This window comes from Aethina tumida, chromosome 2 (assembly GCF_024364675.1).
Source record: "Aethina tumida isolate Nest 87 chromosome 2, icAetTumi1.1, whole genome shotgun sequence".
Taxonomy (NCBI): domain Eukaryota; kingdom Metazoa; phylum Arthropoda; class Insecta; order Coleoptera; family Nitidulidae; genus Aethina; species Aethina tumida.
In genome coordinates, this window is record NC_065436.1 from 14,354,370 (window position 1) to 14,498,548 (window position 144,179).

General features: G+C 26.9%; 8 protein-coding genes across 20 annotated transcripts in view; 5 read left to right on the top strand and 3 right to left on the bottom strand.

The window, feature by feature from the left end:
• Nucleotides 1–24,028: 24,028 nt before the first annotated feature.
• LOC109605849 (protein retinal degeneration B-like) lies at nt 24,029–52,019 on the top strand. 9 transcript variants are annotated; one of them, XM_049963736.1, is made up of 23 exons: nt 27,079–27,281; nt 34,851–34,999; nt 36,691–36,823; nt 37,098–37,301; nt 37,366–37,623; nt 37,680–37,829; nt 37,894–38,086; nt 38,215–38,366; nt 38,416–38,514; nt 38,573–38,761; nt 38,832–38,994; nt 39,044–39,207; nt 39,261–39,425; nt 39,663–39,848; nt 40,142–40,312; nt 40,420–40,548; nt 46,736–46,998; nt 47,070–47,324; nt 47,378–47,538; nt 48,210–48,390; nt 49,211–49,482; nt 50,168–50,267; nt 50,816–50,955. In XM_049963736.1, the coding sequence occupies exons 2-22, from the start codon at nt 34,922–34,924 to the stop codon at nt 50,241–50,243; spliced, it is 3,642 nt and encodes a 1,213-aa protein (XP_049819693.1). In that variant the 5' UTR covers nt 27,079–27,281; nt 34,851–34,921; the 3' UTR covers nt 50,244–50,267; nt 50,816–50,955. The 9 variants fall into 9 exon arrangements, with proteins under 9 accessions (XP_049819690.1, XP_049819695.1, XP_049819693.1 ...); XM_049963733.1 differs by lacking the exons at nt 27,079–27,281; nt 50,168–50,267 and adding an exon at nt 24,029–24,140 and having other exon boundaries at nt 50,816–52,019; XM_049963730.1 differs by lacking the exon at nt 50,168–50,267 and having other exon boundaries at nt 27,081–27,281; nt 50,816–52,019.
• On the top strand, nt 42,203–44,464 carry LOC126264710 (uncharacterized). Of its 2 annotated transcripts, none has more exons than XM_049963740.1 (2): nt 42,203–42,560; nt 42,662–44,464. In XM_049963740.1, exon 2 carries the CDS (start codon nt 42,954–42,956, stop codon nt 44,202–44,204), a length of 1,251 nt encoding a protein of 416 aa, XP_049819697.1. In that variant the 5' UTR covers nt 42,203–42,560; nt 42,662–42,953; the 3' UTR covers nt 44,205–44,464. Both variants share the same exon structure in this region, with proteins under 2 accessions (XP_049819697.1, XP_049819698.1).
• A 12,108-nt stretch (nt 52,020–64,127) lies between the features above and the next one.
• LOC109606615 (queuosine salvage protein) lies at nt 64,128–65,312 on the top strand. Its single transcript, XM_020023151.2, has 2 exons — nt 64,128–64,181; nt 64,269–65,312. The coding sequence occupies exon 2, from the start codon at nt 64,296–64,298 to the stop codon at nt 65,286–65,288; it is 993 nt and encodes a 330-aa protein (XP_019878710.2). The 5' UTR covers nt 64,128–64,181; nt 64,269–64,295; the 3' UTR covers nt 65,289–65,312.
• A 152-nt stretch (nt 65,313–65,464) lies between these two features.
• On the bottom strand, nt 65,465–69,692 carry LOC109606613 (golgin subfamily A member 3-like). The gene is made up of 6 exons (XM_049963739.1): nt 69,584–69,692; nt 67,210–69,509; nt 66,768–67,152; nt 66,369–66,647; nt 66,071–66,313; nt 65,465–66,017 (listed from the first exon to the last, which is right to left on the bottom strand). Exons 2-6 carry the CDS (start codon nt 69,483–69,485, stop codon nt 65,772–65,774), a joined length of 3,429 nt encoding a protein of 1,142 aa, XP_049819696.1. The 5' UTR covers nt 69,486–69,509; nt 69,584–69,692; the 3' UTR covers nt 65,465–65,771.
• A 1,735-nt stretch (nt 69,693–71,427) lies between these two features.
• Nucleotides 71,428–79,030, bottom strand: LOC109606616 (uncharacterized). The gene is made up of 4 exons (XM_020023152.2): nt 79,018–79,030; nt 73,277–73,383; nt 72,692–72,880; nt 71,428–71,864 (listed from the first exon to the last, which is right to left on the bottom strand). Exons 2-4 carry the CDS (start codon nt 73,346–73,348, stop codon nt 71,664–71,666), a joined length of 462 nt encoding a protein of 153 aa, XP_019878711.2. The 5' UTR covers nt 73,349–73,383; nt 79,018–79,030; the 3' UTR covers nt 71,428–71,663.
• A 12,068-nt stretch (nt 79,031–91,098) lies between these two features.
• LOC109606366 (lymphocyte expansion molecule-like) lies at nt 91,099–109,972 on the bottom strand. Of its 2 annotated transcripts, XM_049962963.1 has the most exons (7): nt 109,604–109,972; nt 109,199–109,422; nt 106,820–106,952; nt 106,565–106,768; nt 101,072–101,203; nt 92,141–92,374; nt 91,099–91,273 (listed from the first exon to the last, which is right to left on the bottom strand). In XM_049962963.1, exons 1-6 carry the CDS (start codon nt 109,780–109,782, stop codon nt 92,164–92,166), a joined length of 1,083 nt encoding a protein of 360 aa, XP_049818920.1. In that variant the 5' UTR covers nt 109,783–109,972; the 3' UTR covers nt 91,099–91,273; nt 92,141–92,163. The 2 variants fall into 2 exon arrangements, with proteins under 2 accessions (XP_049818920.1, XP_049818921.1); XM_049962964.1 differs by lacking the exon at nt 101,072–101,203.
• A 10,108-nt stretch (nt 109,973–120,080) lies between these two features.
• LOC126264616 (uncharacterized) lies at nt 120,081–126,292 on the top strand. Of its 2 annotated transcripts, none has more exons than XM_049963165.1 (2): nt 120,081–120,208; nt 124,906–126,292. In XM_049963165.1, the coding sequence occupies exon 2, from the start codon at nt 124,942–124,944 to the stop codon at nt 126,277–126,279; it is 1,338 nt and encodes a 445-aa protein (XP_049819122.1). In that variant the 5' UTR covers nt 120,081–120,208; nt 124,906–124,941; the 3' UTR covers nt 126,280–126,292. The 2 variants fall into 2 exon arrangements, with proteins under 2 accessions (XP_049819122.1, XP_049819121.1); XM_049963164.1 differs by lacking the exon at nt 124,906–126,292 and adding an exon at nt 123,250–124,705.
• Nucleotides 126,293–138,752: 12,460 nt separating this feature from the next.
• Nucleotides 138,753–144,179, top strand: part of LOC109606218 (ras-related protein Rap-2a) — a 36,140-nt gene continuing 30,713 nt past the window's right edge. For both annotated transcript variants that reach the window (XM_049963523.1, XM_049963524.1), the window contains exon 1: nt 138,753–138,839. The gene's annotated coding sequence lies outside the window, so the exon portion shown is untranslated. The remainder of the gene's footprint in view (nt 138,840–144,179) is intronic.

Consider the following 144,179-nt stretch of genomic DNA (forward strand, 5'->3'; position numbering starts at 1 on the left):
CTTTAAATTTTAAAATTTAATAATTTAAATACTAAATTATAAAAATATAATTATAAAAACTTTAAATTTTAATATTTAAAAATTTAAATAATAAATTTTAAAAATTTAATTATTAAAACTTTAAATGTTAAAATTTAAAAATTTAAATACAAATTTTAAAATTTTAATTATTAAAACTTTAAATTTTAAAATTTAAAAATTTAAATACTAAATTTTAAAAATTTAATTATTAAAACTTTAAATTTTAAAATTTAAAAATTTAAATACTAAATTTTAAAAATTTAATTATTAAAACTTTAAATTTTAAAATTTAAAAATTAAAATACAAATTTTAAAAATTTAATTATTAAAACTTTAAATTTAAAATTTAAAAATTTTAATACTAAATTTTAAAAATTTAATTATTAAAACTTTAAATTTTAAAGTTTAAAATTTTAAATACTAAATTTTAAAACTTTAATTATTAAAATTTAAATTTTTAAAATTTAAAAATTTAAATACTAAATTTTAAAACTTTAAATATTAAATCTTTAAATTTTAAAATTTATAAACTTAAATACTAAATTTTAAAAATTTAATTATTAAAGTTTTAAATTTTAAAATTTAAAAATTTAAATTTTAAAATTTAAATACTAAATTTTAAAAATTTAATTATTAAAACTTTAAATTTTAAAATTTAAAAATTTAAATACTAAATTTTAAAAATTTAATTGTTATAATTTTAAATTTTAAAATTTAAAAATTTAAATACTAAATTTAATTATTAAATTTTAAAATTTAAAAATTTAAATACTAAATTTTAAAAATTTAGTTATTTAAATTTTAAATTTTAAAATTTAAAAATTTAATTATTAAAATTTTAAATTTTAAAATTTAAAAATTTAAATTTTAAACTTTAAAAATTTAAATACTAAATTTTAAAAATTTAATTATTAAAACTTTAAATTTTAAAATTTAAAAATTTAAATACTAAATTTTAAAAATTTAATTATTAAAACTTTAAATTTTAAAATTTAAAAATTTAAATACAAATTTTAAAAATTTAATTATTAAAACTTTAAATTTTAAAATTTAAAAATTTAAATACTAAATTTTAAAAATTTAATTATTAAAACTTTAAATTTTAAAATTTAAAAATTTAAATACTAAATTTTAAAAATTTAATTATTAAAACTTTAAATTTTAAAATTTAAAAATTAAAATACAAATTTTAAAAATTTAATTATTAAAACTTTAAATTTTAAAATTTAAAAATTTAAATACTAAATTTTAAAAATTTAATTATTAAAACTTTAAATTTTAAAGTTTAAAATTTTAAATACTAAATTTTAAAACTTTAATTATTAAAATTTAAATTTTAAAATTTAAAAATTTAAATACTAAATTTTAAAACTTTAAATATTAAATATTTAAATTTTAAAATTTAAATATTTAAATACAAAATTTTTAAAATTTAATTATTAAAATTTAAAAATTTAAATACTAAATTTTAAAAATTTTATTATTAAAACTTTAAATTTAAAAATTTAAAAATTTAAATACTAAATTTTAAAAATTTAATTATTAAAATTTTAAATTTTAAAATTTAAAAATTTAAATTTTAAAATTTAAATACTAAATTTTAAAAATTTAATTATTATAACTTTAAATTTTAAAATTTAAAAATTTAAATACTAAATTTTAAAAATTTAAATTTTAGAACTTTAAATTTTAAAATTTAAAAATTTAAATATTAAATTCTAAAAATTCAATTATTAAAACTTTAAATTTTAAAATTTAATAATTTAAATACTAAATTTTAAAAATTTAATTATTAAAATTTTAAATTTTAAAATTTAAAAATTTAAATTTTAAAATTTAAATACTAAATTTTAAAAATTTAATTATTATAACTTTAAATTTTAAAATTTAAAAATTTAAATACTAAATTTTAAAAATTTAATTATTAAAATTTTAAATTTTAAAATTTAAAAATTTAAATTTTAAAATTTAAATACTAAATTTTAAAAATTTAATTATTAAAATTTAAAAACTTAAATAATAAATTTTAAAAATTTAATTATAAAAGCTTTAAATTTTAAAATTTAAAAATTTAAATTTTAAAATTTAAATACTAAATTTTAAAAATTTAATTATTAAAACTTTAAATTTTAAAATTTAAAAATTTAAATACTAAATTTTAAAAATTTAATTGTTATAACTTTAAATTTTAAAATTTAAAAATTTAAATACTAAATTTAATTATTAAATTTTAAAATTTAAAAATTTAAATACTAAATTTTAAAAATTTAATCATTAAAATTTTAAATTTTAAAATTTAAAAATTTAAATACTAAATTTTAAAAATTTAATTATTAAAATTTTAAAATTTAAAAATTTAATTATTAAAAATTTAAATTTTAAAATTTAAAAATTTAAATACTAAATTTTAAAAATTTAATTATTAAAACTTTAAATTTTAAAATTTAAATACTAAATTTTAAAAATTTAATTATTAAAACTTCAAACTTTAAAATTTAAAAATTTAAATACTAAATTTTAAAAATTTAATTATTAAAACTTTAAATTTTAAAATTTAAAAATTTAAATACTAAATTTTAAAAATATAATTATTAAAACTTTAAATTTTAAAATTTAAAAATTTAAATACTAAATTTTAAAAATTTAATTATTAAAACTTTAAATGTTAAAATTTAAAAATTTAAATACAAATTTTAAAAATTTAATTATTAAAACTTTAAATTTTAAAATTTAAAAATTTAAATACTAAATTTTAAAAATTTAATTATTGAAACTTTAAATTTTAAAATTTAAAAATTTAAATACTAAATTTTAAAAATTTATTTATTAAAACTTTAAATTTTAAAATTTAAAAATTAAAATACAAATTTTAAAAATTTAATTATTAAAACTTTAAATTTAAAATTTAAAAATTTTAATACTAAATTTTAAAAATTTAATTATTAAAACTTTAAATTTTAAATTTTTAAAATTTTAAATACTAAATTTTAAAATTTTAATTATTAAAATTTAAATTTTAAAATTTAAAAATTTAAATACTAAATTTTAAAACTTTAAATATTAAATCTTTAAATTTTAAAATTTAAAAACTTAAATACTAAATTTTAAAAATTTAATTATTAAAGTTTTAAATTTTAAAATTTAAAAATTTATATTTTAAAATTTAAATACTAAATTTTAAAAATTTAATTATTAAAACTTTAAATTTTAAAGTTTAAAATTTTAAATACTAAATTTTAAAACTTTAATTATTAAAATTTAAATTTTAAAATTTAAAAATTTAAATACTAAATTTTTAAACTTTAAATATTAAATCTTTAAATTTTAAAATTTAAATATTTAAATACTAAATTTTAAAAATTTAATTATTAAAATTTTAAATTTTAAAATTTAAAAATTTATATACTAAATTTTAAAAATTTCATTATTAAAACTTTAAATTTTAAAATTTAAAAATTTAAATACTAAATTTTAAAAATTTAATTATTAAAATTTTAAATTTTAAAATTTAAAAATTTAAATTTTAAAATTTAAATACTAAATTTTAAAAATTTAATTATTAAAATTTTAAATTTTAAAATTTAAAAATTTAAATACTAAATTTTAAAAATTTAGTTATTAAAATTTTAAATTTTAAAATTTAAAAATTTAAATACTAAATTTTAAAAATTTAATTATTAAAACTTTAAATTTTAAAATTTAAATACTAAATTTTAAAAATTTAATTATTAAAACTTCAAACTTTAAAATTTAAAAATTTAAATACTAAATTTTAAAAATTTAATTATTAAAACTTTAAATTTTAAAAATTTAAATACTATATTTTAAAAATTTAATTATTAAAACTTTAAATTTTAAAATTTAAAAATTTAAATACTAAATTTTAAAAATTTAATTATTAAAACTTTAAATTTTAAAATTTAAAAATTTAAATACTAAATTTTAAAAATTTAATTATTAAAACTTTAAATGTTAAAATTTAAAAATTTAAATACAAATTTTAAAAATTTAATTATTAAAACTTTAAATTTTAAAATTTAAAAATTTAAATACTAAATTTTAAAAATTTAATTATTAAAACTTTAACTTTTAAAATTTAAAAATTTAAATACTAAATTTTAAAAATTTAATTATTAAAACTTTAAATTTTAAAATTTAAAAATTAAAATACAAATTTTAAAAATTTAATTATTAAAACTTTAAATTTAAAATTTAAAAATTTTAATACTAAATTTTAAAAATTTAATTATTAAAACTTTAAATTTTAAAGTTTAAAATTTTAAATACTAAATTTTAAAAATTTAGTTATTAAAATTTTAAATTTTAAAATTTAAAAATTTAAATACTAAATTTTAAAAATTTAATTATTAAAACTTTAAATTTTAAAATTTAAATACTAAATTTTAAAAATTTAATTATTAAAACTTCAAACTTTAAAATTTAAAAATTTAAATACTAAATTTTAAAAATTTAATTATTAAAACTTTAAATTTTAAAAATTTAAATACTATATTTTAAAAATTTAATTATTAAAACTTTAAATTTTAAAATTTAAAAATTTAAATACTAAATTTTAAAAATTTAATTATTAAAACTTTAAATTTTAAAATTTAAAAATTTAAATACTAAATTTTAAAAATTTAATTATTAAAACTTTAAATGTTAAAATTTAAAAATTTAAATACAAATTTTAAAAATTTAATTATTAAAACTTTAAATTTTAAAATTTAAAAATTTAAATACTAAATTTTAAAAATTTAATTATTAAAACTTTAACTTTTAAAATTTAAAAATTTAAATACTAAATTTTAAAAATTTAATTATTAAAACTTTAAATTTTAAAATTTTAAAATTTAAATACTAAATTTTAAAAATTTAATTATTAGAACTTTAAACTTTAAAATTTAAAAATTTAAATACAAAATTTTAAAAATTTAATTATTAAAACTTTAAATTTTAAAATTTAAAAATTTAAATACTAAATTTTAAAAATTTAATTATTAAAATTTTAAAAATTTAATTATTAAAACTTTAAATTTTAAAATTTATAAATTTAAATACTAAATTTTAAAAATTTAATTATTAAAACTTTAAATTTTAAAATTTAAAAATTTAAATACTAAATTTTAAAAATTTAATTATTAAAACCTTAAATTTTAAAATTTAAAAATTAAAATAAAAATTTTAAAAATTTAATTATTAAAACTTTAAATTTTAAAATTTAAAAATTTAAATACTAAATTTTAAAAATTTAATTATTAAAACTTTAAATTTTAAAGTTTGAAATTTTAAATACTAAATTTTAAAACTTTAATTATTAAAATTTAAATTTTAAAATTTAAAAATTTAAATACTAAATTTTAAAACTTTAAATATTAAATCTTTAAATTTTAAAATTTAAATATTTAAATACTAAATTTTAAAAATTTAATTATTAAAATTTTAAATTTTAAAATTTAAAAATTTAAATACTAAATTTTAAAAATTTCATTATTAAAACTTTAAATTTTAAAATTTAAAAATTTAAATACTAAATTTTAAAAATTTAATTATTAAAATTTTAAATTTTAAAATTTAAAAATTTAAATTTTAAAATTTAAATACTAAATTTTTAAAATTTAATTATTATAACTTTAAATTTTAAAATTTAAAAATTTAAATACTAAATTTTAAAGATTTAATTATTAAAATTTTAAATTTTAAAATTTAAAAATTTAAATTTTAAAATTTAAATACTAAATTTTAAAAATTTAATTATTAGAACTTTAAACTTTAAAATTTATAAATTTAAATAAAAAATTTTAAAAATTTAATTATTAAAATTTTAAATTTTAAAATTTAAAAATTTAAATTTTTAAATTTAAAAATTTAAATACTAAATTTTAAAAATTTAATTATTAAAACTTTAAATTTTAAAATTTAAATACTAAATTTTAAAAATTTAATTATTAAAACTTTAAATTTTAAAATTTAAAAATTTAAATACAAAATTTTAAAAATTTAATTATTAAGACTTTAAATTTTAAAATTTAAATACTAAATTTTAAAAATTTAATTATTAAAACTTCAAACTTTAAAATTTAAAAATTTAAATACTAAATTTTAAAAATTTAATTATTAAAACTTTAAATTTTAAAATTTAAAAACTTAAATACTAAATTTTAAAAATTTTATTATTAAAACTTTAAATTTTAAAAATTTAAATACTAAATTTTAAAAATTTAATTATTAAAACTTTAAATTTTAAAATTTAAAAATTTAAATACTAGATTTTAAAGATTTAATTATTAAAACTTTAAATTTTAAAATTTAAAAATTTAAATACTAAATTTTAAAAATTTAATTATTAAAACTTTAAATGTTAAAATTTAAGAATTTAAATACAAATTTTAAAAATTTAATTATTAAAACTTTAAATTTTAAAATTTAATAATTTAAATACTAAATTTTAAAAATTTAATTATTAAAACTTTAAATTTAAAATTTAAAAATTTAAATAATAAATTTTAAAAATTTAATTATTAAAACTTTAAATTTTAAAGTTTAAAATTTTAAATAATAAATTTTAAAACTTTAATTATTAAAATTTAAATTTTAAAATTTAAATATTTAAATACTAAATTTTAAAAATTTAATTATTAGAACTTTAAACTTTAAAATTTAAAAATTTAAATACAAAATTTTAAAAATTTAATTATTAAAACTTTAAATTTTAAAGTTTAAAATTTTAAATACTAAATTTTAAAAATTTAATTATTAAAATTTTAAATTGTAAAATTTAAAAATTTAAATTTTAAAATTTAAAAATTTAAATACTAAATTTTAAAAATTTAATTATTAAAACTTTAAATTTTAAAATTTAAAAATTTAAATACTAAATTTTAAAAATTTAATTATTAAAACTTTAAATTTTAAAATTTAAAAATTTAAATACAAATTTTAAAAATTTAATTATTAAAACTTTAAATTTAAAAATTTAAATAATATATTTTAAAAATTTAATTATTAAAACTTTAAATTTTAAAATTTAAAAATTTAAATACTAAATTTTAAAAATTTAATTATTAAAACCTTAAATTTTAAAATTTAAAATTTAAAATAAAAATTTTAAAAATTTAATTATTAAAACTTTAAATTTTAAAATTTAAAAATTTAAATACTAAATTTTAGAAATTTAATTATTAAAACTTTAAATTTTAAAGTTTAAAATTTTAAATACTAAATTTTAAAACTTTAATTATTAAAATTTAAATTTTAAAATTTAAAAATTTAAATACTAAATTTTAAAACTTTAAATATTAAATCTTTAAATTTTAAAATTTAAATATTTAATTACTAAATTTTAAAAATTTAATTATTAAAATTTTAAATTTTAAAATTTAAAAATTTAAATACTAAATTAAAAAATTTCATTATTAAAACTTTAAATTTTAAAATTTAAAAATTTAAATACTAAATTTTAAAAATTTAATTATTAAAATTTTAAATTTTAAAATTTAAAAATTTAAATTTTAAAATTTAAATACTAAATTTTAAAAATTTAATTATTATAACTTTAAATTTTAAAATTTAAAAATTTAAATACTAAATTTTAAAGATTTAATTATTAAAATTTTAAATTTTAAAATTTAAAAATTTAAATTTTAAAATTTAAATACTAAATTTTAAAAATTTAATTATTAGAACTTTAAACTTTAAAATTTAAAAATTTAAATACAAAATTTTAAAAATTTAATTATTAAAACTTTAAATTTTAAAATTTAAATACTAAATTTTAAAAATTTAATTATTAAAACTTCAAACTTTAAAATTTAAAAATTTAAATACTAAATTTTAAAAATTTAATTATTAAAACTTTAAATTTTAAAATTTAAAAACTTAAATACTAAATTTTAAAAATTTAATTATTAAAACTTTAAATTTTAAAATTTAAAAATTTAAATACTAAATTTTAAAAATTTAATTATTAAAACTTTAAATGTTAAAATTTAAAAATTTAAATACAAATTTTAAAAATTTAATTATTAAAACTTTAAATTTTAAAATTTAAAAATTTAAATACTAAATTTTAAAAATTTAATTATTAAAACTTTAAATGTTAAAATTTAAAAATTTAAATACAAATTTTAAAAATTTAATTATTAAAACTTTAAATTTTAAAATTTAAAAATTTAAATACTAAATTTTAAAAATTTAATTATTAAAACTTTAAATTTTAAAGTTTAAAATTTTAAATACTAAATTTTATAACTTTAATTATTAAAATTTTAAATTTTAAAATTTAAAAATTTATATACTAAATTTTAAAAATTTCATTATTAAAACTTTAAATTTTAAAATTTAAAAATTTAAATACTAAATTTTAAAAATTTAATTATTAAAACTTTAAATTTTAAAGTTTAAAATTTTAAATACTAAATTTTATAACTTTAATTATTAAAATTTAAATTTTAAAATTTAAAAATTTAAATACTAAATTTTAAAAATTTAATTATTAAAACTTTAAATTTTAAAATTTAAAAATTTAAATACTAAATTTTAAAAATTTAATTATTAAAACTTTAAATTTTAAAATTTAAACATTTAAATACTAAATTTTAAAAATTTAATTATTAAAACTTTAAATGTTAAAATTTAAAAAATTTAAATACAAATTTTAAAAATTTAATTATTAAAACTTTAAATTTTAAAATTTAAAAATTTAAATACTAAATTTTAAAAATTTAATTATTAAAACTTTAAATTTAAAATTTAAAAATTTAAATAATAAATTTTAAAAATTTAATTATTAAAACTTTAAATTTTAAAGTTTAAAATTTTAAATACTAAATTTTAAAACTTTAATTATTAAAATTTAAATTTTAAAATTTAAATATTTAAATACTAAATTTTAAAAATTTAATTATTAAAATTTTAAATTTTAAAATTTAAAAATTTAAATTTTAAAATTTAAATACTAAATTTTAAAAATTTAATTATTAGAACTTTAAACTTTAAAATTTAAAAATTTAAATACAAAATTTTAAAAATTTAATTATTAAAACTTTAAATTTTAAAATTTAAAAATTTAAATACTAAATTTTAAAAATTTAATTATTAAAATTTTAAATTTTAAAATTTAAAAATTTAAATACTAAATTTAAAAAATTTCATTATTAAAACTTTAAATTTTAAAATTTAAAAATTTAAATACTAAATTTTAAAAATTTAATTATTAAAATTTTAAATTTTAAAATTTAAAAATTTAACTTTTAAAATTTAAATACTAAATTTTAAAAATTTAATTATTATAACTTTAAATTTTAAAATTTAAAAATTTAAATACTAAATTTTAAAGATTTAATTATTAAAATTTTAAATTTTAAAATTTAAAAATTTAAATTTTAAAATTTAAATACTAAATTTTAAAAATTTAATTATTAGAACTTTAAACTTTAAAATTTAAAAATTTAAATAAAAAATTTTAAAAATTTAATTATTAAAATTTTAAATTTTAAAATTTAAAAATTTAAATTTTAAAATTTAAAAATTTAAATACTAAATTTTAAAAATTTAATTATTAAAACTTTAAATTTTAAAATTTAAATACTAAATTTTAAAAATTTAATTATTAAAACTTTAAATTTTAAAATTTAAAAATTTAAATACAAAATTTTAAAAATTTAATTATTAAAACTTTAAATTTTAAAATTTAAATACTAAATTTTAAAAATTTAATTATTAAAACTTCAAACTTTAAAATTTAAAAATTTAAATACTAAATTTTAAAAATTTAATTATTAAAACTTTAAATTTATAATTTAAAAATTTAAATACTAAATTTTAAAAATTTAATTATTAAAACTTTAAATGTTAAAATTTAAAAATTTAAATACAAATTTTAAAAATTTAATTATTAAAACTTTAAATTTTAAAATTTAAAAATTTAAATACTAAATTTTAAAAATTTAATTATTAAAACTTTAAATTTAAAATTTAAAAATTTAAATAATAAATTTTAAAAATTTAATTATTAAAACTTTAAATTTTAAAGTTTAAAATTTTAAATACTAAATTTTAAAACTTTAATTATTAAAATTTAAATTTTAAAATTTAAATATTTAAATACTAAATTTTAAAAATTTAATTATTAAAATTTTAAAATTTAAAAATTTAAATTTTAAAATTTAAATACTAAATTTTAAAAATTTAATTATTAGAACTTTAAACTTTAAAATTTAAAAATTTAAATACAAAATTTTAAAAATTTAATTACTAAAACTTTAAATTTTAAAATTTAAAAATTTAAATACTAAATTTTAAAAATTTAAATATTAAAATTTTAAATTTTAAAATTTAAAAATTTAAATTTTAAAATTTAAAAATTTAAATACTAAATTTTAAAAATTTAATTATTAAAACCTTAAATTTTAAAATTTAAAAATTAAAATACAAATTTTAAAAATTTAATTATTAAAACTTTAAATTTTAAAATTTAAAAATTTAAATACTAAATTTTAAAAATTTAATTATTAAAATTTAAATTTTAAAATTTAAATATTTAAATACTAAATTTTAAAAATTTAATTATTAGAACTTTAAACTTTAAAAATTAAAAATTTAAATACAAAATTTTAAAAATTTAATTATTAAAACTTTAAATTTTAAAATTTAAAAATTTAAATAATAAATTTTAAAAATTTAATTATTAAAATTTTAAATTGTAAAATTTAAAAATTTAAATTTTAAAATTTAAAAATTTAAATACTAAATTTTAAAAATTTAATTATTAAAACCTTAAATTTTAAAATTTAAAATTTAAAATAAAAATTTTAAAAATTTAATTATTAAAACTTTAAATTTTAAAATTTAAAAATTTAAATACTAAATTTTAGAAATTTAATTATTAAAACTTTAAATTTTAAAGTTTAAAATTTTAATTACTAAATTTTAAAACTTTAATTATTAAAATTTAAATTTTAAAATTTAAAAATTTAAATACTAAATTTTAAAACTTTAAATATTAAATCTTTAAATTTTAAAATTTAAATATTTAATTACTAAATTTTAAAAATTTAATTATTAAAATTTTAAATTTTAAAATTTAAAAATTTAAATACTAAATTTAAAAAATTTCATTATTAAAACTTTAAATTTTAAAATTTAAAAATTTAAATACTAAATTTTAAAAATTTAATTATTAAAATTTTAAATTTTAAAATTTAAAAATTTAAATTTTAAAATTTAAATACTAAATTTTAAAAATTTAATTATTATAACTTTAAATTTTAAAATTTAAAAATTTAAATACTAAATTTTAAAGATTTAATTATTAAAATTTTAAATTTTAAAATTTAAAAATTTAAATTTTAAAATTTAAATACTAAATTTTAAAAATTTAATTATTAGAACTTTAAACTTTAAAATTTAAAAATTTAAATACAAAATTTTAAAAATTTAATTATTAAAACTTTAAATTTTAAAATTTAAATACTAAATTTTAAAAATTTAATTATTAAAACTTCAAACTTTAAAATTTAAAAATTTAAATACTAAATTTTAAAAATTTAATTATTAAAACTTTAAATTTTAAAATTTAAAAACTTAAATACTAAATTTTAAAAATTTAATTATTAAAACTTTAAATTTTAAAATTTAAAAATTTAAATACTAAATTTTAAAAATTTAATTATTAAAACTTTAAATGTTAAAATTTAAAAATTTAAATACAAATTTTAAAAATTTAATTATTAAAACTTTAAATTTTAAAATTTAAAAATTTAAATACTAAATTTTAAAAATTTAATTATTAAAACTTTAAATGTTAAAATTTAAAAATTTAAATACAAATTTTAAAAATTTAATTATTAAAACTTTAAATTTTAAAATTTAAAAATTTAAATACTAAATTTTAAAAATTTAATTATTAAAACTTTAAATTTTAAAGTTTAAAATTTTAAATACTAAATTTTATAACTTTAATTATTAAAATTTAAATTTTAAAATTTAAAAATTTAAATACTAAATTTTAAAAATTTAATTATTAAAACTTTAAATTTTAAAATTTAAAAATTTAAATACTAAATTTTAAAAATTTAATTATTAAAACTTTAAATTTTAAAATTTAAACATTTAAATACTAAATTTTAAAAATTTAATTATTAAAACTTTAAATGTTAAAATTTAAAAAATTTAAATACAAATTTTAAAAATTTAATTATTAAAACTTTAAATTTTAAAATTTAAAAATTTAAATACTAAATTTTAAAAATTTAATTATTAAAACTTTAAATTTAAAATTTAAAAATTTAAATAATAAATTTTAAAAATTTAATTATTAAAACTTTAAATTTTAAAGTTTAAAATTTTAAATACTAAATTTTAAAACTTTAATTATTAAAATTTAAATTTTAAAATTTAAATATTTAAATACTAAATTTTAAAAATTTAATTATTAAAATTTTAAATTTTAAAATTTAAAAATTTAAATTTTAAAATTTAGATACTAAATTTTAAAAATTTAATTATTAGAACTTTAAACTTTAAAATTTAAAAATTTAAATACAAAATTTTAAAAATTTAATTATTAAAACTTTAAATTTTAAAATTTAAAAATTTAAATACTAAATTTTAAAAATTTAATTATTAAAATTTTAAATTTTAAAATTTAAAAATTTAAATTTTAAAATTTAAAAATTTAAATACTAAATTTTAAAAATTTAATTATTAAAACTTTAAATTTTAAAATTTAAAAATTTAAATACTAAGTTTTAAAAATTTAATTATTAAAACTTTAAATTTTAAAATTTAAAAATTTAAATACAAATTTTAAAAGTTTAATTATTAAAACTTTAAATTTAAAAATTTAAATAATATATTTTAAAAATTTAATTATTAAAACTTTAAATTTTAAAATTTAAAAATTTAAATACTAAATTTTAAAAATTTAATTATTAAAACCTTAAATTTTAAAATTTAAAAATTAAAATAAAAATTTTAAAAATTTAATTATTAAAACTTTAAATTTTAAAATTTAAAAATTTAAATACTAAATTTTAAAAATTTAATTATTAAAACTTTAAATTTTAAAGTTTAAAATTTTAAATACTAAATTTTAAAACTTTAATTATTAAAATTTAAATTTTAAAATTTAAAAATTTAAATACTAAATTTTAAAACTTTAAATATTAAATCTTTAAATTTTAAAATTTATATATTTAATTACTAAATTTTAAAAATTTAATTATTAAAATTTTAAATTTTAAAATTTAAAAATTTAAATACTAAATTTAAAAAATTTCATTATTAAAACTTTAAATTTTAAAATTTAAAAATTTAAATACTAAATTTTAAAAATTTAATTATTAAAATTTTAAATTTTAAAATTTAAAAATTTAAATTTTAAAATTTAAATACTAAATTTTAAAAATTTAATTATTATAACTTTAAATTTTAAAATTTAAAAATTTAAATACTAAATTTTAAAGATTTAATTATTAAAATTTTAAATTTTAAAATTTAAAAATTTAAATTTTAAAATTTAAATACTAAATTTTAAAAATTTAATTATTAGAACTTTAAACTTTAAAATTTAAAAATTTAAATAAAAAATTTTAAAAATTTAATTATTAAAATTTTAAATTTTAAAATTTAAAAATTTAAATTTTAAAATTTAAAAATTTAAATACTAAATTTTAAAAATTTAATTATTAAAACTTTAAATTTTAAAATTTAAATACTAAATTTTAAAAATTTAATTATTAAAACTTTAAATTTTAAAATTTAAAAATTTAAATACAAAATTTTAAAAATTTAATTATTAAAACTTTAAATTTTAAAATTTAAATACTAAATTTTAAAAATTTAATTATTAAAACTTCAAACTTTAAAATTTAAAAATTTAAATACTAAATTTTAAAAATTTAATTATTAAAACTTTAAATTTATAATTTAAAAATTTAAATACTAAATTTTAAAAATTTAATTATTAAAACTTTAAATGTTAAAATTTAAAAATTTAAATACAAATTTTAAAAATTTAATTATTAAAACTTTAAATTTTAAAATTTAAAAATTTAAATACTAAATTTTAAAAATTTAATTATTAAAACTTTAAATTTAAAATTTAAAAATTTAAATAATAAATTTTAAAAATTTAATTATTAAAACTTTAAATTTTAAAGTTTAAAATTTTAAATACTAAATTTTAAAACTTTAATTATTAAAATTTAAATTTTAAAATTTAAATATTTAAATACTAAATTTTAAAAATTTAATTATTAAAATTTTAAATTTTAAAATTTAAAAATTTAAATTTTAAAATTTAAATACTAAATTTTAAAAATTTAATTATTAGAACTTTAAACTTTAAAATTTAAAAATTTAAATACAAAATTTTAAAAATTTAATTACTAAAACTTTAAATTTTAAAATTTAAAAATTTAAATACTAAATTTTAAAAATTTAATTATTAAAATTTTAAATTTTAAAATTTAAAAATTTAAATTTTAAAATTTAAAAATTTAAATACTAAATTTTAAAACTTTAAATATTAAATCTTTAAATTTTAAAATTTAAATATTTAAATACTAAATTTTAAAAATTTAATTATTAAAATTTTAAATTTTAAAATTTAAAAATTTAAATACTAAATTTTAAAAATTTCATTATTAAAACTTTAAATTTTAAAATTTATAAATTTAAATAATAAATTTTAAAAATTTAATTATTAAAATTTTACATTTTAAAATTTTAAAATTTAAAAATTTAAATTTTAAAATTTAAATACTAAATTTTAAAAATTTAATTATTAGAACTTTAAACTTTAAAATTTAAAAATTTAAATACAAAATTTTAAAAATTTAATTATTAAAACTTTAAATTTTAAAATTTATAAATTTAAATAATAAATTTTAAAAATTTAATTATTAAAATTTTAAATTTTAAAATTTAAAAATTTAAATTTTAAAATTTAAAAATTTAAATACTAAATTTTAAAAATTTAATTATTAAAACTTTAAATTTTAAAATTTAAATAATAAATTGTAAAAATTTAATTATTAAAATTTTAAATTTTAAAATTTAAAAATTTAAATTTTAAAATTTAAATACTAAATTTTAAAAATTTAATTATTAAAACTTTAAACTTTAAAATTTAAAAATTTAAATACTAAATTTTAAAAATTTAATTATTAAAATTTTAAATTTTAAAATTTAAAAACAAACACTAAATTTTAAAAATTTAATTAATAAAATTTTAAATTTTAAAATTTAAAAATTTAAATTTAAAAATTTAAATATTAAAACTTTAAATTTTAAAATTTAAAAATTTAAATACTAAATTCTAAAAATTTAATTATTAAAACTTTAAATTTTAAAACTTAAAAATTTAAATACTAAATTTTAAAAATTTAATTATTAAAATTTTAAATTTTAAAATTTAAAAATTTAAATACTAAATTTTAAAAATTTAATTATTAAAATTTAAATTTTAAAATTTAAAAATATAAATACTTAATTTTAAAAATTTAAAAATATAAATACTTAATTTTAAAAATTTAAATATTAAAAATTTAAATTTAAAATTTTAAATATTTTAATATTAAATTTTAAATATTTATATAAAAATTTAAGTATTAAAAATTTAAATTTTAAATTTAAAAAATTTAATTACTAAATTTAAAATTTTAAATATAAAAAAGGTAAATTTAAATTTTAAATATTTAAATATTAAATTTTAAAAATTTAAATATTAAAAATCTAAACTTAAAATTTTAAATATTTAAAATATTAAATTTTAAAAATTTAAATTTAAAATTTAAAAAATTTAATTATAAAATTTTAAAAATTTAAATGTTAAAAATTTAAATTTTTAAATTTAAATATTAAATTTTATAAATATAAATATTAACTTTTATAAATATAAATATTAAATTTTATAAATTTCAATATTAAAGTTTAAAAATTTAATGGTGTCATATCATTGCAATAAAGTATCATCCGATTAAATGCGAAGGGTACCCGTACGCGCCCGAAGTTCTCGTGTTCCTACTCAAAATTTTCACGCGTAACGTAGGACGGCTCGTTATTTAGGGTTTATTAAACATGTGGAATTTTTAATTATCAAATATAAATAGAAATTAATTTCGACGGCATATATGTAAGGGATTGTAAGCACTACTTTAAATAATCATCTGTTTGACAATAGTTGTCAATGAATAATGTAACAGTTGTATGTATTGGGTTATTAATCTGGAATAGACTTCTAAATGATAATTTATCACAGGGTTTAAATCTTAATATAACGTTAACATTTTTAAATCAGAACAGTTTGAAACTTATTTGTAGCACATTAATGTTTATTATTTGCTTGATGTAGTTATATATAACGAACATGTTAATGAAGAATGTATATAAATTAAAACATGTTTGGGTGGGATTGAAAGTAAAAAGTATTAACGTAATAATATTACTTAAAATTTGTAAGCAACAACAATTAATATGGTAACTAATTGTTAATCAATCTTATTATTAGTAATTTAATTTATTAAACTAAATAAATCATAAGAAAATAAATCTGAAACTATTAGACTAAGTTCACGTTATGTCACCTTGGTGTATAATCTGAAATATAAAGATAATTTAACATTGAATAGTTCTTATTTAAATCATTTTACCTTATATAGGGATACAATTACCAATAATAATAATCTGAAGCATTTATTGTCATCTGCACAACCATTACAGCTTTGTAAAATAAAATATCGTATTGTAAAGGCTAAAATATGAATTATAATATATTATATATTTAAATATACATATTATCTCTATTATATGGAGCTGAAATACTTATTCAAATTAGACATTTTACCAAATTTTTTTATGTAATTAATTACCTTATTGATACAGATCTTGCCTCGTAATTATACACAAATTTGGCTTTAAACTTAATCCCGTGCCAAATTTCAGCAATATGTCTAATTAATTTGAATTCTCTCCAATTAAATGTCTTTTTTCACTGTATGAAACATTTACATGAAGATTTGGGTCTAATCTCAAGAAATTGTATATGACAGATTAGTCAGTATTAATTAGTGAACTTGTTTTGATGCCAGCAAAAAGTGGCAGCAAAATTAAAGGTTTTTCATTGTACACTAACTATTCATAGATATTCTAATCTTCTGAGGATTTAAAATAAATTACATTAATAGTTTGATAGCTAATCTATTAAAATAATATATACTTTTTTAAAAAACATTAAAAACTAAAGAACTTCTGGAAATACATTTATGTCTTATTTACACAACTTTCTTTGCAGTAACATCTTTTATATCATTTGTTTGAATCTTATATTAAATATTTTCCAATAACAAGTAATATTTTAGTGTTTTTTCTTTAATATTACCATATCATACCAAACTTTTTTATAAATTTAAAGTACTTTAGTATGGATTATAAATTTTCTAATTATAAATTATTTAGTTGATGTTTTTAATATACACTAATCTACATAGTGCTTAAATTATCTAGCTATATTAAGTTAGGTTATATGTATGAAATAACTTTTTTAATATCTAACGGTTTAATTAATTTATAAACAATTCAAGCAATTTATAAACTAAATTTACGCATAGACTTTAACAAATAATTACTTGCCAAATGAACCCTAGCTATTATATATTAGGCAATAAATTTAGGTGTTTTAATATTAATTATTAATAAACAAGACTAATATTTAAAAAAAAAATCAATTATTTTCGAACATTTCTTTTTACTAGAAAGAGTATTATTATATAATTGATAAACTGTAAAACTGTTCTCTAGATTTAACTAACTACTTATAATAATCAATATCAATAAAACTCCTTTAATTAATATGTATGACGAAAAAGTAGGATACATTATTAAAATATTTATTATTTCCACTTTGAATAATTACTTCTGAACAGTAATACTAAGTTTATAAATAAATAAAAAGTAATGTATATAACTAATATTACATTAAACAATAAACTTTGTTAAGGTTTCTTCAGAGTAAAGTGTTTATTTACTTATTTGATAACAGACGAAGTCTAGTTACATATTTTATGTTTCACTATTTAAATAAATTAAGGTTTTCACATCATCATAGTAGTATAATACTTCAGATTCGTTCCTAAAATTAAATACTTTTAACATTTCTAAGTATAATTTTAACTAATATCCATATACATTTTTCACATCCTATGATGTCTTTGTCACATTTACTTTTTGTTACATTTCCCCATTTCACAATTTAATTAAGATTTTCGATGCCTGTCGTCAAAATATTACTAATATTGTTGCTAAAAATTTAATTTAATACATTTTATATATATAATTTTAAATTGTGTACATACACATCTGTGATGTCTTTGACATATTATTTAATACTAGCATAATACTACTGAGAGAATAACATGGATGTTGAGACTGTTTTATATATGTCTCTACACAAATCTAGCTGTATTATGTATTTCACATATTTTTTAGGTAAAGTTGCAGTTACTCTAAGGAATATTTTTAGCGCATGCGTCAACTTGATTTGAAATCGTCTGTTTCGGAGATTTTAGACAGCATATTTGCCAGATTTCATTTTTAACGAAATATGTAGAGAAATGATTTTTAGAAAAATATATATGTAATTTATTGTTTTTTATGTATGACTTATATTATTTATGTGGTTGAATTCGAAAAGAGATAAAATTCGGAAAATCACTTTATTAATTAGTATATTCATTTTTTATTTACTCTATATTTCTTTGGTAGTTGAACTATCTAATTAAAAGTTCTTTATTAAATAATTAGGTAAATTTACAAAGGTAAATTAGGTAAATTTACAACATTAATATAATATTAACAAAAAAGATATATTTATATACTTTATAATAAAAAACAAAATTAATTAAAACAAAAAAATTTATTCCACTGGATATTGCTCCCTAATACAATTTAAAATGCTCATAAACATATTATGATTTTTAAATTTATTTCTCCATATGAATTCGTGGAGGTACGATGGAAACAGATCTTCCGAGGAACAGTCATGGTCTATGTAACTCGAAAAAAATTGTTCAATGCAAATAATCTATAAAGTAAGATAACTTAAAATATGACTGCTAACAAATTAAAAATAATCTTACTAAAGGAATAAAAGTATAATATTTTAAAAATGAGAAAGATCTATAAAGTAAAATATATTAAATGAGCATACCAATAAATTAAGAAAGTAATTAGCAGAAGAATAGGAATAATATATTGTCTTTAATAACGCCATGAGAATATAATCTGTAAAGTATAATATTTTAATAATGAGCAATAATCATCAAGTTAGAAGAAATAATATACTTACCAAAAAAATAAAAAGTATAATACATACACAACAATAATTCAACCATAAAAAATGATTCGAATATTTTGACCGTTGCAAACCGATAACACTGCACTTCAAAATGTTCAAGTAGCGCGAAATCAGCGCCTCACGACACATGCGCTATATAATGTTCCTTAGAGTAACGGATTCTGCAACTTTACCATTTTTTTATTGTAAAAGATATTCATTTACATCCAAAAATTATAAAAGACCTTAATGTCTATGCACCAATTGAAATTTTATTACTATTAAGTTTGAATACACTGATTGCAAAGTGAACGAGTCATTATTTATAATATACGGTGCACAACCTTGAATATTAATAAATGGCGGTCGATGTTGGGTGATTTTCAAATTAAATTCCCGTAGCCCGTGTCAGCTGCACGTTCTTCCATGAGCATGCGCATGAGCGACTGCCGCGCACATTTGACATCGACTCGGATGCCCTCGGATATTTACGTTTCGAGCAGCCGTTATTTCGAGCATTCGATATTTCGAGCAATCGGTACTTAGCCCTTTTTTCTATCTAGAGGGGAAGGTCACAAGACAGAAAACCACCCTCCGGGTACCGATCCAAAAGATCTCAACCCAGATGGAAAACGCATGCGTAAGGATTGGTCTTGCTGGGTTGGACCCGTTTGCTTCCCACTACCTCTGAATTGTGGATCAGTACTGAGCCCCAGGACCACGGCAAGGTGGATCCACCCTGAGGAACTGCTCTGGACTCACTATATATATATATATATATATATATATATATATATATATATGTATATATATATATATATATATATATATATATATATGTATATATATATATATATATATATATATATATATATATGTATATATATATGTATATATATATATATATATATATATATATATATATCTCCAGTGCGAAAAATGCTCTCTGTGTCTGGATGTTGTAAGAGATGGATGCACGACAAAGAGAGTAAAATTTTGCCCGGTAGTAAGAATCCCCACTCTTAGAGACAATGCGCCGTGCTAGTGCGCGCTGGCACACAATATAAATTAATCTTTGCGAATACATTTAGTAACTCTCCATATGCGTAGATTAGGTATATCAAAAACAAAAATAAGTATTGTTAAAACGAGGGTTTGTTGAAATGATAAAATGATACAAGTCAACAAAGGGTTTATTTGTGAACAGGGTGTCAATCGAACCAAGCAACGGTCAGGGTAAAAGTGGTGTCCCTCTCAGTGTCCACGTCCCACCCCACGCTCCCTCTCGTGTGGGTGGTACCTCCGCCCTCTCTCGGATTACGCGTACGGTACTGTCCGTCCTACCCTCCGGCTCCCTCATGGATTCTGTGCGGTCTCCCTGATCAACCCCTCCGACGTCGAGATGGCGCAAATTAGTAACGGGCCGCCGATCCCTCAAGTTTTCGTAACATTCGGCCATCCTGAAATATTAATGTCCTCATTAATTCGAGCTTACCACGATCTCCTACTCTCTGTCGCCCTCCTTTACTCCAACAATTAGTCGCTCTCGCTTCTACTCCTACTGAAATCATGCAACATGTCTAATCTACTACGATTGCCACCTTGAGTAGTCGAACACAGTGCGTCCACTGGTACCGAGCTACTATACCTCCTCAAAGAGTCGGCCGCCGCCACAAATCTCCGATTTCTGTAGCCTCTGGCTCCTTGAAGGCCAGTTATCTCATAACGATCGTTTTGCAATACTTTTACTATTTTGTAAGGCCCTTGATATCTCCGTGCAAGCTTGCTGTTAACGCCTCGTGCAATGGTGTGTGTGACTCCTTCTCTCCAGAGGACTAAATTGCCTTTAACGAACCTGTCGACATCTCGATGTTTTCGATTATACCTCTCTCTCATCTTTTCTCGCTGCCTGTCTAATCGGATTTTGGCCTCCCGCCGTCTATGCATAGCTTCCGCCACTTCGTTCTTTGACACACCATTGCGATGGGACACCTGCCGCTGTCCAATGCGTACGCTCCTCCTGAGCTGCGCCGTATTAGGATCGTTCTCCGCCTGACTGGGCCCCGCCAGGTAATCCTTTGGGTCCGCCGCACTTATATAGGTGCGCCGCCTATTGTCTCCCTCCTCTTGTAAGCGCCCTTCGCCGTGCAGCATCATTCGACATTTGGTAGACTCTGGTGGTGGCGGTTCTACTGGTGGTTTGCTAACCGCTTTCTCTGTACCACATGATGTCTGGATTTCAACGTTTTGGTCATTCCGTCCGTTGTCCAGCAATCTGTAAATGTATTGAACATTCTCATCTTGTAATTGTACAGTCAGAAACCAATCCTCTTCTCTAATGATTGCACCTACTGACACTGGATTCCGGCTCAATGAATCTACGTGTCGCATGCTAATTCCTCGCCTGTATTCGACTTTGAAATCTAGATCTTGGATACTCAGCCACCATCTTGCGACTCTGGGTACCATGTCTTTTTTCTCAAAAGTAGCTCTCAGTGCGACACAATCGGTAACCAACTTGAATGGCACTCCGACTAGGTATATTCGGAACCTTTTGATCGTCTCCACGGCTGCTAATGTCTCCAGGTCGTAACTGTGATAAACCTGTTCGGCAGGAGTTGTGACTCGGCTGTAGTACATCACAGGCTTTTTAGCTCCATCGTCCTGAGTCTGCATTAATATTCCTCCTAGTCCCAATTTGGTCGCATCCGTGTGCACCTCTGTCTCTAATCCGTGTTTGTAGATAGCCAATACTGGTCTGCAGCACAACGCTTGTTTCAGTTGTTCGAAAACCTCCTGTTGTTTGGTGCCCCACTGCCATTCTACGTCTTTCTTTGTCAGTTCAGTTAGCGGTCTGGCAATTGTAGCGAAGAGTCTGACGAATTTCCTAAAATAACTAGCCAACCCAATAAATTGTCGTACCTGGTGTACTTGTGTCCGCACAGGAAATTGTTCCACTGCTCGTATTTTCCTCTCTCCTGGTTTCAGACCTTCGGCCGCTACCTCATGACCTAAGAAATTTAGGTGTGTCTTCAAAAATAAGCATTTGGTGGTGTTTAATTTAAAATTGGCACTCCTGACCTTCTCAAGGACTCGTCTAAGCATTTCAATACCTTCTCCTGCAGTCTTTGCGGGGATTAGTATGTCATCCATGTAGGCTAGGACTCCTTCCGACGTCAACTCTCGTAACATCTTGTTGACTGCCCTCTAGAAAACAGCTGGACTGTTGGCTAATCCGAAAGGCATCCTTAGATACTCATAATGTCCGTCAGGTGTCACAAATGCAGCTTTATGAATCGAACCATCATCTATCTTAATCTGATGAAATCCTGCAACTAAGTCGAGTGTCGTATAATATTTACTTCCAGCCAGTCTGTCTAGTTGGTCCTCAATAAGTGGCAATGGGTAGCGGTCCTTCACCGTAATTTTATTCAGCTCTCTGTAGTCGACACAAAGTCTGATGTCTCCGTCCTTCTTAGGTACTATTATAATGTCAGGTACCACAAAATTTAATTACATCGTGGACTCAGGTGCTGATATATTCATCAGCATGTGGTTAAAAAGGTTGGCTCAAATGTAATCATCTCAAGTAAGCAACTCCAAGAATTTGGATATGATACAATCAATTCTATTGGTATGAGCAAATTATATGTGGAACTTCAATAAATTACAGTGGAAGTCGAATTCATGATTGTACCTGATAACACGATTCCCGGAGTCGACATTATTATAGGTTGGGATGTAATTAATCGGCTTTGGATTCAGGTTGTGAAGAGAAACTATGGCTTAGTTCTTCAACTTCAAACTCCACTAAAATTTCATACGGTAAAAGCGCAAAAATTGACGTCAAGATTGGACGAGCAACAACAGATGGAATTAGAACAATTAATTAAATCTTTGCAAGAAGAAAAACCCGAGACTGTGACCACAGGAAAATATTTGGGAAAAAGATGTTGTGTGCCACAAGCAGGGCGATTGCAAGTAATGAACGCATTCCATGACGATGCAGCGCACATTGGGTGTGACAAAGCTATCGTTCGGATGAGAGAAGAGTTGTATTGGCCAAGGATGGGAAAATGTTTGAAGAAGTATGTGCAAAACTGTAGATCCTGCACTATTGGGAAGTCACATTCAGGTTGAAAGGTTGGCTTCTACCAAAATGGTGAAAAACCCAATAAAATAGTTCAAGTTTGGCATACAGATTACGCTGGACCTCTGGTGAAATCAAACATTTGTACCGAAATATTGGTAACAGTGGATGTTTCTCGAAATATGTGATGTTCCAACCAATTAAGAGCAAAACAACTGAATGTTCAATTGACGCGTTAAACAAGCTTTTCAGAAAAATAGGAAAACCAGCGCAAATAGTAGCTGATCGAGGACGAGCATTCACATCGACAAAATTTAAGAACTATTTGGATGAACAGAATATAAATTTGCATCTCATAGCAACTGGTGTTCCTAGAGGGAATGGCCAGGTCGAACGAATTATGAGAACACTGTTTAACCTAATGAGAAGTGTTTTATCAGACGAAAGTCTAACACAAAGGACCTTTTGTTATCCAGAACCTGTTGTCTAATGAAAGATATGTATTGAATCGGAAGAATGGTCATTCTGATGTAACTCGAGAATGTTGAAGCATGCGAAGCGTCCGTTACGACGTCTATTGGTGTGTGCGGAAACTGAGTGACATAGTCGTCAAGTTTCTACGTCACCCGAACCAACACGTTTGAGGCTGCTCACGAGCAACTAAGATTATGGCCTGGAAATTAAAATGGTCAGGTATGTTGTCAATGTTTCGGACATTAAATGGTCAGGACCTTAAATGGTCATGGTATTTTATGTTGATAATATTTTGGACCTTAAATGGTCAGGACCTTAAATGGTCATGGTATTTTATGTTGGCAATGTTTTGGACTTTAGATGGTCAGGACATTAAATGGTCATGGTATGTGATATTGTCATTGTTCTGGACGTCAAGATGACGATTTACGGTGCCTGCATACAGCGCATGCGTTAATAGGACTTATTAGGAATAGAAATATAATACTAAAACTAACTCTACATATATGTAATATTCAGAATATTCTTATTGCAAATACGTCAATTAATATAAACACTGTAAAAATGCAAAAAATTGAACAAATATGATAACTAAGACCGGCGGAAGATAAATAAGCTTAAAACCAAAATAATCGATAATGTTTGTTTAACCAACCGACAGTGAAAAATTGGTTCCTAGGCACCTTTAAAAAACGTTCTTCAAAGATGAGCTCTTAATTTTAATAGCAAGGTCTTCATCATCTCAGTTTTCCATATGGAAAAATCCATATCTCGACATTACTTGATCGTACAGAAAATTTCTATTTACATTTTTTGTAGGAAATTGACTGCTCTACAAAAAGCGTATCTTACAATTTAAACTATTACCCTATGAAAGATATTGAATGTCAAAGTTTGAAGGATTTAACAAAAATATCTTTTTTATTTCTAAATTTTATAACTCGTACATAAATATGTATTATAAAATGCACAACATATATCTTTGTAGGAAATTAAACATTCTACAAAAAGGTCTCTTATGATTAATCCCTATGCATACTGATTTTAATAGATTTTTAATAAAAATTTTAAATTTATCTACTTAAGTCATGAATTTTGAGATAATTGATTATATATTTCAGAAAAAATAAAGTTTTTTATTTGTAAATAAATCCGTTGAAAAATATTATATCACGATATTAATCACGAATTGTAATAAAAGCAAAATTATGAAAAGAAATGAGAAAATTGAATAAAAGGAAATATATTCCAAACCAAAAGATTCGACATAACTTAGAAACTGTTATTGAATCAAAATAAACTCAAATTTTTAAGAACATTTTCAAAATTTATGACTAAAATGGATAAATGTAAAATATTCATTAATAAACTATTAAAATGGGATTCGAATGCGAGAATCTTCTAAATGGTTAGTTATCGATTAACCAACCACAGGAGACCTGTTTTGTAGAGCGTTTAATATATGTTGGGCATTTTATAATATTTACTTATCTAGGAGTTATAAAATTTAAGACTAAAAAGGAAATTTTTGTTAAATTGTTAATCTTTGACCTCCGATATCTTCTAAACGGTAAGAGCTATGAAAAAATTGTAAGTTACCTTTTTTGTAAAGCGTAAATAGACATTTTCTCTACGATCAAATAATGATGAGATATAGGTTTTGCAAGAAAGATCTACTTATTAAAATTAAAAGCTCATCTTTGGGGTGCCTAGAAACCAATTTTCCAGTGACACAAGTTAAAAAAAATAGGATTTTTTTTATTCGGAAAGATCGAAATAAGTATGTTATTCATAGTGTAACTATAGAAAGTGGATTCCACAATCACATACAAAAAAGTTGCATGTGAATTTTATTTAACTGATTAAAATATTGTATATATTATAATATTATCTATTTAATTAAACATATAACACATTCTTAACAAATTTATAATAATATAGGCCTTTCAATTAATTATTGTATTTTAATACGTTAATGGTTTCAGCCGACACACAATATTATGTTGTCTGAAAACACAATAGATAATGTGAAGCATGACGGTGGAAACACTAAAATGTGGAGCTTTTTTCGTATTCTGGAAATATTGAAAATAGTTATGTTTACTATGTCAAGGTGAATATGCCTTTAAAGTGAAAGAATAATTATCCAAAACACAGAGTTTAAATGGTGAAGCAGTGGTTCGTAAAATATGTAATATAATAAATAATATATGTTTTTAATCAAAATATCTTTTTATTATTAATATTTGAAGTCAGTTCAATCAAATAAACTCCGTAAATATTTTGAAAAAGTCTCTAATATAAAAGGAAGTTTTTTTTGTAAATATCAAAATAATACTGAAATATTTTATGAATTATTTATCATTATCTGTTATAATATCATTATATATATAATAATTATTATCTATTATAATAAAAGTAAATTATTTCAATTTATAAAATGTTTCTTTATTAAAACAGTCAAATAATTATATTTAATTATATTGTTCGGTTAAAATTAATTTAAAGTTTTCGTTTAATATTTAATTTAAACGCAACATTTGTGTTTAATCAATATATTTTTAACATTTGAAATCAGTTCAATTTAAAAAACTTATTAATTCTGTAAATAATTTGAAAAAGTTCTACAATTGTGTTTATCTCAGAATTATTTTATTGTATAAGATTATTTTAATAATTATATAATATATTTTTACAATTAATTTAACCATAAATAAATAATTATTGTTTATTATATTATTAACATTGTTTATTTTATTGTAGTTATATTATTAATTTCATATAATTATATTGAACCAAAAATGTTCTATATTCACACCGACTCCAAAATTTTATCCTATTAATGCAAGGTCGTCAAATAATGCCGACCGCAAATCTTATTTAATACGATTTGCACGGCAATCGCGTTTCGATTCGGAAACCGATATGTGGCGAACGTTGTAAACGAAAACGAGCACTCCATAATCGTTAGACCCGAGAATGTCAGTTTATTGAATGGCCACACTCGTGCACTCTATGTTTTGAAGCGCGTACTACTAATAATAACTATTCGACAGATTCCTTATAATTATGCGATTCAGTAGAAACAGTGTATCAGCTGTAGCATTAACTTAAGGCCCTGGTGTATTTGATACGCTTAGTTTACTAGTGTCTGGAATTGTCAGTGTTGTTAACGTGCATCAAATTCATCATAAATCATATTTCGTCGCATATTCATACAGCACTACTGGACTGTATTCCTATAGTAAGATTGTAGAACATTTTAAATATATATTTAATATTTGGTTGGAGTGTTGTGTAGTCTTATATGACTTGAATATAGTGTCAAACTGTATATAATTGGCAAATTACAATGGATTGGTATGTATATTGTTATTGTTTATATAGGTTATGTTTATTGATTTATGCTTATTGTCAGTGTTATATCTAAGTACTGATATCTAGTTGCATATCCATTATTATTAATGACATTAAACACCTTTTTTCCATTGATTCGGTGGCTTTTCATGTATATTGAAAACTCAGAAAAGAAATAATGTCTAAAGATAACTTATTGTGTATTTTTTAACTGATGATTAAATAAAAACTATATAAGCTATAAAAATCTTTTCTACTAATCGTTATCATATAAAATACCAAATTTTTCTAATTAATGCTTCTAAAATCTTATTATCAATTTTCTTGTTAAATTTGGTAAGTACATAGTGTAATGTATTGAAAAGATTTTTTGTTGGATGTTTTTATTGTTTATTAAGTTATCAATTATTTTACTAACACGCCAAACTACCCAATGTCCCAGAATTATAGTTAGACATTATAATAAATAAATATTAAACTTGTAATTTGATCTTTGAAACGAATACGTGTTTTACCTTGAAATGATCCGTTTTAACTAGGAAATAATAAATTGTTGTTTCCAACTGTTGATCTTTTTATTGTTTTATATTCTAAAACACTACGTGTTTAAATTCTAGATATTCTATATACTGAGCAAGACAAATTTGGGCTCTAAAATAAAAACATTTTTTATTTGTAAATGAGTTTTAGTTTAAATGAGCATACCTATCCATTTATAAATTTTCACGGCACGGGAATTTCGAGTCCTTTACTGAGTGACAAGATTCAAAACATAATTTTAGGACACTCATTAATTAATTAGAACGTTATAAAGAACTACAATAAATATCAAATTAGAAAAGCTGTAGGGTGAATGGAACTTATTTTTTAAAACCTCTTCATCTCATTGTTACTTGTAGTTTAACCGAGTAACATCAACTTATTTTTTAAACGAAACTACCTAAATATTATTCTATTTATATTCGTTTGTTTTTAAGATAGTTTTTTACACGGTTGTAATGTTGATAAGTTAATCCATGGTATTCTCGTTACTTGATACACAATTTTATTCTTTGGCTATTGATTAATATTTAAAAATATGATGGAGAATTAATAACAATTGCTTTGTGGAGAAAATATCCAGAAAAAATAGACTCCCATCTTGAAAAATGATATCTGGGGTAGCTATTGTATTCACGAATGTAGGGAGAGGCATCGTGTCTCGCCAAACTGCGTCTCGCTTTTAAATGTCAAAGGTTACACTCTGATTCGGACGCCGATCTACACCGGCGCCATGTTCCCATCACCCCCATGGATCCCGGCAACATAAACATAAATACATAACACATAAAGTCTTCTAGAAATGCATTCAATTATATATTATACATTTTATTTCAAGAAACTAAAATCAGTTTTAATGCAACTATGTAATTGTAGTTAATTAGTCCATAATAATATGATTTAAATGTATTCTTGTATTTAAATATATACAACTTCTACAGTAAATTTGTCTTATGTTATATAACCATTTTTCATAGATCACTATGAAAACTACACTGTACATGTTAAGTTGGGCCTCGAATACTTTTGTTGTACCTCCGTGGGTATGCACATCGTAAACAGTTTACAAACAATTTAACTAAACGAAGTTTTATCATACACAGTTGTTCAACAACGTTTACTCAGTTTATGTGAAGGTGGTCGTAACAAGTAATAACTCACGTCACGTGAAATTACTCACTCAATGGGAGCTTGAATATACGTCCTGACTACATCTTCTAATCTTCGCGTTGTGAATCGGCACTAGAGGTATAATTTATTAATAAACATTTATTATGATAGCATTTTCTTTTATAATAAAATAAAAACTCAAGCTTTAGAAACCATTACATTAATTTAATCTCATATATGTATATACTTAATACAACGCAATCAGCAGAGCAGAAGATAAACATAAAAGCCATTGAAAGTGGACTATTTACATATTTACATATATATGAACGTGGATGAAGTGTGGATGAATTTAATTTTGAAATTTACTATACGTACAAATTAAATCAAATGAATTTGCTTCTAGGTAATTAAAATTGTTACGTAAACCATAAATAGACTAAATTCTTTATGGTGATGGTGTTTGAATTGGTAACTAGAGTTACAATCTGAAATATAAACAACCGCAATGTCTAGGGATAATTTAGATTTCGGTTTACAAATTTAGAGAATGTGGTCAAAAGTTAATTAATCGCTGTATATAATATCATTATTTTAAGCGGTTTACAACCGACTGTAAATTTTATACTTGTGTTTATTTCCATTAAAATGAAACCAAACATTCTTTCGTTTTGACATCTCAAAACTTGTCTCGAAATTCACACATCAATCATAAAAATCGATTTTATCCACATTTTTTGTAAATATATCGTTTCCTATGGATTTTACACTACTTGTATATTGTTTTAAATATTTTTTCATACCTCTTACCGTTGTCGAGACATCGGGCAGAGAGCTTGCTATTGCAGCATCATTTAAGGTCAACTGGTAGTCGAAAATACGTAATAAGTTTATAATTTATTGATAAATATATAATTACCATTTTTTATTAACTATTAAATTATATTCAATCATATTTTTGCTTATTTATCTATTTTTAATTTCCATTTCCTCACATATAGTGTTTGTAGCATGTATGGCATAGACCCATTTACACAAAACACTTTTGTACTTCGACCACGAGATTCGACGACGACTTTGTACAATTATCATATATGTTCATGTACCAGAATTAAATTTTTCTGTTCGTTTCATGGTGAAAAATCCATTTTTAAAGTTCTCAAAAGTTTGTTCATCCATAGTTTCTTTAGTTAGATCTTGACCACCGGCGTGAAAATACGGCAGCATTGTGCGCACTGCATCAAGATGTTCTTTAAAAAGTCCAAGTTTTTCAGCGCGAACAAAATCAAGTGCTATTGAAACCATTTCGAAATATCGCACCTATAAACATGCTTCTCGAGTAAGCGTAACCTCTGAGCAATTTGTGAACAGAATTGTTTGCATATATTTCACCTAGAACTTTCTTGAGTCCAGTTCCGTCTATGATGTACCCCATGCTTCCAAGAAAAGACTTCAGCATATGAAATCCTCCTAATTTGTACATAATGGTGAGGTAGCATTTAACATGCTTAGTATAGGGATTGATCAAAAGTAATCACACACGTTTTTTATCCATGTGCAATATCGAGAGCGCAATATAAAGTTGTGTAAATAGTGTCTACGTGTTGCCAGGATTATCAATAAAAGGTAGAAACATAACTTGAGAAGTTCTTGTTATTTTTAGTGAGCTGTTCAAGGTAACCATTCCACCCTGGCAACGATGCAATATTTCTCCACTTTCCATACAGCCACAAAAAATTTACTACGTTAATGTTTTTTTTCTGTGAATGCTTCATCATCATGTAAATTTTCAACTTGAACTTTACTGTATCCAAGTACAACAGTTTTTCATAAACATGAAAACATACATGTGATATGGCTGCCAACTCTTTCGCACTTGGTTTGGATGTGCAGTTTTGTATCCGTTCACCGCAGAGAACAATTTTTTGGAGTTACTATCTTAATCATTCCCATAACATGAAGAGTTACCATCAAGAGTGTGGACATTTATATCGGCATTTACTCCAACATATAATACAAGTGCACCAGACTCTGATGATATAATATACATTTAGCAATAATTTATACAAAGGTTATAGAGAATTTAACTCTCTGCAATATTGATATACAAGTAGCGTAAAACCCATAGGAACCGAGATATTTACAACAAAGGTGCAAAAAATCGATTTTTGTGACATTTGACCTCTGACTTTTTAAGTTGCGGCCATCCTATCATGTGTGAATTTTGAGACAAGTTGGAGGATGTCAAAAGATAAGTTTATACTAGTTTACAGCTGGGTATCTCGATTTCCAAGATATACACCTAATTTTGACTAAGATAACTGGACTATAGGTCTAATAAGGAGGTCTATTAAGTTATATAATCTAGAAATGGTTTCCAGTTTTTATATAAAAATACCGTGTATATTTAAATTATCTCTGTATATTATTCTAATCTAATTAATCCCTTTGGTTGATGTATGTTTTAGAAATTTAGTATAATTTGCGGGTAAGAACAATCTTGTAGATTAAGTTTTCAAGAAAATAAACCCATCTACAGGTGGGTTGAACCACTTAGACCTGGACAATTTCGATAACAGTGTGTCACTTGAACGCCACTGCTAAGCTCCGATCAATATACCATCGTAGGGCAAACTCATAGTGCTTCGAGCTGGTGTGCCGAGTTTACGAAACTTTCAAACTCTCAGGTATATTTGGTGTTGACAAAATATAATAGTGTATTTATTTATTTATTTATTTATTTTTATTAAATTATAAAATATTTCAAATTTGCACAATTTTTAATATTCATTGTATACGATCCAATAAATTAATGTCTAATGCCAGTGGTTATCTTATCCTAGAAATTAAATGTTTTCTATTTAGAATCTGACACAAAAAATGATATATAGTAACAATTAGAAAAATTGAAACAAAAACATTTTAGCGGTTGACAGGACTAGGTCAGCAAATGAAAATAATTTCTGCAACTGGTGATGGCAACATCGCTTCTTGTCGAGGCACAAGATTTAACCATCCGCTGGAACAACAGCGGCCAAAAATTGGGTACCCGCCTCTCTCTATGGGCGGCAAACTTTTATACATAGCAAAGCAGTATCAGTGTTTAAGTGTCGTTCGGTAATTTTCTTAATTTAATCACCTGATTGTCAGTTCTTTTCAATGTTTGTGCACAATTGTCTGTGATGGTCATCAACCCTGTTTGTTTTGTAAGTATCTGCTCTTAAACTGCCTAAATTTGGAATTAGATCCATATTTATTTTGTCGCTAAACGGAAACGACGACTGATAAAAATAAATAAAAATTTGCTTCCTGTTCTCTAGATATCTATTCTATACTACAAAATACTGTAATTTAAAATGTATCTATATATATATATATATATATATTTATTAAAATTTGTATTTACTGTTAATAGAGCCGTAAAATAAATTTTGCTTGATATTGCTGTTAACACATTTGACAATAAAATAAATAATTTAAGTAGATCTTTCCAATTCAAGTTTTCTTGAATATATTTTAGGTACATGATTCATAAACTAAAGTCTATAAATATTAAGTCTGATATTGTTATTAACATTAATTACATTAAAAATAATCCCCAAAACTATCAACATTCACAATATTTTAATTGTCTCTATTTGTGTACAATTATACAAATTATATATTAGTACTACATGTACTTTTTACCACACAAACTATTACAACTCATATCAAATTCCATTAAGATGGTTGGTTTTTCATCAAATTGATTAAATTAGTAGTCAGTAAATTTAGCATCTATTTGTAACTAATAAATAAATCTTCAATATATAATATATTAAAAGGTGATATTGAAAGTTGAATATGGCAGATATTTAAATTTATATACCCTCAATATGCAGTTCTAGGCTGAGTAAATATTTATGCAGTCTATAAATATTTTGAAATGTTTAACTTATAAAATTAGTCTGCAGAGTAGTGCTTTTTATAACAGGATGTGGGTGATATTGCAAAATTATATTTGTATTATATATAATCATTCTATTAAGATTTATTTTTAATTTTTATTTACATTTTATATACTTAATTAAATTTCCTACATGTGCGATCTCTAGATACTTTTCTAACATCTTACCTGATATTTAAATGTTTGTGACGATCATTTCTTAGGAACTTTTTTTTACTTTTACTTTTAAAAGTTTTAAATTTTAGTACTGTAAATATATCGCAGTTCTGAAATTTTTATTTTTCCTTTATACCCCTGTTAAAATACAGATAACTTATAAATTAAAACACAAAAAACCTCATTGAGCATCAAGATTTAAAGACTGTTTTCAAAGCGATGGTGCACATCTTTATTTAAAAAAAAAAATCTAAATTCTATTCTATTCTATTCTATTTACAGTTTGATTTAAGAACTTAAAACAGCTTTTCTTTATAAGACCCTCTTTTACACACTACCTAAGGTAAATGTTTTGTTGATTAAAACTCATATACAATAATAGTAATATATATATATTTTTTTTTGAGCTGAACACGTATAGAAAATAAAGTTATCAATAATAACAAAATATGAGGATAACATGTATTTTTTATATATTTTTATATTTGATATGTATTTACTATATATTTTGTCAAATTTTTGCTTATTATCATGTTGCCCCAAATTTATGTTGTCAAAGATTTCATTCAGCATCACAGCACACAGGTTTGCTTGACTACAATTCAAAAAAAGGTTTGACATAAAACCCATATTTTCATTTAACCGTCTTTGTCGTTGGGCTAATGAGAATTCATAATATATTTTCAAAATTTCTGTCATTAAAGAACATTTCTCGAAAACAGTTCAATTAATTTAAATACATTAATATGTTTAAAAAAATAAACATGCATTTAAAATGGCTAATTTGTGGCCCAAAGGACCCCTATCTCTTTAGGAACTTATTTTATTTTAATGGATTAGGTATGAATGCGAAACAACAAGCAATTGGAAGTATACCCCATAAACAATTGGTAATCTCATAGATGACATGCAGAAGAGGTGTTAAGCAGTCATCGATACCCATGGAGGACAAACGTCGTAAATATTTTTAATAAATATTTTTTTTTATTTTTTACTTATCTTTAATTATTTTTATTTCATATATACTGGGACACCCAAAATACTTTGTGATTCAAGATGGAAATATCTCCTTAATTATATTATCTATTCACCAATACCGAGTCAAAGACGTCGAGATTTTTGTTAATTAATCCCATTCGAACTGGGACGATACATCGGATTTAGGGAGTGCAATCTTTCCATCAGAGAAATTGTCTCCCAAAAATAGGTGTGATTGAACATAATTTGGAAGCTGCTTTGTTAAATCCTGACTTTCCTTATTGATGAACATTTGATTAGATTTTATTTCATATATACTGGGACACCCAAAATACTTTGTGATTTAAGATGGAAATACCTCCTTAATTATATTATCTATTCACCAATACCGAGTCAAAGACGTCAAGATTTTTGTTAATTAATCCCATTCGAACTGGGACGATACATCGGATTTAGGGAGTGCGATCTTTCCATCACAGAAATTGTCTCCCAAAAATCGGTGTGTTTGAACATAATTTGAAGCTACTTTGTTAAATCCTGACTTTCCTTATTGATGAACATTAGATTTCGTATTATATAATTCCTATAAGACAATTTATTATTAGTAAATTAATTTCATTCAGCTAATAATCTGCTCTTGGTCAGGCGCAATATTTGGACGTTACCTAACATGACAGCGTTCTTGAAACTCTATTTTTAGTGTAAATCATTTCTCTTTTTAAATTTACCTAGTAAATCTGTAGCAGTATGCTACTAGTATAAAAGTGTATTTTTTTAGTATTTCTTATTTGACTCTTAAGCTTTTTGAGGGGTGTTAGTCTCATTTTTTATTTTTTTTACAGTAATTAAAAAATGCGAAAAACCTGGAAAAAGCCTGTAATTACATAGGACAGGACAACAGTCCTCGTCAGTCATGCTCATCAAAGAATATCGTATTCCTCTACCGCTTACGGTAGAGGAATACAGGATTGCTCAGCTCTACATGATAGCGGTGAGTAGCTATTTAGTGTAAATTATCTCATTTCATTCATAAACGTGTTTCACATCTATTTAAATTCATTTCTCCTCATTATTGAATATACGAAATTTTTATTATCATTTAAAAGAAATTATTGTAAATGTTTAAACTGTTATATTGTGTCCTACAAATGTTGTACATATATGTAAAATCAGAGTAAGAAATAATTGTTTTAGGTGAGAAAATCTGCATCCCGCACATCGCCAAAACGGCACAACAATTACATGGGAATTATTACAGTAAAAATTTTGTGATCGAAAAATATTATTATTATTTTTAAAGTGCGGTGTGTAGCTTTATTGTAAAGCACCGAGTTTCAAAGGCTGAGGCTGTCAAATCAAAAGTTTTTTCATGCAGGAATTTTAGGCTCATGAATGGTCAAAAGAAAAGAAATGTAACTCAAAAAATAATGTTTTTTTTTAAAAATTTAATGTTTTCATGTACTTGCACTGCAATGTCATTGACATTAAACGGTTAATTCTGTCGATTCCGAAGTGTTCTTAGTACTGAAATTTCGGGCTTTTTATGATCTAATTTCGGCCCAAAGTAAAAATTTTGGGCTGGAAAAATAACGAAAAGATGGGGAGATGTAGCTTAATCGTAAAAGTAGACCCCACATAGAGTTTCTGGGATTGGGGATATGGAATCCTGTGTTTTTTTTTTCTCGTTAACATTAAACGATTAATTCTATTGATTACTGAAATTATACAGAATTACTTAATATTACAAAAAAACAACAACTTGGAGCTTTGTTTAGTATATAAGAAGCCTGAAGTTCGCATACTGTGAACTTTTTTTTTGCAATTTGGCCCGCAGATTTGAAGTGGTTTCTATACTTGTTCTAATTTAAACAAATTTAAATTTTTGCACACCATCCCTTTCTGTTAAATTAAAAGTGATTCGTGTTTTTGATTCGTTTATTAATGGTTAGTTATAAGTGATATAGTTTTGTTATATCAACAATAAACACCAAAGAAGTATCATCAAGTTTCTCCACCAACAAAGTTCTTATTAGCGTTTCTATTCACAAAACCCAAAACAATATTTTAAAATATTTTATACTTGAAGTTTTCCACTATCAATTAAAATTAAAATATTGAGATTAACTTGAATTTTTAAACATCTGAATGTTTGATTTGAATTCATTTACATCTAAATTTAGAAATATTAAAAGCCCTTGTGCCTTATTGATTGACATATTATGGCATCCATATAAAATTTAATGTTTTCTACTTAGAGGAACTAATCAATTCCCTATATGGCTTCCATAAATTAGAATTAATAGAAATCTGTAAATAACTAAAATAATTTTCGATATTTGTCCGTTTCTTTACTAAAATATTAATTATTATGATTATAAATTCAATAATTAATTTAATTCAATTTGTAATTTTTGTTAAATACTTTATTTGTTTATTTTGTATTGTAAACTATTCTTCTTCGGTGCATCAAAAATTTAATGCTCCATATTATTTGCATTTAAATAGTATTAACTTGATTAATTTAATTCAATTTGTAATTTTTGTTAAATACTTTATTTGTTTATTTTATATTATAAACTATTCTTCGATACATCAAAAATATAAGGCTCCATTTTATTTGCATTTAAATAGAATTAACTGGACTTACTATTTATTAATAAAGTGTATATTTGCTAATTTCAGAAAAAAAGCAGGGAAGAAAGCAGTGGAGCTGGGAGTGGTGTCGAAATTCTTATAAATGAACCGTATAAAGATGGACCTGGCGGACAAGGACAATATACCAAGAAAATTTATCACGTAGGAAGTCATTTACCAGGTAAATACATATACATATACATATACATATACATATACATATACATATACATATACATATACATATACATATACATATACATATACATATACATATACATATACATATACATATACATATACATATACATATACATATACATATACATATACATATACATATACATATACATATACATATACATATACAGCTTTAACAGTTTTATAACATAATATTTTTAAAAATAAACACTATTTACAATGACACACGTTGATAATATATTTTAAATTTAAAGGATGGATCAAAGGAATATTACCAAAGACAGTGTTAATGGTGGAAGAAGAGGCGTGGAATGCGTACCCATATACAAAAACAAGATACACATGTCCTTTTGTGGAAAAATTTTCTCTAGAAATTGAGACATATTATTTTCCTGATAATGGACACCAAGAAAATGTATTCAAGTTAACTGGAAGCGATTTTCGAAACCGGATCGTAGGTAAAATATTACCCTAATAACAGTAATATTAAATATACAAACAAATCATTCAATTTTGTATCAGATGTAATCGACGTAGTAAAGGATCAACTTTACGGAGCTGATTATGTACAGGAAGAAGATCCACAATATTATATATCTGAAAAATCTGGAAGAGGACCTCTCAATGCTGAATGGTTAGAGGAATATTGGGATGAAGTTAAAGGCAAAGAACAACCGTTACCAAGCGGGAAATCTTTGATGTGTGCTTATAAGTTATGTAGAGTCGAATTCAGATATTGGGGCATGCAAACCAAAATTGAAAAATTTATTCACGACGTTGGTAAGGGAATCAACTTATTCTTAACAAATTGGTTTGATTTCATTCTAATGTTTTAGCTTTACGAAAAACTATGTTGCGAGCACACAGACAGGCTTGGGCTTGGCAAGATGAATGGCATGGATTAACAATGGCAGATATAAGAGAAATCGAAAAACAAACACAACTTGCTCTAAAAAGAAAAATGGGCCAGATTGAAGATGAAATAGGTATTTTATTTATCAATTCATAAAAAAACGATTAAAATTTAACATAATATATTTAAAATTTCAGATGAGGATGACAACTTAAATAATAGTACATCTAAGGAAGATCCTGGCAAAACATTGGCTGCCACTCTAGGCAGTATAGAGGTATCAGAGGACAGCCCTCTGCTAAGCAAAAACAACAACATACCAACCATTCAAACAGCAACCAGTTCGGATGCAGATTTATCCCCAGAAGAAGATATGAAATTAACATTAAAGTATGAGGCCTTACACTGCTATTCTTTTATTAAACTAGTATCAAAATAGCGTATTATTTTATATTTTATAGTACTATAGACATCCTATTTTACTTTGTCTACAAAGAGTATAAATTAATTTTTAATAGGCGTGAAGATAAATGGCAACCATCAAGAGGATTGCATTCACCAAGCTCATCTTCCGTAAAAAGTTTTGATTTACAAGTTGCTAATTGGAGAATTGAAAGCTTAGGAAGAGATTCAGAGTCTGCATCTGATGAAGAATTTTTCGACTGCGAAGGTCAGTAACTTCATTATCTTTAATACGTAACTGATACTAACATTTGCAGACATAGCAGATTCATCATCATTGGCAAAGTGGAGTTCATTAGATCTTTTAGTTGAAGAAGATGACTCGACCTCTCCAACTGTTGTAATAGAGAGAAATGGTAAACCTATTTCAATCTATTATAGTTTTTAATGTTTAGTAATATAATTATTTTTCAGATGACAGTATATTTTCTCCAACATTCCTACAAAGAGTGGCTAGTGAAAGAAGTAACAGGAAGGCGCTACACAGAGGAAAAGTAAATTCACTTGATGCTTCATGTCCAGAATCTCCCAGCGCTTCTCCTGCTCATCTTCCATGTAATACTACAGTATTATTGTTAGTTCTTCATGCAGGAAGTGTTTTAGGTGAATTATATTTTCTTTGAATACAAGTGTTTAATATAATAGTGCAACATATTCAATCATATTTTTGTAGACGCAAATGTGGACATGACTGCAAAGAAGTCTGATGTGACCACATTTCGAGGAGCATTTGAATCAGTTATGCGCCAGCATTATCCTTCTTTGGTAGGTCACATTGCAATAAGATTAGTATCTTGTCCATCCATATGTACAGAGGGATTGGCAATACTTTCAAGGTAAATTGGAAGTAATAATCTTATAAAAATATATCAATACGTCTTTTAGTTTAAGTCCCTATAGTTTTGACGTATCCCCGTCCTGTCTAGACGTACCGCAAGTTACTCATGATTCCATTCCTATTGGTGCTATTCCTGTTTTGGCTACATCTACTCATGACTACCAAGATGCTGTGTCAAGGACAATCAATGCTGCAAATACAGCATATCAAGGTATTTTAAGTGAAATGCTTAATAGACTATTAAAAATCGTTTATTTATTGTAGACTTTATTAAATCCGAGGAAGGTCAAGGATTTACAGGACAAATTTGCTTTGTCGCCGACTCAATCGGTTCTATTTTGGGTTATGATGCTCTTTGCCGCACCACAAAATACGCTTCAAGACATGGAAGTGAAAACAGCATATTAGATAATGATGATTGTGGACGAGGTAATAAATTAGTTAATAGATAATAAATTTAATTTGTCACAATTAGAATTTTTATTAAATGTTAGAGGAAAGTATTCGTTAAGTATTTTAACAATACTGAATGTAAAAATTACCGTAAATTTCCCATGGATGTGTGTAACATTTTTTAAAGAAAATCTAACTATTCCACTGGATTAATAAATATTTAATCAATTTTAGCTAGTAGTATTTACTTTATTATTGGCGATGTATTTTTAGATGAAGTACAGGTAAACGAAACAGGTCATTTGATAGCACCTTCACCTCGTAGAAGGTCTTCATCCACCAGCGATCCGTCAGGACAAATTAAATTGGATTTTGATGTGTCAGATTTCTTTATGTTTGGAAGTCCTTTAGCATTAGTTCTTGCATATAGAAAAATATCTGCATCTGATGAAAAAACCAGTAAGTTTTGGACCATGTCTATTTTATAATATACATATAACGGGAGCAAAATGTTATTAGGCTGTTAATTACAGAAAATGTGTTTTGTAAAGGACAAGAATCTATAATTAGATTTTAACATCGTTTTGAATTATTATTATTATTAATAATATAATAATTTACATTAAACTCCTGTTATCATACTATTGAAAATATTTTCCATTAATATAATCATATTATATTATTATAATTAGTTTGTTATCATACTACAAGTTATTGAAAAAATATTACTTAAAATTTAATAACTGTTACAGATAATATAACCCGTCCAAGTTGTTTACAAGTTTACAATATGTTCCATCCAACTGATCCTGTAGCTGCAAGATTGGAACCTCTTTTGTCTGCTCGTTTTTCAATATTACCGCCGGTTAACGTTGCACGATACGCCAAATATCCGTTAGGAAATGGTCAGCCTTATCATCTGCGTAAGTTAATTTTCAGTTATGTTTTTTTTGAGATACGCTTTTGCTAATACAACTAATAATTTTTATTAATATGCACTCAAATCTATTTAATAACTTCCTTATTATAGTTGAAATACTTCAAACAAATCCCCAAATATTTAGTGATAACGCTCAACCACGCCGTTTATCTGAAGTATCAATTCAGAGTACCGTTTCTGGAATTATTGATAATATTCCTCTGCAAGCTATTAACACCCGTGAGTATACTGTTGTACGGTCTTCAAGTTCCATGTTGCATGTGTAGTTGTCAACCATTCATAAAATTTATTTAGTTCATTTAGCCTATTTATCTATGTTAAATTAATCTGTATCTTTACATTAATTTATCCTTTATGTAAATTTGTGAAAAAACAAAAATATTATTCAGTGATCATACTTAATTTATAAGTCTTTCATAAAATTTTAATTTGTTAAAGCCTATGCGAGCCGCAATTAAATACTTATTTAAAAGGTATGCAAAAAAGATATTAAATAAATCTTTTTACAGAAATTATATCTATTGAAAACATAAATAAAAGAACAAAATATGTGTATTGTACTTAATAACTTTAATATTAAAAATTAAACACACAATAATAATTCTTTAAAATTTATCGAAAACCATATGTTGGCCGCCACCCATGTTATATAATGTCTATGTAGCCTCTCCAAAATTAAAATACACCAAAAAAAATGAAAATCAATTAGAGCATAATATTTTTCTAATAAAATTGTTTATTCTGATCCAATAAACTAAATGAATATAGAAATTAAACAAATAAATGACAATAAAGGCACAAGGAAAAACAATACAATACGTATATACGTAATTAAGCTTTCTTTCATTTAATTGATCGTGAAAAAGTTTTTTTTTGTTGAAGTTACATCCAATATTGGTTTACAACTAACTATACGACAATATATCATAAAACTTATCAGCACTAATAAAAAGTAAATAACAATAGACGTTATTATATTTTATATTTCTTATATATAAAATTCTCGTATCACAGTTTTCGTTCCCATACTCCTCCGAAACGACTTGACCGATTCTCATGAAATTTCGTGAGCGTATTGAGTAGGTCTGAGAATCGGCCAACATCTATTTTTCATCCCCCTAAATGTTAGGGGTAGTCCACCCCTAAATTTTTTTTTTATTTTTTAGACAGTTGTCAAGATTGTCAATGATTTACGAGTTTCGAACCGAAACTGATCAATATCAATCAATAACTGTCATATTAACTATTAATCATTCCTACACGAGCTGAACGCAATGAAGTCAGAAGATTAGAACAACGACAATCACGCCGTTTCACAGTCAATAGACGCAGAACAAATGACCAACAACGACAACAGGTATCTGATTCATTCCTGCGTCTAGCATTCCAGTATGAGCCCGATATTGAATATTATGCTCATTCAAAAGTGGTAATTGGTGCTATGGACAAGGAATGTCCGCATTGTCATGCTGTGAAATTCAAAAATGAGCCAGCTGGGATGTGTTGCGCGTCAGGAAAAGTGCAACTACCTGAAATTGAAACACCACCTGAACCATTGAACGGTTTACTTATCGGCACGGATCCAGATTCTAACGTGTTCCTGAAGTCAATTCGAACATTCAATTCATGCTTTCAAATGACATCGTTCGGAGCAACAGAAATAGTTCGAAATACTAATGCAAATGGTCAACATTACAATTCTACATTCAAAATCAGAGGCCAAGTTTATCATAAAATGGGCTCACTGCTGCCAATGCCAAACGAACCACATAAATTCTTACAAATCTACTTTATGGACGGCGAGGATTCCGGAAGCGCACTTGCCAATCGCGTGAATACACGTTGTGATTATAATAACCTTGATTCATTTTATGCCAGACGCATCGTCAGCGAGCTAGATGCTCTATTGAACGAGCACAACTAATTGTTGAAAATATTCAAATCACATATGCACCAATTACAAAGCGATAATCACGCTATCGTCATTAATCCTGATAAAACACCGGCTGGAGAGCATATTCGTAGATTCAATGCACCAGTTGTTGATGATGTTGCTGGAATCATGGTTGGCGATTGTACAGCTGCACGAGAAATTGTGATTCGTAGAAGAAATAATCTTCAGTTCATTACTGACACACATCGTTCATATGACGCTCTCCAATATCCGCTAATATTCTTAAAGGGACAAGACGGATATTGCATAAACATAAAACAACGAGATCCCGTATCAGGTACTTCATTGATTATGAATTTGATCATTAATCATTTAACAAAACAATTAAATTATTGAACGTAATAAATTTAAATTAATTTTTATGAACAAATATTACAGGAGCTGAAACAAACAAGAACGTTAGCTCAAAGGATTATTATGCGTACCGATTAATGATTAGGCGTGGCCTGGACAACGTCATTCTACGATGTCGTGAGCTTTGTCAACAATTCATGGTCGACATGTACGCGAAGATTGAGAGCGAACGACTACGATACTTACGATATAATCAACTAAAGCTGCGCGCGGAAGAATACATTCATTTGCGAGACGCTATCACAACAACGCCGACGTCGCCGAAATTGGTAACCATGTCATTTTACCATCATCGTACGTAGGAAGTCCACGTCATATGCAAGAATATATACAGGATGGTTTGACATTCGTGCGCGAATATGGACGACCATGTTTATTTATCACGTTCACATGTAATCCAAAATGGCCAGAGATTGCATCTTTGCTACTGCCTGGCCAAAATGCAATACATCGCCATGACATTACAGCACGTGTGTTCAGACAAAAGTTGAAGTCTTTAATAAGTTTCATTACTAAATTACATGTATTCGGTCCCACACGTTGCTGGCTGTATTCGGTTGAGTGGCAAAAGCGAGGATTACCTCATGCACACATTTTGGTATGGTTAATTGACAAAATCCGTCCTGAAGAAATCGATAGTATCATTTCTGCGGAAATTCCAGATCCATCCACTGACCAACTGCTGTTTGATATTGTTACAACAAACATGATTCATGGTCCATGTGGTACTCTTAACAGTTCATCGCCTTGCATGGCAAATGGAAAATGTACTAAAAATTTCCCTAAAGATTTTACCAATGATACGGTCACAAATGTCGACGGATACCCAATATATCGTCGAAGAAATCCTGATAATGGCGGACAATCATTTATTAAAAATATCATCAACACAGACATTGATATTGACAATCGTTGGGTGGTGCCATATTCGCCTCTGCTGAGCAAGACATATAATGCTCATATTAATGTTGAGTTCTGCAGTTCTGTGAAGAGCATCAAATACATTTGCAAGTATGTCCATAAAGGCAGTGATATGGCTGTGTTTAGAGTGGAAAATACTAATGTGAATGCTCCTCCAGTGAATAAAAACAATGAAATAACGCTCTACCAAATTGGTCGGTACATCAGCTCCAATGAAGCTGCTTGGCGTATCTTTGGTTTTCCAATTCATGAACGGGATCCAGCAGCCGTCCATCTTGAAAACGGTCAGCGTGTATTTTTCACTAACAAGACAGCGATTGATCGTGCAATAAATCCACCTAAAACTACACTCATTGCATTTTTTGAATTGTGTAATCGTGCGGATGATTTTGTGTCTTTGCACGAACATTACTCTATTCACAAGTACCACGCTATTTCTCATGGACTCAAACAAAAACATGGATGCCCCGCAAGCAAGGCTCACCAGTTGCTGCATGTCTCAATTTATTTAAATCAAACGCCTTGGGGCGATTATTTACAGTCAATCCAAGACACATTGAGTGCACCGTGCAACGCGATTAGTCATTCAAAAATTAATGAAAAACGTGATCGAAGCCAGCATTTTAAATGGCAAGTTCAGAGGTGAAAATATACTAATACCACGGATTCGGAACAAATCTCAAGGTCAAACGATGTCTATTTGTGGCTTAGATTTGAGAACACCATGTTTTTCACACGGACAATTATACGTGGCATGCTCTCGAGTGGGTAAACCATCCAGTTTGTTTGTGTTAGCTGAAGATGGACTAACAATAAATATTGTTCACGCTACAGTATTAAGAGATTGATATTGTTTGTTAGTGTTACTGTCGTAATTGTTTAACTAATGATATATAATTTTAAGGAATAAATTATAATAACTTAAAAATAATGTTTGCCTTTTGTTATTTTTATATTCCCTCATCGTTCACAGCCCTCCATGCTTATTTCACGCGTATACCACATTCTTACATACATACAATATACACATTCTAACATACATACATATTTACAATAAGTAAGCTATTTTTTGCCTACACTAGAAATTACTTGAAAGTTATTTATATGGCAAAACAACGTTTGCCGGGTCACCTAGTTTTTTATAAAATTTGGTATATATCTATTTTAGGGGGTACTTAATCCAATGGTGTAGTTAGATTTGCTATAAAAATTGCTAGTATTATTTCTTCAATTTTTATGACTCAAAAATTGCCCAGTGGGTTTTGGTTATACCGTGACATACCATCTATAAGTACATATTTTCATGCTTTACAATCGAAAAAAATGTCTGGCAGAATCAAAAAATAAGCCACACTGCATGTTGTTTTAACGTATTTTTATATTAAAATTTGTTTGTAGCATTCTAGTTTTGTCTAAATAAAGTTCATATTCCCATATCTCATATCTTCATATATCTTTGAATTATGTTTCCAATGTACCAAAAACACAAATCTAATGTGATTTATTTTAAATAACAATGTCACTTTCAGAAAAAATACAGTTTGAGTGTTTCTTGGTATTCAAATATATTGTAATATGAACATTATTATAATTTATAAAAACTTTATGTTCAAGCAGTAATTCTGAGAAGAAAGTGTCGATTATTTATTTTTAAATACAACATTATAATATTAATCAATAAATTTTTAACTTATTCTATTATACAAACTTTGTGGTAGAAAAATTATGAAACATAATCACAAAAATAAATAAAACTGTTCCATCAAAATAAAATAAATATTAAACAGAATGTTTCATAATTTATCCGAATTATCTACCAGATAAGCACATTTAAATAAGTCGATTTCTTAAAAAAAATTTAATAAGTCTAACAGAAAACAAGATGAAAAATGTTAAAGTTTGTTAAACCTTCTTTTTGTACTTTTATGCAGTGTTTACTTTTTAATATTTTCAATTATTGTATCGTAATTGTATATATAATTTTTAACTGCGTTTTTTATTGTGTCAACCGTAAGTACAAAATATCGATAAATTGCGTGAACGGATCACAACGGTTGCCTATAATCTGCGTCTCCGGAAACAGCAGCAAGGAAGAACTAATGCGACGAAATTGGATAAGACGGACCCAAGTTTGCTTTAAAATTTTTTCTGTTGGACTTTTAGAATTTTTATAAGAAATCGACTTATTATTTAGAAATGTATATCTGGTTTAAAATTTTCGTAAGTTAGTTATGTAATGAGTCTCAAAATATTCGTTAAGGTTTATCCGGGTAGATTTTAAATTCTAAATATATTGCTTATTTGTTATACGGGGTGTTTGTATAACAAATAAGCAATATATTTAGAATTTAAAATCTACCCGGATAAACAACAATTATATATCACACCCAAATTTTGTGATTGGCGGAGAAGATTAATTCCATGTCCATAATCACTCACAATACGATTATTTCTAAGATTTCTGGTTGCCACAGCGTTATACAAGGTTATCCACGAATTATTCTTGCTTCCAAGGTCCAGAACGTCTAAACTTTTGACTAGTTCGGTTTTTTTTTGAGACTAGTGAAAATGAGTTAGGGATTGTCCACTCGTTGGGTGCACATTTCAGAATTTAGTTGTCTTCATCACGTACAGAATGACGGAGTTTACAGAAAGGTTGATTTCATCATCGATGTCCGACACTGTCGACTGCAAATGACATTTTGGGCAACGTCTAAGAGCCTTAGATAGATAGAATGTTAGAAGTATGTTGTTTCTGGTTTTTCGTTGAAGAACTTCTGTACAGTCTATACCGTAGTCTATGCTTTTTTGTACATCACTCCATTGTTACTGTTCGGCTGTAGAGAATTAGACATTCCTATTTATGGCTGAATCAGTCTAACAATATCGTGTCCGGGCATAAATGGTGAGCAGGTGTGTCAACGTCCTTGTAAGCTTTGTGTGTTTCTTCTAGTGTCTAGTTGGGAGCAATCTTTTTTCTGAAATTTTACTAAAAATAACTTATGTAATGATACTATGTCCTAATAATTTGAAATGTGAAAGATATTTCCAAAATGTAAAATAAATTATTAGCCACATTGTCGCATGTCATGGTCTCTGTTATTAGTTATTTTATTACAATATATTTTATATATAATAATATATATTATATTTTACGTTTAATTTTTATTATTTTAGTTCAGCAAAAGTGGTGGGGTGGAAAGAGAATGGACTATGCTCTGTATTGTCCAGAGGGTTTATCTAATTTTCCCACCAATGCACTGCCACACTTATTCCATGCCAGTTACTGGGAAAGTTGTGACGTGATCGCTTTTATTTTACGTCAAGTTGGGGGAATTGAAGTCACACCCTTAACTGGCACTGAAGATAGAGAACCGAGCTTTAAACCTGGTCAACCGAGAGAGAAATGGAACAAAAAGAGGACTTCCGTTAAAGTAAAAGTAAATAAAACAAATCTCTAGCTAAAGAACAATCGATAGTTGATGTATCTAACACATTTTTCATTTCTCAGAATGTTGCGGCAAATCATCGTGCTAACGACGTTATTGTTAAGGAAGGCGCTCCTCAAACTTTGGTTGCCCGTTTCATGTACGGTCCTTTGGACATGATAACATTAACTGGTGAAAAAGTGGATATCCACGTAATGAGAGACGTACCAAGTGGTGAATGGATACAAATAGCAACGGAAATAACTGACAAAACTGGACGCGTTACATATACAATACCCGATGACAAATCATTAGGATATGGATTATTTCCTATTAAAGTATACATAAATAATAATCATAAAACAATATAATTTAATTAATTGATTTACAGATGGTAGTTCGTGGTGACCATACGTCTGTCGATTTCTTTTTAGCTGTTGTTCCTCCGAAAACCGAATGTGTAGTATTCAGCATAGATGGATCCTTTACAGCTAGCATGTCTGTCACTGGAAGAGATCCAAAAGTTAGAGCAGGAGCTGTGGATGTAGTAAGGTATATTCAAATCCTTTTTAATTTACATTCTATATTATTTTGATGAGCTGAATTCAAGTATGTGTATTATTTTTGCCTAAATACTCGTAAATAAACAATAAATGAATCAAATAAAAAGTTCATCGAACTTTCGTTTATCAAAACCCTTTTGTCAAATAGAAGAGGAAATATGATGCTTATATTTTTTAACTCGATGGATTTTCCTAAAACTAACACAACTGTTTACTGACAATAAACAGTGTATACTGCCACACCTTCGACTTTATTGGGACTTGGAGAATTACTCAGATAAACACAGAAATAGGTACCTATTTGTACAAGTAAAAAACAAACAATAATTAATATAATAACCCTTAGATGATTGTACTCACTGATGGTACACTATCTAGCTCATCCACTAGTCAATCTTCCCAATTCCTAACTAACTCCATGACCAGGACGATTCATCAATTCAGCATGTAATACAAACTGAGTTACTGTCAAATATAATGTTATTATAAACAATATTAAACATTTGGATTATGCATATGCAATAATACTGTACCATGAAATCTTCTCAAATATTTAGTCAATATTAATATTCCATTTACAAATATTTCATACCTCTTAATTAAACCAATCTTTATAATTAGATGGTATTTCATGATTTGTATGTTGTATGTTTGTTGCAGACATTGGCAGGAGTTGGGTTACCTAATTATATATACCACAGGTCGTCCCGATATGCAACATAGAAGAGTTGTGTCTTGGTTGTCACAACATAATTTCCCTCATGGATTAATATCGTTTGCAGATGGATTGTCAACAGATCCTCTGGGTCACAAGGCCGCCTATCTTAAAAATTTAATAGAGGTATGTAAAGGCTAAAAAAATTTTCCGTTATTAAACCGGTTGATTTATTATTATACTATTTACTAATTCATTCATTCATTATTCATTTATTATTATAATTACATTTTACCATGATTTTTGCTGATTTTATTTAAGAATTTTTAGAATTTATTTAAGAATTTTTAGAATTACATTTATTATAATAATAATAAAAACGACAGCTATGAAAATGTATTGTTGCTCCCAGAGACCTGGTCAAACTGGTGAAATGAAACAAAATTCCAATACCTAAAAAGGAGAGGAAACCATGAGAAATTGTGACTTCGAAATTAGATAAAGTGATAACTGTTACTAATGAACAAGTTTTTACATAAAGACTTAATAAGAAATCATAGAATTCCGCTAAATGAAATCTTCCTTTATATAAGGTCTCTATTACTTTAATGGACAATTATTGGAATCTTTAACATTTAACAAAACAAAACTGCAAATTTCTCATGTTTTTACTCCTTTGCCTGATATTTATTCGGAATTGATATTGGAGGCTCAACTGGAATTGCGTATTTTGTCATAACAGAAATATTTTTGTAAATTAATTTGATGATAATCAAATATCCTTGAAAATAATTTGATAAAAATTTCATCAAATAACCGGATCTTCTAAGTCGTTGATGCGATATGTGCTAGAATGATGACGGGTGCTAAGTAATAGGTATTGTTGATTAGTTTTGGATTAGAAAATGCTTTAATATTAATAAAAATTATATAAATATGTATTAAATTGATTTAAATAAAATTATTTTATATTATATTTTAGCCTTTTTATGTGTTCTGTCTTTAGAAACATGGATTAGTGATATATTCTGCATACGGCAGTGCGAAAGATATCAGTGTATACACATCATTGGGACTAAAGCAGAAGCAAATATTCATCGTAGGCAAAGCTTCCAAGAAACAGGCTGGCCAGGCCACAATCTTAACTGAAGGATATGCAGCTCACTTAACTATGCTTATGTCGTATGGCGGCACCAGGCCTGCGCAAGGCAACGCTAGAATGGTGATTCCTAGAGGATACTTTGGACTTCCTGGTCAGGGATTTTCCAGGAGAAGAAGGTGAGATTTTATAAAATGTTATCGTTTCTTTTACATTACATCTATTTTTAATAGAAAGTAGTGTTTTAATTGGTAGACTAAAATATGTTGCTTTTCGAAAATATTATTAAAAATAGCTTCCCGATTTTTTATACCAAGATATTTAATGATTGTTTATCACAGATTTTGCATTGTGAAAAAAGGGGGATGATAATAATAGCGTCTAAATAAAATTTAGTTATGGTAATATCTGATATAATTTCAAATCGATTAATTTGCTGCTGTCATATATTTATAAACAAAGACAAAAATGTCAATAATAGATTTGCTTAAACAGTAGAGTGTAGTGTTCACATAAACACTCATCTAAATTTTTGTATATTTTATTATTTAATGTTGACATTAAACAAGTTCGATCTATTATATGTTTTTAAACAGAATATTTTGATTTTTAAGATATTTTTATATTATATTTTAAACGTGACGTATTTAAAGTTTTATATTGTTAACTCTATAGTTTGTAGTTTGCCTTACGATGGCCTGTAAAAACCGAAACTAGTAGCAAATAAAAACCATTTTAAACCAAGGGAGAATTTTTAAACGTAATATAAATTGTAATTACATTTCTATCAACAATTTTGTATTATTAATCTTGGAAAAGACTATTTTTGAAGGGCAATATATGCATGTGGTATAAATGTTTCAGCCATGACACGGGCATCTCTTCTCCTATACGCAACAGTGGTTTTCTGAAACGCAAGGTTTATATTACTCATGTCTAACAATCACGCTAGTTACTTATGATGGTAATTATACACAATCATGCACATTGTCCGTAGTATATGCACTTCATTTTATTTTTTAAATCTTAATTAAAATCAAGTTACGGCCTAAAATATTTTACTGTGTAAAAGTATTTAAAACAATAATGAAAATAATTATAATATACTTAAATTATTTCATATTTAAATATTTTGGGCTTGACATATTAATTATATAATAACCATCATACTTAAATATCAAAAATAGTAAATATAACTTAAACTAATCTAATAACAACCAACTAATATAACTATTTAAATATAAAATATAAAAAGAGTGTTTTTGTAGTAAGTTTATTAAAACATGTAGTTATATCATAAACAAAGATATATCTAAATGTTTAAAATGGCATGTCAAATAGCTTTTATACAAGAATGATTAAGTTTTAGATGAGGTGTATAAGTTGAATTCGCCATTGCACTTATGCTTTCGTGTGTTAATTAAATTATCTTAAGCTTGTATATTAGCATTTGAGTTTACTAGTTCTTAAGATTTAACACATATTATATATATATATAATTTTTTTTATTAGATCGGCAAAGAGGGCAACATCTTATCCCATCTCAACGGACATTCCGCAAACCATTGAAAGATCATTAAGTACAAGACGATATCAATTACCTAAACCAACCGTAACAATTGGAAACCACGGTTCCACATAATCCGACATTGACAGTTAAATTAGTTAGATACATATAGTACTATTAGATCTTGCCGTTTATATTTTTCTACTTATAAAGTTTTCAATATTCGTATGGTTGTATTTGAGAACATTAATTTAAAAAATTTGTTTGATATGACGTATTCAAGTGTAGGGTTTATAGTTAGTGGTATTACATAATGGTACAAATGTTGTTAGTAAATAATAGAATTATAATAGAATAACAAATATAGATTATTTATTTGGTACATACTACAAAATTGTTGATTTATAAAATCCATACACTTGAAACAAAGTCGTTAAATTATATTTATATACCAGAATATATATCTAATCTAATAAATTTAAATAAATAAAATTGTATACATTGATACAATATAAAAATATGTTTTTGGTTATTGTTGATGTCTATTATAAATATGTTTGTTACTTATATTGTGATTCCTACTTTAAAATTTTTGTTATTACATTAACCATTATTTAGAGCTTTTAATTAAAGTTAGAATTTTAGAGTAGCAGCAAAAATATAAATTTCATTCTTTAAATAAGAGAACTAAATATGGCTTAATGTTTTATGCTTAACTCTTTGTAAACCATGTATTATGTGTACATATTTGTTGTATAAACTGAATATAGATGATATATTTAATATATGATAGTATATATTTTATAATCAACATGTGTTAAAAACATAACATTTAAAGAGCAACTAATTAATTTTTTTATTACTATTATATATTATTGGAATATCCACACACATGTCACCCAATTTTAATCCTAAGCGTAAAGTTGTTCGTTGATTTATTGCACCGTGTGTGCAAATTTTCATCGTATTTCTTAATACTGAAGCTTTATAAATACATTTATTTTGTTACAAGCTGTTATTTCAACGATAATGGTATCGCATTTTGAAGAAAATTATATTGTGTTTTCAAAAAAGTATTTCTTAATGGATTGAAACATTGTAATTAACGTAGGTTGTGATAGTTTATAAAGATTTTATGTATATTTCAATATTTACATGTATATATGTATGAAGGCGTTGTTGCAATAAAGTGGCAAAATTAAAAATATATTCATACTAGTTTTATTACAAGGTTCGAAATAATCGAGAAACATATCGATTGTTCAGTTGGATTACTAGTCAATTGTTAATTTGAACCGATTGCGATTCATTCCATTGTTTCAACATCTCGGAATCGCCCATCACAACTAATTTTGTGGCTACGTACCGAATGCTCGAAATATCGAATCAAAAGCTTGAAACGGAAATATGCGAGATCATCCGAGTCGATGTCACATGTGTGCGGCAGTAGCTCATGCGCATGATCATGGAAGAATGTGCAGTTGGGACGGGTTAAGGGAATTTAATTTGAAAATCATCAAACATAATTATAAATATTCAAGGTTACGCACCGTATATTATAAATAATGACACGTTTACTTTACAGCATAAGTGTATTAAAACTTTATAATAAATGTGATATTCTTAAGGCTTTTGCATTATTAAATTAATAGTAGTCAAATTTCAATTGGCACATAAATATTAACGTGTTTTATAATTTTTGGATGTCAATGAATATCTTTTACAATAAAAAAATATTTGAAATACTTGATACAGTTATATTTATGCACAATATAGTTTGATTCCTAATCATTATACTTCTATAATATTTTGACAACAGGCATCGAAGACCTTAATTAAATTGTAAAAAGGGGAAATGCAACACAAAATAAATGTACAAAAATGTATATGGATATAAGTTAAAATTATACTTGTGAGTTGTTAAAACTATTCAATTTTTAGAAAGAATCTGAAGTATCATACTACTGTGATGATGTGAAAACCTTAATTTATAGTGAAACAAAAAATATGTAACTAGACTTCATTAGTTACCAAATAAGTAAATAAACACTTTACCCTGAAGATACCTTAAAAAAGTTTCTTGTTTAATATAATATTTTAGTTAGATAAATTACTTTCTATTTATTTATAAACTTAGTATTATTGTTTAGAAATAATTATTCAAAGTGGAAATAATATATATTTTAATAATTCATCTTACATTTTGTCATTCATATTAATTAAAGGAGTTTTATTGAGGTTGATTATTATAAGTAGTTGGTTAAATATAGAGAACAACTAAATCTTACTCCGATCTAATATTGTCCCAATATATAAGGTTTGTTCATAAATTGCTTGAATAATTAAACCGTTTGATATTAAAAACATACCTTTAACCTAACCTAACGTGGTTGAAATAATTAATATACCTTTAATTTTGCTGCCACTTTTTACTGGCAACAAAACAAGCTCACAAATTAATACTGACTAATCTGTTAAATATAATTTCTTGAGATTAGACCTAAATCTTCATGTAAATGTTTCTTCCTTAGTAATTGATAACTGTTGTTTATTGTAGTAAACCACTCAGGAAAGAATCTGATTAATACTGATACCCATCTACTGTATATATCCATGGCATATCTTTAAATGTTGATCAACAGTGGACAAAAAAAGGTATCTTGCATTATTTGTTTTCAAAATTTAAATACAAACTCATTTTCCTGTAATAAATATTATTTAATCAATTTCTCACATATATAAAACCATAGAACACTCAGAGTAGGTACAGTAATTTTCTCTTGCTAAACATGTTCCAAAATAACGGACGTCCTATCGTAGATTTCGCATTTGCCGAAGGTAACCTAACCGATCCGTTCCGACCTTTCGAGCATTCGGTATGTCCCCTAACTTTGGTCATGTTTAAAATTGTAATTACCAAAAAATCAAAATAATATTAATAAACATTAATTTAGAAGTTTTATGACAAAGTACATTTTACATATGATGGATTCAACATACAAGAAATTTTACTGACGCGTTATGTGTAACAAAAAAATGTAGAAATTAAAACTTGTGTACTAACAGCAATTTTTTATAACTTCAGTTAAAACTGGTTTTTTGAGTAATTGTTAAAAATAAAATATAGTTTTCCTTGTGGATTATGTTCATTTTAATTGTAGCAATGCATCGAGTTTAGGAATATTATAATCAATTCAAGCATTAAGGATTTGGAAATATTGCTCTTAAGTTTCTCAAAGTATTTAATTTACTACTGTAATTATTTTAATATTAGTAAATCGTGTGGTGATGGCAAATTAACTAATGATTGAAGACAATCATTATAAAGCATCATTGAATATTTCCTAGAATATTATTAAATTTACATTTTTTTGATACTTAATAACCAATAACAAATATTTATCAAGTATTTACAGGTAGTAGTAATATCCGGTTCCGGTAAAAATAAAGTTTTAGAGTTTATTTTTTTCAGTTAAAATTGTTTCTGTACGTATGGATCTTAATTGTTTCACTAAATAAATTATAAGAATAAAATAGTACTTTTAATAGAGACATATATGTCAATACATCAAATCCAAAACAATTATAAATATCATTACAATTATTATAAATTAAATGTCATTTTGTAAGACTTTTGTATAACATACAACCCAAAGCAAGATGAACCAAAAAGACTGCAGACGAAGTCCAATTAGAAGAAAGTCCTCGCCAATCAATGAGCATACACGTGATAAAAAAAATGAGTCGTCTCAGAAATTCATTCATCAAGACTCATATTTCGGGCGTAGATATAGTACATCAAATTATCAAAATGACTTAGGATCCCAATGCCCTCAATTAGACACTGCAAACTTAAGACCTGGAGGTGCACAATATACGCTAGAACAACCAATGATTCAGAATATCGCTATGCAATATGGACAGCATTTAGCATATGCCGGAACTAGAAGAGTGAAACAAGAAGTCGAGAAATTTTTCCTATTATCAAAACTTAAGTATTATTTTGCTGTTGATACGTCCTATGTTTTACATAAACTCTTATTGCTGGTATTTCCATTCCTACACGCAGATTGGTCAATAAAATTTGCGTCAAATGATAAACCTGTACAACCTAAATTTGACATCAATGCTCCTGATTTGTACATTCCTATAATGGGTTTTGGTACTTACATTTTTCTAACTACATTGGTGCTTGGATTACAAGGAAGGTTCATGCCTTGTCAAATAAATAATTTTGTCACCTCTACATTGGTGTGCTGCTTGGCAGAACTATTAATTTATGCTTGTGCCTTGATTATTATGCATATACATACTAATTTGGCTAGTTTAGATTTTCTGGCGTATAGTGGTTACAAATTTGTAGGCATAGTATTAACTATCCTGAATTATTTAGTTTTTGGGAACATCGGCTATTTTATTTCTTTAATTTATACCAATATAGCTCTTGGATTTTTTCTTGTAAGATCACTAAAAGTGCAAATATTGACAACGTGGATAAAAGAACAAAATGACGAACACCAACTGCTGTCGGGCAAGAAGAGACGTCAGTATTTTTTACTATTTGTAGCGGGCATGCAGCCACTTCTGTCTTTTTGGTTGTCGTTCCATCTTTTGTATAATAACGATGCAAATTTAATATAGAATAAATTATCGTAAAATACTGATTATTTTTTATTATGAGTGTGTTACACCAGCCCAGCGTCTTATCTAAGAAGCCGTCTGCAACACTCATACCGCAAGCGAAGCCAAACAGGCCAATTCCAAGTGACGCTATCCACTTAGGCCCAAGCCAAGCCAACCACTTAAGACAAAAATTAGGCATCGGCCTCACCGACATCGAAGTAATTTTCTTAAACCAATTCGATTTATTTCTTCTTCGACACTACTTTAATATTGCAAACTTATGGAATTTTGTTCGTCCATGATACGCCCGGGTGTGAAAATAGAATTTGGGTTTGGGATTTTGCTTCTAGAATTTGAATTTGATTATTCAAATTCTGAAATTAATATATTTATTAATTGAAACTTTGGCGCATTAAAGAATATGTTTCGATCAAGTAAAAAAATAAGATTTCTTAAAGAAAGATGAAGTAATAGAAAGCGTGTCTCCTTTTTTTTGAAAAGTTCTTCAAAAATAAAATGTTTAAAAAAAAGATAAATTTAAATTTAAAAATATTGATTTTTTGAGGTTTGTTCTTGAAATTAATACACTTTGACGCATTAAAGAATATGTTTCGATCTTGTAAAAAAGTAAGACTTCTTAGAGAAAGATGAAGTAACAGAAACCTAACCTACATTTTTTCGAAAAATTCATCAAAAATATGTTTAAAGAAAAAGATTGTCAGTAAAGTTCTTATTTTTATGAAATGAAATCTTAGAGAAAAATACATTTAAATTTAAAAAATACTGATTTTTTGAGTTTTTTTCTGGAAATTAATTTAGCGCATTAAAGAACATGTTTCGATCAAGTAAAAGAATAAGATTTCTTAGATAAAGATGAAGTAATATAAACCATACCTATTCTTTTTCGAAAAGTTAAAATATTTTCAATAATGTTTTTACTTTAAATGAAATAAAATCTAAAAAATAATTTCAAATTTAAAAAATACTGATTTTCTGAGTTTTCTTGAAATTAGCATAATTACTAATTCAAATTTCGGAGATTAGAACATAACAAAAACCAAATTTGACGTTAACAGACCCGGCTCCGGGTCTGACAACGTATCATTGTTTTTCTCAGTGGTTTTCGTATGGACACCCTCTAAGGGGTGTCAGGGTGAATTTTCGATTGGGTCTGGAAAAACGGTTGTATAACTACACATATACGAATTTAGTTCAACGACGAATAGGGCAGAGGGCGTAAAATTAGTATAAAATTTTATACGAATACGCTATTAGACCCAGACTTTGGAATCAACGTTAAGAGACCCTAAATTTGACAACTATGTATAGGTATGCCAAGCTACTAATTTTACAACATTCCCTTTAGACATCTCCTTTATTTAAAATACGGTAAAGTTGCAGAATCGGTCACTCTAAGGAATATTTGTAGCGCATGCGTCAACTGGATTTGAAATCGTCTGTTTCGGAGATTTTAGACAGCATAGTTGCCAGATTTCATTTTTAACGAAATATGTAGAGAAATGATTTTTAGAAAAATATATATGTAATTTATTATGTTTTTCATGTATGACTTATATTATTTATGTGGTTGAATTCGAAAAGAGATAAAATTCGGCAAATCACTTTATTAATTAGTATATTCATTTTTTATTTACTCTATATTTCTTTGGTAGTTTAACTATCTAATTAAAAGTTCTTTATTAAATAATTAGGTAAATTTACAACATTAATATAAAATTAACAAAAAAGATATATTTATGTATTTTATAATAAAAAACAAAATCAATTAAAACAAAAAAATCTATTCCACTGGATATTGCTTCCTGATACAATTTAAAATGCTCATAAACATATTATGATTTTTAAATTTATTTCTCCATATGAATTCGTGAAGGTACGATGGAACAGTCATGGTCTATGTAACTCGAAAAAAATTGTTCAATGCAAATATAGTATAAATTGATTAATAAATTGGAATAAATTAAAAAATAATAAACATTAAAAACATTTTTAATTAAATACAATACAATTATCTATATAGTAAAATATATTAATTAATTAACGACCCGTATCAATAAATTAAGATTGTACAAAAAAAATAATAAATGCAGCACACAAATAATCTATAAAGTAAGATAACTTAAAATATGATTGCTAACAAATTAAAAATAATCTTACTAAAGGAATAAAAGTAAAATATTTTAAAAATGAGAAAGATCTATAAAGTAAAATATATTAAATGAGCATACAAATAAATTAAGAAAGTAATTAGCAGAAGAATAGGAATAATATATTGTTTTTAAAAACGCCATGAGAATATAATCTGTAAAGTATAATATTTTAATAACGAGCAATAATCATCAAAATAGAAGAAATACTATACTTACCAAAAAAATAAAAAGTATAATACATACACAACAACACAACAATAATTCAACTATAAAAAATGATTCGAATATTTTGACCGTTGCAAACCGACAACACTGCACTTCAAAATATTCAAGAAGCGCGAAATCAGCGCCTCACGACGCATGCGCTAGATAATGTTCCTTAGAGTGACCGATTCTGCAACTTTACCTAAAATACTATATATTAATATTTTACAATATTTCTAACTTATAAATTTTTTCCGTTCTGTAGATGATGATGACATGATATTATTATTATTGTTATATATTCTTTATTATAAATTTTGAATAAAAATAATGTTTTAAATACTACGAGCTCTCTTTTAGTGAAGTTGGTCTAACCATTCAAAACATGAAATCCGATTGTTTGTCTATCTATATGTTATTAGAGTATTTTTTAAACATTTTCAGATATGTTTTGCTTTAAGTTATCTGTTTAATAGAATAATTTGATTTTGACAAATGCGTGCTGGTCTCCAAGAAATTTGGAACAATTTTCTCTAGATGATTGTCAAATGTTAGTTAGCACTATGTAGAGACATATCCAGGCAGTAATAAGTCGCAAGGCAACTTGCTATAAATTGTATCAGCACCTTTTATGTTTGCCCCATATATTTTATTTAATTTATATCAAATTAATTAATTAATAATATTAAGATTATTTTTTTGAGAAAAATTCTTTGATATTTTCAAAATAAATATTAGAAGATTTGTGGAAATTAGGTAATTTCTAATTTAATAAATATTGCATAGAACACAAATTAATGGTAGTAGTACTTGTTTTCAAGTCAAAATATAACAGTATTTTTTAAATTAAAAAACCTTAGAATAAACGAGTAAGAGCAATGGTACAAATTATAATATCTTTGAATCTCATTGAATCAGACATTTTATTTGTATTTTAAGTGCAACACAGTAAGTACAATATTTTTTCTACAAAAAAGTTTATGTTTTTAAAATAAAATTTTTTTAGGTACAGTTAGTTCAGAACATTAGGCCTAAAAATTAGATTAAAGTATAATAGGTTAGATCAAAAAGCTCGTGAAAAAAATTTATTGAAAAACATCTCTTAAAATAAGTGTGTCATATAAAAATAATAGTCACTACTGTTGTAAAAAACAAAAATTAAATATTTAATTAAAAACAAAGTATAAAAATAAATTTTTTCCTTATTCTAAAATAATTCTCTTTTCTCGATATGTATAAATAAATATTTTAACTCTAACCCAGTCAACTACTTCAAATAAACTTTTATTCTGGGAAATTCTTATTAGAAAACGCTAGAGCCTTAGTCTTTTGATCGCATGTCCACCGCATACGACCTGATGACTGGGGTACTTTGTTTGCTAAAATTACATGATAATCAAATTTCATTATCGATATGTATTCTATTTCTTTACCATTCAGTATTTCATTTTCACTCTTCTTATTGTTTTGTAATTCATGTTCTTGGGAATGTTTTTCGATTCACCTTCAGCCATTCAACGATAGATAATTTAATCAAAGAAAAATAAAGATAATAAGTTTTCTTTGTATGTCCTATAAATCTTGCTACCTACTCCATTTCATGCTGTAATTTCATGCCAATTGTAATATTGTTGCTATTTACTTTCTAAATCTGGTACTAGTCAAAAGTTCTGGATTTTTAGCTACAGATTTATGTGCCAACTTCCTAATAATTGCAGATCCGTTCATCCATTTCTAATTTCAAGTAATAGATCAATATAGGATTGCATTGGTTTTGAGAATAAAATCGGCATGGATTTACTGCCATTTCCAAAGGCAACTGTTTAATATGTATGCTTATAGTTTTTTCAAATTCTGAAAGTGTACTTAAACATTCTCTCTGATTAATAATGATATTTTGTCTTTCATAAGTTAAAATATTCAAAATTTTGGCTTTTCGTTTTTGTTTTCTTTCAAAAAATTATTTGCAATATCGTAGCACCAATGATTAGCACTTGACAAATGTCAGTTATCAATTTTTCGTGATTTAAATCTTGAAATAATATATTTTTGGTGTTTTTTATGTTTACTAGTCTGGGTCTCCTAGCGATTATTTAATATAAAAAATTAGTATAAGAGTTTTTTTCTTTCCCCTCTTTTTGCCCCATAAAAGTTATTTTTATTTTATTTATAGTTTAAGTCTTTATACACAAAAATTTCCATTAGAAATGCTGGGTCTGAGGTTGTCTGTTAGATATGTCAGGTTCAACAACGCCTGTTGGATAAATAATAAATAATAATAATATAATTCTTAAAAGGTAGTTTTGCACACTATGTTCATTTTAAAGAAAAGATTTATTTAAAAGTAGCATTATCTGGATTCTTATAGCTAATTCAATATTATTAGTATCGGCGTTAACGGTCTCCGGAATAATATAGGTAAATAGGTCTGAACATTTTCATTTTCTGCAAGCGACAGTAATATATATATATATATATATATATATATATATATATATATGTCGCAGCGCGGTCAGGATTATCGGCCATTTCGAATATTAAATAACACGCAAATAGTCCTTACAATGTAATTGAACTAACAGGCACAGGATTACAACTAATAGTCAAACAATTAGGTAGGAGTCGTATGAAACGCGGTGATCCCGACGGTTATGCCAAGCCAAGACTTCTACGCAGCTTCCCTGACGGAGCTTAACTGTCCGCCCTCGCAGGTCTCCTCTACCGTCACCCTCGGTTCGAGTACCATCCCCTGCTTAGCACTTCCGCTGATTCCACCCAAGTACTATAAGTATGCAACCCATAGTACTACTTGCGTTTCACATGAACCCTCCGACACGGCCATTCTGACAAGTCACACGTCCTCGTGTGACTTTCCTGCAAATTAAGTTCAAACAGTAATAGTTCATTCGGCTTTTCCTGACTAATATCAGGCTATCGATAGTTTTATCAACCTTTCAAATCAAATGCATAAAAGTTTGCCCCAATGCGCGTTACATCTACGATATTTTCGAATATAAGACTAGAGTTTATCTATGGACATGAAAACTTCAAGATCTGCATCACTTAACCAGCAATACAGATTCGTCATCACTTAACCAGCGATGACTCTCAACAGAAATTATCACTTAACCAGCGATAAAATCTCTTCGCCACTTAACCAGCGACGGCTCTCACTAGAAATTATCACTTAACCAGCGATAAAATCTCTTCGCCACTTTACCAGCGACGGCTCTCAACTTAATCAGTGTCCACACAGTTTTCAGTCCAATGATAAAATAATAATAAAAATATAAAAAATGAATAAAATTAAGATTTAAACTATTATTTACGTTGATTCTTCTTCTTCAGAAAAAGTGATTAAATCATCGTCATTGGGTACAAAGTTTTCTGGCATTTTCTTTATGCGGTCATACCAAATAAATATCTGTTACAAGACACTCATAAAATAATTATTACATTTTTACAATTAACTCTTTCCCAAAATAAGACAACCGATTCCATTCAACACAGGTACTGTTTAGATCTATTTCAAAATATCCAAACATGAACATTGATAATAATTCAAATGCCTTTGTTAATATTCCCAATTAAACACATGAATCATCGTCTAAACAATGATCATCTACACACAACGTCTCTACATTGCCTCTGCCCCCTGCGCCATGATCAAAACCAACTGATTTTGCACTTGCAGTTACAGATCGACACATGTAAGACAATCCACAGTCTCACTACTGGGACTCAAACTGACGTCTCTTTCAACGCCTTGAAGTTCAACTGGAATATAACTTTCTGGCATTTTCCACGATTTTTCATGCGCTTACTTATAAGTTCGATTGCTACTTAATGACTTCAAAAATATAGATTACCATTCAATACCTCTATCAGGAAGAAAACAATTCTAAACATAGGATCAAATTTTGTTTGGTGTCTGACTTTAGAGCGATCAAACATGACTTTATGATATTTATGTAAATTTTGCATACTTCATAAACTTGATATACAAGATATTGAATAGACTTTTTTTAAGAAAAGAACATTTCTCCGTATTAAAAGAAAATCTAGCTTTTGTCAGTTTCTATGTCTAAATTTTGAAAATTAATTTTGTAGGAATCGTTTAAAACGCACATGTTAACTACATTGATTTTCTTTAGGCTAAGTTCCTCAAATGTCATATGAACAGCTAATCCTTTACTCAAAATTTCTCGGTCAATCATTGTGTCATGTTGCTAACAATAATCCGGTAAAAAGTGAAACAATACTTCAAGAGAGATATTATAAATTTCAACAACAGCCTAAATTTGTTAGGTACTGTTTATACTCATCTGTCCCATGCCAGTCATAACAACAACATTAGAAAATCGTTTACCATTAAGCTTAAGTGATATAGATTTTTTAATGAGCGAACATTCCGACCCGGAATCAAAACAAAATGAAAACTTCTCACCCTTATGTTTTAAAGTGGCTGCAGGTGTGTTTACCAAACACATATTGACGCGACGCTCGGTACTTGATCCCTTCGACTACGGATTGGCGTCTAAGTGGTTGGGTACAGTACAACGTGATGCAAAGTGTCCCTGTCGTCCACACTTGAAACAGGCAATCGATGGCTTCGTTGAATTTGGTCCATTGAATGATGGGTGTCCACTCGAGGTACTGGGTCTCGACATCTGGTTCTCATCATTTCTTGACCTCCGACACTTGTCCGATTTATGACCCAATTTCCCACAATTGTAACATATTGTTGAAGCCATTGGTAATTTAGGCTTTTTATTGGGGTTGTGGTCGAAGTCGTTCGTCGTTGATTTCCTTTTCATATAAGAAAAAAACGGTCAGTTCTTTTAGCAGTTTAGCTCTTGTATCGATGTCGGAGGTAATCGCAAGTCGACGAGTCCTGGGTTCGAATGATGCGATATGTGCAAGAACTGCACTCGCTAGAATTTCTTCTCTTGTCAGATTCGAACACCTAGTCATTAGCGACGTCATTTGGCGAGCTGCATACGATGCAAGACATTCATCATCCTTTGGCTTATTGTTTAGGAAATTTAGAAAAACAGTCGCTGTTGTTTCGGGACAATGATATCTTGACGCAAAAATGTCTTTAAATTCCGACCACGTCATCTCCGGGTATGTCACTTTTGATAGCCAAGAGGATGCTTGACCCCTTAAAGCTTTACTAAGCAAAATTATCAAGGGAGCACCACTCATTGATTTGTCCGAAATGCACATTTCTGCCGTCGAGATCCAAGCTTGTGCATCAGCGTTCTCTGTATCCGGATCAAACTCTGGCAATTCTACACTGACCTGATTCGACGGTGGCCGCAGAGCTTGTAGAAGAGCCAAAAAGTTCCTATTTTGTTGTTCCAATAGCGACTCCCACTTCACTTCACTTCCACCAGATCCAGATCCTGATCCTGATTCAAATCTTGATTCAGATCCCACTTCTGATGTCGCAGCGCGGTCAGGATTATCGGCCATTTCGAATATTAAATAACACGCAAATAGTCCTTACAATGTAATTGAACTAACAGGCACAGGATTACAACTAATAGTCAAACAATTAGGTAGGAGTTGTATGAAACGCGGTGATCCCGACAGTTATGCCAAGCCAAGACTTCTACGCAGCTTCCCTGACGGAGCTTAACTGTCCGCCCTCGCAGGTCTCCTCTACCGTCACCCTCGGTTCGAGTACCATCCCCTGCTTAGCACTTCCGCTGATTCCACCCAAGTACTATAAGTATGCAACCCATAGTACTACTTGCGTTTCACATGAACCCTCCGACATATATATATATATATATATATATATATAATATATATTTCTGTTTTGCAAATAGATAGACCTCTCATTTTTTTCTATTGACCAAGACAAGTTGTTCATCACGCCTAAAATAGTTTAATAAAAATTGTTAATTTTCCTCTAAAAAATATTAATTTTAGTCGGTCAAAACATACTCCTTAATGGACCGAAGAATAAAATATTTTGAAAAAAAAATTGTCGAAGGCTCAATTTTTCGATTTTTTATGGGTAAAAATATATGGACCCGTGATTCTAAACAATTACCTTGTCTCAAATGGGTGGAGGGCATATAATTGAAAAGATGATATTAGGGATGGGATCTGCACTCATGATACAATTAACACATGACAGGAATTTTGTGGATACCGATGATGCCTCCATCTACACACAAAATATAAAGCTATAGTAAGTATAAAAGTAGAAAAGTAGCCGAAATTATGGAACAGTCACAAAATATCTCAGAAAGTAACAAAATATCAATGATGTGAGAGTTCTTGATGGTAATGCGCCTGCAGGAACTACCAACATAATTTCAGGCCGCTATAATGCAACTTCAAGTTTATAATTTTACATGTAATTTGCGATTACTCTTTGTTTACATTGCATTATCTACATCTACATGATGTAAATAAATAAATATAGGTTATGTTAATTTTTCAGTGTGTTCTTAACAATTACTGAACCAAAATGACTCTAAACCCGAAAGATTCTGGAAAAATTATTGCAGAACTCTCCACATTTGTCAAAATTAAAAAGGATGGAATTACAAAGTTGGGCGATGAGATCGTTGAAGAAATCGATTCAGGAAGATTGACGCCTGGCAATTTCAGTCAAGTGGACGTTCATCCGAATTCTAATGATCCTTGGGCTTTAGACTGGTTGTTCATAGTGGATACATTAAATTTTTGTTTCTGGCATCATGAACATGAAGAAGGCTGGAAAGTTGAAGGATATACAGGTTATTTTGCTCTGTGTGCTGCCATAAACAGGGCACTTAAAGAAAATGTAGATATTTTGAACCCGAATTTTTATTCAACAATAACAGAAGCACAATTAAGGAAAATTTTAAGAAGCGACACTAAAGTAGACGTTCCCCTTTTGTCTGAGAGAATTGCTTGTTTACATGAAGTAGGACACGTTTTATTGGAGAAATTTGATGGATCATTTAAGAATGTTGTTAAACAAGCCGATAATAGTGCAGAAAATCTACTGAATTTGATTGTTAACAATTTCAAATGTTTTAAAGATGAAGCAGATTATAAGGGCCACAAAGTTGCAATTTACAAGAGGGCTCAAATATTAGTTGGCGACATTTGGGCTTGTTTCAAAAATAAAGATATTGGGCACTTCAAAGACATTGAAGTAATATCTATGTTTGCTGATTACAGAGTGCCACAAACATTATTATGGTACAATATTCTTGAATACAGTGAAGAATTAGTCAAAAAATTGAAAGACAATGTGATTTTGAAAAATGGAGAGGAGATGGAAATAGAAATAAGGGGTTGCTCTATCCATGCTGTAGAACTTATCAATGAATATGTTTCTAATAAGCTAAAAGTTAAGAAAATAAACAGTATCCTTATTGATCATTTTCTTTGGGATTTTAGAAGAAAACATGCCAAAGAAATTTTAGAAAAAGGTTTGCCATTTCATAAAGTGTTTAGTATTTATTACTGAAGTTTTAAATAAATATGTTTTTTTGTTTGCTTCCGTCTTTTATTTTGTGACATAATTTATTATCATTTTAAATATTTATATTACATTGATATATTATTTTCCAATTTATGAAGTGATGTTTTTTTTAATTAAGTTCGTTCCATATGTATCTAGATACAAGCATTAAATAAAAAAAATATTTAAAGAAAACACTTTATTTTTAAATAAAATCACAGGTAAATTGGAATGATTAAAGCAAATAATACATATTGTAATTAGTAAAATCACTAATACAAGTTAAAGCATCCAGATATTCTTATTTTAACAGTTAAGTACACAATTTTTTAAGTAAATATAAATATTTAAGCCGGAAACAATATACTATATACTATAAAAACTTAACAAATAACATTTGTGGAAAAAACAATGTATATCTAGGTACATAATGTTTATAAAAATATACATATTAGCCCTGTTTGAAACCTAACTGTATAAATTTTATAATCATGTATTCAAAGTCATATTTGATACCTGTTGTTGTAGAGTATCTATTTCATTTTTAAGAGAGTCTAGGCAGCCCTTAATTTCACTTAGGGGTTTATCTTCCAGTGACACTTTATTCTGTTGAAGTAACTCATTAATATATTTGTCATTATACCTTTCCAATTTTGGTAAATCTGGTAGAGTCACAGGAAGACTACTGAATGCAGGTTTTTCTTTTAATAATTGGGTAACATGTGATTTAAATTGCTAAAATTTATTAAAATTATTTAATTACCTTATACTATACTAAAAATACTTACTGCATTTTTATTAATATTTGCTTGAAGGGCAATTTTTAAATCATTACATAATCTTTGAAGGAAAAATTGTTCTGTTTTGTGTGCATCAAGTTTTAAAAGCACACTTTTCAAATGGGCTTTTAAATTTTTAATCATATTTGAAGACTCCTCCTCTCTTTTTGAATAATCAGATTCATAAATTTTTTTGGACTGCTCAAGCTGCTTTAAATCTTCACATTGGCTATGAAGCTTACAGCTCAAAATCTAAAATTTTGATGCAAAATAATATGTAAAATTTATTAAGAATAAAGTAAAAAACCTTATTTTCCTTTTCTAAAAAGACGTATTTTTCCTTAATATCAAGTACAGCTAATTTTAATTGTTCATTTTCGTTTTTACTATCCATCAGTTGGTGATGGAATTCTCTTTGTTGTACCTTATAAGTTTCAACATGATTTATTTCTCTATCTAATTGTTCTAGAACATCTTCCAATCTACTAGATAACTCAATATTCTTATGAACAATATTGGCTACTGTTTTCTCATCCATACTTGTTTTAGATTCATATTCTTCTTTCAATTTTAATAATTCTTGTATCTAAAAAGTATATTTAAATATATATATATATATATATATATATATATATATATATATATATATATATATATATATTATATATATATATATATATATATATATATATAATATAAAAGTAACCTGTTGTTGTAAATTGTTGCATGTATCTTTATAGGTAGATATTTGTTCTTGTAAAGTATTTGCATTCTTTTCCATTTCACACAATCTTTTTGACACAATTTCATATTCATGACACTTTATGCAATTTTTACTTAATTCCAATCCCTCCTCCAAAACTGATACTCTCTCCTTTAATTTGTTATTAATGTTAACATAGCTTTCCATCATTATTTTGATGTCACTACATTCCATTTCCTTGGAACTAAGTTGTAACTTCAGAGTATTGCATTCATCAAAAAGAGCATTGTACATGCTTTGAATTTGTGAATTTTGTTTTTCTGCTGTGCTTCTCCCCTTCATATGTTCTTTTACCTTTTTCAATAGGACTCGATAATTTGATTCATATCTAAAATACCAGACTAATTATAATTAATGTGAAATTTTTACCTACTTCAATAGTTACTTTTTTTGTCTTTCTTTTTTCTCTAACTCTTTTAAAGTTAAAAGAGCTTTAAAATTTTTAATTTCCTCATTGCTACAAATTTTATTATCAATTTGACTATCTGCATTTATACATTTCTGACATTTTAAAGAGGGCATGTAACATTTTTCTTCCACTGGATTACATGAAATATAATTTTGAGTTTCCAAGAGATTATTTTCATCAACTATGGCAGATGGTTTCATTTCTGATATTTCCCAATTATTTATATTCTTTATCCCTTGTACATCTGTAGAATTACTAGTATTAAAAGTTTCACATATATTGTGGTCACCTCTTGTTTGAAGTAATTTAATTTCTGCCCTAAGTTTTATTATGACATTTTCAAGACTTTGTATCTCTCTTGATAAAGAATCACATTTTTCTCTAGTGGACATTAACTCCAAATCTTTTTCATGGATGTGGTTTTTAAAAATTTCTAGGTTATATTTCAGTTGTTCAATGAGCAAATTATTTTCAGTGAGCTTTTGTTGTAAATTACTTGTTTTCATATCACTTTTCTCTATAAGTGACTTATATTGCACTAACATTGTGTCATATACCTCAAGTTCTTTCAATAATTTATTTTTATCTTTTAAATTTTCATTTATTAATGATTCTTCCCTTTTTTCATGGTCCATTTTTAAAGCTTCTATTTTTGATACTTGTTCTGAAATAGTTTTTTGCATACTTTCCATATTTTTCTCATTTTTTTCAATAATATCCTGTAATTTCTTAATTAATAAAAGCTGTTCCTTTACTTTTTCTAATTCACATAAGTTCCAATTATTATTCATAAACAATTCTTGCTTTTCTTTTTGTAATTGTAACACTTCTTTGTTTTTATCATGCAGTTGTTTTTTAAGAGTTGCATAATTTATTTTCATCAATGAAAATTGCTTTCGAATTGTTTCTACAGTATGTTCAACCATTTCCTTTTCTTGATTTCTTGCTGTCACCTCAATTTTAATATTCTGCAGTTCATTAAGAACATTCTCTGCTTCTGAGGATTTAATATTTAAAGAATCAGTTAACAAAGACACTTTATGTAGGAGAATTTTTCTAAGATTATCACTATCTTCTAACTTAAGTTCTGACAACTCCAAGTTTTTTTGCAACATTAAACACTGAGACATTAATTCTGAATTTTCTTTAGAAATTTTATTATAATTATCATCTTTCTCACTTATTGATTTCTTAACCATGCTTATATCCTTAGACAAGTCTTGAATTATACCTTCATAATATTTTGCTAGAGTTTTGTTACTATCAGTTTCATTTTGAATTGGTAATTCCCAAAATTTATTATTTTCCTGTCCCACTCTTACATCTATAAATCTAGAAACAATCCCAGCATCCTTTGAACATTCTAATTCCAAATTTTCATATTTGTCCCTCCATTTTTTTAATTCAATTTTATTGTACTCACATTCTTGAGACTTTGAAGATAAATTAGTTTTGTATTTTAATATATCTTCTGCCATGATCTTTTTATCATTCTGACATAAATGTAGCTGTTGTTTATACCATTCTTCAGACTTTCGTATATGTTCCAGCTCATTTTTTAAATTTTTAACATTGCTAGATAAACTATCTGAATTCTTAAGACATGATTGGATTTCGACATGTTGATTTGTTATTTTCTGTTTTAAATCATTTATACAAGCATTTTTAATTTCAATTTGTGGCTTCAAATCTTGAATCTCAATACAATACTGTTTATTTTCTGATAATAATTTGTTATTTGTGGACTGCAGCTTATGTAACTGTTCTTTCAGGGACAACAATTCTCTATTTAATTCAAAATTGGCTTTTTCTAATTGTAAACAATTTGTACAAGTTGCTAATAATTTGTCACCATTTCCAAAGTTTTTTATAAGTCTTTCTATTTGACAATTTGAGTTTTGTAATTGTGTATGTAGTTGTTTGTTCTTTCTAATGAGAGTTTCAATTTTTTCATGAAAAGATAACTCAATTTTTGTTTCTAAATTAGTCAGCTGACTTTTGTATTTCCCATTTAATATAAGAGCATTCTGTAGTTCATTACTTAATCGAGCAATTTTTTCTTCATATTCATTTTGTTGTTTTGTTTTCATTGATACTGTATAGTTCCTTTGAGGTAATTGTGAGTATTTATCTGGATTAATTAGATTCTGTAATTCTTTAAATTCATTCAGATATCCACTGCATCCAGATATGCTTGATACAAAACTCTCAGAAACATCAGAACATGTAGATGACACATCAGAGTATTCCATATTTTATTCTGGAAACATTTTTCTCTAAAAATAAATATTACATCATTTTATCATGAGAATAACACAAATATGTTAAAATATATTAAAATAAACCACACCTTATTTTTCAGACCCTTGGCCAATTTAGTAAAATTAATAATAATGAATGTATTATAGTGTATTATAAATAACAATTTATTTACATCAACATACGGATCACTGCCCAACATCAGTTCACGTATTCTTGAACTACCTTCCTAGAACATCGCAACTACTTCCTTGGAATGCTTTTAAACTACTACCAAGTTTTAAATCAGAGGCTTTTAGATTATGCAACATAATTAAAGATATTTTATTCATATAATAATATAGACCAATAAAATATAATTTTTTTTAATAATGATAATAATATATCTACATCTAAAGAATACGTAAACAATTAATTGTTTACTCGGTAATGCTGTGTTTGCGGTTGACAATTATGGGTGGTGTCATATGGGTATATCCCCAATGTACGTCACCGACAACCGGCGTGTGCTTCATACCATTATTCATTATTTTCTCATTAGTCTTGCGCTTTTGTGTCCTGTGCCTCTTTGTTTTGTGTATTTGTATTTTTACACAGTTTTATTTGGTAATGGTATTTTTATATGGTAAGTAAAATAAACGAATGTCTATTCTATTAAAATGTACTTGCTCTTATTTGTTTATTTTCAGCATTGTTATTTCGTTCTTGAATTTTAAACAAATTTATTTTTTGAGGTAATTGGAGTCTCAAATGAAATACCAAATTTTATATAAAATTACTAACTAGTTTTTCTTTAGTCACAGTATTTTTTATATAAGTATTTGATTATTTAGGTTAATATAACTTTCTTTCAAATTGGAGGTCATATGTAATGTTTAAAACATTAACTAGTTCTTTTTATGTTTACCTTTACATTTATGTTTCATATAAAACTTTTGTTAATTGTTTAGACTCGCAGCTCATATTTTTGGCTGTAAAAATAGAAAGACATTATTCATATTTTTTTTTTCAAAAAATTTTACTCGCGCCGAAGAGTATGTTTTGAACAAGTACAAAATTAAGATTTCTTAGAGAAAATTTAATTTTAAACTGAACAATATTGACTTTTGAGATTTTTCCTTGAAATTTTTATGAACAATTTTTTATTGTCTATTTTTTTTTCAATAAGTTCAACAAAAATAGAATATTTTCAAAAAAAGAAATAAAAACTTAATATAACCTAATCTGACCTATATTTTTTTCAGAAAGTTCATCAAAAAGAGAGAAGAGTTTACTCGAGTAATAGATAGAAAAATTGAATACGGATAATAACTATTGTATCCATAACAAAAAAAAAATGGTAATATTGCAGAATCCACAACTATAAGGAATATTTTTAGCGCATGAGTCAACTTGATTTGAAATCATCTGTTTCGGAGATTTTCGGAAATCTATATGTAATTTATTATGTTTTTCATGTATAGACATTTATGGGATTGAATTTTAGAAAAGATAAAATTCGGCTAATCATCATATTATTCATTATTCGTCATTCGTTATTCGTTATTCGTTATTCGTTATTCCTTATTCGTTATTCGTTATTCGTTATTCCTTATTCATTATTCGTTATTACTTTTTTCTGGGTTAGCAGGGTAGCTGGTTCTTAAAGTTTGTAACAAGTTTTAACACCTTGTACATCAAATATTTACTTAAAATGTTATAAATTTGAAAAACATTAACATCCAAAAATGTTTGCCTTACTTTCCAATAATAAAGGTATTACAAATATTTATATAATTTTATGACTGGCTATAAATTTGTAGTAAATCTTGCTTCTTTTTCTGTTACAGATAATTTTAATTTGTTTACAGCTAGAACAAATAAACAAGTCAATTTAAAAATACTTTTGGCGAAATTTAATTCAGATTGAATAATACACATTCACTCAAAGTCAGTCTTTATTATTAACAATTTCATTCACAATTGTATTAAGCCTATAAAATATATGTTAAATTTTTAACATTTTTATTAAAAAATGCTTTATCAATTTTTATATATTTTAATGTAAATTAAATTGGTTATAAACAGATAACTAAAATTTGCCACGTAGATTCTAAAGATTACTTACAATTTGATCTTTATTTTTCTTAAGAAAACAAACAAGAAATTGACAGTTCAATGAAGAAAAATTTCTATGCTACCGAATATGTTCTGTTAAGTGAGTGATCAGTATTTTTCAGTTTTTCTTTTTCGCTATATACGTGGACATGAATTTCATGACTGCTTTTTGGTCTTTCCACAGTATTTGACTTGAAAGGAACATTTAAATTATCTTGGGAATGCTGAACAAATTTGCTTTCTTCCAGTGTTTTTTTAATTATTTCTTCATTCACCTAAAACAAAAGTTTAAACACTCACACGTAACTATTGACTTAAATTAGGCATAATTTTCGTTTGTGACTTCCACTAAGACTATTTAAAGTTATTAATTAATGATGTTCGATTCCGATTTCACTCATTATTATATTAAAAATTTACTCAAAATTGTGAGAGGAAAATAAAGTTAGTAATTTTAAGATCGTTTACTGTATGACCTAATTTTTAATGCAGATGTGTTCTTCCAATTCGTTAACTTTTACTAACATTATTTTGTAAGTTAGTAAACATTCATTCAAATAAATTATGTTTATATTAAAGTATGGCCCAAAATTACCACAATACTTGTCATGGACATGGAAAACCTTGTGGTTTTCTAATTACATGGGTAAGTTAAAAATATTGAAATGTAGAAACAAATGTATTAATATACATAAAAATAAAATCAATATTAGGTATATCACCATTGATAAATGTTAACTAATGCATTTTAAAAGTCTAAAAAATAAGCATAAATTTATATATATACTACACAGAGAATAAGATTTTTAATCTTAGGTCTGTCTACAAAAAATAATGGATTTTGCAAGATAAAATTTCCCACGTGATTTTATTTTATATTGGTTGAGTTTTTCAAAAGCCTTTTCCTTCTAACCAATATGAACGTGAAAGGCATACCCTTCAAACTAGATACGTATAGTATTGATGACCCAATTCTTATAAGGAAATATTTTATTTTCTATAATACTTTTTATTTTCTTTTCTTATGTTAGTTGCCTAATCCAAGTTATAATTTACAATCAATAATTAAAAAAATATATATTTATTTTATAGTTTAACTTACTTTTAGTAATTTTCCCTTTCTTTGTGCTGCATATAATAACCACAGTAAATAGAGAAACATGATGAGAACCGTACCTAATAATGTAGCATATTTTGTTGCACCTTGCGCAACTGCTTGGTATAAACCTATAGTTACAATGAAAATTGCAATTCCCATTGCAAGATATCTGCCAGTCCTGCGTCTTTCCTCCTAAAAATTTAATATAGTTAATTATTAAATTTCAAAATTAATATTTCGATCGAAATGCTATTGAACCAATTGTATTATGAGAGACAGTAAAAATTAACTTTTACTGTCTCTGTCACGCACGATGTCTCTTTCAAAATTCAATCGGATCAAAAGTTTTTCAATCGATATATATATATTATACGGAAGATAAATTACTAATTGGCAATATATAATGTTTATCAATATTTTATTTTATATATATATATATATATATATATATATATCATATCTGTTAAATTTAATACAAAAATTGTTAATCACAACAAAGTAAAAATAACTTTTTAATCGTCAGACATAATTAAACATAATTTTATGCACACTCATTACAATTACAAAATTAATTTTAGGTGGACTCACTCGAAGCTCTTCATCAGACTTTTCTGCTAACGACTCTATGAAATTTTCTTTCGAGCCATTGACGTGAACCATGTTCCAACCGCGATAGTAAGGCGGTGAATCTAAAACTAAATCGAATATATTTCCATGGCCAAAATTCCGAATGATTGGTGGGAGACGAAGAATTTTCCTGTTGTGTAGTCGGGCTACGAGTAAAATAAACACGGCGCATCAAATTAATAAACATTGAACGGTTCAACAGCTATATTTAAAAAATATTAAATGGTAAGACAAATTAACAACATAGAAATTAAAAAAAATGAATGGAGGCAAAAACTATTGTTACTAGTGAGAAAAATTATACAAATCAAATCCAAAACCTTTCACTTTTAACAAATGTTAAGGCAACGTTAAAAAATCAAATTCTATTCTATTCTAAAAATTTTCCTACATTTTAGAAATTTTGTTTTGATGTGATGCAAATATGCAACTGAAGTGTAGAAACTTATAAGATATGATTGCTGATTTGTCAACAACAAAATTGGGTACAAAGCAAAGACCTTTCAGAACTTTCAGGTCATTCAGGTTGATACACAGTAGTTCACACACATCCTGTCTTAATTAGCTACCCTCATTAACGATCTTTGTTTATTCAGCCCTCAACTTCCTAGAGTTTTGATGTACAGGAATTTCTTTGGGCGATTTCCACCTGCGTCCTTCCATGTTCCAAATTTTGAGGTAAGTAACCCTCGATTAGAGATTTAGTGTCGTGTTTTCGTCTCCATCGGGTTCCAATTTCATCGCAACGACATCTCGATTTTTGAATCCTAGTAGAAGGTCATATGTGATCAGGTTGTCCTGGACTAGTTCAACATTATGTCCATCAATGGCTGTTGTTTTAAAACTTACTAGGGTTGCGAAGAATCGAATGTTGTTGAAGGGTACCGTCATAATACATAGATTTGAATCTCCGATATTCACGTACGTGGTAGATGTTACTAAGTGTAAGTGGTTAGCGGACTCAATGACGGTTTAACATATTTCACTGCAATTCTTACAACTTTGTATGTCTTTTTGTACAAAGTGAACACAACGTCGAATCTTTACTACCTTTCCTCTCCGGTGCATCTTTGGATACGTGTCCGAAATTGTCATACTTAAAAGACTTCGTACCTTGCCACTTGTTAGAAGAGTTTTTTTTCAAGTGTTTTTCGCTTCCATAATGAAAACATTTGCCCTTCCTGGTTTGTTCTTTTGCTGAGTGTGATCTTAATGATCTTGGTATAATAATGCGGTTACCTCTTAGTAGAACTGAATCTAAAGTGGATAGCTCAATTCTAAATGGAAAAAATTGATTGTATTTAAAACACAATAATCTTTATCAATCATGCTCACAATTTCTTTTATTTCCGGATCCGGATTCCAAAATTTGCGAATATCTACGCTCAACTTCCGAAAGGCTTTTGTTTGCGAAAGCAAGCCACTGGGCTGGCATCAGCTACCAAACGGGTTCTAAGACTTGAGTCGGTATAAACCAAAGTTGATAGTTTAGATAGTACAACCTTCAAGTTATTAAAATATTGTTGACGTTTATCTTTCCACAAAAAATTTACATTAGTTTTTATTAATTGTCGTAGTGGGTCGATCACGATTTCCAAGTCAGGAGTAAATTTTCCTAGGATGGTTGTCAGTCCTAAAAAAACTCTTTACTTCTTATTTGGTGAACATTAATTACTGGTTCTACTTTAGCTTGTTCTGCATCAATTTCCTTACTAGATAGTTTATATCCTAGAAATTTAAGCTCTTGGACCTTGTAAATTCATTTTATTTCATTAAGATGCACATTATTTTCTTCGAATGTCTTTAGTACTTTTTTAAGACATTTGTCGTGTACACGTTCATTATCTCCATAAACTATTACGTCATTCAGTTAATTTAAGTATTTGTTACAGTTCTATAGTATATTTTCGAAGACGCATTGAAAATCTCTGGTGCTGAGTTAACGCCGAACATTAGCCTTTTATATCGAAACATACCCTTATGTGTTATAAAAGGTGTTATTGGTTTGGTATCTTCTTCCAGTTCCAGTTGGTGGAAGGCGTTTTCCAAGTCCAGTCGGGAAAAATACTTAGCACCCCTTAGCTTTGTCATAAATGAGGCAAAGGACGTATATGTATTACCAACATCAAAATATGGTAAACTGTTTACTCTAAATTATTACTGAGTTCTCACACTCCCTAAACAGTTGAGATATTTTGTTAAAATATTTTTAAAAAGACGTAACAATTTAATACAAAAAGCCTTGGCAACAAATTCTTGAAACTTGACACGACACAAAGGTTTTGTAAATACATCTGCCAGGTTTTCATCAGTAGGACAATGTTTGATATTAAACAAGCATCTAAAAAGTTCATGGCTAATAAAGTGATACTTTATATCAATATGTTATATATGTTAAATGTCATCTATTTGATGAGTCTTATGGATGACGTAATTTCCACATGAAGAGTAACTGTTACTATCTTGTCAATCAGTTCTTGAAGGATGCTTCTTAGTCTTTCAATTTATTGACCCCTTCATATACATCATAATGAATCCAGATAGACTTTTTCTCATTTTGATCTCCAGGGAAATCTGAGTCGCAGTAAACATCTAATTTTGTTAGATCTTATTTCTTCTTGACTGTATATCTGATTCCCACTTCTCTGGTCTCATTGATATAGCGTAGAGGTGTAGAAAAGCAGACTATTGAATGTTACTATTTTTAGATCTTGATAAACTGCAATGGCTAGGAGTATTTTCAGAGTTGCAAACTGTATAACAAAGCTGTATGTTTCTTCAATTTCAAAATAATTTTTATCTTGTTGGCATCCTCTCGTCACTAGTCTAGCTCTGAATCTTCTTTAACTTTAAAAATCCACCTGCTTGTTACAATTTGTTTGCCTTTTCAAGCCTTTTATCAACCAGTTCCCATGTCTTTTTCTTTCTAAACATTTCTTCTCTTCTACTATTGCTTCCTCTCATTTCTTCTTATCTGGACTCTCTAGACATTCTTGATATGACATGTTTATTTCTTCTACATCATTCCAGTCTAATACATAGTTTTGACGCAGTCTCATTGGTAGTCTTCTTTCTCTTTTTGGTCTTCGTTGATATTATTTTCTGGGTACTGTTCTCTGTAATTCACAAAATTTTCTTCATGGTCTGAGATTTCTTCTTCATTTTTAAATTCTTCATCATTTATTATTATTTTCAATTTCAGATTCTTCATTATTTTCTTCCTCCATATCTTGTATGGTTATTGACGGCTTTAGTTTTTGATCATCACATTGATTCATGCATATATTTTCTTCTCCTCTGGATTTCATATCCGATACCCATGGATGTATCCCACCAGAAAGCTTTGTTTACTCCTTTCTTCTAGTTTCTTCAGATTTCCAAGTCTTCTTGTGAAATCTTTAGTCTAAAAAATCTGGAGTCTTTTCAAATCTGGTTTTCTATTGTACCATAGCTCTGCAGGCATTTTCTTAGTTGCACCAGATGGGCTTCTGTTATTTATGAGGGTTCTATTCATCCGCTCTGCCTCTCCATTCAATTGTGGTGAATGAGGAATGGTGTAATCTAAAATATTCCTACGTTGCTTACACCAGTGCTTGAATAAACTTCTTAATTCTCCTCCGTTATCCATCTCAACATAGAGACTTCTGCATCATTTATAAATTCTTGAATACAGACTTCTGTTTCATCTTTGGATTCCATTAGATAGATAATTACAAAGTGCGTGTAGACATCAATTATTGTGTGAAAATAATTTTTCTCATCATGTGTTGGTGGAGAAATTTTCCCACAAACATCTGAGTGTAGGATCTCCAAAGGCCTTGCTGCTCTTCTTCTCTCTATATTAAACAGGTTTCTTATATGCTTTGCATGAATACAGATTACACAATTTGTATCATCAGCACACTTCTTGAGATTCTTAGGAATATCATCACATAAGTTAGGCATCTTCTTGAGATTTCTGACGCTTTTATGGCCAAGCTTTCTGTGCCATTCAGGGTTGCACACATAATTTTATAAATAGTGACTCGTTCACTTTGCAACATCAGTGTATTCAAATTTTATAATAAATGTGATATTCTTATGGTTTTTCCATTATTAAATTATTTCTAGTAAAATTTCAGTTGGTACATAAATATTAACGTGTTTTGTAATATTTAGGTATAAATTAATATCTTTTGCAATTAAAAAAATACTTGGTACATTTAGATTTGTGTTAAGAGGTTCATACATTTTAATTTTAAGAGGTAATATGCACGGATTAAACCATAGACAATATATCAAACAGTCTCAACATGCATGTTATCCTCTCTGAAGTATTATATTATAACAGTATTAGAAAAGGTGTCAAAGACATCACAGGAAGTGTATTTACACAATTTAAAATTATATTTCTAATGTATTAAACATATTTAAATTTTTAGCAACAATATTAATAGACACCCATCTATTGTATATATCCATGGCATATCTTTAAAGGTTGTTTCTTAGATCAAATGTCACTTTTACCTTCTGGATCAAATTTACCAATATTAGTAATATTTTGACAACAGGTATCGAAGACCTTACTTAAATTGTGAAATGGGGAAATCTAACACAAAGTAAATGTGACAAAGACATCATAATAAGTGTAAAAAATGTATATGGATATTAGTTAAAATTATACTTATAAATTGTAACTATTCAATTTTTAGAAAGAATCTGAAGTACTATACTATTGTGATCATGTGAAAACCTTAATTTATTTAAACAGTGAAACATAAAATATGTAACTAGACTTTATCGGTTACCAAATAATTGTTTAATAATTATTTACTTAAGTGAATAATGACATTACTCTGAAGATATATTAACAACGTTTATTGCTTAATGTAATATTTTTAGTTTCATAATTTTATTTTACTATTCGGAAGTAATTATTCAAAGAGGAAATAATAAATATTTTAAAAAATTATCTTACTTCTTTGTCATTCCAATTAATTAAAGATTGATTATTATAAGTAATTTGTTAAATCTAGAGAACTGTATTACAGTTTATCAATTATATAATAGTACTGTTACTACATCTATGGTGGGATAAAATTGTAGCTGCATAATTGATTTTTTAAATATTAGTTTGGTTTATTAACAATTAAGATTGAAACACCTATTGCACCTATTTGATAATGTCTTAATATATAATGGTTAGGATTCAATTAATAAGTAATTATTTGTTAAAGTTTTTTCATAAATTGATTGTGTGGTTGAAATAATTAAGAAATAGAAATTAGCTAAATAGGTAATATTAAAGAAAAAACACTAAACAAGTGATATTGTTGTTGGAAAATATTTACTATTAGATTCAACAAATGATAAATAAAAGGCATAAATGTATTTCCAGAAATTCTTTTGTCTTTAAAGTTTATTAATATAATTTATATTAAATCCTCTGAAGATTACAATATCTGGTTGTTGATGAATAGTTAGTATACAATAAAAAACCTAAATTTCACTAATTAATACTGATTAATCTGTCATATATAATTTCTTGAGATTAGACCTACGTCTTCATGAAAATGTTTCTTCTTTAGTAATCAATAATTGTTGTTTATTGTGCTAAACCACTCAGGAAATATTAATAATCTGATTAATAATGACACCCATCTATTGTATATATCCATGGCATATCTTTAAAGGTTGTTTCTTAGATCAAATGTCATTTTTACCTTCTGGATCAAATTTATCAATAACGCCGCAGCACAGAGTTCAAACCTTCATCTTAGTTCGAATGGATACAACCTTAGATTTGGTATTTTTAAGGCAGCATCCTCATTTTTCTTTTTCACCTTTATATAGGTGACAGCTCAGGATACTTTTTCCGAAGCGTCACAATAGCTATGAACTTGCATGGTATTCTCCTCCGAGTCAGCTTTTAAGAGTAAATCATTAACGGAATCTGAGATGCCGTGGAATAGTTATCAGCCTCGGCAACTGCCGAATTCTTCTTATCGCCAGATATGGTACAACCGCTGTTCCGTAGGTTAAGGTTGTTAACTTGTATGTATATTCCTGGTCATCCCCATGTATTCAAATTTGATGGTATAATTTTTCTATGTCCGCGATCATCGCAACCTTATAACCTCTCCAACGAAGGACTATGTCCAGGAGATCCACAAACAGTGTATCATTGAGACTTACACCACTACTCGTTTTCGACGATGCGTCAAATACAACTCTAAGTTTTGTTGTTGTTCTTGACTCTTTGATAACTGCTTGATGAGGGATTTAATACTCTTCCCGGTTATGCTCTTCAATTGGTACTCTGACTGTAACGGGTACGATGGCGATTTAATGACCACTCAAGCTACAGTACCTGAAGTCTTTGAAAGACTCGTTAGATTAAAGGGAGCGATTTTATCCAATATTTTCTGTAGTTTACTGACTACACGTTTCTATATCAGATCTAATTATAGTGTCACTAACCTTTGATACTGTTGTATTTCGACGTCTCAACTTCTGGGTTTTGGTGATTCTAAACGTAGAGCTGGAAATTCTGTAAAATGACACACTCTCAAACTCGCGTTCTCGTACCGAACTCGGATAATTTGAATATACTTACTTGCCTTACTGTTTAGGTTCTTTTAGAATATAGTAATTAAAACTCAAATTAAAAAAAATAAACTATCTATTTATAAATAATAAAAATAACAAGGAAAAAGAAAGAAGAAACGAAAGAACAAATAAAAGTATAAAATTAAGGAATAAAATTTAATTATCAAAATCTGGCAAAAAAGCTGTTTGATTCGAAATTAAATTTTAACAGATAAAATAAAATAGTAAGACATACACAAGTATGAACCACTCAGAGAAGAGCACAAAACAATCACAAGTAATTACTGTACGTAAACGAACAGAAAATACCGTAATGAAAGTTTTAAATAAAATCTGCTGAAACTACTGAAACTTAGAGGTTTTATAACCAGACCAGAATTAAATTGGGTGAGAAAAAAGTGGTACCGAAGTACTGAAATCTCCCCAAAAGAGATTCTGTTTCAACCAATAGGGTTGTTTGTTAAAAACATACTTTTCATCTCTGAACAACATTGTTGCCAAATTGATCGACATGTTTCCCTGTTATGTGATGCTATTCTAAATTTTACGTACTTGGTCTAAAAACCCTTAATGCAATTCAAAATACAATACAATACATTATTTTAATATAATTACAATTCTGATGTTGTTTCCATAAGGAAAAACCATTGTACTTACAAATGTTTTCACCTTTAAGAATCAATTTATTAACTTAAGTTTGCTAATTTAGAAAGACAACAATAAAAGAACAATTCTCAAAAATTTCATGTTGGGATAAATTATTAAATCTTCATTAATTAATTTAATTTAGTTTCTGAATATTTTGTAAACTAGTTCTACGTAAAGGCACGTAGAAAAACACGACATATGAAAGATTAATTTTAAGAAAACCCATAAAAAATCTGAAAAAATTTGTGAGAAACTAAACAAAGTGCTGATCTAACAATTCTCCCACGAAGCCATTAAATAACTGTTTTCTTGCAATTATTACATGACCATATATCCAAAGTCAATATACATACTGGGTCATAAACTTTTTGTATTCTTCTTTCACCTTGTGGTTTCTTTCCAAACATTTTTCTAGCTGAAAAAATCTTGCTGCGTTTCCGTGACTCACCTAAAGCTTCAGATGGAGTGGTTTTCAAAACCATATCATATGGTGTCATAGGTGTCATATCGGGTCCATATCATTCGCTAAACTCTCGACTTCAAACGAATAAATGCGAAGGCATCCGAAAGCCGACCGCGCCATGCCTTCGGCCGTACAGCGGCTCGAGGGATTTGGACCGGGGCTGTCGATTAAAAACTGCGTCTCCAATATAGCAAACCGTAGAATATACAAATTTATCTTGGTAACTCTGGTGGAAATGAGTAGGTATTTTGTAATATGCGAAGTAGATATAAATCTGTTTTGGAGTAGGTACAGGGTTATTAATTTAGGTAACCTAAAATTAATTTCTAAAATAGATATGATAAACAATTTTATAATTTAATTAGATTCATTAATTTATTTGAATGTATATGATTTTACATTTGTTACAGGACTTATAGTCATCTTCGAGTACATAATAAAAATTAAGTATTGTTTATGTTAACAAAGGATGAATCTTCGTTAAATTGATGACACGGTTTATGAAGTTTTTAAATAATAATAATAATTTTAATAAAGAAATATTGAACTTGAATACTTTTAAAACATTATCTACAAACTGTGAAATATCTACAAACTTATAAATAAATTTGTCTTTATAATAGCAAGTGTTTTATTTTTCAAATTTTGAAACAAATTAGTTATTAACAACACAACGTAACCAAGTAATTTTATGTCACAATTTCTTTGAATAATTTTGTTTATTATATATATATATTAAGGTATGTAATATCTCGTGAATTTTTCTCTGTTATTTTGTTTATATCTTTTTTATATCCATATATTATCAATTTTCAAATCTATCAAATTAATCAAATCTAATATTCATTTTAAAAAACTATGCAATTATTTATCTCTACATTTTAAATTTGAACATTAAAATATAATATTAAAAATTACACACAGGCTTGTAAATATATGTGATACAACAAACGTATATAAAATTAAAATATATGACTATTATTATCGTATATTCAGGATATATTAAATTAAAAAGTTAATTGATATTTGTTACCTGTTTTAAAATTATCCAAAAATGTGGTATGTTCTTTGTTTTTAACGGAAAATTGGAGCAGTTTAACCTTTTTAATTATGGATAGAAACATATTCTTTATTTTATGGATTGTACCATTAAACCTTACAAAATTATTTTGAGTATTCTTATTAGCATTGTAATAAATGTTTTACTTTATATACTGGAAAAATGTTGTCAATTAATAACTATTAATACACATGTTTCTTCATAGAATGTCACATGATTATAATAAATAAAATTTTAAATTTTAAGAGCGGCGTCTCCTTGTGTTAAATTCTCTATACAAACACCGACGACTTGGAACAAATCTCAAAAACTTTGCAATCAATCTATTTCACATTTTGGGCGTGCATTAATAAATGTTTGATCTATGACGTGACATAGTTTTGAAGTCATAATATTCTTTAATAACAACAATAATGGTCAAACTTAGGTCATTTTCTACCATGTTTGTACAACAAATTCTAACCTAACCTAACCTAACTTAACCTAACCTAACCTAACCTAACCTAACACATACATCTGTGACATCGAGATTAATTTCTATTTATATTTGAGTATGTACTAATGATTAATCAAAACTACTATTGTGTATCGTATTTATTATATTTGTTTATATGATAAAATGTGATTGGTTAACAATTAACTATACGACAAAAAATAAATAAATAAAAAGTTTAAACTGTATATATTATTGTATTTTTAATATATATTACTGTATTATATGAATTTTTGAGTGGTATTTAAACTTTTAAACAAAAAGTATATTTGAATTATTTATTACATTAATTAATTTACAATATATTTCATGTATCTTGATGAACAAAAATAAACAATATAAAATAAAAAATATAAAAAAATATTACTAAACCAATAATGAAAAATCAACATTAATTATTCCAAAATATTTTCAAAACATCTATGGCTTATGAGACTGTAGGTTTTTAATTCAAAATAGCTTATCTTAATGGGACATTTTATTTAGTAAATCCAACATCCAACCTCACTAAAATGTAAGATTCTTCCTTTTTAATACAATAGCAATTATATTTTATAATTTTGTATTTATATATCTCGTTTCATTTTAGTTGTTATTTATAGAATTATTTTGTATTATGTTACATTTAAGTTGTTATTTATATATATTTTACAATATATTTTGTTCAAATAGTCATTTAATATTAATATTTTGTTTTGTTTAATATATTTTTATTTTTGAATTTATCTGTTTATTTTAATTATACATTTAACTTTTAATACGAATACGATATGGTAAAAACTATCGTATGATAGTGTATAATTCTTAATTACCAACATATAATATGATAATTGAGTAAAATACCTTTAGAATAAATATATTAGAATTAGGACAACAATTATTATATAAATTAAACAATAAGAACTGTAACTATAAAAAAGTTTTAGACATTAATATTCGATTCAAAATACATAACGTGAACAAGCAATATTCTTAATTTGTCAAATTTAATGATGCGAATCTGTTGCAATAACACACTCGCCGCAAGCGAATATAGCCTTTGAAGGATAACTGCAGATCTGACGCCGACCGTATGTATATGAGATCTCAAATGCGGTCCTGTTCCATACAAAAAAATTTGCGCACGAACTGAATGTTTATTTGATTTTATGGCGGCAGCGCACAAAGTGCGATTCCTTTTCTAGTAACTGCCGCTCTTAAAAACATTTTAAGTTGCGCATATTATTCATTGACAACTATTGTCAAACAGTTTGTTCAAAGTAGTACTTACAATCCCTTAAATATATACCGTCGAAATTAATCTCTATTTATATTTGTTTATTAAATTTAGGTTAAGTTGCATTACGGATGATTTCAGAACTACTATTGACTAGAATCCACATGTTTAACAGTTGGCAACACTTAATTACTAGCAACCGGGCTCCCGAAATATAAACCTTAAATAACGGTGTCATATCGTTGAAAGAAAGTATCATCGGAGTAAAGGCGAAGTGTACCCGTACGCGCCCGAAGTTCTCGTGTTCCCATTCAAAATTATCGCGCGAAAGGTAGAACGGCTCGTTATTTAAGGTTTATATTTCGGGAGCACGGTTGCTAGTAATTAAGTGTTGCTAACTGTTAAACATGTGGATTCTAGTCAATAGTAGTCAATGAATAATATGCGCAACTTAAAATGTTTTTAAGAGCGGCAGTTACTAGAAAAGGAATCGCACTTTATGCGCTGCCGCCGTAAAATCAAATAAACATTCAGTTCGTGCGCAAATTTTTTTGTATGGAACAGGACCGCATTTGAGATCTCATATATATACGGTCGGCGTCAGATCTGCAGTTATCCTTCAAAGGCTATATTCGCTTGCGGCGAGTGTGTTATTGCAACAGATTCGCATCATTAAATTTGACAAATTAAGAATATTGCTTGTTCACGTTATGTATTTTGAATCGAATATTAATGTCTAAAACTTTTTTATAGTTACAGTTCTTATTGTTTAATTTATATAATAATTGTTGTCCTAATTCTAATATATTTATTCTAAAGGTATTTTACTCAATTATCATATTATATGTTGGTAATTAAGAATTATACACTATCATACGATAGTTTTTACCATATCGTATTCGTATTAAAAGTTAAATGTATAATTAAAATAAACAGATAAATTCAAAAATAAAAATATATTAAACAAAACAAAATATTAATATTAAATGTCTATTTGAACAAAATATATTGTAAAATATATATAAATAACAACTTAAATGTAACATAATACAAAATAATCCTATAAATAACAACTAAAATGAAACGAGATATATAAATACAAAATTATAAAATATAATTGCTATTGTATTAAAAAGGAAGAATCTTACATTTTAGTGAGGTTGGATGTTGGATTTACTAAATAAAATGTCCCATTAAGATAAGCTATTTTGAATTAAAAACCTACAGTCTCATAAGCCATAGATGTTTTGAAAATATTTTGGAATAATTAATGTTGATTTTTTATTATTGGTTTAGTAATATTTTTTTATATTTTTTATTTTATATTGTTTATTTTTTTCATCAAGATACATGAAATATATTGTAAATTAATTAATGTAATAAATAATTCAAATATACTATTTATTTAAAGTTTAAATACCACCCAAAAATTCATATAATACAGTAATATATATTAAAAATACAATAATATATACAGTTTAAACTTTTTATTTATTTATTTTTTGTCGTATGGTTAATTGTTAACCAATCACATTTCATCATATAAACAAATATAATAAATACGATACGCAATAGTAGTTTTGATTAATCATTAGTACATAATCAAATATAAATAGAAATTAATCTCGATGTCACAGATGTATGTTAGGTTAGGTTAGGTCAGGTTAGGTTAGGTCAGGTTAGGTTAAGCTAGGTTAGGTTAGGTTAGAATTTGTTGTACAAACATGGTAGAAAATGACCTAAGTTTGACCATTATTGTTGTTATATTAGTACATACTCAAATATAAATAGAAATTAATCTCGATGTCACAGATGTATGTGTTAGGTTAGGTTAGGTTAGGTTAGGTTAAGTTAGGTTAGGTTAGGTTAGAATTTGTTGTACAAACATGGTAGAAAATGACCTAAGTTTGACCATTATTGTTGTTATTAAAGAATATTATGACTTCAAAACTATGTCACGTCATAGATCAAACATTTATTAATGCACGCCCAAAATGTGAAATAGATTGATTGCAAAGTTTTTGAGATTTGTTCCAAGTCGTCGGTGTTTGTATAGAGAATTTAACACAAGGAGACGCCGCTCTTAAAATTTAAAATTTTATTTATTATAATCACGTGACATTCTATGAAGAAACATGTGTGTTAATAGTTATTAATTGACAAAGTTTTTTCACGTATATAAAGTAAAACATTTATTACAATGCTAATAAGAATACTCAAAATAATTTTGTAAGGTTTAATGGTCAATCCATAAAATAAAGAATATGTTTCTATCCATAATTAAAAAGGTTAAACTGCTCCTATTTTCCGTTAAAAACAAAGAACATAATCCAAAATGTTCCACATTTTTGGATAATTTTAAAACAGGTAACAAATATCAATTAACTTTTTAATTTAATATATCCTGAATATACGATAATAATAGTCATATATTTTAATTTTATATACGTTTGTTGTATCACATATATTTACAAGCCCGTGTGTAATTTTTAATATTATATTTTAATGTTCGAATTTAAAATGTAGAGATAAATAATTGCATAGTTTTTTAAAATGAATATTAATTTTGATTAATTTGATAGATTTGAAAATTGATAATATATGGATATAAATAAGATATAAACAAAATAACAGAGAAAAATTCACGAGATATTACTTACAATAATAAATAAAATTATTGAAAGTATTTGTGACTTAAAATTATTTGGTTACGCTATGTTATTATTTAACATAAATAAAAATAAAATAAAATTTATTTATAAAATTTCACACTTTGTACATAATGTTTCAAAAGTATTCAAGTTCAATATTTCTTTATTAAAATTATTAAACAAATTTTATTCTGGTTTAGTTAATATTAAAATAGCTTCATAAACGTTGTCATTAATTTATAAACGATTCTTCCTATGTTAACATAAACAATACTTAATTTTACTCCAAAAAAGATTTATATCTGCTTCGCATATTACAGAATATCTATGCATTTCCACCAGAGTTAACAAGATAAATTGGTAATAGAAAATCCCCAAAATTGTCGAGATGAGCAGGGAATATCTAGTGTCTTTAGTAAGAGAAAATAATTTAATAGATTTCAGAAAGTAGATTTAATTAGTTATAGTTTGTTTTAAGAAAATATATTTGTTATTGTATATTATTTTTCATAGCGTGTTAGAATTTTGTTTATTCAAGTTGTTCAGTCATTGAATTTAATGTAAAATTTTTCTTAATTCATTTCATTTTCTTATACAGCAGTTGTAATAATTATATTACGGTTTTAGGTTAGATGACCTCTTGAAGAGATGTGTCTTTAAGGATCCCCAATGTAAAAAATACTTTCAGGTATATATATAATAATATAATAAATTTTGTAATGGATTTTTCTCAGCAATCTCTAGTTTTTGGTTATAATAGTAAATATTGTAGTTGTTCTGAATATTCTAACAAATATCTTATTAATATTAAACATTTCAATTTTAAGAATGTCTTTTTCCTGTTCCAATTGTTCAAGAAATTTATACATTTCTTTCTACTTCTATTAGTATTAATAATGTTCAAGTAACCAAAATTCCTGGTTCTAGTTTTTGCCCTTCAGAATTTAATAATTTAAATAATCTTGATATAAAAATGTGATCCATTCCAATGTTTTGTTAAAAAGTTCATTCCAATTCTAGTACCTCTCAAATGATAAAAATACAAATATTGATATATTCAAAGATTTTATTAGTAAGCAAAATTCCACTATTTTTTCAATCATTCATATGGTAAAACTGTATCTTCCGTCTGTGATAAAACTACAATTAGTAATAATAATGCTAAGAAAAATTCTTTGTTGTATAAGATGCATCGAAATACTATTTCTAAAATTTCAAAGTTAAAAGCTTAAATTAAGATTAGAAAACATTTGTTCTGATTTAAATCTGGTTATATAGTATGTATATTTTAATGTTTTTTGCTTTTACCATTGATATAACTTTATGTGAAATATTTAATTGTTTTGTTTTTATATACCTTTGGAAAAACCTAACCTACACACATTTGAAATAAATTTTAAATGTAAGGTTTCCCGCCCTAAATAAAGTGACAGATGAACAAAAAGATATCTGTAATCTGTAAGAAAAGACTACACTGTATTTAAAATGGCAACATGGCTACACCTCGAAATCGTGCCCAGTTATGTTCCTCGTTTATAACATTGGGTTGGTACTTCTTAGGTTTTCCATGGAGGGCCAAGCGAATAGGTTATAGGAAGTTATAATATAATATATCATCATATCACTTCGACACTCATCCAAACTAAAACTGTAATATAATAAATATAACTAATGTAACTGCTGTAAAAGTAACTTTCTGTATTTTGCAATAACTAAGCAGGAAGCATGAAATGAATTAATACATTGGTATTCAGATTCATTGGAATCTGTACTTCAAATTCAATTAATGAAAATAAACGAACATATTGACTTTACGGTTTATAAAATAACAAACACAAACAATTAAATTACGTAAGTTGGTTATGTTAAAAGTTTCTTACCAGAAATATATTTTCTTAAAGCAAAAACATCATCTGACCGTCTTCTATAACCTAAAATCTATCAAGTTATAGCGTCCATGACTCACTATTCTGAAATCTAGTAAATTATTTTCTCTAACTAAAGACACTAGATATTCCCTGGTCATCCCGACAATTTTGGGGAATTTTTACTACCAATTTATAAAATCAAATATTATAAATCCCTAAGTCATCCCGAGACAAAATGGTCGTGCCTTTCCGGCGATTCCGAACGTCCATGATCGGCTGTTGCCCCTCCGTCCCTATTCGCTTGGCCCCCCCTGTAGGTTTTCTATGTGGGTGTTCTGTGGGTTTTCTATGTTCTATTCATTCTCTTTTTGTCCGTAGAGTTGAGCGTTGGTGTTTCAAACATGCCCCGTCAAATGAAAAAAGAACCAAAACAGTGTAAATCATGTGTATCCATCGAATAAATTGCCAAAATCCACTTGAACCACAGAGGTCCCAGAAAATTAAAGTCCTTTGAAAATAAAAGCATTGTCGTGCAAGCTGTGGTTAGTTCAGCTCTTGTGAGAGAAATAAATTACAGGAGTAGCACGACAATCCAAGTTTTTTAAGTTAATTGCTGGGGTGGTTAAATCCCACTTAAAATTATTTCACTTAATATTTTATGGGTAGCTCAAGTCAATGGAATGTCCAGGTACAACAAATTTACCCTCGCCACCCTAACGGAAAAGGCGAAGAGGAGATAAGGCATGTTTGGAGAAGATGTTTTAATTTGTCTTAAAAAACATGGTAACTTTGTTCGAAATCATTTTTGCAAATTCATATATTTAGCCTCAATAATCGGTGTTCCCAATATATAATATATTAAAGCTATTTGCTTTTTTGTACTTTATTTTTTTATTTTTGTTTCAACTTGTCCTAAAACACATGGGAAGCTTATTGATTTTTACTTTTATTACTTGTTGGAAATCATTGATGCAAATTCATACATATGTTGGAAATTCGGAGCCAGTTTCATATATTCAAGTTTATAAGGAACCTATATGAAAAATACGAAATACACAAATAATACGAAATAATTATAAAATTGCGTACTATAAATAATTTTAAAAAAGTCCATTGTTTATAAAAATATGCCAAAATAGTGATAGTATAAAATAATTTTAAAAATCGAGTAATTCATATAATTTAGTATTTACTAATTTATTTTTTTTCCAAATCTCTATATATTTGTATAATATTGCAACGTTTTCTGGAAGAATACTCTGATGAATAATTGGTAAACTCCCTTGATGTAACTCCTTTGGACTACTTTTTGTTTTAGTTACCTTAAATTGAAGGCAATTTATCATTAGAAAAAATGTTAAAATTAATTTATTGTTGGACATTTGATATGCCACATGAAGTGGCTACAATGGTAGACTGTCTGGAACTTTGCGAACAACACCTTGTAGGTTTTAGGTGAATGGGATGAAGACGCTCAAAAGCCCAAAATAGTTGAAATCGATGAATCTAAATTTTTCCGTCGAAAATATCATCGTGGTCGGTTGTTTGTAACTACGAGAAGTTTACGATCTCAGTTAGAAAACGTATAAAGGGTTCGAATAAGTATTAAAACTATTCGACGATTTAGAGAAGATAATCATTGCAGAGCACGGCTAAATTTTGCTAGAGCACGTCAATTGGATAGAAGCGGATTGAGAACAAAGTTCTGTTTACAGATGAATCTAGATTTTGTCTGAATACATGCGATGAACGCGTTCGAGTGTTTCGATGGCCAAATGAAAGATATGCTCAATGTAACTTCGTAAATACCACCTTATTTGGTGGTGAGTTCTCTTTAGTAGTAGAGGTGGAAATGCCGCATATTTTTAATTTTTATAAACATCAAATTTTTGTTAATTTTTAGAAAAACTATATTTTTTTAAGATTTTTTGTAACAATTCTAAATAAAAACCTATTTATTTTTTAATAAATATGCAAATAGTGTATACGTTTATTTTTCTGGTTTACAGAAAATTTTAATAATTATACAGTGTAGGTTAGTTAGTTAATAAAATTTGATGTTCAAAATGTATAGCTCTTATTAATTCACTAAGAAGTCATATTTTTCAAAACTGGACTGTTTTTTTAATTATTGGGTAAAGAGGAAGATCATTAAAGTTCACAGAAAATAAATCAAACAATCCTTTCTTTATTGAAGCATTTTGAATTTCTTATACTGTATAATTTTTCAAATTTTTTAAAATAAATGTGTTCATTAAACTTTAATATAAACTAGATTAAAGCGATTCACATAAAATACGATTCATAAAAATAAAACGTATCTTTTGTACTTGAGATTTATTAAAATGGCACCAAACTATATTATAACACAATTTTCACATTTACTATCGTATCATGTGATACTTTAGGTAAGTGTTAACCCTTGTGAACGTAAAAATAACAGTTAATACGAGCCGATCAGCCGACCAAAGAAGAATAAAACGATATATCTAGATTCAAAGCTTTTATGTGCCATTTATAGTAAATAAAACGTAATTAAATAACTTCTAATAATTTTAATAGTTTATTATTACAAAAGAAAATAAAGATTAATATGCATGATACTTTTATTTATATACGAATAAAGGATAATAAATAAAAGACGTTTAAGAAAAAAAGCACTAATCTAATGTGAAATCTTAATTAAATGTATGCACATCTTATTTTTAAAGTTTTTTAAAAGCTTTAGGTAGGAATTACCCACTATACGAAACTGTATATGGATGGATAATGTGACTTGAGTAATAACAAATTCAATTTTTTCCTGTGTAAAATTTTATTAAAATCTTTGGGATTTGTATAAGTATATAAAAAGTGTAAAAATACAAAAATTATAAATAACTGCTTGGTATTCACATGTAAAATTGTAAAATACTATATTCTATTTAGTTAGTTCCATATTCTTCAAATATTGTTGAACTTCAATTGTCCTCTGAAAAATATAGATGTTAATATATATCTTCTACGATTAACTAAATATTGAAAAGTATTCCCAAATTAAAATTCTAAGCAACCAAAGAACAGCCAATCTAAAATTCAATGATAACCATATTGTTAAGTTAAAATGTACTCAGATGAATCTTAAATTTTTTGCAACATCATTTTTCTTCTCACCTTCCTTTACTTTTTCAATTAACTTCTTCTTTTCGGCAATCGTCAAACATTTATACTTTTTAGGATTCATAACTAACACAAACTTTTATTTAATCTGTATACAATCGACGAAAGAGTAACAGTAACTGAAACTGAAGACGTGTGTGTCAAATTAATCATTAGAAAAACAAAGGCTCGTGCACTATGATACAAGTTTGAACTTGTTTCTTTCTCTCTGTGACTTTGAATTGTCGAGTGTTTGACGCGTCGTTTTATTACGTATTAATTTAGTTCGAAATATAAAGAGATTTTCTAGGGAACTGGTGATAACTTTGAATTATAGAGAAGTTCGAATAATTGAAGGTTTGAATTAACAAGAATCGACTGTACTATATTTTATCAAGATAATAGTTGATATGATGATATGATAGTATAGTAGTAGTATAGTACTAATATATTTAAAAAAAAATTTCATAATTTTATTTTACATAAAATTTTTAATTTGAATTTTAATTAAAAAGTTAAAGCTTTCAAAATTATTATTTGTTCTGTTAAACTATCGGGTTTCATCGCATTTTGTATTATTCATGTATTTTATAATTGGCTAGGCTGTGTTAACAAATTTGGGATTCACTTCTTTTATTCGATGTTAAATTTTTTTTTATCAAAAAGAAACATTAACAACTCTTAAGATATAACGATTTACCTGGTTAGTAGTCATTCACCTATCTAAAACGCATAAAAATCTTCCTCTCTTGGCAAGTCATAAATTGAATTCCTGTAACCCAAAAATGACCAACTGGGGCCTTTTTTTCCTTTGCAAGAGAAATACTTTGGTGTATATCTTCCAACTGCGGGTGATATTTTCCAATCTTGTTGTGGTCTAATGTGTACGGAGGATATATTAAAGGGAAATTTAGATTGTTTGAGCTCTCTAATGCTGTAAAAAATATGTAAATGATTAAAAGACATTATTACATTAATAAACACTATGATTTTCGTAAAAAAAGTCGCTGATAGAGAGAAGTGATGTGAATAGTCGGAAACGGTGCATCAAAGCATTTGTACGTGATACACGCAACAGTAGGGGGTGCTCCGATTTAGTCGGGAATAGACCGAACAAGAATAAGATAGTGTCTGTGGAGACTATTTCGGAGCAGCGGCAGAATGGAATTCGTTACATTATTTTGCTGCATAACTAATTAGTGTTATGAATATCGTGATGCTAATTGAAAAAATTGCTTCTCTGTAATCATTTTCAGACCAAGATTTTGTACTTTCCTCATAAACTTGTCAATAGGCGAAAATTTTCTACTAAAGGATAGGGTAAATATTATTTTGAAAAAATGAACTTAGTAAGTATTTCTGATTACCAAGGTGCCACAAGTGGCAACGAGGATTTTATTCCAACCAAGGTAGTAGTATAAATAAAAAGTCAAAAAATGTCAGAGAACCTAAAAAGAAATGGCTATAAGCCAAAAGGAAAGGCAGCGGCTGTAAGCCGGACAAAAAAGGCAGAGTACCTAAATATAAGTGGCTATAGACCAGGAATACGAGTGGAGAAAAGTCCCGAAAAATTTCAAAACAAAGACACAATCTCGAACGTGAAAAACAGAATGGCCAAATGAAAAATATGCTCAATGTAACTTCGTAAATACCGCCTTATTTGGTGGTGGGTTCTCATTAGTAGTAGAGGTGGAAATGCCGCATATTTTTAATTTTTATAAACATCAAATTTTTGTTAATTTTTAATTTTTAGAAAAACTATATTTTTTTAAGATTTTTTGTAACAATTCTAAATAAAAACCTATTTATTTTTAAATAAATATGCAAATAGTGTATACGTTTATTTTTCTGGTTTACAGAAAATTTTAATAATTATACAGTGTAGGTTAGTTAGTTAATAAAATTTGATGTTCAAAATGTGTAGCTCTTATTAATTCACTAAGAAGTCATATTTTTCAAAACTGGACTGTTTTAATAAATAATAATAAAACGGGCGGACCCAGGAATTAAGCCGAATGGGAAAAGTGGTCATTAAACGTTCACTAAAGTTATACCTAGAATCAGAAGGAATAACTTCTAAACAAAAAAGTAAATTACTACACTTGGGCAGAGCATAGCTGCAAGAACTAGCTTATAATATTCCTGAAGCAATTACTACGGATTCGACCAAGGTTAATATTTTTGAAACTCTTGTCAACAAACTAACCAATCACTCTGCGTCAAAACAAAATTCGAAAGACATATCCTTCGTAACATTAAAACGGAAGAAGTAGACAATTTCAATAAATTTCTCTTAAAGATACGTAATCAAGCTCACAAATGTTTATTTAGTAACGATGCGAAAGAACCCTTGAAACCCCTTAAAAGAAAACTGTTAGAAAAGGAACAAACATTAGACGAGATAATTGAACTTTGCCTGATTGAAGAACAAGTAAAGGATCAATCCAAAGCCATGGATACCTCATCTACTGGACCAAATACATCTGTAATGAAGGTTAATAAAATTAAATTTCAAGAAAACATCTGTATTAGATGTGGAAGAGGTGATCACGTAGGAAGTTCATGTAAGTGTAGGGCATTTTGCTGCATGTTGTAGATCTATAAAATCAAGTAAAAGAGAAAATCAACAAAACGAACACGGGACGACAAGAGTAAAACTGCTGCACGAGAATCTGACTCTGAAAAAAAATGGCAAAAACAATTTCGAATGCTTTAGAATAACGTAGAACTAAGGAAGTTCAAACATGGATAATGATAAAATTATTTGTTCAGTAGAAGGAATCCCAATAAAATTACTTATTGATTCGAGATCAAAGGCGAACATCTTAATTGACAACGATTGTTGTGTCAGAAACAAATGATATATTAGAACCATATACTTCTGGAGAGCCACTACAAATTGATTTCAGTCAAGAAATAATAACAACATTTTATGTGGTAGAACAACATAGAAAAGAAAATCCCATTCCCAAAAGTGAAAAATATTAAAGTTAAACTCACAATACATACTCATGTAAAACCAGAAGGTCAAGCAGCGAGAAGAGTCTCAATAGCAGTTGAAGCGTTATTAGAAGATAAATTAGAGGAGGCATTGTAGATGGACATTATAGAAAAAGTAACTGGTCCCAGCGAATAGATATCGCCAATAGTTATAGTATTTAAACCATCTGGGGATATCCAAATCTGTGTCGATATGTCAAGCGAATAGAGTAATTTTACGAAAAAACTTTCCAGCTAAGGAGTGCTAAGTATTTTTCCCGACTGAACTTAGGAAACACCTACCACCAATACGATCTGGAAGAAGATAGCAAACCAATAACAACTTTTATAACACTTAAGGGTATGAAAGACTGATGTTCGGTGTTAACTCAGCACCAGAGATTTTCCAACGCATCTTCGAAAATATACTGACTGCAATAAATGCTTAAACTACCTGGCTGACGTAAGAGTTTATATCTTAAAAAGGTACTAAAGACATTGGAAGAAAATAATGTACTTAATGAAACAAAATGTATTTAAGTAAGATCCAAGAGCTTAAATTTCTAGGACATAAACTGTCAATTGATGCAGACCAAGCCAAAGTAAAAATAGTAATTAATTTTCGACCCCCTAACACCAAAGAAGAAGTAAAGAGTTTTTTAGAACTGGTAACCTACCTATAAAAATTTATTCATGACTTGGGAACCTTGACCGACCCACTACGACAATTAACATAAATTAATGTAAAATTTTTGTGGAATGATGAACAACAACAACATTTTAATAACCTGAAGGTTGCATTATCCAAAACTACCAACTTTGACTTATATCGACCCAAGTCTTTGAACTCGTTTGGTAGGTGATGCCAGCCCAGTGGATCTAGGGGCAGTATTTTTGCAGTCTGATGTAGAACAGAACCCAAAAGTGATCGCTTTCGCAAGCAAAAGCCTTTCGGAAGTTGAGCGTCGATATTCGCAAACGGAAAAGGAAAGTTTCACTTTGGTCAGTTGAAAGATTTTATTACTATTTAGCGGGACTAGAATTTGAACTTGTTATCAACCATAAACCACTAGAGGCAAGTTTTAAACCGACGTCAAAACCTGCAGCCCGAAATGAAAAATGGATACTACGACTACAATCTTTTAAGTTTAATATAATTTATCAACATAAAAAACAAAATACTGCTGACTCCGTTTCCCGGTTATGTCAAATTGCTTCACAATAACATTTGACAAAGAAAATGAAAAGCACGATTTTCCTTAGTGGAAATAAATACGCCAAAAACAATACGAATTTCCCAAGTCATTTCTGAAAGTACGACAGATCCGAAAATAAAAGAAATTGTGAGCGTAATTGACAAAGATTCATTCACTCAAGCACTAAAAATCAATTTTTTCCATTTAGAATTGTGCTATCCACCTTGGGTCCAGTTTTGTTAAAGAGGTAACCGCATTGTTATACCAAGATCATTAAGATCACATGTTTTACATCTGGCATATGAAGGACATCCTGGAGAAACTCTAATGAAAAGACATTTAAGGGTGAAGGTATGGTGGCCATTAATAAATCGAGAGATCGAAAAATATGAAAAATCATGCAGGGACATAATGGCCCAGCCACTATGCTACGACACAAGTTTCCAGAGGGCCCTTGGCAATACTTGGCCTTTAATGGGTCCTATTCCCGCCAAGGAAATGGTACTAGTAATAATAGACTACTTTTCAGGATACCAAGAAATAAGATTTCTAAAATCAAGAACAACGACAGGTATTATGCAGATATTATTAGAATTATTTTCTTGACTTGATTTCCCAAAGAGTATACGATCGGATAATGGAAAACAGTTCGCAAGTAAGGAATTTAGAGAATTTTGTGAAAACAATAACATAAAGGTAATACAAACCACACCGTATTGACCGTAGATATTGTCAATATATGATTTGGTTAGCGAAGATAATGATGAAGAAGCTAAAGACAACGATATTATTAATAAATTTGGAATTTATTTTTTCCACACACAGTTTAGGACAGATTTATTGTTGAAAAACATTTGATATAAACACACAAAATGCGGCGACAATAATTGCGCGTAAAAACGAAAACGAACCGTCAACTACAGACTGCCAACGTAAAAACGTATTACTCGAATATCTAATTTTAATAATAAACACAAAGGAAAAAAAGGGAAAATCAAGAAAGGAAGGCAAAAGAAAGCGAAAGCAAAGTAGGTGATAAGGTACTACTACAGAATTTAATTATACCAAATAAATTGGTAAGCAAATTTGGAAAGGAGGAAATGAGTTAAATGGGACGGAAAGACCTACAGACGACATGTGACTCATGTTAAGAAAGTTCCAACTCCACAAGAAACCCCAACCGATTCTGAAGTTAGACGCATTCAAACATCGACCAGCGGAGCAGTCATCCAAAAGAAACCAGAATCCCGAAAAACAGACTAGGATCCTCCAAGAAGAAACTCCAAAGGTTACTCCTCTCAATCTGAAAAAGATGGAGGGAATGTGAAAATCAATCGATAATGAATGGTGGAACATGGTGAAGGAGAGTCATTGAGACGGAATCTCTTACATTGTGAAGACCGTGTTATAGTTAGTATTGTTATTTAATTATTATATTGTTGATCTTTATTATTGTTATTTGAATAAACAAGTTTTGATTACCAAAGTATCTAGAGTATTATTTAAAATATCAAAAGGCAATGTATACAACGAACTACGGTCTTTCAACTGCAAGAATACTGCACATTTTTATAAAATCAGTCAAAAATCTAAATTGAAATGTTTCAAATGTAAAAAAATAGGTCATTTGGAGAAGAACTGTCGGCGATCATGTCGTCGATCTACAAAACTACAACGATAATAATTTTTTTGTTCTAAAATAAGTGGAAGATTATTCAAGGCCTACGTTGACATTCGTTATGGTGCAGTGTTAATAAAAGAGGAAAAAGCTCAAGAATTGGAGTTAAAAATCCAGCACATCTCAGTAACGTTAACGAATTATGGAGCATCGGTGGTTATTCCTCCTTCAACAACTGTGTTAATCGCCACTACATCACGAAAAACAGTGGATATTGGGGAATGTGTCACACAAAGCGAAGACGATTTTGTATTTCAGCAGGGAGTTGAGGTGATGCCGCAACAGATGTTGGGGAACAGATCATGATACAGCGCTTGATAACCTTAAGGATTTGCTATTTATGATACAAAATTGAGAACAGAAGTTCATACAGATCTTTCAAAGTGGTGTCTCGGAGGAAAGCTACAGCCCGTTATGTACTACTCCGGACAAACGAGTAAGGAAAAACAAAGATATTATTCATATGAAAGTTAGACCACTGCTGTTGTCAATTGCAATGATGTAAGAACAAACTTGTATAAAAGATCTCAGTTCAAGAATATGGATTTGAAGGGATGCGAAGGGAAAAAATTTCTACAGTAAGTTGAATGACGGGTAAAACTGCTTATGAATTGAACCAAATAGCTTTAAATGATTCTAAGATTAGAGATCAAGTTTTAAAACGAACTATTCACACAGGTTATAACGTGAACCCGGAGAAATCTATGAAAGCTTTTAAAATATAAGTAAGTTATGATTTCATCAAAGAATTTAAAGAAGATTCAAGCACCTACTCGATATTAAGCGAAATCTACAGTAGGGAAAGAGTTGACCCGTCTGAATGTAGAGAGATGCATCATACACGATAGAGGCAGTATAACTCTGTCTGGGAGATCGACAGTCTCTTGTACATGATATCTCTCTCAAAATTCAGATGGATCAAACAGTTTTCATACTGTATACGAGACTACTATGTACTAAGTCTAAAACCTTGTTATAATGGAATTACCTATTGTCAGATCGATGTTAGGCGTGAGTTTACTACGATATTAACCAGAATCCTCGTTAATAACGAAATTAACAGGGATCAGAGTTCTCAAGGTTAAGTATGATTCTATTAATAACAAACATTAACATTAACATTATAAGTATTGGTAATTGTTTAGAATCGCTCCACCTATTTTAGGCAATACAAAATCGAAAAAACATTTTTAATATATATTTTTTTTCAATACAGTGTACTCTTCCGCGCATAAAAGAATACGTTTTGATCGAGTAAAAATAATTAAGATTTTTTAGAGAAAAATTAATTTTAAATTTGAAAAAATTCTGGATTTTTGCTTGAAACTTATATGAACAATTTTTCTTATACTATATGCCTATTTTTTTCATAAAGTTTATCAAAAATAGCACATTTCAAAAAAAAAAAATTGTCGATAGCTTAATTTTTCAATTTTTTATGAATTTAAACAATTTTTGTAATAAAAAATCAAAAAATCAATATTCTTTCTTATATTCTATTTCTAGGCGTGATGAAAAATTGTTGTAAAGACCAGCATTTTTTCAAATTTAAAATTAATTTTTGTCTAACTTACAGTATTGGCAGAAAGTAGAACAACTTTTATAAATTCAAATAATTCTTGTCCTGGTTATTATGTTAAAAAAATGTATATTGAAAATTCCTTAAATCATCCCTTAAATATATAAAATAAATTATAAATTTTACATAGTTAAACAATAAAAAAATAAAGAGTTTAATTTTACTGATGATTATTTGGTTTGGGCTGGCAAAAAGTAGAGCAACTTATGTTATTTAAAGTTTTATTACTACAAATAATTTGTAATTAGAATTTTAATTAATTTTATTGTAAAATTCCCATTATTATAAATAACTTCCGAACACCTTTTTTTAAATGGAAAGCAACAGATGGTAATAATATTTGGATACATATATTCAAATATTAAGTGTGATTCGGGACATTATATTGTTGGAAATAAAGTTTTAGTGGCATATTTTTATTTAAATATGGTACCATGTTGTTTCTGAATATTTCTTTCAAAGGAAAGGAATCATTCCAAATCTCGAAAAGTAGCCCCATACCGACTTGTCGTGTCGTAGTAAACTATAAAATCCCATCACTAACTAAATTAAACTTGATTTCATCACTCCAGATCGTTCGTTTCCAATCATTTAAAGTCCAGTGTAAAAGGGACCTGGTAAACTCAACTCTAGCACGTCTGTTCTTTTCTGATAGCAGTAGTTTTTTAGTCTGGCCTTCTCGCCCCTTGTAGTAATCTATCTCTTACGGTTCTTGAAGAAACATTAATTCCAATTTGTATTTCAAGTAGACCTTTTATTTTGCTGGAACTCAAGAAACGATCTTTTTTGGAGTAAGATAAAATTTGTTTATCCTGAAACCTATTGGTTTTTCTTGGTTGTCCACTTTTATTTTTTCCTTCCATATTACCAAATCTTGAAAATTGCTGTAAAACATGTGTTACAATCGAGCAATATTGATTTTTAGTACGATTGATTAATAGTACGGTACAATGCGTGATTTTAATTTCTTTCCACGAGGTTATATATTAACTTAGTTTCCTTTGGTGTATACAATAAAACTAAAAATTATTATGGAATTTGTAGAGATTAGTGACATTTAGTAAAAAATTGCCAACCGAATATTTAGTTTTTTGATTTGCAGCTAACAGAATTATTTTTAATACAAGAAATATTCACCGTTATGTTTGTATATAGTGTGTTCATATTTGGTATAAATTATATTAGATTTGCATACACAGGGCGGTAGCAATTTATATATTTTTAAAGTTGCTCTACTTTCTGCCAATACTGAATATATTTAATTCCTTTAGTAGTCAAAATTTAATTAATTTAAATTAAATATTTTATACAAATTTGTTACGATATTTTAAGGGTTTATGGGTTTATGGGTGTCTGAAGATCCTTCATTCACATCATTCTTTTTTTTACTCGTACACGACCAATGCAGTTAATGCTCTTTAGATCAATATAGGGTCATTTTTAAGAACAGTTGATCAGGTCAGAGAACGGGTCTTGTAAATGCAACACCCAGTCGAGGGATGGGGAAAACAGAGATCGGATGGTCGGGATCATGAACAGAAACGGGCGATCGGGAACGTATCGTGTGACCTCCCTTTATACTGATTCAAAAATGACAGACCCAGCTATTCGCGTATTGAAACGGAACTTTTAGTAAAGAACAAAGAAATATATACATGCAATTATGCGGGACAGCCGGGCTGATTGGAGGGGTACGCAGACGAATCGGTGTGTTCAGAGCAGAGGTAGATTATTTTTTTAAATAAGCTCATTTTCAATAATAAAAATATACACGCTGCATAAAAAAGCTGAAAAAGTCATAAAAATTTTAACGTGGCACCTTATTGGCAGTTCCAGTATTGTATTCATCGTTAATTTGTAGAGATGTTTAAAAACAGACCAATCTTTGCAAAGACACAATTCAACGAGTGATAATGCAAAATCAAATTGTCCCGACTGTCCATATATATATATATATATATATATATATATATATATATATATCTGCAAATTGCACAATTTAAACGAAGTATCTCAAGAACTCGAACTACATCCTAGCACATATGGAGTGTTACAAAATGCATTTGCAAATATTAACATAGATAGAGACCCCTACTTTTGTCGTGCATGATATCTCTTACAAAATCTAGATGGGAAGAGCATTTTACCTCCTGATTTTATAGAAAGCTTAAATGTAAAACTTAAATTATTTTTATGTACCTTTTATATTTTGCTGTGTCATATGTCCCTGGGCCAGGAGAATTTTCATCACGATGACAAAAACTTAAATCACCTAATAATTCTCTCGTAACAGGTCTTACCCATCTACTAGTTTTAAGAAATTCTCCACATCTGAAAAATTTTTTTTGTACAGTGTGTTTGTTTATAGTAGACTTGTAATTATTGACAAATTCTTATACATTCGTGTCTTCTTAATTCAAACCGTCGATAATTCGAATCTCACTATAATTCAAAGTTATCACGAGTTCCCCAGAAAAATCTCTTTATATTTTTATGCACTTGGCAATTCGAAAAAAAATTATAGCTACTTAACAAAACGACGCGTCAACACTATACAATTCAAAGTTGCATAGAGAGAGTTTTTCTAATCATTAGTTTGATACACACTTCTTCACGAATTGGTTTGTTTAGTTAAGTTTCAGTTACTGTTACTCTTTCGTTGGTTGTACACAGATTAAATAAAAGTTTGTGTTAGTTATGAGTCCTAAAAAGTATAAATGCTTAACGATTGCTGAAAAGGAGCAATTAGCAATTAGTGTCTATTAGCGGAAACTTAAGGAAAAAGCCAAAGAGTTTGCGTCTACTCTAAGCATCAAAAACTTTGCGGCAAGTGAATGGTGGCTTACAAATTTCAAAAAGATAAATTGAGTTGTGTTTAAAAAAGTTTATGAGAGAGGTTGACAGTTTTACTTGCACTAAATATGGACGGATCGAAGAAACTTAAATCCTTAATAATAGGAAAAGCAATGAAACCGCGATGTTTCAAATGAGTGAAATCGTTCCCTACTGAATACAAAAAGTTTAGATGACGACAGAACTTTTTAACAATTGGTTTTTAACAGTTAATAGGAACATGAAACAACAAAAGTGGAAAATTTTACTCTTTTTAGACAATTGCACTGTCCACAATAGTCCTCTTACATCTTACCAAGGCATCATCCATAATTTTAAGATGTTCTATAGTAAAAAAATTGTTAAGCTCGTTTTACAAGCTCTCGACAAGGCATGGAGACCTGTAAAGCCGGAATTCCACGGCGCGGGACTCGGCGAGTCAAGGCTTGAGAAGTAGGTTCGCCAAGTCGCGAGCCTACATAAGTGGTAGCATTCCCACGGCGCGTGGAAGAACGCGCGAATTGCTGAATTTCTATGAAGAACCGACAATTTGGAATCACCGCGCTTGCGCTATCTCGTTTATCCTTTGACTCGTGTTACATTTACCGACAGTAGAGGGGAAAGACGAGCCGAGCCGAGCCTCCCCATTCCCACGACTCGTGGATTGGCAAGTCACGAGCCAGGTTCGCCGAGTCCCGCGCCGTGGAATTCCGGCTTAACACCTCTAAAGAGTCCCTCGAGTTTCGAATTAACGAGAGTCGACTATTTTAGTTTTTTGAATATGGTTATGGTATCTACTTGTCGCGACAGTAAGTGTTGTTAATGTTTTAAACAAAAACTTCAACTAATAACACTAATAACGGTGATCACAAAAAAAAACAAAAACGTTTAGAATAATAGTGTATATCACATTGCATCGCAGTAGTGCACGGGTATTTGTTCTTAAATAATACATAATTTCATCCAATAATCATTATATCAAAATCTCTTTATGAAAATGCTTTCTCTGATAATTTCTGATAGTCTTTAATCGCTTTTGGGAAAAAATAACACAAGCAATATGTTAATCCATGTAAGGGTGTGTAAATTATCAAGTTTAATATAGAAATGTCATTCATATGTCATGTGCATAAAATTTGGTACATCTTAAGTATGTTCTACTTCATTATTCAAGTTCATAATTTTTGTCACACGATGTTGGCATAACAAAAATAATGGATATCGATTAGATTTGTTATCAACAATTATCCTCTGTAATAACTAAATACATTAAATAATAAAAGCATAAACTTTTTATAACATCAATAGCCTGACTAAAATTTTTACTATCTAAAACTAAAATGTTGCATAAACTCTTTTTATTATATTGTTTAATAATATTGAAACAGTTTTTTACTAGACCAGGAATCACACTTTCGGCCAGAAAAGGATGCAAAACAAAACATAGCCCGTAATGTGGTGCCGCCACGAAATCAAACAAACATTCGGTTCTAAAATGTTCGTCTGCAATTTTTTTTGCATGGAACAGGACCGCACTTGAGATCTCATACATGTATTGAATTTACTGGTTGTAAATAGATTATGAAATTTATAATAGTAATGAATACATAATATATTTTTATTAATAAAAATTATATACAATTAATATATAATAAAATAATGTATAATGCAAAACTAATAAGTATTGTGATATTTTCTTTTTTGTGAATTCTTACTATATTTTTATTAATAAAAATTATATAAAATTAATATATAATACAATAACATATATTAAAAATATAATAACGTATACAGTTATTAACTTTTTTTTAATGCTAATAAGTTTTGTAATATTTTGTCGTATAGTTAGTTGTAAACCATTCACATTTTATCATATAAACAAATATAATAAAAACGTTATACAAATACGGAAGCCGATTTAAAATCAATTATTAATTAAAAAAAAATGATCTCAAAGTTAATAATGACCCTTGCTCTGAATTTGTATTTACTTCAAACTCTTACTTTCGCATCCTCGAAGTGATGAGTTATACAAATCAGTGCATGTAACCAGTGTGTAATTTTTTATGTCAAAATTTAAGTGAAATGTAATAACAAAACAGATGGATTTTTTCTGTTCGGGTAGTACTTGGTGGTTGAAGAAACATCAGTTTCAAGCAGAGAAACAAATTAGTCTTATTTTAGTCAGACAAAGTGTAATTTGTTATAAACTTTTAAAGGTAGTTTTTTATTCAATTTTAGTTTTTATATTGCTGTATTATTGTTTCGTATGTGTTATGTATATTCATTCATGTCATCAATTCATCATCATTCATATTCATTCATGTCATCAATTAATTAATTAATTTTTACTTGTATCTGTCACAATTTTGATATTATTTCATATTTATGTGTCCTTGGTTTTCCATTGGAAGCGTCTGGATGGATTTGTATTCCGTGTTCATTGTTTGTTGTTAGTTTTTCTCCCCGTGAAATTATGAATAAAGATTGATTTATTTGAAGAATGTATTATGTTCATTTCAAATCGACTTTAGTGTATTTAAAATAAATAGGATAGTTCGTTTTTTTTTTATTATTTTTTTTTTTATTAAATACATATATAGTTTTTTTTTGTTCATATTATTTGTTCACCTAAAATATTAATATTCTTGAATTATTTCTATTATTTTTTCGTATTGTTACATAACTTGTCTTTGAGCTATTTTGTATTATGTAATTAAATTAACTTAGACTTTATAAAATTGGAAAATCAAGTAACACATAATTTTAATATGAAATTTAAATTCATAAGCATGTACGATTATATGTTATAGTATATTATAGTATACAATAATAAAATAAAAGTAATATTAATTTTAGAAAATGCCAAAAACACGTAGATTTGCTTCTTGGTCTAAGAAAAAAATCAAAAGTTTACATTTATTTGAACTAAGAAACAGGATACTGAAGAAAATAGGATCATATATTGTGGATAATCTTTTAGAACGAGATGAGAAGTATAACGAATCTACCCAATGTTCACAATTTATTTTAAATGAGATATTAGATCAATTCAAGATTACTAAAAAAGAACAATTTAAATAAATAAAAAAGCAATAGGCAATTTAACAACCCATATTATTATTAATAAATGCACCGGCTTACTGCTTCTAATTTTGGAGATGTTAAAATTAAAAGAATCTTGTGTCAATAGTTAAAAAAATTAATATTTTTTCTACAGAAGTTACGAATTATAGGAAAATTAATGATTCGGTAGCAATAAAAAAATTTGAAGAAGAATGCAATAAAATTGTAAAGCCTGCTGGTTTATTTGTAAATAATTACATTTTTAGATTTTCAGGAATTATTTCTGAAGACGAAATTGTGGAAGTCAAGTGTTCTTATGAGACGATTATAATATAGAACTGATAGAATATTACTTTCAGATATAAGATCAATTAAATATTATTGGAACTAATCTATGCTATTTTATTGTATATTCAGGTCCAAAAAATAAACTTCTCGTTGAAGTAAATCATAAAGACGAATTTTTGGAATAACAAAATGCTTTCGAAATTAGAAAGATTCTATTTTAATTGTCTAGGACAAGAGATACTATTAAATAGAAGAGGGTGAAATTTAAAATGTTTTGATCCACCTTACATCAGAGAAGCGCAGGAAAAGAGGACAAAAAATGTCAATTTAATAAAATATTAATTTTTAAAATAATTTGTTTCACTACGTTAAATTCCTAATTCCATTCAAATTACAAAGTTTACGCATTAGTTTACTGTAATTATACATCAAAAATATTGTATATAAAAAGTGTTTTGATTTTAATTTATCAGATAATGAAAATTGTATTGTATTGTATTATATTATATTGAACAATAAGCCGAATTTCCTGTCTAGATTTCCAGGTTAAAAATTTACTATTTTAATAATTTGATAATTATTTAAATAATGATGAATAATCAATTATCAATATTTTTTTAAAAAATATATATTATTTTTGAATTTCTTGTGTGATACAGACTCACATGTCAATGGCTTTCTTACATGTGGTCACTTTGTATTTCTGAAATTAGTAGTATTATGAATCAAAGAGTTTTTAAATTTTATTGCTATAATAACTGGTATAAAAATGTACAAATTTCCCTGAATACGTCCAGTCAATAGGCCATCTATGAATAATGAGTGGAACACAGATTTCTATGATTATTCGGTTTACGTATGAAATTTTATTATTTTGCTCATTTGGAGCAAATCTAAAAAACGCAATATTTTTCTCGGAAAATTGTCACTGTACAGTCTTGTTAAATATCTAAGCTTTGACAAGACATATTTCATTTACCAAAATATTCTTTATTTTTTGAGTTATTTGCTGTACAAAAATGGTAGAAAATGACCTAAGTTTGACCATCAATAACTTTGTTATTAAATAATATTACGACTTTAAAACTATGTCATGTAAAGGATCAAACATTTGTTAATTCACACCCAAATTTGAAGTAGATTGATTGCGTAGTTTTTGAGATTTGCTCCAAGTCGTCGGCGGCGTTTGTATAGAGAATTTAACACAGGGAGACGCCGCTCTTAAGCTGAATCTTAAAACTTCAACTTCTGTCTTTGTCATGCATGATGTCTTTCCCAAAAGTCAGTCGGATTAAAGGCTTTTCAATCGGTATATAAATAAAAAATAGTTACGATAATCGATATCCACTTGATCTGACTGAATTATGAGGGACATCGTATACGAGAGAGATAGTAAGCAAGTTTGCCAAATATATATATGTTAGCTAATCTATCATATATATATATATATATATATATATATATATATATATATATAAAATTGTGTACAATAGAAAATATTAATACCTTCTTTTGTTCTTATTATATAACAAATAGTCTATGCAGCTTGTAGCATCCGACAATGTATCTGCTGGAGTTAAATTATATACCGCAAAATGATTTTTAATACTCTTGTAGTCCCTCTCCGATGTAAAAAATTCTAAAGGTCTTTTGTTGGAATGGGATCTAGAGCACCGTTCTTCAATTGAGTCTTTATCAATCACTGAATATCTAAAAATATTGTCTAAAAAATTTCATTAAAATAATTTTAATAAAGATAACCTCTGTGGTGCCAAATGCCATGAGACGTGTTTTTCCTTGAATCTACTTTCCCGACGTGCTTCAAATAGGCATTTATTTGAGAAACTTTTCAACAACATTGATCTTAAATTCTCTATATTTCTGTAATAGGTATCTAAAATATTTTGTAAATTCAAGTCTTCTATCATTTAGTAGTTTAAACAAAAAATACATATAAAACATTGGAAATATTTATAGATTTCCGTTTTGCGATTGAAAAATGTTTTACTCAGTAGGGTTCTTGACCATTTTTTTATTGCATTCCTCATTCTTATATGCTCCAACAGAGGTCTAATATTGTTAAAAAAATGTCGTTGGCAATAATTTTTGTTAAAAAACAAGTTAATTTTTTTAATTACTGGAAAATATGAAACAGAGGCTGATGGAAAACTCTAGTAACCTGAGGTCTAATTTAATTGAGAAACTAGAGACATTCTCAGCAAGTAAACGGAGATGTCCGGAATTTGAAACAAGGCATTGAGGAAATCACACAACAATTAGAACAACTCCCAATAAGGTCCGCTTCCACTAGTTTGGAAAAAGACAATGAAACAAGCAGAAGACTTAAGGGAATAGACGTCGAGAAGAAACCTGTTAAACCACCAAAATTTGAAGGTAAATTTCCGTGAGCAACATTTCTTTTGCAGTTTGAAGCGGCAGCTCTGTCGAATGTATAAAATTACACAGAAAAAACAACACAATTGACTCTGGCACAGCGTGGAGATGCTGCCAACGTTCTGTTGCAAATTTCTGCCTCAGAGAGAACAAACTATGTGCAATTGGTGAACCAGTTGGAGATGAGATTCGGACAAATACATCTCACATCTATGTTTACCGCACTCAACTGAAAAATCGTCATCAAAAACCCAGTAAATTTAGCTCTGTTTGGCTGTCGATGCATTCAATGATGGATTAAGAAACTAAGAAACCAGCAGGGTTTTAACTCTAAATCGTCCCCGTCGCCTTGTGGATGCCTTCGCTCGAACTCTGGAATTCGAGGCGGCCAAAATAAATTCCCGAAGTGTAGATCGGCTTCGCATAATAACCTACGAAGAAGAAACAGTCACAATAGCAGAAACATTGGTAAAGGAGTGGATCAGCCGTTTTGGAATTCGTATGGAACTGCATTCCGATCAAGGCAGGAATTATGTGCAACATACTCAAAATTAAGAAAACCATGAAGACCGCTTTGCACCCGCAATCAGATGGAATGGTGGAATGCATGAATAGGTCTATCAACAGATATCTGTCCAAGGTGGTATCTGACCATCAAAGAGATTGGGACTGTTACTTGCACTCGTTTTTGATCTGCATGTAATGGGACGTGAACTTAGGCTGCCATGCGGCTTAAAATTTGGATTTCGTCCTAAGGAAGATGTTGTCGATCAAGACTACATCAGTGAGCTGAGAAGGAGAATGGATGACATTCATTCTAGGGTGCTTGTTAATATACAAAACGCAAGTAACTGCATGAAGAAGGCTTATAACAACAATGCTCAGAATGGTAGATAACAGCAAGGAGATAAAGTGTGGTTGTATAATCCACAACGCAAACGAGATTCTCCATGGGAGGGACTCCAGACTCCATGGGAGAGACCCTAGTCCCGATCAATGACCCAATTAGAAAGCTTCCAAGAGGAAAACCAAGGGTTGTTCATTTTAATCGATTGAGCAAATATGAGGGAACCAACAATGTGGTGATCTTCTTAAAGTCCAGGTTTGTTGTTACGATGCAAAAACAGCAAGATCTTTTCGAAACACCTGTTGATTACGCCTTGGCTCATTCTGTGGCCCAAGACCTACGAATGTTCAAAGGAATTGCTTATACCTTTAAAAAGAGGTTTGGACAAGTCCACTAGCTAAGAAAGCAGGGCGTAACGGTTGTAAATGTTTTACATCTAAGAAACAACAGCGAAAATGAACAGATTAGGAATCTTTTTTACCTAATAACGAAGCATTCCTATCGTGACAAGTCGACTTATCAATGCGTTTGGCAATGTTTAACAAAATTAAGGAACATCCTGTTATCCAAGAAAATTACTCGACTAGCAATCCCAAAATTGGCATGTGGTTTATATTGGCTGGACTGGAAAACGGTCAGGGCATGCTCGAAACTGTCTTCGAAAACACTGGCATCGAGATCCTAGTATGCTGCTACCAGCTCAGAAGAACTGGCTAAGGATATAAATGTGCGCTTGACTAACAGGGAGAGTAGAGTCAGACTTGCAGCCGCGAACGTTAGAGATAAATAACCACAAGAGTTGAAAATAAATATCAGTGCCTTGTATATAAATATCTGTAAATAGTGTGCATTAGTTTTAAGAACCCGAAGAACTGTTACATTATTAAATTATTTCTTACCTGGAGGAGGAATATTATTTTCTTTGACTGGAAATCGAACTGCATAACCAAACCCTCTATGATTTTTTTTTAAGTCATCCTGCCTCTTATGAAGTTTCGGATTGTATTCTTGTGTTGCAGGTCCACCCATAGTACGCTGAAATTCTCGCTCTGCTAGCATACCCAAATTGTTACCAATAGACATTGACCATTTTTCACTTTCCAGTTTTCTTTTCCACAATTCTCTTAAAATATAATTATTGAAAATATCTAAGTTAACAGCATAGTATCACTTTGGTACTGCGCTCTGTATCTTACAGATTTACAGATGCGTTTGTTGTCAACTCAAAAACAAATTACACTGGATTGCAAATAAGAACTATTTTCCGTGGTTTTATAAATGCCTACATTTTTTTACGTACTTACTTTTTTTCTAGAATATTACATCTTTTTGCATCAGATATATTATACTTTCCTGGACCAGGACGGCATACTGACTGCGTTATTGTTAAAATACGATTCATTGCTGGATGGTATCCAATTTCCAAAAACCTTTTAGTACCAATACCAAAAGGGGCTTTATTACTAATACTCTTTTTGGACATGTTTTAGTACTCAAACACTTTTATTTCCTAAAATTGAGTCAACTTGCCAATGTCACTTAGATCGTAATTATATAATAATTTCCATTATTTTAAACGTTAATAGTAACCATGACAATAGTCTTGTAGTTAACAAGAGTCTATCCATAGAGCGTAAGTCTAAACATTTCAATTTCGTTGATTGATAGTTTGAACTTTGGAAATTGTTGTTCAAAATTGAGATTTTACTAAATTACTTTGAATTTAGGTACTCTATCTGAGTTTTTACTCCCAATAATTGAATTTCTTCTTCATCTTCTTCGTCCCCTGCACTGTGGAAGAAATATGGCCTTTATATGCTTAGATATTTGGCCAGCTCCTTATTGTATTTGGCAAGAAACCCAGTTAAGTGTGTCTGGATATTTCCATTCCTTTCTCACTATGGTAGTCACAGTTAAGAACATATAATGGAAGACTTCACAGATTGGTTTAAGGATGTGATAGGGAGAATCTAAAAATTCATAATTTTATTTGGTTAACGGTTAAGAATTTTATCAATATTTTTGTTGTTTTTAAGTTATTTTCTCGGAGAATTGTTATTATGTTGGCTGAACTAGTAATCCCATTCTTGATAAGATCTTAATATATATCATAATCTGTCATTTTATTAATAGGGCACTCCAGAAGTATATGTTGCATGTCCCCTATTTGCACACATTCACAAGCCGAGCTCTCAAGGATCCCAATCCTGTGCAGGTGTGCATTCGTTAGACAATGCCCTGATCTTAATCGTACTATTGTTGTGATATGTCGTCTGTCTAAAATTTTAAAAACCATCCTCTATTTTACTGTACCAATTTCCCGCGTTTAGGGATAATCATTGTTGTTTCCACTCGCTTTTAATATCCTTTTTAATATATGATAAAATATCCTTGATCTCAGGCTTTATATTTGGTAGTACCTTTAATAGTACCAATTTTTGTAAGACTGTATCTGCAGTTTCATTACCGGTAATAGTACTATGTCCTGGTATCCAGGCTATTTCTATTTCAATATTGTTGACGCTTGCTGTAACTATGGTTTTTTTGGTTCGTAATGAAATATAATCATCCCCTGGAGAGAATTGATTTTTTGTTAACTTTTCTAGTTCATAGACTCAGATAGAATTATGTACTTTTTATTTTTGTTTTTTATGGCACATTCGCTTCCTTTGAGGATTGCTCCCATTTCGGCTGAACATATTTGTAACAGATCTTCCATTCTTGATGAGAAGGAAAAATTTTTTTCAGTACAAAAAATTTCTATTCCAACTTTATTATTGTTTTTAGATGAGTCTGTGTATATTTTTCTGTATTTGGTTTTGGTATCTTATCCCCAGGCTATTTATTTTAATTTGTAATATTTGATATTTACATTCAATTTCAAAACAAGAAAGAACACTTTCTCTTCGAATAAATTTGGTATAATTTGTCAAGTATGGGAGAACGCTCACTACGTAAGGCGGATCTTTATTTTTCAAGTATGGTGTTTTTGTAATATTTGTTGATTTATATTTCTAATGATTATAATTAATGGGTGGTGTTTGAATCTAGTGATTTTAGCATAAAATTTGACTGCTCCGACAAAACTACTTTGATAGAAGTAGATTTCATCATGCCATGAATTAATTAATTTTTGTTGGACGGATTAAGTAAAATCCTACCAAAATCCAAATGCGATCTTACCATTCCGTTGTATATTAGCAAAAGGGTCTTTGGGTCTGCACCCCACCAACTTTAAACATATTTATTCCCATTCCATTTTAAGTTTCCCTGTAGGGTGATTCCCAAATATGATACTTTGGATTTTAGTGAGATTTCCTCATTCTGATATATTACAGGAGATAACGTAGACCGCCTATTTCTTTTTTTAAACCACACTGTTTTACTTTTTTCTATTGAAATTGTAAAGTTATGTTCCTCAAACCATTTAGACATTTTTCTTAGATGATGGTTAATTTTATTTACCATCTCATTTTTATTATTACCAACTGTAAAAATTATGATATCATCTGCGTATGATAGAGTTATTATATTGTCTGTTTGGAATGTTAAAAAGTAGTGGGATTAGTGGAGATTCTTGCCCTAGACCTATTATATATCAATGTTAAAAACAAAAAAAAAAAATAAAATATACATACTAGATACATATCTATATGGTATATAGTACATATAAATATTTTACAATAAATAATTAATATGATTACAAAATGAATTATATAAATGTGTTGAAGTAAACTAGAATCGTTAATAAATTTGAACTAAATTTAAATCAGATTCGAAAATGGAAACACCTGGTGTTGAATTACTATTGACAAATGACAATAATTTATTGACAACGACAGTTTTAATGCTGCGATGAATTAGTGACATGTTGGATTGCTATCGAAAAAACCATGCTGGCATATTTGATAAAATAAATTTTTTATGGTGTCTTGATTAAGAAATCTAGTATTCATTTTTCAACTCGTGCCATAGTGAAGTAACAGACGTTAAAGTAGTTATCCAGCCCTTTAAGAATGAATATTGAGATGTAACATCTCTTCTTGTGGTTGAATCAAAAATTTTCCAATATCAAATTTTCGAAAAAATTTCTTGCCAAAATTCTAAATTCTCCAGAGAAAAAATAGATGAACGGACATTGAAACAGAAAGTTGATGAGCACCGTACAAAACTTTAGGTTTAGAACACATTCGAAAATTAACATTAGAGATTTATCTAGAATAAATACTTCAATAATATATCCGAATATTATCGAAGTTTATTGTCTTCAAATAAGATATTGCTTCATTTCTCGAATTTTTGTATAGATGAGAAACATCGAAAATAATATAAACGCAACGATTATTAACTAGAAAATATGTTTCAGAAGAGAATATAAAGAACATAAAGCAGATGTATTTGTGTTACCTTGGTTGCAAACTGTAGCCCTTACGTTTAAGCCTATACTTTGAAGATTAGAGATAATTTCCCTAATAATTAACTTTAAATTTAATGTGGGAACTGTACCTTTAGAGAAATAGTATGCGACAACTTCTTTCCAATTAGATGACAACCCACAAATCATAAAAACTAAGTTTTACCAAAATGACCATAATCCTCGTAACCACAAAATTCTTGTTTTTTTACTTGGAAATGTATGCCAGAACTCAAAGATACTTCGTCAAATAATAAACAACGATTTTTATCATTTAATTCACTGGAAACAGATTTTATGTGGTCAAATTAGAATTTATTTATACCAGACTATTTATATATATATAATTTTACTAAGAAGACTTTTCAGAGTAGAAATGGAAGGTAAAGAAAAATGAGTTTGCAAATAACGATTTACCACTTCGTTTATACATCGAGAGTGCGAAAGTTTTACTATCTAGAGACCAAATTTTACCATTAGATTTTCGAAACGAATTTCTCAATTGTGAACCAATAAAATTTCTTGTAATAAGATTTAAATCAGAACAAATTTCTTCTAATTTTCCACTGTCATACTTGTTTTCGGCGGTGTGCTTTTAGCATTTCAATGCATCTTATACAGCAATGAATTTTTCTCAGCATTATTTTTACTATTTGTAGTTTTATCACAGGAGATAGAGATTTACAATATAAATGATCTAAAAGAATATTGGATATTGCTTACTAACAAAATCTTTGAAAATATCAATATTTGTACACTTATCACAGAAAGAATTTTCAGTCTTTAGAGAGATAGAAGAATACGAATGAAAAATAGGATCAGTAGTTATAAAGTGTATCAAGATTATTTAAATTATAAAATTCTGAAAGGCAAAAACTAGAACTGGAGACTTGAACATTATTAGCACTAATAGAAGTAGAAAGAACTGTAGAAATTTTTTGAAGAGGTGAAAGAGGTACAGACACCCTTTTCAGAACAGATCTTTGCCTATTATATAAAAATCTATTATTAGGAAAAAAATGATCCTCACATATTTAAAACATTTTTACAGAACTTTTTTTTAAGACTTATTCTTAAAATTGTGACAGATTTTAGAGATTGCTGAGAAAAAACCCATACGTAACCATGGAAAACCCAATACATCCTCAACGAGTGACTGGTGCGACATGTGGAGCGGCGGCATCATTGGTCCGTTTTTCTTCGAAAACGAGGAAGGAACTGCTGTTACCGTCAATGCCGATCGTTACCATGCCATGTTCAGAGATTATTTGTTTCCAAATGTTGAAGCGAATGACATGGACGATGTGTGGTTTCAACTGGACTGCACTACGTTCCACGTAGCCAACGTTACAATCGCACTTTTGCACACTTGAACTATTTTTTGTGGGAAGGCGTTAAGGATAACTGCTACGCCTACTATCCAGAGACGATTGATGACTTGAGACACGAAATTAAAGTCGCCATTGCAACCATAGAGGGCCACACAATTGAAAATGTGTTGAAAAATTGTTTCATTCAAATTAAAAACTGATGGAATGTTCTGATGAGAAGCAAATCATTGAACCCCACTGAACCATTTTGATATAAACTTCCAACAAATGCAACGGAACCTTCAGGATTATCGGCCAATTCGAATATAGTTTATAAACAATGCACAAGAAGTGCTTACCCAAATGTAATTGAACAAACAGTTAAGCCAAGCCTTCTACTCAAGTGTCCCCCCTCGTCAACCCATCCATCACCCTCGGTTCAAGTATCATTCATGCTAAGCACTACCACTGATTCCACCCAAGAACCATAATTAATAAATATTAAGACCAACGTTGCTTATTACAAACGAACAATATACCTCGTGTGGATTGCTCTAAAATTAAACATTATTATTTGAAAAAAGGAACTAAACTAAAAAACACAAAAATAGTTTCATTGAATTTGATTATGGTTAAAATATATTACAAGACTGTCAAGAAAATGATTGCGTTTTTTGTTATTTGGTTTCTTGTTGATGAATATTCATCAAATTTTTAATATAATTTTTGGAACAAAGAGGGGAAAATCTTAAACATGACGCACTCCTGATGGAATTCGGGGCAGTTTCGAATTCACACCGAATAAAAACCCCTCTCCGTGCATTGATCCGAAGATCATGACCAAATGGCATACACATATGAAAATCTTTTATATGGATGACAAAGGATAAATATGTAAGGCATATATATGTATATGGTTACTACACCAGAAGACACAAGGCTGACAAAGATGCCAGTCCCCCATCAACTGAGTTCGGAAGAGCAAGACCAATCTGAGGAAGATTCGAGATCTTCCTGGGGAAGGATTGGAATTGCGGGGATGGATCCGTGCTTCCAATTGCCACTGGTTTGTGGAGCGGTACTGAGCCCCAGGACCACGACAAGGTGGATCTATCCTGGGGATGTGTTGATGTATGATATATAGTATTAAAGTACATATTTCGCTCTATCTAAACGTTTAAACTGGTTAGACAAATGGGGTGTGAAGTCTAGGTTGTCTAGTCTTCTTTTACGCATCGTGATTCAGCTGTTTCTCTATTGGATTATGACTGGTGGTGACAGGACAATAATTGAGTTGCTCCCAAAGACTTTCCAGAAACGAAATTGCACCAAAGATTATAGCTTCCTGACAATTCACCTAGATAAGGGATTTTCGGTTTCCGTTCAGGGTTCTTGAGAATGCTCAAATGTTTTCTCATATTTTTTATGCCAGCGTGTATGATTAGTTGCATATTCAAGAAAATCATATGCAACTGCTCAAACGCGGTTTTACTATTATCGATAAAATTATTTATTAGTCTGTTACATCCAATAAAAGAATTACATTTTGAAATAATGAATTATATGAGTATACTTTCAGGACAAATTTTACCTATATACTGTGGCAATATAAAAAAAACGAGTGTAGCTACTTGATTAGTTTTCTCTTTTTAGGTGATGATGATTTAAGATAGAAATGAGCGAAATATACTGTATGTGGAATAAATACGTTACGTGATCACAGTTTTATATTGCATTGTTACATCCGTTAAAAGTAATCGAAAAGCACATTTGGTATCGAGCACGACTACGTACCAATGTAGTGGGTGTTATTTATATTTTGTCATGATTTTGTACAGCTCGTAATATATTTGAATAATAAAAAACCATATAAACATGCACATAATAGTTGCGCGGAGTGTCAATAGATGTGAAAACCAGATTGATGTTGATAAATTTAATTCAAATATTATGTTTGAAGTTTTCACTTCTATCGGTAGTCTCTATAACTGCCAATTTTATTTTTTTTTTTATTTACTTATTAATTTAGACAAATAATTTGATATAAATAGAAAGAAATAAGAAATTTATTTATAGCTATTTTAATTGAAATTTTACTTATAGTATTACTAGTGAATTTTTACAAATTTCCTTTTATTTAATAAAATAATTGGCATTTTAAATTAACAAAATTAAAAAAAATATTTATTTTATTTTTTCATAAACAAAACAATTTAAATATTAAAAAATTAAGAATAGCTAATATGTAATAGTGGATTTAAAATATTTTTATTAAGTGATTCATTAATTAAACAAATAATTTGATATAAACAGAAAGAAGAATGAAATGTGATATAATACAATATATTTTGTGGATTTTTACAGATTTCTCTTTATTTACAAATATAAATTGGCTACTTTAGGAATTCTAATTAATGTATTATTACTCTTCGTCATTGTCATTGTTTCAACCATTTGTTCAAGTTGGTAATGGGAAGAGGTAGTGCGACACTAGTACGATTCGATCTCTTTGGTTTCAACTAATAAGATGTCGAGAAAGGTAATAAATTTTGGGTATGAAAATTTATAATATTATATTTCTTGTTGAAAATTATGTCGTTGTAATAATATCTGTATTTGTTCTATTTATTTAAATGTGGAGTTTTATCTTTAGTTTTATTAATCTTTCAAATCTTTGTTAATATAATGTGTCAAATTACGACGTGTCCGCGTCTCATTGTTAAATTTGTCCACCATGTTGAATTTCCATCATATCATAATCTTTCCAATCATTTTATTATTATTTTGGTTTACTTAGAAACAATATGTTCTGGTAAAACAGTTTTCCAGATGTATAGATTTCTGAAGACTCAGGTAAGAGCAGTGTTTTTAGACGTCTTATTTTTTTTATTAATTTCTTTATGACATTGCGGCATTATTATTTTTACTTTAATTGCATAAGTATTTATTCATATACTTATTTATATTATTAACGTGACGTTGTGGAAATAACTTCGAGGGAATTGTTATTATATTTATGTACATAAATACATGTTTATGTATATGTATATGTTTTGTGTTTGTGTAGTAGTCGGTAACTAACTAATTAAAAGACCTTCCTTTTGATGTTCTTCTAAATTTGAGACCAGGAGGAAATTGGCTTCAGTATTCAACAGTGTCTACATGACGATGAACAATAACTAAATTCATTAAATTTGATTAGTTCTAAACAATAATTATTGCCAGACACATTATATTGATATTCATAGACATAGTAAAGTCAAATTGTATATATTTTGAACAAATATGGATATGATAATGTGTGATGATAAAATTACTAAATCTCAATATTTAGAGGAGCTTGCTTGCGTTCACTAATTTTGAGTATACCAAAAAGGATGGAAGCTAGTTTTGATAATATAATGTCATTGGTATTCTAATTTTTGAAATAATTCAAATTATCCAATTCAAAATACAAAAAACAGCACTTAAATAAAAATTGTATTATTTTTAAAGCACAAAATGATCTATTGAACTTTCCATTACGATCTTATATTATATTAAATTGAAGTCAGTGTACTAAGCTGTTAACCCACCAAATTCTTAAGGATTTAGTAACTTGAATAAAATTTATTTTTATTTAAAAATTATACATACTGTTAGAAAAAATATTTAAAAATTCGACAAATCACTTTTCAATATTCACTTTTGTTAATTTAAATCTTCGATAATTTTAAACTCTCTACAATTCCAAACACTCGACAATTCAAAGTTACAGAGAGGAGGAAAGGGACAAGTTCAAACAAACTTATTCACGATAAACTTGTATCATCGTGAACCTTGTTTTTTAATTATTAGTTGTTTGACACACACTTCTTTATGAATTGGTTTGTTTAATTAAGTTTCAGTTACTGTTACTTTTCCGTTGGTTGTATACAGATTAAATAAAAGTTTAATTAATTATGAGCCCTAAAAAGTATAAATGCTTGACCATTGCTCAAAAAAAGAAGTTATTCGAAAAAGTAGAGGGAGGTGAGAAGAAAAGTGATGTTGAAAAAGAATTTAAGATTCCTCTGAGTACTTTCTCAACCATAATAGAGCCCAAGGAGAAAATGTATGCTGATCAAACTGCTGCAGTACGGAAAAGGACTACTAAAAGTGAATTTCCTCGTCTGAAAGAAAGCCTGGCCATTTGACTAAGACTAAGAAATTTGTTAAAGGAAAAAGCAAAAGAATTCGCGTCTACTCTAAGCATCAAAAATTTTGCAACAAGGGAAGGGTTGCTTACAAATTTCAAAAAGAGAAATGGAATTGTGTTTAAAAAAGTTTGTGGGGAAAGTGGAAGTGTTAATGATGCAGTTTGATTAGTTTGGTATGACAAATTGAAGACTTTGATTGAAAACTATGATGCCCAAGACATTTTTAATACTGATAAGACTGGCCTATTTTTCAAATGTTTACCGGACAAGACACTTACTTTTAAAGATGAAAATTGTCATGGGGGAAACATAGTAAAGAGAGGTTGACAGTTTTATTTGTAGTAAATATGGACAGATCGGAAATCCTTATTGATAGGAAAAGCAATGAAACCGCAATGTTTCAAAGGAGCCGAATCGTTTCTTACTGATTATTGTGCTAACAAAAAAGCTTGGACGACAGAACTTTTTAACAATTGGTTTTTAACAGTTAATGGAAACATGATGAAGAACCAGCAATAGAACCACTAGTTGGCATCAGAGGTGTGACTTTTTCTGAATTTGTTCCAATGGGTGAAGATGTGGCTGACTCAGGTTCACTAACCAATGACGAAATTTTATCTACGACAGATACAAATGAAAAAAGCAACGATGAAGATGAGGTCGATACATCAGAACGTTTGGCAGTTAAGGAAGCAAGAGCCTCATTCGTCACCTTACAAAGCTTCTATCTACACAACTAATTGAGCAGTCTAAGCAGCAGCAATGTGGTTTGAAGCAAACCAATATAACAGATTTCTTTGGAAAAATTTTATATCATTCCTCTCAAGCATTTCGAACCATTTGATATTTCAAATACTCAATAATTCGTAATATTTTAAAAGCCACACATGTCAATTTTATTATTATTATAAATATATCGATAATGTTAAATGGCGAATTCCATTTGTATCACTTAAAAAATATAAAATATAGGAATATCCATATTTTGCTTTAATTCATGCTGTTTTCCCCAAACAATCATTATTGTCCGTTTTTGTTGAAGGTCAATACAAATAAGTAAATAAAAATTTATTAATAGTACAATGTACTAAAATTATTTACCTAATTCCAAGGGCATAAATATATACTAATAATGAGATTTTTAAAAACTGTATTTTAATAGAAATTTGATTTATATAATTGTTAAAAATTAATATTTTTCTAAATTCAGAAGGTCGAAATTATTATTTTCTAATAAATTTGTCATAGTATTTTAAAAGTTACTTGTAGAAACACCTCGTAAGCAATTCAGGGTCATAATATCTTTGAATAAAGATTTATTTATTTCTTACACGGCAAATTGTTTAAAGAAATTATCCATGCCTAGTTTGTATGCTAGGTAATTCCAATATCCTTGATGCAGAATTAATTATTTAAAGTTAGAATGCATTATTGTAAGTTGTTTTTATAAATTACAGTACAAATTTTTATACAAATTACACATACACACATTACATTATTACATTTATAAGATTATTGATATTTAAAAATTAGAGGGTTCGTACAGCAATACATAAAATTAAGTAATTTATTACTAAATTGTTTTATAAAAGGAAATTAAAGGAAATTTTAAAGATTTAAAATATAAAAGTAAAAAGAAATCAAAATCAATTTTTTTATCAAATTCATTTTTAGACTTTAGTATATATTTTCATGCGTTGAAATGGGCCACACCGTGTATAGTATAAAGATGCTATTCACTAATTAACTTAATTAAAATGTAAGCTATATTTGTATGTGATAGAAGTAATTTAATGCGATTTAGTTACTTTCATATTTTTATTTACCTCTGTATTTGTTGTTGCGTGTATATAACCTTTGTGTGATAACCTGTTTTCAGGCAAATCGAATTTTAACGAAAGATGGCGAGAAGTTAGCAGACTAGATGTAAACAACCTACCAGAATCCATGTTTGTTTACGACGGTGGTGTAAGTTTGATATACGACTTAATGTTAACTACATAAATAGTAAGTGTTATATATAAATATAAGTAAAATTTTTTGAATGATGATTTAAAACGTATTATTTCGCAAGAAAATAATGTTTCAATGTTTCAAATCAAAACTAAATTGCTAGTGTTTTGTAAAATATATAAAAACGTATAAAATATAATAGACGGTATGTACAACTGTACCGAAATTATACATAAGAGGTATCAATTTAATTTTAGTAATCTTTGCCATCCATCGACAAAATCAAAATCACTTCCGATAACATTGTTATTAACGATGTCAGTAAGAAAGTTTTCCAAATATGACCCAACATTTAAGTTGGACGTGTTTTCGTTCTTTTATTCTTCTACTTTTTAAATACACAATCTATATTTAAACATACTTTATATTGAATCGCTATACATTTTAATTATTAGAAAAACATAAGCTTAATTATCAGCTACAAAAGACAAACACAAATATATCAAGACACAACTAACAATAATTTTAAATACCAAAATTTCTGTCTCCGATAATATACATTCCATGTACTGAGATAACGAAAATTCAACATTATTTGTTGAAACCGTTGTAAACAAATATTTTTTCTTTTTTAATTAAAAACTTATATTAAAATTTTCGTCATTTTTAAATTTTGATATAAATTATTGTAATATTAGTTGTGTACAGTGAAAATATAGAAAAATACTTTACATTTTTTTAAGTAATTTGTATGTGTTAGATATTTTGAATTACGAGTTAAATTACGTGTTCAGGACTAGTATGATTAGTCCAGTCATTTTAGTCAAAATTAGGTGAATATCTCGGAAATCGAGATACCTAGATATAAACTTATTTACAAAAAATGTGCAAAAAACGATTTTTGTAACTTTTTACCTCTGACTTTTAAAGTTGCAGCCATCCTATCATGTGTGAATTTTGAGACAAGTTTAGGGATATCAAAATATAAATTTATACAAGTTTATAGCTGGGTAACTATCATGTAAATTCTTTTCCAAAATCAAACGTTTTACATTTTCAATCGATATATTATTCAATTTCAATTATTCATCCATTTGAGAACTAAAAAAGTTTAACTCGAATTTTTGTTTTTTTATCGACCTTTTTATATATTATATCTAAATTACTAATTTTCATATTTCTACAGTAAACAACTATAAAGTATAAAGATAATATTAACAAAAAATAAAAAAAAAAAAAATTAAATTGATTAAAATAAAAAAAATTTAATTTCTTTGTGCAGCACTTATAGTGCTGCATACATCACAAATAATATGAAAGAATATGAATACATTATTTTAGTCGAAAAGTTTTATGGTGCTAAAAAAAGGGATTTTACTTTAATCAAAAAATCCTTCTTTCTTCAACCCATAAAGAAAAAAGTTCGAAATTTCTGTTCTGTGAAAACTTTTGATTCGATTAAATAACCGTTCGATTAAATAACAAATTCAGTGAGAAAATTACTTTTACATATCTACATGACATGATTATGTCAAAATATAAAAAATAACCCTTTGGTATTTGAGAATGCAATAATAATCTCGCATAATAAATATGAAAAAGAAATTCTGAATAGTTTCAAGTATAAAATTCAGTTTTATCATCTGCTTAAAACAAATAAAATGATGATTAGTTTTATTAAATTTAAGCAAAAACTACATTTTAGAACCATCTATTTGTGTTTCAAGTGTTAAAGTAAAAACAATTAGTAAAAAATAGCTTTCTTAAAAAGTTTTAGAACAGAATTTTAGTTTTTCTTAAGTTTTGTTCATTGTTACATTAGCATTCTAACAATAAAAATATTCATTCAAGAAAAGTAATTTATTATCAGCTTTTTTACTAATTAAAGTATCAATTTTGAGGTGATAACGGGGTTTTTATTAAGTTATTCCAACTCCATAATGATTTGTATGTATTTCCATTTTTTATAATATATTAAAAATAGTTAATGGATAAAGAGATCTACAACAGCGGCAATAATTATATCAACTTATTGAAATATGTAAAAAATATGAGGAGCATTAGATTCCTGTATACGTATGTAATATTATCTGTGTTGTCTCCGCTTTAAAGAACTATCAAAGGAGTATTACATACAATATTTCATGTAGTTCCAGTGTATTATTTCCCAGTGGTCTTGTACTATTATTTAATGCTAATTATTTAATTATTAATTCTGTTATTCTGTCATTTCAGACAAATAACACAGTTATTCTTCTTGTATAACACTAATAAAAACTTGTCAAGAAAATGAATGATTTCAATTTGTAACAGTGGTGAACTTTTCAATTGATTATGTGACTGAAGTTATTTTCTTTTGAGATGAGGGAATATACAATATAATTATTCAAGTATTTTAATTGTCCCAACCACTTCTTTTAATCATTATAAATTGAAATAAAATGAACTGTAAAAATCTGCAAAATTATTCGAATATTTTTTTTATCACAGTAATATGCAGTGCATGATATTTCTGTATGTAATTTAATTTAGTGTTTTACCTTTTATCAGTTATTATGTTAGTAAGATAGATACTAAGGGAGAATAAAGTTTTATAAAAATATCAAAAACTCTGATCAAAACAAGAATAATTTCAAATATTGTTTGTAATAGTGAGTAATTGATTGGTATCATTTGGATTATTTTAAACAAGTTCGGCAAACATTTTTGTAATTTTTCACATTCAGAAAATTTTTATTTTATTAAAAAAATACAACTCACATAATCATACATGAAAAATATAATGTATTATATATTATAATATTATAATAAGTTTACATTTTAAAACAAATTCAATTTAATAATTTTAGTTCATGTTGTTTTTCTACATACCGATAGAAATGTGTTCGATTCAACTGAAATTTGAGAGAGACATCGTGCATGACAGAGACAGTAAATATCTCTCTTACTAGGGAGTAAATTTGCGGAGTAACTGTCTCTGTCGTACATAATGTCTCTCTCAAAATTCAGTAGGATCAATGGCTTTTCGATCTGTATAGTTTTTCTATTTCACTTCTAACTATACCTATAGTTATTAAAATATTAACTTATTTCAGGTCACTAAAATCCTATATTTATTATATTGGATTAAATTGGATTAAAATTAAACGAAAGATGATATTGCAGAAAGAAGTTTTGTCCTTATTACTTTTTTTAACGACTATCGCAAGTGCCTTATCTTCAACAACGCCAATAGTTAGAAATGATAACCTCATAGATCAATGTGTAAGGGCAGTTAAGGATTATGATTTTGATATTGCAGAAGGATATCTAGAAATATTAGATGACACCAAAATCGATCTAATGGTGCAAAATGTTTATGATAGTAAAACCGATTCATTTAACAGGATAATTTGCTTTGCGGATTATGCCAGAAATGCGTCAAAAAGTTTTAAAATATTCAATGCTTTAAATGCTCAAGTGAAACCTGGCCACAAATATGGATATAAATTAAGAAGATTGATACGTAGTTTATCCAAAATTATGTATCAACCTAATGTATTGTATAATACAAAGCAAGACGCAGAAATGCTGGCGCATAGTTGTACGCAATCAATGATAGAAGAAACAAAGAAAATTATGGAGACATTTTTGTTATCCAGTAGATGTTGCATAGACAGTAAAGTTACTGACTTAGTTGACAGGGTATTCATATTTGACAGAGACATTTTTAAGGATATTCTTGATCAAGTAATAACAAAAGTTTATGGTAAGATACCCACTACAAAACTATTTATGTATACGGGTAACTTTACGTACTTAGAACAGACAATTTTATGGTCCATACTTCTTTTTAACAATATGCCACTAGTCGACAAGTTGAGTCCTGCCATAACAGACTTTATAATTTTGATTAGAGAATTAATGGCACAACCTGAATATTTAAAAGTGGACAAAAAAGTTAGATCAGAAATGGAAAAAATTTGGGTGCAACTACCAAAAGGACTGAAAACTGCTTTAACCCAATCATCAGTGTGCTTACGAAATGTTATGTTTGATGAACCTCTTTATCCATTTATTGAGGCTGACGTGCCTGATTATAAGAATATCAGTAAATTTCGTAAAGTTTTTACTTGGAGACCATGGAGGAATGAAAACAAAGCACATTCTCCGGTATATTCTTGGAAAATTAGCCGCACTCCAAGTGAAAATCCTAGTGTTTTCATAAAAAACATCGAATTCAACGAATTTTTGTTTTCTGCTGATGGTAAATATAATTATGATAGAGAAAGAGGAAGTATTTTTACAAGACCTCTTACTGATGAAAAAAGTGAATGGTTTCTTGAACCCACTACAGATGAAAATCACGTGTATATCAAAAATCATAAGCATCGTTATCTCTATCCAGCAGTTGACGATTTTGCCGCAGATGGTGATAGACGGAGGGTATTCATCTGGATAGAAGGAGAATCATCTTTTAGAGAAGGCATTTGGGAAATTTTCTCTTGTTCACATTAATTTAACTTATATTTGTACTGACTGAGCATTTTTAAAAATAAAATATTTTAACATAACGTTTATTTCATTTTCCAATTTCATTCTAATCTCAATGTTTCATGAACGAGTTTTTAGATAGAAGTTAAATTTTCGTAATCGATACTAGTTAATATGGCTAATATATATCTTAAATATAATTTGGTATTGAAAGAATAAATATATAATTAAAAATATCTATTACATAATACAATAACTAACAACTGATTTTTTTCCAGGTATTTTGAAACTTCTTCTTGGATAAAATTGTCAAAATGTCGTTAAAAAAATTCTACCTGTATCTAATGTTAGTAATTCTTGCATATCTAACAACTACTGGATCTGTATTTTCAGTAACACCAATTTTTAAACAAGAAAATATTATGGATCAATGTATAAAAGCTATAAAGAATAATAATTTTGATATCGCAGAAGGAAAATTAGAAATGTTGGAGGATAGCAAAGTTAATATAATTGTTCAACAGGTTTATGCTAGTAATGATGACATGTTTAATAACTTATTGTGCTTCGCAGATTATACAAGGAATGCCTCGAAAAGTTTTATGATTTTTAAAGCTCTTACAGTTCAAATAAAAGCTGGAAATAAATATGGTTACAAATTAAGAAGACTGATTCGAAGTTTATCTAAAATTGTATATCAACCATATATGAGATATGAAGAACTAAAAAATTTAATAGACAACTGCACACAATTAATGGTTGACGAAACCTTGAAAACTATGGAACATTTTCTATTATCAAATAAATGTTGTATAGACAACGAAATAACTGAACTAATTGATATAATGTTTATATTTGATAGAGAATTATTTAAGGACGTTTTAGACCAAGTAATATCAAAAGTATACGGAAAAATTTCCATAAACAAGTTATTTTTGTTCACAAATAACTTTACTTATTTGGAACAGACCACATTATGGTACATAGTTCTTTATAATAATATGGACATAAGTGATAAATTGAGTTCTATAATGACTGATTATGTCATTTTAATTAAAAGAATCATGGATCGATCTGAATATTCAAGCATTGACGGGAGAATTAGATCAGATCTAGAAAAAGTCTGGAAAAGATTACCAAATGGAATTAAGTATGCTTTAACTTTACCACATGTATGTTTAAGAACTATTGAATATGATGAACCAATATACCCTTATTATAGGGCTGAAGTTCCGGGCCCTACAAACAGTCCTAATTTTCGAAAAGTGTTTACATGGAGACCTTGGGGAAGTGATGGCAAAGCTTACCACCCTACATATTCTTGGAACTTTAATCGTACCAATAATGGAAATCCAACTGTGCATATAAAAAATGTAGAATTTAATGAATACTTGTTCTCAGGCGACCTCAAATTTAATTATGATAAAGTTCGAGGAAATGTTTTCACAGAACCAACTGCAAATGAAAAGAGTGAATGGTATCTGGAACCAACTATAGACTACAATTACGTGTACATAAAAAACTACAGACATCATTATCTTTACCCTGGATTTGATGATCTTGCTGAAAATCACGATAGAAGAAGAGTGTTCACTTGGCTTGAAGGAGGCACATCTTTCAAAGAAGGTATCTGGGAAATTTTTGCTTGTTAGAACCGTTTTTGTGAAATACTTTGTATTACTAATTAAATATTTTTGTAATATTAAAATTATTTTCATTTCGATTTAGATATTTAGTTTTTGAATGTTTCTTTATATAAAAAATTATTAGTTTTTGTTTATATGTTAATAGGTATTTAAAATATCTTGCACTGATTATCATAGAAATGAAAAATGAACATAAAAGGTGGGTTATCATTTACAGAAGTTGTTAGGAGGACGAATAAGAGATTGTGTTGCATTGTGAAATATGATTTCAGAATTATAAGGTATAGGGTATCTATAAAGGTTGTTGAATCAGCTCGCATGTTTACAATGTAACAGAAATAAGTGTACGATGGATCGTAACCCACAGCTCCACCAAGATAGTCATTTTTACTATTAAAAAACTCGTTTATATTTACAAAAACGAGTATGAATGATGGCATGTTGTAATAAATATTTTTAATGTTACTTACTACCTTTTGTAGTTATATTTGAAGGACTCGAAACGCCGAGTATTGAGACCACACAACTTCCCCCGAAGTAACATGACCTACATCACCATTAAGCATGCATAGAATATGCTAAAACTGCAGCTCTAAAACCATCAAGCCCGTTCTAATACTCTTCCAGATCCAAGAAGAATTGAATAACCTCATAAAGGCATGCTGACGAGGTGTCAATCAATAATTGATGTCTATGGGGACATACAATATATTTATTATATTTTATGAATGCTTAAATTTTATCAACTTCTAATTAAAAAAATTTAAAAAATACAATAACAAAATGTCAAAGAATATTTATTGTGGCCATCAAGGTCCACTTTTATTAATTAAATATATCCTGGATATATTTTTTTATTAATTTGTTTGCTATAGACGAGCTGCATTTATAAATTTGTTTTTTGTATCTGCTAGGGTTAATTGTTTTCTTCTTGGGCTTCTTCTGAGGTAATGGCTGCAGCGATTTCGTTAATTGAACTTAGTGAATCTGTCATTATTAATGCTTTTCTCATTGTTTCATTATTATTTACGCATTGTATTGCTTTAATATGGCGTGTAACTCTGCGATGTATATAGAGGCGTCAGGTGAGAGCTTAAAAAGATGATGAGAATCTCTACAAATAAACGCGGCGCCTATACCTTCTATAGTTTTTGATGCATCGGTGTATATATGGATGTAATTATTGTATTTGGCTGCGATAGACTTAAATTCATTTATGATTCCTTGATGATTGTTTTCATTTTTGTCTTATTTTGTAAGACTTGTATCGTTTAGAGGGAACCCTGTGGTAGTTCTTTCAAATCTAGCTCATATTTGTACGTGGACATTCTCTTTCCAAAAGTGTGGCTAAGTCTTGGTTTGTTGGTAATTATAGAATTTGGGTGGTGTTTCGTTGATGTAACTGTAGCAGCATATTTAAGATATTGTATTTGTATTCTTAATTTGAGTGGTGGTTCGTTGGCTTCACTAAGAATACTTTCGATTTATGTAAAAAGCTCCTGTCACTATCCTCAAAGCCTCATTCAGTATATTTTGTATTGTTCAAAGGATGTAATCAGTGGGTGATGTATAGTAGGCTTTGTTTTTCAGTGATCCAGTTATTTTTGCTTAAACATCTCAATACGTTAATTTCTTAATGAGTCACTTTTTTTAACGATTTACAGTGTTTTTCCCATTTCATTTTGTTGACAAAAACAACTCCAAGGAATTTGATGTTATCAACTAGTTCTATGTTAAATCCATTAAGTGTAACCATTAAGGTATTTTTTCTACTCAAAAGAGTGGCCTTTGTTTTTTCTGTCCTGTTTGTCTTGATCAGACTTCGAGATGGCGGATGAATATGAGTACCTATGGAATGGATGCGAATAGTCTGGCTTGAGTTCGAAATTCTATATCTTTGACTATATCATTTATCAATATTAAGAATAAGGTCACACTTATGACAGATTCTTGTGGTGTCTCATTTGCTTTGACACGGAAGCTTCTTTCGTTGAGAAAATTTTTTATGAAAGCTAGCAAAGTTTCCATTGTAGTACCATTTTTATAGTTTTTTAATGATTAACTGTTTCCACACTGTGTCATAGGCTTTTGTATGTCAAAGAATACAGCTACACACATTTGACTGTTTGCGAAGGATTCGTTAAGAAACCTTTCTAACTCATACATTGTGTATGGTGCACCTTCTTGACGAAAACCACACTGTGCATTTCTTAGTTGATTGTTTATTTCTAGAGACCACATTAGTCTTTTATTGATTTTTTCTAGTAATTTGCACCTTGTTGATGTTAATGCAATTGATCTGTAAGATTGAAAATTACATTGGTTTTTTCCTGCTTTCAGAATTGAAATTGTATATTGGATATTGTATCACCTTATTAGAAGTTTGCCTAGATACAGTGCGACTGATTTAGTTTTTATTCATTCAAAAATTTAATCCTGTTCTTTATCCTGTAGCATGGATTATTATTAAGTTATGAAATACACATAAATTGAACACAAAATATTTGTGTAATATGGTATTCGTCGTTTTTTCTATCCGTGTCCAGTTTTGGTCTGCCGTTCGCAAAACGAGTGATTTGTATTATAGAAATATGAATTTTGAATGAATATTCGTCGAAGTGTGTTTAATTTTACAATTACAAAAAAATATCTAATATATAAAGTATTTGTGTGTTTTTTATAATTTAAAATTTTGCTGCAAAAAATTGTTTGCGTAAAAGTTTACTTACAACATATTAGAGACTTTTAAGACATGCAAAAACTGTCTCTTTTGAGGCTCAGAAAACCCATACGTAACCATGGAAAAGCCTCAACTAGTGATTGTTTGGAGCGGCGGCATCATTGGTCCGTTTTTCTTCGAAAACGAGGAAGGACCGTGCCATACTCAGAGATTATTTGTTTCCAAATGTTGAAATGAATGACATAGACGATGTGTGATTTCAACAGGACGGCGTCACGTGCCACACAACCAACGTTACAATCGATCTTTTGTGAATTGTGTTCGAAAATCGCATTATTAGCAGAAACGGCGATGGACTATTTTTTGTGGGGAGTCGTTAAGGATAAATGCTACGCCAACCATCCAGAGATGATTCATGACTTGATACACGAAATTGAAGTCGCCATTGCAACCATAGAGGGCCACACAATCAAAAATGTGATGAAAAATTGGGCCGGCAGTGGTGCTCCATCAGACAGAAATGTTGAGGCATTTCAATAAAAGCAAAATCACTGAAAAATAATTATCCGTCTTTTTTATAACAATTTTAAAACGCAAATATTCGTGGCCCACCCTTTACATTAGAAACAACAATATGTTTACACCATTAATATATTTCATGAAAATAACGACAGAAGAAAAGTATTCACTTGGCTTAAGAGCGGCGTCTTCCTGTGTTAAATTCCCTATACAAACGCCGTCGACGACTTGGAGCAAATCACAAAAACTACGCAAAAAATCTATTTCAAATTTTGGGTGTGGACTAACAAATGTTTGATCTTTGACATGACATAGTTTTAAAGTTGTAATATTATTTAATAACAAAGTTATTGATGGTCAAACTTAGGTCATTTTCCACCATTTTTGTACAGCAAATAACTCAAAAAATAAAGAATATATTGGTAAATGAAAAATGTTACGTCAAAGCTTAGATATTTAACAAGACTGTACAGTGACAATTTTCCGAGAAAAATATTGCGTTTTTAGATTTGCTCCAAATTTGCAAAATAATAAAATTTCATACGTAAACCGAATAATTACAGAAGTCTGTAAGTATAAGTGATTGCAGCGGAGTCAGGAGGTATGTCATGTGTTCCACTCATTATTCATAGATGGCCTATTGACTGGACGTATTCAGGGAAATTTGTACATTTTTATACCAGTTATTATATCAATAAAATTTAGAAACTCTTTGATTCTTAATACTACTAATTTCAGAAATACAAATTGGCCACATGTAAGAAAGCCATTGACATGTGAGTCTGTATCACACAAGAAATTCAAAAATAATATATATTTTTAAAAAAATATTGATAATTGATTATTCATCATTAATCAAATTTATGTGATGTAAATATATATTTTAATCTCATTATTTAAATAGTTATCAAATTATTTAAATAGTAAATTTTTAACCTGGAAATCTAAACAGGAAATTCTGCTTATTGCTCAATATAATATAATACAATACAATTTTCGTTATCTGATAAATTAAAATCAAAACACTTTTTATATACAATATTTTTTGATGTATAATTACAGTAAACTAATGCGTAAACTTTGAATGGAATTTATAGGAATTTAACGTAGTGAAACAAATTATTTTAAAAATTAATATTCTATTAAATTGACATTTTTTTGTTCTCTTTTCTTGTGCTTCTCTGATGTAGGGTGGATCAAAATATTTTAAATTTCGCCCTCTTCTATTTAATAGTATCTCATGTCCTAGTCAATTAAAATAGAATCTTTCTAATTTCGAAAGCATTTTGTTGAACAAAAAATTCGTCTTTATGAGTTACTTCAACGAGAAGTTTATTTTTTGGAACTGAATATACAATAAAATAGCACATATTTAATTTATCTTATATCTGAAAGTAATATTCTATAAGTTCTATATTATAATCGTCTCAGAACACTTGATTCCACAATTTCGTCTTCAGATATAATTCCTGAAAATATAAAAATTTAATTATAAAAATACACAATATAATTTATAAATATCCATAAAGAATATCTACAAATAAACCAGCAGGCTTTACAATTTTATTGTATTCTTCTTCAAATTTTTTTATTGCTACCGAATCATTAATTTTCCCGTACTTCGTAGCTTCTGTAGAAAAATTATTAATTTTTTTTTACTTTATTGTCACAAGATTCTTTTAATTTTAATATCTCCAAAATTAGAAGCACTAAGCCGGTGCATTTATTAATAATAAATTGGGTTGTTAAATTGCCAATTGCTTTTTCATTTATTTAAATTGTTCTTTTTTAGTAATTTTAAATTGATCTAATATCATTTAAAATAAATTGGTAAAATTGGGTAGATTCGTTATACTTCTCATCTCGTTCTAAAAGATTATCCACAATATATGATCCTATTTTCTTCAGTTTCCTGTTTCTTAGTTCAAGTAAATGTAAACTTTTGATTTTTTTCTTAGACCAAGAAGCAAATCTATGCCATTTTGGCATTTTCTAAAATTAATATTGCTTTTATTTTATTATACTGTACTATAATATACTATAATATATAATCATACGTGCTTCTTTGATTATAAATTTCATATTAAAATTATGTGTCACCTGATTTTTCAATTTTATAAAGTCTAAGTTAATTTAACTACATAATAAAAAATAGCTCAAAGAGAAGTTATGTAACAACACGAAAAAATAATAGAAATAATTTAAGAATATTAATATTTTAGGTGAACCAATAATATGAAAAAAAAAAAACTAAATATGTATTTAATAAATAAAAAATAAAAAAAAAACGAACTATCATATTTATTTTAAATACACTGAAGTCGATTTAAAATAAACATAATACATTCTTCAAATAAATCAATCTTTATTCATAATTTCACGAGGAGAAAACACATACGAAATAATAATACAACAATATAAAAACAAAAATTGACGACTAAAATAAGATTAATTTGTTTCTTTGCTTAAAACTGATGTTTCTTCAACCACCAAAACTGAACTAAAATTTCTAAGTCAAGTACTACCCGAACAGAAAAATTCCATCTGTTTTGTTATCACATTTCACTAAAATTTCGACACATAAAATTACACGCAGGTTACATGCACTGATTTGTATAACCCATCACTCTGAGGGTGCGAAAGTAAGAGTATGAAGTAAATACAAATTCAGATCTAGGGTCACTATTAACTTTGAGACTTCCATATTTGTATATCGTATTTATTATATTTGTTTATATGATAAAATGTGATTGGTTTACAACTAACTATACGACAAAATATCACAAAACTTATTAGCACTAATAAAAAGTTAATAACTATATTTTTAATATATATTATTGTATTATATATTAATTTTATATAATTTTTATTAATAAAAATATATTAAGAATTCATTACTATTATAAATTTCATAATCTATTTACAACCAGTAAATTCACTATATGTATGAGATCTCAAGTGCGGTCCTGTTCCATGCAAAAAAAATTGCAGCCGAACATTTTAGAACCGAATGTTTGTTTGATTTCGTGGCGGCACCACATTACGGGCTATGTTTTGTTTTGCATCCTTTTCTGGCCGAAAGTGTGATTCCTTGTCTAGTAAACGCCGCTCTTAAAGGAAATACATCTTTCAGAGAAGATATATGAGGAAATTTTTTTTTCTTGTTAATTTCTCATTGTGTAAAACACTTCTTATTACTAATAAAAAAATATAGTTTTTTACTTAGTGACTGTCACTTAATTTTAGATCAAAGATTAAATATATACAATTACAGAAAAGAATAAGAAAATATATATTTAATCTTTGGTTATACATATGTTGAAGCTAAACTAAAATCTATTAACATTTGGTAATTGATATTTTTTTGAATAAATGTTTATTTTTATATAATTTATATACATATAGATTTCACTGATTATAATTAAAAATATATCGAGTGATTTACCTGGTTTGTCTGTTCTGTGATTGTAACCACAAATATATATCAACAATTCAGTAGAGTTAATACTATATTTGGATCTTTATGAATGTCTTTCAAAAACAATTCCTACAAATGTTTTGTAGTAATTTCGATTTTAACTGTTTACGAAGTCAAAATTGTCTAATTCAGTTTAAGGAACATCAGCATTAGTGTTATTTATAGCTATTTTTCCGAAACCCGTAGAATGTTATATTTAAATATCGTCTAAATTTTTTGTTTACGTTATGTTATATATTGTGCATTACATTTCAACTTACTATTTTCTGTGTTATACTGATTCACATTACTTAATTATTTAATATTTTTTCAGACATTTCAAATAATTACAGCTACTTACAAGACAAATCTTCGCTTCTTTATCTATCGATTTTACAACCGTTATCTCTTTTCTTCTTTTGTCTTCTCTTCTCTTTTCTTTCTTTTCTTCTCTTCTCTTTCTTTCTCTCCTTCTCCTGTCTTTATAAATCAATTATAATTGGATATATCCATTAAATTTTAATTAATTTATGATGATTTCAACTACCAAAAAAATTTAAGAGAGATTAAGGGAATTTTGAAATTTATTCAATAAAAATGGAATCACATAATATATTTTTTCATAAATTAGTTATATTTATAATTATCATTTCACACACTTGGTATATTTCGTAAATAGAGAGAACAGTCAAATTCTACTTATTTACAGATCAATTTTTTGTGGATCGCTTTTATACTACAAGTATTATTAATCTACTTTATATTATGAGCAATAATCAACAAATATGTGTCCCATCGTCTAGACGACAGAAGAATTTATTATATTTGCAATACACATATCATATTCATATGTAAATATAATATAATCTGTAGGTGATTGTCGTTGCTGTCCATCTATCTTTATATTTCAAGTCTATAGATTCTATATGTAAATTATTGTAATTAATAATCACGTTACACGGAGTGATAATCTACTTTATTCCTACTATGAGCAATATTCAACACATATGTTTCCCATCGTCTAGATGATAGCAGAATTTATTATATTTCCAATGTACATATAATTTAAGATCACGGTAAAGGATATTTTAGAATTTATAGGAGATTCATATAGTATATATATTGTATAAATATAGTATAATCTTTAGGGGCCTATCATTGATATCTATCTCTATATTTCCAATCTATGGATTTTATATATAAATTTTTGTAATTAATAATAACGTTACTGCATAATTTTATAACATAATAAAAGTCGCAATCTTAAATTTTAAGGACCTGCCTTTAAGAAGTGAGAACAGAACTGAACAGGGTAGAACTGAACAACGGAGCAGAACAGTATAGGAGTGCATAGGAGTTTCATTTAAAAAACATCGCAATTCGACAAACAAAATAACGTCTGTTATAATATTTCAAAAAGCAAAAATGACTTATTACATTATACGGACAAAATTTCATTTTGTTCATTTCAGCAAATGAAAAGTTTTATATTTTCTTTTTGTAGATTTTAACCCAATTACTGTCTTACACTTTATCATGTATTTATTAATTTTTATATTGATATAAAAATTATTCATAAGGTAACCGCTAAAATAAATTTTCACATCACTGTTAAAATGCTTTACAATAATATTTAATTGCTTGTGGCATATATATTTTCTTAAATATTGGATTTAATTTGAAGAAATTTTAGTTTTTAGTGAAAAAGGACACTCCGTTAGATAGTAAGAGAACTTAGTAATAATTTAGTGTAAACAATACCGAAGAAATTGAAATCATCACTATGCAAGGACACTTTCCAATTATGGGATATTGACTTAAGAACTACCCTCGAACTCAAGTAGCTGTGGGATTTAGTGGCTGGTAACGTCACTCTGTTCAACCATACCACTGACATCGCTATTACACAATAGAAGACAAAGGATGCAAGAGCTTGACGATTCATCCTGGGAACATGCGAGAAGCAAATATCCAGAAAACTTCAAGTGTAAAGTACTGGCAGAATTCTTTAATTACAAGTATGATGAGTCCATAACACTGATAATCTTGTTTCCAATTGATAAACCTCAAGGAAACTGTATCTCATTCTATAATCATGACCAAAATCCTCTTAACATTACCTGATCAATACAAGTATTTCTCTACGGCTTAAGAGTGCACCTCTGAGAAGTCGAAAACTGGAGTATTTGACATCTCGACTGCTACAAGAAGAGGACAGGCTTTCAATACTGAAGCTAAGTGCTTCAAATGTGGTAAGCCAGGTCATATAAAATCTCAATGTCGTACAAATGGGAAAAACAGTGGAAACAAACCTTGTGGAATTTGCTATAAAACAAATTATCTAGAAGAAATCTGAGACCTATGCTCCTTGTACATTCTGTAAGAAAACTAATCATATACCGAATATTTGTTTCTGGAATCCTGAGAAAAGAACAAAAAAAAAATGAAAATCATCGAAAGATCACCATGTGTGTTGAGAAAAATCCCAACACTAAATGCAAAGACAAGATTCTTTTCCATGTTGTGGAGACACTTCAAGAACAGAGGAAAGAAAAGATCTCAAAATGGAAGCACTGTACATGTCAACGTTGTGTCTGAGAATGTGTCATAGTCATTGCAGCTTATTAAAGATCTAAAAAAAGTAGCATTCGACATAAAGTCTGTTTTTCTTCATGGCAACATGGAAGAGAAAGTATTCATAAAGCTTCCAGAAGGATACAATTATCCTGCAAACATATTTTTAGTAAGGAAAGCCCTCTATGGACTCAGACAGACCCCTCAGCTATGGTACAAAAAGCTACCAGGTTTTTTAAAAGGTCAAGGATTTATACAACTCAAGTCAGATCAATGTGTGTTCAAGAACCCCAAGAATAAAAAGAAATTGTATTGTAGCGAGCAGCGGGCTATGCAACAACGCGCCAGAAAATTCGGGAAAGATACGGAACGCTCTGCCGACGATCGGTGAGCACAGCGTGTAAACCAAAAAGGGTTGAAAATAAATATCAGTGCCGTGAATATAAATAAATAGTATGTGTTAGTTTTTAAGTAATTATAAATAGAGTTTAGTTTAAGTTAGTGTCAATTTTATTTACACACTGCCCGAACCCCGAAAACTGTTACAGGATATTGGAATACGTCGATGACGGAATTATTTTTGGAGAAAATCAAGAAGAAATCAAAGATTTATTTAATGCTATGAGGAAAGAATTTGAGTTAACAATCTATGAAAAAACAAAGAACTATCTAGGAATGCAATTAGAGAAGACAGAGGATGAAATTTTGTTGAAGCAACATCAGTATGCCAAACAAATCCTGCAAGAATACAATCTTCAAGAATCAAAGCCAGTATTACACCAATCTTCAAGGCCAAGAAAAACACTAGAGAAAATCAACCAGATCAAGAAACAGAGAAGAATCAAGATATTCCATATAGATTATATTTAACATACAAAACCCGCCCTGATATGATTTTTGCAGTGAATCTAAACAACCTATATTCAGATGTAAACGTTAAAAGAAATCTACGCCACATCAATGGGACCAGAGAACTGATACACAGTCAAGAAGAAAGAAGATCTAACGAAACTAGATGTTTAATGCGACTCAGATTTCGCTGGAGATCAAAATGTACATCTGGATTCGTTATGATGTATATGAATGGGCCAATTCATTGGAACTCTAAGAAACAGAAAAGTGTATCTACTTCTGTTTGTGAAGCAGAGTACATATCAGCGGCTCAATGCTGCAAACAAATGAAAACCATCAATACCATTTTTCAAGAACTGATTGACAAGAAGACTAACCATATTGATATAAAACATCACTTTACCAGGGATGAACTTCAAAGAGGCTGGTTTAATATCAAACATTGTACTACTGATAAAAACGTGGCAGATGTATTTACAAAACCTTTGTGCCGTGTCAAGTTTAAAGAATTTGTTGATGTAAGGCTGATATACTCAATGCCAAATTGTATAGACTGTGTAAAGAGTGCAATGTAAACTATATATAATAACAATGTAATTTTATATAATTTTTTTTATTAAATTATGGTGTGTGGTAAACCACAACGGTCATTATCTTAAAAAGGTTTTCACGACACTGTTGGACGACAAAGCTATATCAAAATTATAATTAATAGTAGTCACAACAGTCTATTTTTCCATTCTAATTACGAAAAAAATATATTTATTATAGTTAGAGATAAAAAATCATATTCGTAAATAACAAAGAAGAGCACAGAGCACAATAAATTATATGTATTTATATCTATCTATTTATACATATTTTTCTTTGTAATATTAAATGTAAAATATGATAATAAAGTATTTTTCTAACATTTCTCAAAAAATTGTTTATATAAATTATCATTAAATTTCTTGAAATTTATGTAAACCACAAAAAAAAATGAAATACTTTACTTTTATTAAATGCTAAATGACGAAAAGCGCATTGGAGATAAACCTATATGTATCTGTTTGAATCGATACCTGTGTTTAAGGCAACAAGCATGCGCCAGTCGGATACTTAAACTTCGTTTCTGCAATTCACGATATTTCTAATTTCAGCTCAGAGTTGTTACTTTTTCTCACTAACCAAACGAAATTATTTATTGGTTGCATAATGAATATAGGGAATTCTAAAACATATACTTACTTCAGAATAAATAATATATTAGTAACATAATAAAATCCGTTAGAGGGAATTTTTATTTTTTTTTTAATACGTACAAGTATAATTCTGTTCAAATGTAATTATGTGTTCAATTAGTCGGTCCCGTGTGTTTATTAAGAACACAGAAGCATATTGTATTTCTAATCAAACAACTAATCAATTGAGAGTACAAGGACATTTGAATTAAGGGTATGTCCATGTTAATGTTTTGACTCAACCAGAGTCCTAATCAACTTAATGTGCCACTGACATATTGATAGGATAGAAAAATTGCTTTCACCAAATTAATTTCATGAAATATTATAAAACAGTGACATAATTATAATGAAATCATAATTAATTGCTGAATGACTTTTTTTTAATTTACACATTTGATATTGTCAAATTTTATAGTTGTTCCACGGCCATAAAAAATAAATATTTTTAAATTCATGAAATTTTCAGAAGGATACAAAGAATAAGCTTTTGTCGGTACAAAATAAAGAAGACCTTTGATAAACAATCTCAAATTTCTTATGAGAATATGTGAACAGAAATGGCTTATTCAGGAATCTTTTTATCAAATATTACAGAAAGTTCCTGTAAAGGATTGAAGCGGTTTATTTCAGAGCGAACCTATTTAAATAATTAAATTATTATTATATTATTATATAAAGTTCTAAAAGTAAAATTCAGGAAATATATAATGTTAGAATATGAATTGTTAGAATTTACTAAGTTTAATTGTTTATCATTTTTATTACCCTAGAAGTCGTTGAAAAGCCAATAATGTCTAAGGAACAAATTTGTGTAATATGGTGAAGCTTAAGCAATTTAAAGAACAATTTAGTTATTGTTCCCAATGATCTGTAACACAGTATTTTGAAAAATAAACTGTGACATTTTTTATTCATTCAAACCGAGGTTTTCTTCATTAATTTAGAGGTCGAGTCAGGAATTAACATATAGAAAAATTTTTGATCCAGTGTGAACAAAGCTTGCCGCAAAGCTTAAGACATGAGATTAGATGGTGAAGGAACAATCGCACTAGTTGAACAGTTCTAGCCTATGCACATGTTGAATATCAGCGTGGGCGCAGCCGCGGGCCCGGACCTCAACCGAAGCCGCTCCGGGAACAGTCAAAGATTCGCAGCCTACCTGTTGGTTCGAGTAGTGGCGGTATACTTCACCATCTAGTGTCCAGTTTGACGTCTCGTATCGTCCAATCCCGCCTGCTTATACTCCATCCTTTTATTGGTGAGTCGGTGAATCAATTATTATTTATTGGTTGCCCAATTTCTTCCAAATTTTGATTTTACAATAAATTAGCAATCTTTACAAATTGGAAACGAAATTTATTTGGAATATTCTTCTTATACGTTAGAAATTTTGTGTTTTGAATAAAATATTTTTTAAAGTGTGCTAAATGAATGTAACAGTTTTTAGTTATTTTCAAATAGCAATATGCTAAGCTCATTTAAGCTCAAATTAAAATTTAAACTTTTTGTGTGTTGAAATTGTTGTTATCGTATAGATTCGAACGCGATATTCGATTTGATAACTCAAATCATGATTTTAGAGAAAAAACACGAGTTATCAAGTAAAAATTACACCAAATTTTCACCCTGGAGTGAACCAATTTGCTTCGAGTTATAGATGTTCGACTTAAAAAAGTTCGATTGTATTATAATATGTTATATTACTACAATATAAATGGAAATACAAAAGATATTTAATCAAATTTAATTTTATATTATTATTATTTATATAGAGCACATTTGATGGAATGTGCATAAAAAAATTGTATTCGTCATCTTATGAATTTTTGGCCAATTTAAAAATGTCTGAGAATAATTCTGACATAGACATTTAATCAATTTTTCTACAATTTTTTACTGTATACAACATTATATTTTTTTGAGCTATATTCATTAAAATGTATCATTAAAAAATCAGAGAGATAATGGAAAGCGCATCGGTAGCATTTTGCAAAAACAACAATGGGTAAATTAAAATGATGTGTTGGAACATACAGATAATGGATATACTTGATTCGTTCATAAGCTAGCTGAATAATTTATGGGCTAACTGGCTATAAACAGAAAACAAAATGAAACTAGAACTTGTCCTGATGTCGAACCTGAGATTGATGGTTTGTAACAGCATTTCTAAATATTACTTTTGTACTTTTTTGATATCAACTCGAATGCAGTTTGTTATTAAATTAGTCAGAAATCATAGTCGATAAAAATATAATATTGCTAAAGTATCACTTCAGAAATCTAGATACCCAGCTATAACCCGTATAACTTATATCGTGACATCCCAAAACTTGTCTCAAAATTCACACAAGATAGGTAGGTCGCAACTTAAAAAGTCAGAGGTCAAAATTCACAAATTTCGATTTTTTTGCACATTTTTTGTAAGTATCTCGTTTCCTATGGGTTTTGTGCTACTTGTATGTGTGTGTATCAATATTGTAAAGAATTAAGTTCTTTACAACTTTTGTTTTAAATATTTATTCATATTTCGAACCTTAATTGAGATAGAGGGCAGAGAGCTTGCTGCTACAGTATCATTTGAGGTCAACTGGTAGTCTCGATCGAAAATACGTTGTATAAAGTTTATAAATTATTGCTAAATATATAATTACCATTTTTTATTAATTATTACATTATATTAATATTTTTTTGCTTACTTATCTATTTTTAATTTCTATTTCCTCACATATAGTATTTGTAGCTGCATAGCATAGACCCATTTACACAAAACATTTTCTTTTCTACTTCGCCCATAAGAAACTCCTCCTTCTGTTTTCATTGATTTCATAAGACTTTGCTCAATTACAGTCCATGTTCAATATCTGTCCATATACCAGAATTGAATTTTTCTGTTCGTTTTACAGTGAAAAATCCATTTTTAATGTTCTTAAAAGTTTGTTTATCCATAGTTTCTTCCAACTTTAACATATCTTTAACATATAAGTGTGCTGATTTTGCTTATAAGAAGTGACCACTGGCGTGAAAATACAGCAGCATTTTGCGAACTGCATCAAGATATTCTTTAAAAAACCCAAGTCTTTCAGCGCGAACAAAATCAAGTGCTATTGAAACCATTTCGAAAAGTCGCACCCATAACTGTGCTGTTGGACCTTGAGCTTTTAATTCATCCAGTTTGTTCAGAAATGTCGCAGGAAAAAAGGTTGAGCAACCTATGTTTCCGTAGGAAACTTCTCGAGAAGTTATTTACTGTATTAACTGATCCAAAGTACGGTATTCAAATTTCATATCTTTAAAAATTATCATTGATAATGCAAGTCGTCCTTAAGTCCAGTTCCGTCATTAGCATATGAAATCCTCCTAATTTTACAACTATTGTACATAATGATGAGTTAGCATCTGATGCAGCTACCATTTCACATGCTTTAGGGTATAAGGGTTGATCAAAAGTAATCAGACACGTTTTTTGTACAGGACTGACAGGATTATCAATAAAAGGTAGAAACATAATTTGAGATGTTGAAAAGTTCTTGTTATTTTTAGTTTAGCTGTTCAAGATAACCATTCCACCCTGGCAACGATGCAATATCTCTCCACTTCCCATACGCCACAAAAAATCAACTCCGTTAATATTTTTTTCTGTGAATGCTTCATCATCGTGTAAATTTTCGACATGAACTTTACTGTATCCAGGTAGAACTGGAGAGAATTTAATTTTCTACAATATTGATAAGAAATACAAGTAGCGTAAAACCCATAGGAAACGAAATATTTACAAAAATGTGCAAAATATTGATTTTTGTGATTTTTGTCTTCTGACTTTAAAAGTTGCGGCCATCCTATCATGTGTGAATTTCTCGATTTCCGAGATAGTCACCTAATTTTGACTAAGATGACTGGACTAATACTGTATTAGTTGCTTTGTGAGAAAAATTATTTCTTCTAATTAGTCTAGACTAGATTATAAAATAATTATTTAGCTGTTTTCTCCTCAACTTAAACTAAAATTTTTTAAAAGAGGTAATAAAAGGATTAAATTGATTTACTAATTTCTACTATTAACTTTTTTTGAAGATATATGAAAATTGACGACCACATATATAAGAATGCGAAGATAATTGGAAAATTTGTTTTTTAACAGAAGCAAATCGGGGAAATCTTATCCTATTCTATCGTTATCAGGTTAACTGTATATATTTATATTTATATTTATATTTGGAAATATCTATCTCAGCCCATTCCGTATTCGTAAAAAATATTGTCAGTTGAAAAATAAATGAATTACTTATGATGATGGGCTGATATATATTTTCTGAAATCAGTTTTTCCATAGGACTATAAAAGTGATATTCAGTAAAAATGTGACCAGAAAATACTTGGATATGAAATTTAATTCAAAGATTATGTTAATTAGGCAATTCATAATATATTTTTGTATTAGTCGTTCTTCGAATTTTGGTGAATTTAATTCTTTTTATAATTGGAAATCTCAATGATTATAAAAATACAATTTTCAGAATTTTAACATACAAAATTATTGTAACGCAATTAAGTAAAATTAAATGTTTCATTAAATGAAAATTCCTTTAAGTGGTGGTGGTATCTGGTTATTACATAAAAATAACATATGCGACTTGTCTTATTGTTGAGCTAATAAACTTTACCATCAACAATGTATTTTCTAATAACACCGCCCTTGCAATTGTTTCAATTAAGATGGAGTGCCAACCCTAATTGTATTTGTCTCTGTATACTGGGTACACAGAACGAATTGCATTGACGTAACGATTAATATCCTTTTCAATATAAACTTCAATGTCCAATATTAAAATGGATATTGGAAAACCGCAGAGTAAATTTAAAATACCACTTTGACATAATGTTCTAATTTGTCCCAAGCTTATTACTTTTAATTGTTTTCCTATTTCTAAAGAATATTTACATAGTTCGTTAATAATGTAAATTATTTAAACCTATAAAATTTGATAAACACAATTTTATATATACATTATTTTTTTTTCATATTAAACATTTTTTTTAAATGTTTTATAATATGTTTATCAAAGCGAACATTACATAATAATTATTACTGTTATTCGTAAGTCAAAAGTATAAAAAGTAAATTATTTACATGTCAAAAATGTATTTGGAAAAACTTATATCAATTAAAATATAGCACAATTTAAAGAATCAATGACATTTCAAACTTATATATTTTAGTAAATTAATCATAAATGGTAATAATTTTAGTAAAATCGTAAAGATTTTAGAAGAATTAGAAGATAATGCACCATTTTTTAGAAGAAACCACAAAAATAATTCTATTGTACTCAGTTGAAAAAGTCAGACGTTATATTTAGTGTTAATCGATGAATGAGATTGGAGCACTGTTAAATTGTTTGCTCTTGTGCCGAGATTCAAATGTTTATTAAAAATTACCTTATACAGAAAACATTAATTAGACAAATTATTTAAAATGTTATAATTACTAAACTTGCAGCCATTTTGTACAGTCCGTACCACGTACAATAAACTGATTCGCTATAGTCATTTTCTCTTAAAGTACGCCTCTGAGGTTAAAATCCAATCGAAGTCAATCAAATTAAGGGTGATTGAATTACCAACAATCAAATCACTCTACAATATAAGCAGTAATGAATCGCAGTGTGAGAAAAATAGAGCAAATCATTATTAGCGATATCATTTTAAAATTAATTACTATACTGCAAAAAATAAATAGTTTTTTATTCAAATTTGAATACTCCTGCAATTAGTCTAATTGCTAAAAACAACATTTTTTTTTCAAAAATCATTTTTATTCATCAATATAATCTCCTTTTAGAGTAATACAATCGTTCCAACGCCTTTCCAACATTTCTATACCATGTTTATAAAAGGATTTATTCTTTGCTTCAAAATAGGATTCAATTTCGGCAATGACCTCCTCATTCGACCCAAATTTTATCCCTGGAGCATTTTCTTGAGATCAGCAAAGAGCTAGTAGTCGATGGGGGCTAAATCTGGCGAATACGGGGGGTGGGGAAGCAAATCAAAGCCCAACTCCTTCAATTTTGCCTTTGTTTTCATGGACTTGTGGCTTGCTTTTTGTTTCACTGAAAGCAATCGCGGCACCCACTTGGAAAAAACCTTTTTCATGATCAATTTTTTATGAAGGATTGTAAATACTAGGGAATGCAATATCGTTAAAAATTTTCGATACCGGCATTTCGATATTTTCGCTTTTAGAACCGGTAATACCGGTAAAATACCGGTATTAGTATTATTTTAAAAAAATAAACAAAATTAAAATTCACTTGATTTCAAAAAACATATGTGATCCAACGTACCGTTTAACCTCGATCTTATTTTTGTGGTTATATGTTGAGCAGCCGAAAAGGCTCGTTCTGATTCCACACTTGTTGGTGGTATTTTTAACAAGTATTCATAAGCAAGCTTTAGATGCACGCCCCCTAATTCCATGCTCTTAAAAAAATTGTAATTCTTTTTTAAGTTTATGTTCTATTTCCAATCTTTTGTTTTCTTTCTTTGGGGTTGGAACATACATCACTGCTTTGTTAATCACATTCTCTAATTTGTT

Excerpts from the sequence above, each read along its gene's own strand:
- LOC126264710 (XM_049963740.1), top strand. The coding sequence starts at position 42,954 with ATGCAAGAATATATACAGGATGGTTTGACATTCGTGCGCGAATATGGA.
- LOC109606613 (XM_049963739.1), bottom strand. The coding sequence starts at position 69,485 with ATGGAATACTCTGATGTGTCATCTACATGTTCTGATGTTTCTGAGAGT. Across the intron at positions 67,153-67,209 it reads AAAAAAGAAAGACAAAAAAA|ATATGAATCAAATTATCGAG; the intron begins GTAACTATTGAA and ends CTGGTATTTTAG. Across the intron at positions 66,018-66,070 it reads CAAATATTAATAAAAATGCA|CAATTTAAATCACATGTTAC; the intron begins GTAAGTATTTTT and ends AATAAATTTTAG.
- LOC109606366 (XM_049962963.1), bottom strand. The coding sequence starts at position 109,782 with ATGTCCAAAAAGAGTATTAGTAATAAAGCCCCTTTTGGTATTGGTACT. Across the intron at positions 109,423-109,603 it reads TGTAATATTCTAGAAAAAAA|AGAATTGTGGAAAAGAAAAC; the intron begins GTAAGTACGTAA and ends TTATATTTTAAG. Across the intron at positions 92,375-101,071 it reads GACACAGCAAAATATAAAAG|CATTAGAGAGCTCAAACAAT; the intron begins GTACATAAAAAT and ends TATTTTTTACAG.
- LOC109605849 (XM_049963733.1), top strand. The coding sequence starts at position 34,922 with ATGCTCATCAAAGAATATCGTATTCCTCTACCGCTTACGGTAGAGGAA. Across the intron at positions 37,624-37,679 it reads AAAATTTATTCACGACGTTG|CTTTACGAAAAACTATGTTG; the intron begins GTAAGGGAATCA and ends CTAATGTTTTAG. Across the intron at positions 48,391-49,210 it reads ATCTTAAAAATTTAATAGAG|AAACATGGATTAGTGATATA; the intron begins GTATGTAAAGGC and ends TTCTGTCTTTAG.
- LOC126264616 (XM_049963164.1), top strand. The coding sequence starts at position 123,308 with ATGATATTGCAGAAAGAAGTTTTGTCCTTATTACTTTTTTTAACGACT.
- LOC109606616 (XM_020023152.2), bottom strand. The coding sequence starts at position 73,348 with ATGGTTCACGTCAATGGCTCGAAAGAAAATTTCATAGAGTCGTTAGCA. Across the intron at positions 72,881-73,276 it reads AGTCTGATGAAGAGCTTCGA|GAGGAAAGACGCAGGACTGG; the intron begins GTGAGTCCACCT and ends TTAAATTTTTAG. Across the intron at positions 71,865-72,691 it reads GAAAGGGAAAATTACTAAAA|GTGAATGAAGAAATAATTAA; the intron begins GTAAGTTAAACT and ends CTTTTGTTTTAG.
- LOC109606615 (XM_020023151.2), top strand. The coding sequence starts at position 64,296 with ATGACTCTAAACCCGAAAGATTCTGGAAAAATTATTGCAGAACTCTCC.